A 144,179-nucleotide genomic window follows, 5' to 3' on the forward strand; every position below is an offset into this window, starting at 1 on the left:
TTCCTAGCACATGTGAGGCACTGGGTTCAATCTTTAGCACCACATAAAAATAAACAAGTAAAATAAAGTCATGCTGTCCATTTATAACTCTACAAAAAATTAAATAACAAAAAGGAAGTTATTGCTGAGAAAAGAAGTGGTATCATAGCAAAAAATTACAATTGGATGGAAAAGCAAGGGATATCAAGAAGAAAGCACAGAAGTGATAGGGGGAGAAGGACTAATCATCAAATAATACAGAGGCCAAGGAGATAACGAAAAATTTTAGGAAGGATGCAGTGATCAAAGCAGTTCCCATCCACAGTAGCTCAGGCCCAAAGAGGGAAAGTGACTTTCTACCCCTGGTTCTCGGGTTTGAGGACAGATTCTGCTAAGGCCTGAGGATTTTACCAGTGAGGTGAGCTGCCTTCTTTGAGGGAAGCAGAAGCTTCAGATCAGTGATTGAGGGCCTTGCCTCTCATGGGTGTCTCAAAAGTGTTCTGCTTGCTTTTCTCCCTTTGCCTTTCATTTCCCATAAACATCCTATGGGAAATACATTACAATTTTTCATTGCAGCTACTTCAAGCCTTATATTCACCTACTTGTTTGACTTTGTAACCCTCCTTTTTGATATTATTTGCTGCAATTTCTCCTGGGTAAATCATTTTTCTGCTGCCTAGTTCTGTTTTCTTAGCTACAAATCAAGGGAGATTGAAAATAAACCTTAATACATGAAAAGGTATATGTACATATCAATACCATTGTTTATTTCTAATAGCAAAAAAATTGAATTCTAATAGCATACAAAGGCAACCATAGTATAATGGTACAATCACTAAATGGAATGTTTTTGAGCTCATTAGAATAATAAAGAATGATGGAAACGCAGCAGGGCCCTGGTGATTAAAAGCAAGACTTTAGAAGCATGAGCCCTTTGACATTAGGAATGTGAATGTTGCCTCAGTTTCCTCTTCTGTAACTCTACTTTATATAGTTGTAATGTAGATGAAATGTACTAATATGTAAATACCCTTAAAATAGAGCCTGGCACATGGTAGGGATTAAGTTTGTGTTAAGCCAATCCAAAAACAATATTATGTAGCTCCTTTATCTACAAAGTTTATCTACAAAGAAGATAAAGTAGTTGGGCTTGGTGGGGCATGCCTGAAATCCCAGAGGCTTGGGAGGCTAAGGCAGGAGGATTGCAAGTTCAAAGCCAGTCTCAGCAACTTAGTGAAGCCCTAAGCAACCTAGTGAGACCCTGTCTCAAAATTAAAATAAAATAAAATAAATTTAAAAGGCCTGAGGATGTGGGTCAGTGGTTAAGCACCACTGGGTTCAATTCCCCCATGCCAAAAATTAGTAGGTCAAAAAATGCAGCATGTAAAACTGGATATAATAAAAATACCATTGTTTTATAAGATCACAAATACTCTTATTAATACATTGTATAAACATGTCTTAAAAATCTTTAAGAAATTCAATTGTTGATGATATAGCATTGGGCAGAGTGCAGGTTGCTAAATTGCCTGTAACATCATTATATGAACATATTTTGAAAATCTTTAAATATATAGAAAGCCAAATTTCATGATACATATTTTTATAATGATACAACTATTTATAAGGCTGAATCTATTATATTAAAACATTTTAAATATACATAAAATTTTTTAAATAAAATTAAAACCATAGAAATACACTGAATTACTGTGGTGGCCAAGTAAGGTAAAGAGATTAGGAATGACCTTATCTCTTTTTTTCCTTTCTGTTTTCTAAATCATCTGCAATTTTATCATATTATTTCTTTAAGAAAATAGAACAGTGAAATCTGTGTAGCATTTGTATATGTGTAAGATATAATGTTAAACAACCAAGCAGAATGCAAAATTGCATCCAGTGATAGGTTTAAAAGTACATGGAGGAGAGGACTAGGGCTGTGGCTCAGCAGTAAAGTGCTCGTCTAGCATGTGCAAGGCCCTGGGTTTGATCCTCAGCACCACATATAAAATAAATAAAATAAAGGTATTGTGTCCAACTACAACTAAGAAATAAATGGATTTTTAAAAAGTACATGGAGGGGCTGGGGTTGTGGCTCAGTGGTAGAGTGCTTGCCTAGCATGTATGAGGCACTAGGTTTGACAGTAAGTACCACATAAAAATAAAATATACTGTGTCCACCAAAACTACAAGAAGAAAATATACATGGAAGCTGGTCCTGGTGGTACACACCTGTAATTTGAGCTTCTCAGGTAGCTGAGGCAGAAGAAAGGCAAATTCAAAACATCCTGGGCAACTTAGTGAGACCCTGCATTAAAATAAAAATATAAAAGGGCTGGTGATGTATCTCAGTAGGTGAAGCACCCCTGGGTTCAATTTCCAGTAAACACACACAGACATATTCACACACATATACACTTAAAAAAGTATGTGGAGGACTGGCGTTGTGGCTCAGAGATAGAGCTCTTGCCTAGCATGTGTGAAGCACTGGGTTCAGTTCTCAGCACCACATATAAAAAAAGCAAATAAATGAAATAAAATTCCATCAACAACTAAAAACAATTTTTAAAGTATATGAATATATATATATATATATATATATATATACACACACACATAACAAAATATATATGTATAAAACAAAAAACCCTAGAAATATATGCTCCAAATGAAAATGTTTTTGTTCTGAGAGATGGATTAAAAAGGAATTTTGTCCATATTCATAAATAATTTTGACCACATTCTTAATTTCAAAAATACTATAAAATGATTATATTCTTCTTATGTTGTTTTAAAAAAGTAGTTATAAAACTATTTAGGCACTTGAAAAATATTCATGAATTTAAGCGACAATAAAACACACCGAATACAGTGAAGGTATAGTTGCAATTATGTCAAACTTGTTCTTCCTGTGCAAAAAAAAAGTGTTACTGGAAAGGAACATACAGAAGCACAGTATTAGTGTAATATGAAAGATGCTGTTTTCCTTCTTTTCCAATACTGAAAAGTATACAATCTTTTTCAATATAATAATGTATTAGGGCATTAAGAAACAATATAGAAAGAAGGAAAAATTAAGGGCAAAAAAAATTGAGTCCTCTGAATGTAATAGTTTGTAAAAATTATATTCATGTTGGTGAAAAGCTGAAATGAAATAGAACAGGGTAATCAACAGTGTCTCATATTCCAGTGGAGACATTTTTTATGTTTGGTTCTTTTGGCTCTTCTGTACTTTTCCAAACTTTTAGTAATATGGTGATTGTACTTTTGTAATTTAACAAATGTTTTAATGAGTGGGTTAGACTAGATGAGATATAATAGATAAAAGGATAGATAGAGCCGAAGTCCAAGGTCCCCAGAGTGCATTCTAGTTAGAACTTTCAAAGATGAAATGGAAGATCAGAAGTGGCTGACTCACTGATTATTAGCTCACTGCTGGTGCTTCTGCCTAACAAGCTAAAGAGAGCTAGTTCCACTTAGAGTGGAACATTAAGCAAATGGCCTCAGCTCAAGCATTCACATTATTTCCTGGGCAGAAGATGGAACTGGAAGTGGGTGCTGACTAGAAAATTAACTGGTCATGTACCCTTGGCCTTCACAGTCCCCTCAGAAAGAAGGCAATCTTCTAGCTGAAGAAAGTGCAATGCTAGCTTATAATTCTTTATTTATATATATATATATTTAGTTGTACATGGACACAATACCTTAATTTTATTTATTTATTTTTATGTGGTGCTGAGGATCAAACCCAGTGCTTCCAACTTACTAAGCAAATGCCCCATTGCTTGTGATTCATTGATACTGAAGCATCACATTTTATATTATGTCTGGGACCAACCATGATTCAGGAAAATGATTGACTAGTCCAATCACACTAAGGATATATTCATTCATCCCCAGCCCCATTTAATTACTTAGAGTATTGTCCTTTCTGTGACGTGGCAGTATCTTTTGAGGTTTTTCATTTGAGTGAGTAATTCAGGGTTCTAAGATCTCTGATTCCCAAATCAGACAGGTCACTTTGTTGGCCCATAGTCCTAGAAACTCCTTTCTGTCACATCTACATTTCTTGATTCTTATTTTTCCTTTCTCTCAGGAGTTTTCCTCCAAAAAATAAGTTCTGAGAAAAGTCTTACCTGAAGGTTTTTCTAGCATTCAGATTGACATTCCACCATCAGCAGTTCTAGTACCACTTTGTCCTTTCCCCCTTTGAAGAAGGGAGCAAGGTAGTGAAGCTATAAATTCCCTCCAGAGCTGTGTGTGCACCTCTTCCTTAAAATAAGAAATTACCAGCAACGCACCCTAAGGAAAATGGAGACCTATACTGAGGTGGGTGTGTGGGGAAGTAGAGGTGAGGCAGCCAGGCATCTCTAGACAAAGGCTGTTTTCTGAGAATAAACAGCTTGTCATTATCTATATCCAGCCTCCAGAAATTTGAAAAGCCTACTTTCTCATATATTGAGTCCTTCTTACAGTGCTTAGAGAGTTGAAGCACATAGACCCTCTAGATTTCATTCCATCAGAATAAGAGTTACCAACAAGGGTAGCTCAGAGGGCCCGAGTGAGACTCTGGACAAAAAAGCAGGGAGAATGAGAATACAGTTTCCTTGAACTGAATGACAGAGAGGAGGAAGGTACCCTTGCCTTTTCTTTCAGAGCAAATTCTTCAGTCTCTAATCTAGGAACAGACAAAAATTATTTCACCGCATTTCTGGCTGAGTAATGATGGAAGACAATAAATGCTAAATGAAAAACCATCTCCTTTGACTTAGTAATTTACATCATCTGACTGTCTCTTGAATACAACAGGGAAATATGTAGTTGCAGGCTAAATTTTTTAAATGAAGCATGTTTTTCTCACAATTGAAAGATATTACAGTATCACTGATGAAAAATCTCCTTTGCTCCAAACCTGGCCCCAAGAGGGATGTGTATCCACGTAACTTTCTTGCTATTGATGTAAAAGTATATAATTTATGCAACAGTAACAGAGAGGAATCTGTTCCAATAAAGGAAAAAATTTGTCCTAGGGCAGACTGCAAGAGGGAATTCAATCATTGTCTAGGTGAACTAATCAATAAAGAAATCCAATTAATTTAGTTTGGTCTACATGATAGGTCAATGGCCTGTTTAAACATACCTTTTGGGGAGCAGGGTGTGTAGGAGGTAGGGTGAAGAGGGAGGGCAGTTAGCAAACAAAGTCAATATCACATGACAGATGCTATATGAAACAGTGAGGATTTAATGTAAAGATTACCATTTCTACCTGCAAGGACCAATGAAAGCCTCACAGAATTGATGTAATACTTGAAATAGATCATGGAAAATGTGTAAGAAATATATATTCTGCGAGAAGAACGTTGGGCTAGGGAGACAGAGGAAATAGCATTTGCATAGTTTTATAATATTAAAAACCATGATGCATTCAGGAATGTCAGGCCTAAAGTAAGAGGCCATACTAAAGATGCCAGCTTCTTTTCTGATGTACAATTAATTCTTACTCTGGAATCATGATTTGCTTGTTTTCAGAACTTGTTCCAGGATATATATGATCAACATTTTTTAAGAGGTTACTGCTTAAACATTTATGTAGCAAAGCAAAAACAAAAACAAGAAAGGGGTAAAATATCAAGAAAAAAGCTCAATAAAATATTCAATAACTACATGAAAACACTTAAAATTCCACAGAAGAACATAAAAACCAAATTGAATAAATAGAAAAATATACCCTGTTCTTGGATAAGACGACTCAGTGTTGTAAAGATGAACCCTGAATCAATCCCCTGAACCTTTCCCCTGAAATTGATCTATAAATGAAATATTGTACCAATTATGGCAGTAAGTAGATACACACATGCAGAGCATATATATGTGTGGAGGAGTATTTGATTAATGCATAGATAGGCTGATTTCAAAATCTATTCAGAGAGATAAAAAGAACACTCACAGTATTTCTAAAAATGAAATGTTTTAGTAGGATATTTTTCTATTAATTATGCATAATAAACCTCAATCTTAATTGGCTTGGAGCTCAAATATTCATTTTCTTGTTTATAGGTTTATGTGTGTTGATTATAGTTTGGCTGACCTCAACAGAGCTCTTCTGGTCATGGTTTTAAGCTATAGTTTGAATACATATTTGCTCCATGTGACCCCTTTCTCCATGAGCCAGAAGATATCCATGACATGTTGTTTTCATGGTGACTCACAAGAGCCCAAGAGGGCAAACAAAAGTGTGTAGGCATATTTATAAGGCCTTTGTTCACAACATATGCTCTAACATTCCATTAACCAAAGCAAGTCATGTGGCCATACCAGGCATTAAATAGTCAAGGTAATACCATATATCTAATAGGAGGTATTGCAAAGTTGCAGGGTAAAGGATATGGATAAATATTTGCCTAACAAGAAGAAAGTCTAAAATTGGAAACACAAATTCAAACTATCACAATAAAAATGAGAGAGTCCAAGCTCTACAAGATATAAAAACATATCATCAAGCTATGATCGTTAAAATATTTTGAGGCTTGTTGGTGAATATATAAAGAGATCAATAACAGATTCAAATGTATGTTAAAAAAATAGTGCTTGAGTAGGGCATGGTGGCGCCTGCCTATAATTCCAGTGGCACAGGAGGCTGACGCAGGAAGATCACAAGTTCAAAGCCAGCCTCAGCAACTAAGCAACTCAGAGAGATTCTGTCTCTATGGAAAATACAAAATAGGGCTGGGGATGGGACTCAGTGGTCGAGTGCCCCTCAGTTCAATCCCCCGTACCAAAAAAAAAATAGTGCTTGATAAACTTGTTGGGTCCAGTCGGGATGCTCTGGTTCCAGGTAAAACAGAAACTGACTCTGGGCAACTTAAGCTGAAAAGGGAGTTACTTGAAGGATTTCAAAGTACATAAAAGTATCAACAAAGAGAACCAGGTTTGGAAATGGGGAGAAACCAAACACTAAGAAGCAAGAAGCAAAACAAACATTTGACCCTTGACTTTCTATGTTTGGTCAAGGTCAGATAGCTGAAAGGTCTAGTTGAGGTGCTGATTAGACAATATTTTTGAGGATTAACTCTTAGCTGACTTCTTGATTGGACTACAGTAGTAGTCCAGATTCAAAGTCCTAGAGAGAGTACCAAAATCATTTAATTAGAATCCTCGAATTCAAGAGGTATGGAAAGGAATATCTAGATTTTATTGTTTACTTTTATTGTTTATTATTAAAGCAGGGGTAGCTGCTTTCATAGGAAAGGCATTCAAATGTCATGCCACCTACATCTAAGTGTATATATCATATGGCATTTTCCAACCAAAGGAGGAAACATGAAATATTCAATAAATTATCCTGAGAATCTAGATAGCTAATTGTAGGGGCAGGTCCAGGAGGTAAGCTCTGTATTTAATCATATGAAAATAACCAAATTGAACTGTAAGAAACAGAACTCTAGCATTACAATAATAAAAGGGAAGATCATTTTTCATTTTTGTACTTTTAAAGCAAAACATTGAATCCAAAAGATTAAAATATTGATAAATTAATAAATCAAAAATATGAAAACCAAGCAAACAAAACATTAAAAAGACAATCAGCAAACAAAAATACTTGAAGCATATATAACAAAGATGTAATTTCTTTAATATGTGAAAGCTCTTTTAAATGGAGAAATAGACAAAGGAAAAAAAAACAAGGAACTCACAGTGAGGATAGCAAATAACTTTTAAATATATGAAAAGATTCTCAACCTCAGTAAATTTAAAAATGTAAATTAATAGAATAGCAAGAACATTCTGCAGCTAACAAAGAAGCAGTTTGTATCCCAGTTCTTCCTCTTACTGCTTTGTAACATTAGGAAAACCACTTATTCTCTGTGAATGAGTTTTCTAATTTGAGTTTATATGTGTTTATATAGATATATATATGTGATTATATGTATATATGTGTGTGTGTGTGTGTGCTGATTAGATAATACTTTTTTGATGGACCCAACAGCTTTATATATAGTCTGTCATCCCTGTGGTTTTTAGAGAAGTCCCAAACATAGGCTCTCTTTCCATTTTTTTCCTAAAATGTAGGAAAGAGTGATTAAGTTGGGAGAGGAGAAGGAAGCTACTCTTAAATGAATTTCAGGGATTAATGTATTAGGTATTACATAATAACTGTAAAATCCAATGAAATAACTATTTTGATTCTCATTTTAGATATGGAGAAGTTGAGGTTCTGAGAATGGTTGACACTTGCTTTAAGGTCATAAGACTGGTTTGTTGCAGAATCAGAATTGGAACACAAGTACATCTAGAAACTAAGCTGCCTTCTCTGAATGGATGGGGAAATACTTGTAAAGACATAGCCAAAAGGTCTCTGGATTCATAGAAGATAAACAAAGGGACTCAAATCTGGTAGGATTATAAGAAAGAAACTGACTCTGGGCAGTATGAATATGCCATAATGAAACAAATTTTCTGTGTATAGCAAATGCATGATTAAAGAAAGAAAGACCAGCTGGGCTCAGTGGCACAGGGCTCTAATCCTGGAGGCTAAGGCAGGAGGATCGCCAGTTCTGAATCATACAGTAGATATTATCTTAGTGTGTTTTGTTTTTGTTTTTACCAGAGATTGAATTCAGGGGCACTTAAGCACTGAGCCACATCCCCAGCCTAATTTTGTATTTTATTTAGAGACAGGGTCTCAATGAGTTGCCTCACACCTTGCTTTTACTGAGGCTGGCTTTGAACTCGAAATCCTCCTGTCTCAGCCTCCTGAGTTGCTGAGATTAAGGCATGTGCTGCCACACTCAGCCATAATCTTAATTATTTGTTGAAACTTAATACTGATTTCCATAGTGGCCTTATTGATATACATTCCCCCAATGGTGTATAAAGGGTTCCTTTCCCCCTGCATGCATTGTCACCACCATTTGATTTATTTATTTTATTTTTTTAGTACTGGGGATTAAACCCAGAGGTGCTCAACCACTAAGCCACATTCCATCCTTTTTAATTTTTTATTGAGAGACAGGGAATTGCTAAGTTGCTTAGGGCCTCACCAAGTTGCTGAGGCTGACTTTTAACATGTGATCCTCCTGTTTTAGCCTCCCAAGCTGCTGGGATTACAGGTGTGCACCACTACTTTCAGCAATTTTGTCTTGTGTATTCTTGATGATACCTATTCTTTCTGGGAGGAGATGGAATCTCAATGTGATTTTGATTTGCATTTCTTTTGAGGCTAAAGACGTTGTTTTTTTTCTTATAATAATTGGTCATTTATACTTCTTTTGAAAACTGTCTGTTTAGTCAATTTTCCCATTTATTGATTGGGTTATTTGCTTTACTGATTTTAATTTTTTTAAGTTCTTTACATATTCTGGGTATTAACCCCCTGTTGGAAGAATAGCTGCCAAAGATGTTCTCCCATTCTGTAGGCTGTCTCTTTAATCTGTTAATTGTTTCTGCTGTGCAGAAACTTTATTTTATTTATTTGGTTTTGGTTTTGGTACTGGAGATTTAACCCAGGGGCACTTAACCACTGAGCTACATCGCTAGTCCTTTTATGTATTTTAGTCTCACCAAATTGCTTAGGGCCTTGCTTAGTTGATGAGGCTGGCTTTCACTCAAGATTCTCCTGCCTCAACCTCTGGAGCTGCTGGAATTGTAGGCATGTGCCACCATGCCCAGCTGCTATGCAGAAATATTTTAATTGGATATACTAGAAGGAATTAAAGTCTGCATATTATAGAGATACCTGCATACCCATGTTTATTGCAACACAATTCACAGTATCCATGTTATGGAATCAGAACACTAGATTCCTATCAATGGATAAATGAATAAAGAATGTGTAGTCTCTATATTTAATGGAGTATATTCAGCCATAAAGAAAAATGAAATCATGTCATTTGTAGGAAGATGGATGAAACTGGAGACTCTTGTGTTAAGCAAATTCAGTCAGACTCAGAGACACCAAGTACTGCATGTTTTTCCTCATATGTGGAATCTAGGGGAAATAGAATACAAGAACAGCAGAGATTATTGAAGAGGAAGAGAAAGATCAAGGGAAGGAGAAGAGAAGGGAGATGTGGGAGTAGATATGATCAAAGTGTGTTATTTTCATGTATGAATATACCATAATGAAACAAATTATTCTGTGTATACAAATGCACGATTAAAGAAAGAAAGAACAGCTTGGCTCAGTGGCACAGGACTGAATTCCCGGAGGCTAAGGCAGGAAGATCACCAGTTCAAACCAGTTCAAAGCAACTCAGTGAGACCCTGTCTCTAAATATAATACAAAATAGGTCTGGGGATGTGGCTCAGTGGTCGAGTACTCCTGAGTTCAACACCCCCTTCCTTACCCCACCTCAAAAAAGAAAGTCCTTCTCTTTCCTTTTATAATTTCCTTTCAAGTCAAGTACTTATTTAAGTGATCATATTGTTTAAATTGTTAAAACAAAATATCTAATTAGGGAAATCTCTTGAAGCCATTGCAATTTTTTTGTGTTACACTTTTCACCAAATAGATTTTTATTGAATAGAATTTTATACTTAGATAAAAATTCAAACAGTGTGAAAGGGTAAGCAATGAAATACAAGCCTCCACTTTTCTCTAGACCCTGATTTCCCAAGGGTCCTCTCCACAAAGGCAAAGGCTGTTGACATTTTCTTATGAATCATGTAAGAAATATTCTAAGCATATAAAAACAAATGCATTTTCATGCTCCTATGTTGTTTTTTAACTTGATAATATCAGCACATGAAGAAAAACTTCACTTTTCAAAATAGCTGCTTAGTATTGCATTAGTTGTATGTGCCATTAATCCATATAACATAGCCCTTATTAGTCATTTGCTGTTATAAATGATGATTTAATAAATTATTTTTGTTTTGTAGTTACAAACCTGCAGAAAATTCTTAATAGTAGAATTTCTGGATCACTTGAATAATTTAATAGAAAGTACAAAATTGACCTGCTCTAATGTTGTACAATCAGTTTCTACTCCTATATGGGATAGTTCCAATTTTACTAACTGCTACATTTTTTATATCACCATGTTATCAGCCTTACCAATTATAACTACAATACCCATGTGCCAGATACTGATCTATGTGGTTTGTGTGTATTAATTCATTTAATTCTTACAATGACTTGATGAAATGGGTATTATCTCTTCCATACTACAGATGAGGAAACTTGAGACAAAGAGAGCTTATATAGCTGGAAAGTAAATTTAATTTATTTAAATAAAATTAATAACTAAAACTCTACCTCTTTCCACTCTCTACTTCTCCCTAACATGGAAATCAAACTATTATTTGTTCCTATGGTCTTGACATTTAAAGAATATCACATAAATATAATCACAATTTAATTGCACCATGTTTTGTGGGGTGTTTCATTGTGTTATATTTGCATATACAGAAAAACACAATTCGATCAAACTCACTTCACAATACCTCCACTTTCTCCTCCTCCCTCTCCCCAGTCCCTTTCCTCTACACTAATGATCTCTCTTTTACTTTCATGGCATCCCTTTTTCCCATTTTCCCAAATCTAGCTTCCATTTATGAGAGAAAACACTTTTCTTTCTGAATCTGACATAGTTTTCTCAAAAATCATGGTCTCTAGTTTCATCCATTTTCCTGCAAATGACATAATTTCATTCTTCTTTATGGCCAAATAAAAATCCATTTGTGTGTGTGTGTGTGTGTCTGTGTGTGTATTTTGTCACATTTTCTTTTTCCATTCCTCTGTTGATGAACACATAGACTGATCATACAATTTGGCTATATGAATTATGCTGCAATAAACATGGGTGCACATGTACTGTGAAGTATGCTGACTTTACAATATGACCCAACTAAACCACTCCTTGGTATTTAACCAGAATCTTTACTCTGTCTTTACACTAAACACTTCTGAGTTCCCTTTCTTTAACTTCCTGTCCTCAAGGAGTAACACTTTTTCCTATGTTCAATGATCAAAACCTTCTTCTGTATGCCCAGTTGAAGGGCTGGCAGAACATTGCGAGTGTTTAAGAGGGATCAATGTAGTAAACTGCAAGTTAGCAGCGCTCAGAACAGGCATGTCACAAATAGCAACAGGAAGGCAATTTCCCTTGACTGCATTGGGCTTGTTAATTAGTGGACTGATATTCTCTATGGCTTTTTCCACCATAAGGCAGGTACTTTGGGGTCTTTCCTTTTCACCTGTTGACAACATCTTTTTTAAAATAACTTTCACTTTGAGATAATTGTAGTCAAATGTCATTATAAGAAAGAGATAATTATATTCTTTACTAAGTTTCCCCTCAATGAAAATGTCTCACAAATCTATCAAAACTGGGGTTTTAACATTGACACATTCAAACTAAAGAACAATATCATCACTATGAGGATCACTCCTTGTGCTATTTTATTGACAACTGTAAGTCTCCTTCACTCTGTACTTCTTTCTAACATGAAAATCAAACTATTATTTGTTCTTATAATTTTGACATTTTAAGAATACTATATGAATATAATCACAAAATGTAATGTTTTGATATTGGTTTTCATTCAATGAGAAAAATTCCTTGGAGATTCATCTACATTGTTTTGTATCAGTAGTTTATTCCATTTTAGTGTATTACCTAGTACATATGCACCAAAATATGCTTATATGGTGACCTATTGATGGACCTTTTTGTTGTTCCTGTTTGGGGACATTCACTTATAAGTTATTGTATGAATTCAAGCTATAATTTCTCAGGGATAAATACCCAGTAGTATTTTTATGTGGTGAAGCTCTTGGTAATATTCCCTTTTTATTGTTTAAGGAGTTGCAGAAACTATAGTGATATACCTTGCTTCATTCCTGATATAGGAAAGTTGTGACTTCTTATTTTTTCTGCTACTGATTTTTTAAAAAATCTTCATTAGTCTAAGTAGGACTTTATCAATTTAATGATGGTTTTGAAGAATAAGATTTTTTTGCTGATTTTCTCTACTGTTTTCCTGTGTTCAATTTTGTTGACTCTACTCTTATCAATTTAGTTTTATTTTATTTTCATTTGTTTTCCTTTTTTTCTGGTTTCTTGAGAAAGGAACTTAGATTTCAATGATGGGTAGAGTTGGAGGTTCAGCTCTCCTCTGGACCTCTGCTTCCAGAGGAGAGAACAAGCAATGTCACCTACCTGCAGGTGTCACAATTTTCTACCTCTTGAATATTGATGACTGTGGAGGTTCAATTTCTTACTTCTTTTTTTCCGACATTAAGGTTATGGGGAAAGTGTGGTGCTTATTAACCCCAATTTGTACTGCCTTCTTCACTCTCACTGATGCTGATGCTGGTGAAGGTAATGGCTCTGTTCCCCAAAGGATGTCAACAACACAAGGGTGGAGGGGTAAGCCCTAGAGATGACTAATCCTACCTTGCATTACCTCATTAAATATTGTTGCTTATGCGTACAAATGGAGGTTTAATTTGGCACTGTATCCTGATGCTACCTACCCATGACAGGGTAATCAGAACACTACCATCCTCCTTCAAGTGGGAAATGAAACTCAGCTTCTCACTTGGTCCCACAGGCACTATTCTGGAAGGAAAAATCAGATCACGGCTTGGTTCCCTCTGGTGAGTGATGGAAAATGAGTTTTTTGCTTGGTCCCACTGATATTATCCAGCAAAGGACTCTGATCGCTGCCCATATTTCTACTGTACAGGATATTGAAGGTAATCTTCCCACAAGGCCTCTCCAACACCAGTTGGAAGAAGATCAGAAATTGAGGATTGAGTCTGCATAGCAGAAGTGGGTGTGGAATGTGGTAGATAACACACCCCATTTGTGTCTCTCAGTGTGGGGTGAGAATTTTTTTCATTGATATTTAGCTGTATTAGGATACTAATTACCAGAAAGATGTTTGTTAGGTAATCCTTTTCTTATTCCTTTAATTAGGGAGAACAGCTTTTTCTTGGAGCTTTTCTTTTGCCTATGCAATTACAGATTAGAGGTTTCTTGAGTGCCTTGTCTTTCATATATGGGAAATAAAAAGGAAATCCAAAAAACTTACCTTGATGTGTTCCACAAGTCCCAAGTTCCCTAAGTAGTTCATCTTCCTCTTTCTGCTTTTTAGAGTCATCTTAAACTAGGTAGTTTTGTTAGGTCAAGAGTTTTTCTAGGGACTAGAACATCTGAGCAAAACTGGATACCTTCACATTTATTAGATCTTAAATTGGATATATGTCTGTAGTGCATACCTGTTAAAAATGGGAGCATCGACTATCTTGGTCACATCAATTTTAACTTGGATTATTACAAAAGTTACCTGACTTGTCTTTTTGACTTCCTTTGATTGTCCTTGTAGTCTCAGAGCAGCATGGCATATTGTTTGAAAGTGTGCATATATATATATATATATATATATATATATATATATATATATTTTTTTTCTTTGTCAGTTCATCTGTTGATGGGTATCTTGGTTGGTTCTATAATTTGGTAATTGTGAATTGTGCTGCTACTAAGCATTCATGTGGCTGCATTCCTAGAGTATACTGATACACAACAGAGTATTACTTAACCATGAAGAAGAAAGAAATTTGCTGATAAATGGATAGAACTGGACACCATAATGCTAAGTAAAATAAGGATTTGTCAGTTGTAAGAAGGAGGACATGCGTGAAGTTTGAACACTTTCACTTTTATTGGATCTTAACTTCAAAGTGAAACAAGCCAGATCCAGAGAGTCAAAGGTCAAATGTTTTTTTCTATTATGTGGAAACTAGACAAAAATTAAGGAAAAAGTATAAAAGGGTGGATTTCAGGAAAATAAAAGAGATCAGTGGAGCAGAGGAAGGGGTTTTAGGGGACTGGAGGAGGGACAAAAAAGGAGAATAATTGTCAAATTAATTTGACAGAACTTTTGTATGTACATATATGATTATACCACAGTGAATTTTACCATTTTCATATGTCTATGATGTACTAATTTAAAAAAATACTATAAGTAAATAGCAGAAAGATCAGTGGGGTAGTGGATAGGGACCAGAAGAAAGGAGGAGAGGAGAGAAAGGGGAGGTACTAGGGACAGAATTGGAGCAAATTGTATCCCATGTTTTTTATAATTATGTCAAAATGAATTATAATATATATATATATATATATATATATATATATATATATATATATATATATATATATCTCCATATCTCCAAAATGAACTAATAAAAAAAAAAAGCATGCGCTTTGGAATTGGTAGACCTGGGTTTGAGTTTTAGCTCTGCCACTTACTAAGCTATGGGAACATTGTCAAGACACTTCCTCAAAGAACTTTGACTTTCTCATTTTTCAAATGGATTCAACAATATTGGGCACAAATGCAGGTTTCTCTGTGTTATTTAGTACAAACTTGGAGGAGGTATGCAGTCTATAAGTAGCTATAGCTATGATAATCTTCCTAAAGTTCATATTTGAGCAAGTCACCACCCTGCCACAAACCTCTGATTGCCTCCCTAAAATCTAAGCTCCTTAACCACAATAAAAGCCTTTCAAGATCTGACCTAACCCTACAGTTCTAGTTGTAACTCTGACATTTGCAACCAGCTGTTCTCCTCTATGACAAATTTCCCACATAACAATTTCTCTTTAAGTCTCAGAAAATCTGCATCCGCACTCCCATTCCTTCTGTATAAATTGTCCTTTACCTCTCTTCTGATATTAATATTTTACAAAATATGTCACCTGTGATGATAACTCTGATTGATATTGTGCATTTTTCTATCCACCCCCAAGTATTCAAGCATACACATTCCCCCCCCCAGGCAAAGTTTATTTCCTTCCTCCTCCCACACACATTCTTATTACAACCTGATCATACTATTGTAATTATTTGTTTATATGTCTGTCATCCCCAACCCCTCTCGACACTCTTGAATGTCTCAAGAGTGAGGGCTGTCTCCATTACCCAGAAAAGTGCCTGACAGATAGACACTAAATAAATGTTTATTGAACAAAATGATTTAAAAGCTCTATTGCTTAGAACTTAATCCACTCTGCTAAAATGTGTCCTAAATAAAACAGCAGAGATGCTGCAGAATGCTCCTGAGTTCAGTCAAGATTATAGTAGCAAAAATACCTCAGAAAATTGTGTGGAAATTATGCTTATTTTTTCTCTGCATCTCATCCTACTTCTTTCTCTCTCCTTTTCTCTCAATCTCTTTCTCTTCAATTATTTTTACTGTTTTTTTTTTTCTTTTTGCACCAGGGATTGAATCCATGGGTGCTTAACCACTGAGCTACATCCCCAGCTATTTTATTTATTTATTTATTTATTTATTTATATTTTGAGACAGAGTTCTTGTTAACTTGCCCTCACTAAATTGCTGAGGCTGGCTTTAAACTTGTGATCCTCCAGTATCATTCTCCTGAGTTCATGAGATTACAGGCATGCACCCCCACACCTGACCACTTTAGTCATTTTTGAAGGTACAGTTTAATGGCATTAAATACATACACACATTGTCGTGCCATTATCATCACAGTCTTTTTCCAGCAAGTTTAAATCTTTCCAAACTGAACATATCCATTAAAAATAATGCTCTATTGCGCTCAATCCCTGGTAACCACTACTTTAATTTCTTTCATTGTGAGTTTGATTATTTTAGGTACTTCAGTACCTCAAGTAAATAATCTCATTCTATTTTGTCCTGTTTTAACTGGCCTGAGTGAGCACACTGTTTTCAGGTTTTATTCACATTGTAGCACCTGACAGAATTTCAATAACTAATATTCTGTTGTATGTATATTACATTTTTTCACTGGCTTTTGGAGATAATACAATTATGAATACAGGTATATGAATAGCTATTTGATTACCTTATTTTAATTCTTTGGGATTACATAACCTATTCAAAATCTTGTGTTTTTTTCCTTTTGATTTGTATGAATAAGATAAATGACTTGAAGAGAGCAAGGGAGCTATGCATATGTAGTTTGTATTTTGAACCCTAGAGGGAGGGAGGTCTACAAGAGCAAAGTCTTTTCCTGTTACTCTGTAGAAGATGAAAGTGTTCCTGCTTAATTCTGATACTTGAACAGATTTAGCCAATTCTAAGAGCTTCACTTATATCTGTGGAACCACTTAGAATCTGTTTTTTGAGAGGTAAATGAAGGTAGATTGGATGATTGCAACAGTAAATAATGAAGGCCCTAGATAACAATAATGGAAGCTAAAGTAAGCTTTACTTTGAAATACTAAAATATCAGCAGACCAAGAATTTCATAACCCTGATGGAGTCTATCCTGGCCAATCGAATAGCTGTTGGGGCATTTCTATGCATCAAAATATCTTTAGGTGACCAGAACATAAGAGGCCCTGGCTAAATCTGGGCTAAACCAAGGATGTGCAACATCATCTACTAACTGAGATTGAGACAAGGGAGCAGGCTAGTCAATAATCTTTCCAACTTCTAAACCCACTGGCATTTCCATAGCGTTTGCAGAGCCAAGAGAGACAATCAACAAATCCATCTTGATCAACTAACACCCAGTCCAGGCTCCAGAATGTTGCTATTTTTAGTAAGCCTCCTTTTTACTACAAAAAGACATATAAACCCCCTCAAGTTAAATCAGGATTTCAGAGTATTGTGTTGTGATTTGGGTTTTTATGTGAATAAAAAGAACTCTTGTGATGCAAATTGAGTTGGTTTGGGATTTTTCAGGAGCAACATACAGCCTTGTGGCATAAATAGCCCTATGAGGGCAAGACAGCAGCAGTAGGTAGGAGCAATGATGCTCTAGTCCTAACTCTTTCAATTACTCAGTCATATAATTTTTCTCTCAGTTTCCTTATCTATAAAATAAGAATGATAATTCTGGCCCAAATTACTCCATAGATTTTAGGGACAGAGAATAAGAGAAATTTCAAAATAATAGTAAAGTGTGTTACTTATGTGTGGCATCATCATTACTCTCTGAAATTCCATAGGAAGAGCTTTTCTGAACCAATTGATAACAAAGATTGATGTCAGAATAAGAATTTTTTAATTGTTCTAATTATTTATACATGACAGTAGAATGGACTTTGACACGTCATATATAAATAGAGTATAATTTCTCATTCTTCTGGTTGTATATGATGTAGAATCACACTGGTTGTATAGTCATATATACACATAGGATAATAATGTATCATTCATTCTACTATCCTTCCTACCCCCATACACCCTCCCCTTCATTCCCCTCGGCCCAATCCACCTAACTCCACCCCATATTGTGAATTAGCATCCACATATCAGAGAACACATATGGCCTTTCGTTTTGAGAGAATTATCCATGAACCCCTTCAAATCAGTACAAAATTTTGTGTACATGTGATTGTTTGGGAAGAGAAACATTACATCCATCACTTCAAATACCAAAATATTTCAAACTCTCTTTAGCGGCAATCAGGGAAAACAAAGCTCCGAAAGGAAAAGGGATGTCCAAAGCTTTTATAGCTTCTAAACTCATTCATATTACTATACTACTTTTCCAATATTTAAAACATTTCACACAAGTCTATGTAACACATTTGCTCTTCACAACAGCCCAACAAGTAAGGCATTATTCATATTGCCATTTTCCAGGGCCAACAGCAAGCATAGTGGTTAACAGAAGATGCTGGAACATATCTGAGTATGTGCGTCCTTATTCTACCATTTCTTATCTGGATTGCTTTGGCAAATTACTTAGCCTCATCTGTAATCTTCATATAACAGCGTCATTAAACACATAGGGCAGTTGTGAGAAATAAGTTAATGTGTATAAAGGGCCAGATCCATTGTATGAAGTATAAAAGTACTGTTATTATTATTAAAATGGGAGAGCAAGCCAAGCAAGGTGGCATATGCCTGTAATTACAGAAACTCAAGAGACTAAGGCAGGAAGATCACAAGTTCAAAGCCAACATCGGTAACTTAGTGAGGCCCTAAGCAACTCAGTGAGACCCTGCCTCTAAATAAAATATAAAAAAGGACTGGTGATGTATATTAATGTTTAAGTGCCCCTGAGTTCTATTCCCAGTACAAGAAAAAAAGGAGAGCAGAGAGAAAAATAAGAATTTTTTAAAATATATTTTAGTTGTAGTTGACACCATACTTTTATTTTATTTATTTATTTTTATGTGATGCTGAGGATCGAACCCAGCACCTCACACCTGCTAGGCAAGTACTCTATTACTGAGTCACAACCCCAGCCCTGAAAAATGAGATTTAATGCATAAGGTTCTACAGCAAAGTAGTAGAGAAAAGAAAGCCAGGATTACATAATTAGATCTCTTTTAAAAAATATTTTTTAGTTGTAGATGAAACTTTATTTTATTTATTTTTATGTGGTGCTGAGGATTGAACCCAGTGCCTCACACACACTAGGCAAGCACTCTACCACAGAACTACAACTCCACTCCTTTAACTGGATGTCTTGATACTCTTATTTCATGTTTTCTCTGGCACCCACCTCCAATATCCTTCTCAAAGACCAGCACTGTCCAACTGGAATCGAAAGTTTCTGAGATGGCCAAGAGGGCCAGGCATGGTGGTGCATGCCTGTAATGCCAGCAATTTTGAAGACTGAGGCAGGAGGACCACAAGTTCAAAGTCAGCATCTGCACTTTGGCAAGGGGCTGGAGATGTACTCAGTGGTTAAGCACTGCTGGGTTCAATCCCTGGTACAAAAAAACCAAAAAAAAACAAATAAAAACAAAAACAAAAAAGATAGCCAGGAGGAATTCTGATATTTATAACCTATCTCAAGCTTTTGTAGGCATATATTATAAATCCATCTGAGTGTTGGAAATAGTGTGCATAGACCAGTCAGATGTTCAAAGGGGCCCTTAGGCTACTTACAGTAAACACAAAATAGAAAACTCATCTACAGTGCAAACTCCCACTTTCTACTTAGTATTGTAAAATTCCCTATGGAACTCTAAATTGCTTTGGATTGTATATACAGAAAGGATTAATTTTTCAACAACTAACTCACCCACCCAACATCACACTATGGGGCTTTACTAAGTCTATGGGGTATTCATGAAAACACATATAAGGTTCACTTCTCAGAAAAATATGCAAATTCCTTCACTTGTCCATGGGTAGATATTGTATTATGAAAACAAACACACACAGAGAAACAGACAAATACAGAAATTAAAGGCCCATTCTTTCCCCACTCTTCCCTTTTCTCCATTGCCACCTCTTTTGTATTTACCAAAGGACCATGGGAAACAATTGGTGGATTAAGGGAATAATTGGCAGCTTTCAAACATTTCTTGGAAATGGAGAATGGAATATGTTTCAATGATGTGGGTTTTGTGATGGCAAACCAGACCTGGTTGTGAAATAAAATTACAAAAAACATTAAGGTAAGAAACCAATGCCTAGGAAGGAATCAGTTCTATTCCCCTCTCTCAGCCTTTCTCCAGAAGTCTAATTAACCATGGGTCCCTGCATTTTGGATTGTAAATAACTTCCTAGGAGTCTGACTACTACCTCTTGAAATGTAACAGATGCCTGTGAAAGAGCCCTTTCTTCTTATCCATTTCTGTAAGCATGTTTTATGTTAGATACCCTAGACAAAGTCTTCAGCTATATAGATTACGATTAAAAAAAAAAGAAGAAAAAGTCCCAATAATAAGATTGGTCTGAGATGATGTCAAATAACCTATAAATATTGTGAGAAACTGTGGATCAGGCTTCAGAATTTGGAGTTTTTGTTTTCCTCTGGGCCTGCTGGCATAAAATAAAGTTTGGAGTTTTCCTCCTCTCCAAGTGCTGCTTGCTGCTTCTCTACCAGTCTGTTTCCCTCAAGAGTTTTATAAAGATGAATTGCATTTTCCCCTCCCAACACTATCACAATTTATGTCCTTTTCCCTTTCAATGTACATAGGCTTTATTTTGTCAAAGTTTTAGCCTATACCATTCCTAAGCCTAAAATTTCTAGAGATCTAAGACCCTTTTGTTTCCCCCATTCTTAGTAATCAATCTTCAGAATGATCTGCCTCCACAACCTGAGTTCTGGTTCTAGATCTGCTATTGTATTGTCATGGGACATTGACTGCCCTTCTCAGTGCCTTAGATTCCTCATCTGCACAATAGTGTGGGATTGAACTAAATCAGTCTTTAAGGATGGTAGCTCCTGGGAGACCTGGGAGTTAGTGAGAACCAAGGGTCATTGAAACTAAATCACCACCACAAATTCCCTGGAGACTAACAAAACATATTTTGAATATATTAATACTATTGGCTTTTAAGTATGGATAAATGCTGTTATAATTAATATAATTAGGCACTGAAATGCACAACTGAATTTCAACTAGCAATTGGTCATGTATGTTTTCATCTGAGCAATACTAAAATTATAAGAGTAGTCATATTAGGATCCAAGATATAGCAGAGTAATAAAAGGCCTTTTTATTCCTTATCATTTCCTTTATTTAATTTTGCTCAGTCTGCTTTGGGGAGTTAATGTCTACATTTTTTTAATATTTATTTTTTAGTTGTAGGTGGACACAATATCTTTATTTCAGTTTTATGTGGTGCTGAGGATTGAACCCAGGACCTTATGTGTGCTAGGCAAGCACTCTACCACTGAGCTATAACCCCAGCCCTAATTTCTATATTTTTAATATTTATTATGGATATGAGGATCAAACCCAGAACCTTATACTGGATAATTGTGTGCTGTATCACTAAGCTACACTCCCACCCCATATATCTATTTTTCTATTTACTTTGTAATTTCATTTATTTTTACTGGTACCTAAGAACTTAAAAGATTTGCATAATAATTGGGTAACTATGATACTTTGAGACACACAGACATTGTGTAATGTTTAAATTGGGTTAAATATAACTATGTTCTTGAACATTTATTATTTCTTTATAGCAAAAATTCAAAATTATTTTTGTAGCTTTCTGAAATATACAGAACATTATTGTTATTTTTAGCCACCTTAGTGTACAATACTATATCTGAACTTCTTTCTTCTACATAATGGTAGCTGAGTACCCTTTGATCAACATTTCCCAATATCATCCTCCTCCCTGTTCTCCCCAGTCTCTGGTGTTCACCATTCTACTCTCAAATTTTGTGTGAGCAAAATTTTAATATTACACATATAAGTTAGATCATATGGTACTTGTGTTTCTGTTCCTGGCTTATTTCATTTAACATAATCATTGCAAGTTTCATCCATGTTGTCACAATGACAGAATTTTATTCTTTTTAATGACAGAATAATATTCTATGATGCATTATGTATCATAATTTATTTATCCATTCATCAGTTGATGGACACTTAGATAATTTCCATTTCTTGGCTATTGTCGTTGTGCTTCATTGGATATAGGAGTGAAGGTGCCTTTTTGACATATTAATTTCATTTATTCTGGATACATACACAAGACTGGGATTGCTGGATCTTTTGGTAGTTATATTTTTAATTATTTTAAGTGAATTATATTTATTGACTTTTTTATAGAATAAAACCAACTTCCTATATCTGGGTAAAATTAAACTGAACATGATAGGTTTAATTTTTTAAAACGACATACTTCCTTTCAGTGCTAATATTTTGTAAATGACATTTTTTTGTGCTAGTGATTGAACCACAGGGATACCTACCATTGAGATACATCCCCAGCCCATTTTTATTTATTTATTTTTTAATTTTAAGACAGGATCTCTCTAAATTTCTTATGGCCTTGCTAAATTGCTGAGGCTGGCTTTGAACTTGTGATCATTCTCCTTCAGCCTCCTAAGCCACTGGGATTATAGGTGTGTCCCAAAGCACAGATGCCCAGCTGTACTGACTTTTGAAGGTTCTTGTGCTTTATCCTGTTTTGATGTCCTGATTATGTTGCCTTCTTATATTTCCAGAATCTATCTAGATCTTTCTAAATTCTTAAATCATTTCCATAGTGCTTGCTTCTTTTATATATGGGGTATAATTCAGTAGCATAGTCATCTGTAGATACTTCATTGTATAATACTCAAATGTATGATATAATGCCTCCCTGAATCAAGACATGTCAAGCACTTGGCTTTTCTTTGTACTGGAAGTTAGTTGTCTGCAGCATGCTAAGATATTCTCTCCAGGGTGACAGGAACTTGTACCTTCTATTTTTTGAGGAACCTCTATAATAACTGTTAGGTCGGTGGTGGCAACTTGGTGGTGACTTAGTGGCAATTTAGAACAAAGCAGCCCGCACCAGAAAAGAACATCAATCAGATGCCAACGGAATCGCCTGTCAATCAGCCAGATCTCCTGACTAACACCTGTCAATCAACAGGACCCCCTGGCCAATCCTGGAGTTCAGCCAACTCCCCTGACCAACTCCAAGGGGGCAAGGGACCCTAGAAACACCTTTTCCTGTCCCAAGCCCTTCCCTTCCTGCTGTAAGCCCCATAAAAGTCCAGTCCAGTCAAGCTTCCACGCAGTTTCTCCTCAGACCCTTCCCCTCTCCCCTCTGTGGGTTTGATGAGTTCCACCCAGGAGTGATATCTCAATAAAGCCTGTTCAGCGGCCCTTTTAAATCTGCCTCCTTTGGCCATTGCCTGCCTCACCTGATCTGACAATAACTCTTTCCTAAAATGGTTGTACACTAATTTACATTCCCACCAAGAAAATATAAGAATTCCTTTTTCTCTGTATCCACACTAACACTTGTTATCTTTAATATTTCTGATTATAACTATTTTTAATAGAGTGAGGTGACTTCTCATGTGTGGGAGTGATATCAAGTGTATTTTATATACCTGTTGACGATTTGTATGTCTTCTTTTGAGTAATGTCTATTTAAATCTATTATACACTTTGATTTTTTGTTATCAAGTTTATGAAGTTCTTTACATGTTCTGGATATCAACCTCCTTTTTCAGATATATAGTTTGTGAGTTTTTCTTCCATTCTGTAGATTTTATTTGTCCATCCCAATATCCTGAAACACTTCCTTTTTTTCCTCTCATAGTTTTAAAGTTTTTAGCCTTACATTTAAGTCTTTAATCAAAATTGAGATGATCTCTGTAACTTGTAAGATGTAGGGCTCTAGTTCATTCTTCTGCATGTGGATATCCAGTTTTCCCATCAGCATTTGTTGAAAGAACTATCCTTTCTCAAGTTCATATTTCTTAGCACCTTTTTTGACAATTGGTTGGCTATAGATGCACAAGTTTACTTCTAAGCTCTCAATTCTCTTCAAATGATCTATCTGTCTATATATTTATATGTTAATTCTAATTGCTAGGAGCCAGAACAAATGATAATAACAAAAATAATGAAAGGTTGTGTTCAACCAGGCAAGGTGGTGCACACATTTAATCCCAGCAACTAGGAAGCTGAGGCAGGAGGATTGCAATTTGGAGGCCAGCCTCAGAAATTTAAAGAAAACTTGTCTCAAAATTAAAAAAAAAAAAAAAACTAATAAAAACTACTTGGGGATGTAGTTCAGAGGTAGAGAAATTCTGAGAATAATCCACAGTACCAAAAACAAAAACAAAATAAAACAACAGAAACCCCAAACAACAGCACCCCCCATGGTATTTGAATGTTTACAATTGCTAGCACCTTTCAAGGTACTTTATAAATTCATCTCATGTATCACATACCTCAACCCTGTGCTACCTAATTTTTATCTCCATTTTATAGTTAATGAAGCAGGATCAGAGAAGGCACTCTGTCCAAAGTCATCTATTTAATAATCAATACAATTAGGGCTAGTTAGGTGACCATCCACATTCTGCATTGACACCCCTTATGTTTCCATTTGCCTGATTGTTACCAAAATCTTGGTCCTTGTATTTTGTCTCTGTGGGCAACAGGCAGAGCTCCACCCAGAAGTGTCTCCTTGCCAAATGGAGCATCCTGTCAGAGCTTAAAAGGGGAGATCATTTTCCCCCAGGTTATAATCTAACAGTGCTGGAAACCACTGTCACATCTCTGTAGCTGTCAGCCATTACCCCCTGAATAAAATAGAATAGTTAATGATCAGGCAATCAGGATAATGGGCCCCAATTACTCCGTTTTTTTTTTTTTTAAGATAAAAGATGACCACAAGAGTTTAAGCTATAGAAACATTTTAAACATTTCAGTCAACTCCTTTATCCTGGAGCTGTGGTGGACCCAAATAAAGTTACAGAAATGTTCAGACTCAAGGACTAAAAGGGCATAGCTAATTAGTAATATGTGGGTCAAGACAATAGCCCTGGTATCACCTGTATGCCTATACCACATATATTCTAACCAGAGGCTTCAACACTTGTATAATGCCTACTTAACTTGAAGTGTGACCAATGACTTTATCCAAAAAACATGTAAGTCCCTAGACTAGTAAACACAAGTAGAAAAACCCTCTGCACGGTTTTTGCTTGCATCACAGGAGCAGTATCCTTTTTTTCTCTCATTCAAACAAATCTTACTCCTTTTAATTTTGCCCTCTGCCACTATCCATGAATTTTATTCTTTGAACGTCTGAGACAAGAACCCAGAAAGTAATCAGTTAGGTCTGCAACCCACACAGACCCACCCGCCAGCAGAAGCAAGGAACTGAGCCTTGCTTTTAAACTCTGGTTTTATTTCCAGCAGCAAAAAGGGGCTGGGTAGAGACCAAGTCCTCTTTGCTCATGTTTGTACAGCTCAGGTAGCTTTCTTGTGATTTTTTTTCAGCCCAGGGTTGGTGTCCCTGACTCATAGTGAGAGGATCTGTGTCTGCCTAAGGGCCAGGCTGAGAAACAATGCTAATGCTGGGTTGAAAGGAATTTTTAACCCTTTCTTCTGGTGTCCTGCTAGCCTTGCATACTGGAGGCAATGCCTTTTTGCACTCTCAACTCAATTTTATTTATTTATTTATACATGGTGCTGAGGATCGAACCCAGGGCCTCACACGTGTTGTACTGCTGAACCACAACCCAGCCCTGTTTAGACTCTTTATCATGCAACTGCATATATGCCTGTACTTACACATTTTTTAAATGTGTAGTTGTAGATGGTCAGAATAGTTTTATTTGTTTATTTTTATGTGGTGCTAAGGATTGAATGCAGTGTCTCACACATGCTGTGCAAGTGCTCTGCCACTGAGCTACAGCCCCAGCCCATATACAGATTTTTAAAATGTATTTTACCTCTGACAAACTTACTTCAACTGTAATATTGTATAATAACCCAGAAAACCATTTAAAGGCCAGGCTGTGTTATAATAAAATATTTTTCTCTTAGATAGTCTTATATTTATAAATGGCCCATTCAGCCAAGAATTTTTTTCCAAAAGACCACCTATAGGATCAATGCAGTATTGCCTGTGTCTTAAAGGGGGAAGTAACAGACACAAACAAAAGTACAGAGACAAACAACCAGAGAGAATCCCCCAAACCATGGCCAATATACAGGATGGGGAACAATCCCCTAAGTTCCCTACCCCCACTTAACCATGACTTCTATACCAGCAATGCCATAAATGTCTCCAAGAAAAGGGACCAGATGTTTTCATGAAGGGGAACCAGATGTGTAAAATTATGGTTCAGTGTGTACACTGGGGGAGCTTACCAGATGGTAAAGTTGTTGTGCCTTTACTGTGTTCAGTTTCGTTTTTTCTCAAGATATACCACTATGAAGCAATCCCTACCATTCAGGGAGAGAAGGCAGGCAATCCCCCGAAGCAAAATGAGCTTTGGCAGCTTTTGGGACAGTCCCTCGGTCCCCCCCCCTTTACTCACAGAAATATGTCCTCTGGTTTTATACAGGGCAAATTTATACTTCTCCTGCCATTCTGTAGTTGTCTCTCAATAAGTTCACCTTGCATCTTCAGCATGGAAGTGGAGATGCTTAGTGTTTCAGGCCTGCCCAAGAAAACTGGAGTGGTAATTGCTCTCACATTTTATCTGCATTGCCAATATGTTACCAAAAGCTCAGTCCTTGTCCCTGATGCCATTCTAATAATGAAGACATGTTTTTGACAAAAAGGAAAAAAGAAGTTTCATTGCTTTATTAGAAAAGGAGAAACATAGGAGAATTCTTAGAGGTTATAATTCTGCCCATCAGAGAGAACAGAGGGTTTTAAAGAAGTGATTCATTCCAGATGTTCCCTGAGAGGGTGGGTTGTGATTCACTTGTTAAGTTGGGAGACAGCCATTTCTTAGATCTTCTAGAACCATCCCTGAAGGCTGAATTACTTGGTTCCTGTGGGGTGTGTGTGTGTGTGTGTGTGTGTGTGTGTGTGTGTGTGTGTGCTCAAGAACAGATAACTCAGCCTAAGTTGGGGAAGCAAAGATCATCTTATTTCCCCTGAGTTTAGGGAGGGAAGAGGGAAAAAGAGAGAGGGGAACAACAACAAAAAAAAAACATGTCCCTTTAGGGCTAGGGTTGTGGCTCAGCTGTAGAGCACTCACCTAGCACATGCAAGGTCCTGGGTTCAATCCTCAGCACCACATAAAATAAATAAATAAAATAATGGTATTGTGTCCAACTACAACTGAAAAATAAATATTAAAAAAATGTCCCTTTTAAAATAAGCCTCTGTGGCAGAACAAAAAGGGCTATATTCAAAGCACGAGGTGAACCACTGACTGATACATGATAACTGCTTGCAACAGTTTGTCTTTGGTTGAGCTATTATAAGTCAGGTATTAGGAAAAGGACCACTATCATATTTATATAGGAAAAATTGTCTTATCTTCTAATATAATTTTTAAAAACAACTGAGGGAGTAAATTATCTAGAATAACATCAGTATAAAGCACAGCGTTAGGAAGAAAACAGCCAAAACAGGTTTATCTTCTTCCCACCCTCACCTCCCCTCCTTCTTGGCCAACTTCTCACCCTCTACCAAGAACCTCAGCCTCCTAGGAGCCCTTGGAATATGATTCAGATATTTTCTGATTCTACTAGATTTGCCCCTCAGCCCTGGTGCTATCACTGCACTGAAATCAAAGAAGGAATTGTTATTGATTTCTGCCAGCAAAGAAAGAGCACATCCAGGAGGCCAGCTCATTAGTCTTCAGCAGAGCATAATTACATTTCCAACTTGACAGTTGGGATAGCTTTCTAGGACAGTTAGGAGGTATCCATGGTGTTCAGTCTGAAGCTGTACTGGCCATGCAAAAACAAGTTCTAACAAAAGGTGAAACATTAGGACATGATTAGGCAGACTAGACAGCAGTCTGAGTAAGTGGTGTGATATGATGAGCATGGACAAGCAGGCCCCAGTATATCACCATCCCCTTGTTCAAGGACTAACAAGGGGACTGTGAGTAGAAACAGTGAGTATGATATGCAGTGCCCTGATGAGATCTCAGATGGTAACCTTGGGCAGGTTCCTCCTTATCTCTGAGTCTATTTCTCCACCTGTTTAAATCAAGGGGTTGGGTTAAATGAGCTACAACACTGTTTATTCTACCTCTAGACAGTCCATGAGTCCAATGTCTGTTTTAAAACTAAATATCTCTTCTTCTAAAACTAAATATGTTTCCACCAGGCAATATTTTAACTATATATATAAAAGAAGAAGAAAAATGATGGGATGCTAAGAATTTAAATTCTCATTTAATCTTCATAATGTGATGGAGATAGCAGATCTTATTATAAAATGAAATTATAAGAACATTATGATGAAAAACCAAAGCCAGGGAAAGGGTTAATTTTCCCATATTTTGTAACTGTCTGAACTCTGTAGAAATGTAGGTACATCACTTAATTGCTAGGCCAATTAATGGCTGTCTAAAGTATAACCTTGTAGGCTTAGTTCTTAGAACTTTAACTCTTTCTTAGGAGGTTAAATTCAAGTTATCTTGAATTACTGCTGCCTGTAGTGAATGCCACTTCGCGATAACACTTGTATATGTTTTATTGTCTTTGTTCTGTACCTCTGAACTACTTATTGTAAATTCCCTGTGCATGGTCTTTGGTCACATAGGCCAAGAATTCAAACCCACCAATGTTGTAATGGTTAAGAAATGATGTCAAATTTCCTATAAAAGCCCTATATAACCTCGGCTTGGGGCCCAGAACTTTAGAGCACCAGTTCACCTGGGTCCTCCAGCATAAGTAAACCTGAGTTCTCTGACTTTCTGAATGGTGCTTGGTCTCTTGCTAAACATAACTTCCATAACAATACCAATGCCATCAGGGAGATATATCCCAATTTACTGACGAGAAAACAGAAATGATGAGATAAAAGAATGAAGGCTAACTCTCAAATAATGTTTGACACAAAATCAGCATGAAGAAAGGCATCACTTGTAGAGATTCTGTGGGAGAAAAAGACCAGTTTGAAGGAAGAATAATAATGTGACTAACATGACCATAACAGGCAGAATAATAACCTGCCAAAGATATCTATATCTTTATCCCTGCATACTATAAATATGATACACAGTGAAAGGGAAGTAGAGTTGCTGACAGAATTAAGGTTGCTAATCACCTGACTTGAAAATAGGTAAATTATAATGGATTATCCAGATAGGTTTAATGTAATCATGAGGTTTCATAGAAACAGAAGAGGCAACAACAACAAAATAACCAAATTTTTTAAATGGGCACATAATTTGAATAGACATTTCTTTAAAGATACATAAAAGGCCAGTTAATACATGAAATGATGCTGATCATCATTGGCCCTCAGGAACATACAAATAAAAACCATCATGAGATATCACTGCATACCCATCAGAATATAGGCTATTAATAAGAAAAAAGAAACTAAGTGTTGGTAAAGAGGTGAAGAAATTGGAATCCTTGTGCACTTCTATGAGGATATGAAATAGTGCATCTACTGTGGAATACAGTATGGCAATTCCCCAAAAATTTAAACATAGAATTTCCATAAAATCAAGCAATTCTACTTCTTGGTATATTACTAAAATAATTAAAATCAGGCATTTAAATGATACTTGTACCCTCAAATTCATAGTGACACTGTCCACAATAACTAAAAAGTGGGAACAAACCAAATGTCCACCCATGGATGAATGCATAAACAAAACCTGGCATATTATTCATTGAAATTCTGGCATGAGCTATATATAACATGAACTAACCCTAAAGAAATCATGGTAAATAAAATTTAAGCTACTCACAAAAAGACAAATTTGTGATTCTATTTCTGTGAAGTACCTAAAATAATCAAATTCTTAGAGACACAAAGTTGAAAAGAGTTACAGAGTACTAGTGGGGAGAAGAGGAGTAGGGGTTATTGCTTAATTGGTACAGAGTTAATTGTTTGGGAAGATGAAAATGTTTGGTGATGAATAGTGATAACAATTGTATTGTAAAAATGTGAATATACTTAATATGGTTGAATCCTGAACTTAACATTGTTAAAATGGTAAATTTATGTCATCTATAATTTACTACAATAAAAAAGAAAAAAATGGATGAAGGATACAGAAGACAAAGTCAGAATGATGAAGTGTGAAAAGGTCTCAATCCACTGTTGATGAATTTGAAAATGGAAGAGGGGTCCATAAACCAAGGACTCCAGGCAGCTTCCAGAAGCTGGAAATTATAAGGATGTTGGTTCTCCCGTAAAATCACCAGAAAAAAATGCAATCCACCAACACTTTGATTTTAGCCTGGTGAGATCTACGTCATACTTCTGCTCAATAAATATGGAAGCTAACAAATTTGCATTTTTAAGAATTTGCATTGTTTCTAGTCATTTAGTTTGTGGATTTTTTTTTTTTTGGTACTAGGGATTGAACTCAGGTACACTCGACCACTGAGCCACATCCCCATCCCTATTTTGTATTTTATTTAGAGAGAGGGTCTCACTGAGTTGTTTAGCACCTCACTTTTGCTGAAGCTGGCTTTGAACTCATGATCCTCCTGCCTCTGTCTTCCAAGACTCTGGAATTACAGGCATGCACCACTGCAACCCTGTGTGAAGTTTTTATAGCAGCAATAGGAGACTAACACTTTGACAATAATGATGATAATAATCAACATTTATTGAATGCTTGCTGCATGTCAAGTGCTATTCTAAGATTAAGCAAAAACAATAATGATGGCAACATGATAGCAATAAGAATCATAATAATTCACTTTCTCCTACTCTCTATCCCTCCCTCTCTGGTTCCAGGGATTTAACCAAGGGGTGCTTACCCACTGAGGTACCTCCCCAGCACCTTTTTTTGTATTTTACTTTGAACAGGGTCTCACTAAATTACTTAGGGGCTCACTAAGTTGCTAGGCTGACTTTGAACTTGTGATCCTTCTGCTTCAGTCTTCAGAGTCACTGGGATTACAGATATGCACCAATGCATCCAGCAATAATTTACTTTTATCAATAATTTAATATGTGCCAAGGATTATCTTATGAATTCCATTCAGAGTATAAACATTTAATCCTTACCATAATCCAACAAATTTGGCATTAACATTATTGCCATTTTGTAGATATGGAAACTGATTAGAAAGAAGTTAAATAAGCTTATTCAAGATCACAAGAGACAAATAAAGGGTTAGAACCCAGTCCATCTGGCTTTAAAACTTATATTTTCAACCTAAGAGCTTTAATTTTTAGTATGATATTATCCTCATCTATTAGAAAGCACAGATCTTTTTTTCCACCCATGGGGATGCTTCAGACATCATTGATGTGTCCTCCAGTCAACCTAGCTAAGCAGCCCCTAGAAAATTCTCATTCAGAAAATTTGTCCTTCACAGAGACAATGTCCAGGAAAAGTGAGGCTTACATAAGGCACAATGGAGCAAAAATAAGAGAATCAATTAAAATATTAGCTACAGGAGTCACTGAACTAGAAAGAAATGACCAAAGAAGTGGGACGGGGGAAGAGGTCTTAAGAAATTGGAGCAAAAACAAAGGTAAACATATCAGAGCAAGGTTATAAAAAAACAAGTCCAAGTTGGTGGCCTAAAGTAAGATAATTTGAGTTGGATGGGAGATACCAGTTAGTGGCTCTGGTCTTAATATTATGGCAAGTCAGATGCAATAATTCTAGGTGAACCTGGGCTTTTTTCAGCTATTATCACTGTGGCAAACATGAATATAACATATGTGATATGCTATTGCTATGGTAAATTTTGAACGTGTGTCAGCTTATTCACAATAATTATTTTCCTTGTTTTACTGATGAGGAATAGCGGTATACAGACAGAATAACTGACTTACCTTGTAAATACAAGTTTACATCTAAAAGGAAGAGATATGGGCCCAGGACATTGGGCTCTCAAATCTGTGCTCTTAGTTACTCCATTCAATAACTTTCTGATTGGTGGACAGCTAGATGCTGGGGATGAGCATGGTGAAGGTAGAGTGATATTGATACAAAGAGCTTTGTCATAATGAATTATAAACTTATTATGGTCATTGTGCTTCTTTCTGCTGACGTGCTGTGTGACTCAAGACCATTTGTTTGACTCTTCTGTTTTAGTGTTACCCAATTCTGAAATGAAGACAATTTTTTCAGTCCTTCCTGGACTACAGTTGTCAGAGGAATGGAGGAGAATGTTTTGGAGGATAAATGAGAAAATACTGAAAAAAAGGTCAGTAGATAAATAATTCAAAACAGGGTTAACCTTGCAGTATTTTGGTTTTGTCGTATAATTTACTTGTATACAGAAAGGTCTTTGCTAAACCTGGTTGCATTCAGAAGCAAGTTTTTCTGTTGAAATTGTTTCCATTTCAGTGACAGTTACTTTCATGTCTTGACAAATGGAAACCCTCATTTTTCTTGCTTCTAAAGGAGTTGGTGAGCAAATGCGGGCCAATTTGTATTCTTTCTACACTTAGTTGCCAAAATTTGGTTGTGGATAAACTAAGATGTGTTCTGAACTTTCATTGTTTTGTCAGCTTTTGTAGAAGGAAATGCAAACCTCAAAGTTTCTTATCAAGTTCATTTCTTAGTGTCCAAGCAAAGATGCTCCTCAAAAACACATTGTGATGATTACCTTGTCTTGAAGTTGCTTCTGTGGAAAATATTGATCTATATTTCAATAGATAGGAATTGTAGGCTGAGCATATTAAAAACACACTGGGTACCCTGAAGCAAGCCAAATTTTTCCCCCCTTTTAATTTGTCCATTCAATGGACTTAATGAATACTTCCCCTGGTGCTACCTGGATTCCTGTGAGGCTATTGTGGTTAGCATTACAAATGATGCTATTGATTCAGTAATTGATCAAATATTTATTGAGGAACTACTTTGGGTCAGGCACTACTCTAGGTGCTGGAAGTATAATAGTATTACAAAATAAGACAAAGTTCTTGTCATTATAATGCTTATAGTTCACTGGTGGACTGAGAAAGAGAAGGATACAGAAAAGAAATAGACATATAACATTGCACGTAGCAATAAATACTGTGAAAAAATAATGTGGAATGATGGAATACAGCACTAGGAAGGTCAGGAGAGGCCTCTGTGAGAAGGGACCTTTAAATAGAATCTTGAAAGAAATGTGGATTTATGCCGCTGGGACATAAAGATATGGTGAAACAAATTCTGCAATGCAGAAAGAAAGGTAATTGTTGTGGTTTAGATGTGAGATGTCCCCAAAAAGCTCATGTGTGAGACAGTGTAAGAATTTTCAGAAGTAAAATGATTTATTATTAGGTATGGCCTAATTAGTGTATTAATTTGTTGATATGGATTAATTGGGTTGTAACTAAGGCAGGTAGGGTGTGGCTGAAGGAGATAGGTCACTGGAGGCATGCCTTTGGGGTTTATATTATGTTCCTGGTGAGCAGAACTCTCTCTGCTTCTTGGTGATACTAAGCTGCTTTCCACAGCCACAACCTTCTGCCATGATGTTCAGCCTCACCTTGTTACTGAAAACTCAGTCCTAGTTCCAGATGTCATTCCAATATGAGGACAAGGTTTTGAGAAAAGGGAAAGAAGATTTTGTTGTTGTTGTTTTTGTTTTTTTCCTTTGCTAACAAACAGGAAATACAGGGGACTCCTGTTCAAAGGCTGTGATTCTGCCCATCAGGATAAACAGAGGTGTTCTTGTTGTTATTGTTGGTTTTTGGTACTGGGGATTGAACCCGGGAGCTCTTACCTCTGAGCAACATCCCCAGCCCCCTTTTGTATTTTTATTTAGAGCCAGGGTCTTGCTGAATTGTTTAGGGCCTAGCTACATAGCTGAGGCTGGCTTTAAACTGGAGATCCTCCTGCCTCAGGCACCTCAGCCACTATGATTGCAGGTGTGTGCCACCCCACTGGCAACAAAGGGTTTTTAAAGAGGTGATTCAAAGGCTACATTCCAGAGGTGACCCGAGGTGTGAGTAGTAATTCAGTAATTCACTTTTCAATTTGGGAGATTTCTTAGATCTTTGGGTCATCCCTGAAGTGTGAATTACTTCATTCTTGTGGTGAGTGTGTGCTCAAAGAGAGATTACTGGGCCTAGGGTGCGAAGGAAGCTTAATCCTGTTCTCCACAGACTACAGAGGGTAGATTAGGGAGGGAGAGAGAGTAGGGAGAAGGAAAGAGAGAGAAAAAGAAACATATCCATTTAAAAAATAAATCACAGTAACAGAACAGGGAAGGTTCTATTCAAAGCATGATGTTCCACTGTTACAGGAGGACTATGAAGTTTGTTCAACATTCTCAGCTACCCAGGTTCTCAGAGGCTGCTGTAGCTATGGTTCACCTACTGCTTTCTATGGTGGCAGACTTTGGCATCAACCAAGTGGTGCTGGTTCTGATGAAATGCAGGATGGTGGAGTTAGGGGATAATGGAGGCATCCACTGAAATTTAAAAGGAAGGATAAAGTCCCTGTAGGCTGCCCCTGAGAAGACGATGCATGAAGAATTAAGAAAGAAGCCAAAAGTGTAGTGAAGAATCCTGAGATTCAGAGATACCAGTACCAAGGTATGCATGCTGAGAAAAAGTGCAGGGATCAAGAAACAAGCCAAGAGAGAGGCCATGTGGACTGTAATCAGCAAGGCTATAGGACTATAGAGGCAGAGTAACTGAAGCATTTTGGAGAGAACAACACATTGCCATGAGTCCCAGATGCAGGATGCAAAGCTACAGGATATGTTTGCCCAATGGAATTTGGTCTTGCTTTAGCTCCATCCTTCTCTCTCTCTCTCTCTCTCTCTCTCTCTCTCTCTCTCTCTCTCTCTCTCTGCCAGAGATTGAACTCAGGGGCACTCGACCACTGAGCCACATCCCCAGCCCTATTTTATATTTTATTTAGAGACAGGGTCTCACTGAGTTGCTTAGTGTCTCGATTTTGCTGAGGCTGGCTTTGAACTCATGATTCTCCTGCCTCAGCCTCCCAAGCCACTGGGATTACAGGTGTGCAACACTGTGCCCAGCTCCATCCCTTTTTTCTATGTCCATATTTCTCCCTTGTGGAATGGAAATGTTTCCTCTGTGCCATTATATATTGAATATATGTAAGTTGCTTTTGATTTTTACAGGGGCTCACTCTGAGAATTGTCTTGAGTGTCAGAAAATACTTTGGACTTTGGGGCAATCCTGGAAATGTTAAGATAATGGGGACTCTTGGAAATGTATTTTGCACTATGAGATGGGCATGAGTTTTGTGGGGTCAGGGATGGAATGTTGAGCTTTACATATGAGGTGTTCCCAAAAGGTCATGTTTGCCACCATGCAAAAAATTTCAGAGGTGAAATTATTAGATTATAAATGTGACCTAATCAGATCATTAATCCACTGATATGGATTAACTGGGTAGGGAGTGGCTATAGGAGGTGAGGCCCTGGGGGCATGCCTTTGGGGTTTATATTTTGTCCTGGGTGAGCAGAGTTCTCTCTGCTTCCAAGTGGCTGTGTCCTGAGCTGCTTCCTTCCACCACACCATTTTGCCTTGATGTTCTGCTTCAACTCAGGCCCACAACTATGAAGTCAGCCATCTATGAACTGAAATCTCTGAAACCAGGAGCCCTAAATAAACTTTCCCACCCCCACATTGTTCTTGTCAGGTAATTTGGTCACATGGAAAAGAAAAAGTAATTAAAATAGTGATTATAAATACCTCAAAGTGGTAGCATACCTAGCATGCCCAATAAATAGGAAAAGGAGATCAGTGGAGTTGTTGCAGAGTGAATAAGAAAAAGAGAAATGTAGGAAGTGAGGTGAGAAAAGTGACAAAGGCCCAGATCATCCAAGACTTGAAGTTCATGAGGAAGTGTTCAGATTTAATTCTGAGGGAAATGGGAGCCATTTGAGGCTGCAGGAGTGGTACAATCTATGTATTTTAAATACCAGTCTAGTGGCCATGTGGAGAACAGATTTCAGATTTCAGGTAGCAAGGGTGAAATAAAAGAGAACAGTTATAGGGCTATTGATATAGTCCAGGTGAAAGTAATAACCATTTTTGTCTAGGGTGATTGCAGTGTAAATGGAACAAAATGCTGTTTCAGAGTATATTTTGGTGAAAGAGCTGACATGATTTGCTGAAATTTAACCAGATTTGATTAAATTTGTTGATGGATTAAATTTAGTATATAAGAGAGACATTGCTCTCTATGAATGATGTTGCTATATGAAGAGATGTGGAGTCTCACTAGAAGTCAAATACAAGTTAGGCAATGTTTTAGATGTTCAAGCTAGCAAGGGTAAAATTTACCAATAAGAGCTAGAAATTGAGTGCACTGTCCTCCTTATGTCTACGTTCTTCAGGTCCCTGCTATGGGAGAGATCAATTACTCCCATACCATCACTAGATCCCCTGTTCTCTGGTGTGCCCACCTGCTCTCTATTATAATTTGAGGCATCAGCAAACCTGAGGTTTCATTTAGATTTTGGTGTAGAACCACTGTGAGATCTTAAGATAGTCTTTTTTCTGTCTCTGAGTTTCATTTTTCTCATATGCTAAGAGGCCTAGCATAAATGATGTAGTAGCTCTAAAAATCTTTGATGTTTCCAACTAAACTGTGCTTAATTTCTTGATAAAACAACAAACCCACAAACAAACAAAACCTCACTGCATAGTGTAGAACTGATTTTTCCAACATATGATAGAACATCTAATGTAATACACAATTAAAATGGATAAGATCCCATGTCATTTAGTTAGATAGGAATATTACTTCAAGGTGGAAAGACAGAATTTGAAGAAGAAAAGAAAGTCTTTCAAACACTTAATAGAAGCCTGGAAGAAAAATTTGGATGCTATAAACAGAAGGAGCCAGAGGCCAGCTGTTTCTCTTGGGACATATTAAGGTCTTAGTACAAAGCACAATGGCCTTGGAGTTGCTCAAACCTGGAATCCAAATTGTATCATGCCAATTCCCTAAATTTTAGGTTCTTTGTCCATAAAACGGGAGTAATACTAATCTCAACAGTGCAAATCTCTAATGAATGTAAAACACACCACACTGACTGGATTATAAATTCTCACTAAATGGGAGCATTTTCCTTCCCCTTTCTTCATTCTCTCTTCTATCCCCCATCCTCCCTTCAAATCCCAACACAACGCCTAGTTTAAAGAATGGGCTGTTCATACACACACACACACACACACACACACACTTACATACATACATGAGATTACACTAAATGACAGATTACACAGAAGACATTTTGTAAAACTCATCTCAACTTCCCACCTCCCATTCTGATAAAAACCACGTAACTATATGCATTAGTACAAGCAATATAAAGGTGAAAAGTTGTACAAAATAACCAACACTGGCCTGGGGGCCCCCTGCAGCTCTTCAGATTTATAAGCTTTGGTTTCATCGCCTTAATGAGAAGATCTTTAATTCAGGAAACAACTAAGCTAATTTAATGGTATGTGGATAGCCCCAGGAAACATTGCAATCTTGTTGGGTCTCATTGCCAGTTTGTCTGGCTGAGGAAGAAAAAGGGAGGTGGTAAGGGCACCTTGGGGGACAGTCACCAGCCAGAATTCTTTCTTTTAATTTTAAAATAATATTATTGTATTTTTATACCTTTATTTTATTTATTTATTTTTACATGGTGCTTTAGATCAAACCCACTGCCAGTATGCTGGGCAAGTGCTACAACCACAGTCCCCAGAATTGGGTTTTTGATAAGCTTTAATCATTACGTTCTCAGATTAGAATGAATCTTGGATAAATTTGTAGATTATCAGAGTTAGAAAGGATAACAGAAGTTTTTGGATTCAAAATCTCCATTTCCCTTATCCCATCTGAATGAAATAAGGAAGATAATGAAGAGATTGGTCCAAAGTTATTCCGAGAGGAATAGAGTTAGTTCAGGATGATTCCCTTTCACGTCTCCTGCTTTCAGTGAGAAATAAGCATATGAAGATTTTTCAGAAAGTGATGTTAGCATTTTTAGCTACTCTTACTGTGATGCTTAAACATTAACTGTCGAAGGACTTTTGGTTGCCAACTCAGCACATTTTCAGCTGACAGTGACCATTTGCTCAGCTGCAGCCCTTAAACTACTTTGCAAAGGAACTCATAAAGCTAAAGTCAATCTCCCCCAACAGAAAATTTATCTTTTAAGGATGCAAAAATTAGTACCTAGAGAGTACCTTGCTCAAGGTCACACTACTAATATTTGGCAAAGTTGAAAATGAAACCAAAGGTATCTAATTCCAAATTCAGTATTCTTCCTACCTATTCAATATTATTTGAAAAACTTCTATTGAGCACTAAGTATAAATGAAAATTTTCTTAGAATAAATGTCTGCATGGGTGAGTGGGTATACCTATGTCTGTTAATCATTTTGTAGACACCAAAGAACTAAAATATCTTGGAATTGGGACCAATATAGAAAAGTATTTTCTTTGTAGAATTAAAAAAACTGATTGTCAAACTAGCTTTTACCACCTCTAGTTCTTTGGGTACCTATTTTGTGCTGGTCACTGTGCTAGGAATCTTCATATACACAAGCATCTCAATCAATAGGTATAATGATCTTGGATGGAGAAGAGATTATTCATTTTTACTTTTAAGTAAACTGAGGCTGATAAACAACAAAAGACTTGGTCAAGGGGTTGGGGATGTGGCTCAAGTGGTAACGCACTCACCTGGGATGCTCGAGGCACTGGGTTTAATCCTCAGCACCACATAAAATAAAATAAAGATGTTGAGTCCACCAAAAACTGAAAAATAAATATTAAAAAAATTCTCCCTCTCTCTCCCTCTCTCTCTCTCTCTCCTCTCTCTTTCTTTTTTTTTTTTAAAGACTTGGTCAAGTTTACAGCCAACTAAACTGTGCTTAATTACTTTCAAGCATCTCAATCAATAGGTATAATGATCTTGGATGGATAAGAGATTATTCATTTTTTACTTTTAAGTAAACTGAGGCTGATAAACAACAAAAGACTTGGTCAAATTTACAGCCAGTTCATACTCTACTAGTATATATAAACTCTAAGGAAATAAAGGGCATAGCAGGAAGCCCAAAAGAATAAATGTCTATATGCTTCCCTAGAGCAGGCTTTTCGGGATTGGTGCTCAGTTGAGGTTAATACTCTGTGGCATGACAGAAAGATCTGAATGTATAATAGGAAGAATAAAAAAGAAAGAATGATGATCAGTACATATGTCAAAAAAATCTGCTCTGATATTTTGCTATGGGCCCAACTCAGAACTTAGCTTCACTCTCAAAGAGAAGATGAACTTGGACCCTGAGGAAGCCGGATGGAGTAAAAGTCTTTAGCATTGTGTAACATGCCATGAACTGTGCTTCTCCTCTCTGGTACTCGAGGAAAATAGAGATTTTGGAGGAATGAGGTGGAGAAAGCAGTTCTAGGGTAGAAAAAGAATACCTGGAAGATTCTAGAAAATGTGAAGGCAAGAAAATTGAGTGTATTTATGAAGGAGCTGTGAGACAGAAGCCAATGCAGCATTTGGGCCCCAGAGAAGTAAAATAAAGACATTGAGTACTCAGGTAGTCAAACTCACAAAGAAAGAGCAAGCCCACCCAGAGAAAATGTCACTGGAAGCAATGAGAAATGTAGGGCAGTAATCCAAATTTTGTACTTTCGTCATCTTGACAATGGAGCCACTCATATTACTCTTACTGGGTTGCTGAGAGACTGCAATGAGATTATGTGTAGTTCAGTTCTTGATAACAGATAAAATGCTACCTCAGTGTGAAAGATGATCATTAACTCATAAGCCAGATAAAAAAGGGAGAGTATATTTTCATTTCAATAAGCTCAGCGGAAGCTGCCTTAAATGGTTTCCCTTCTAATGCATTTGAAAGGATTCAAATTATAGTAATTTTGTTGGTACACAACAGTTCCAGAGATGTCTATTGTGTAAGCAAGGGCCTTTTATAAGGACATGTCCTTTGAAGACCAGGACATGGCTGAGGAAGCAGATAGGCTCAAAGTTTAGCAAGGGGTGGGTGGGGCTGAGTGGGAGAACACAGTAATACTGCCTTAGGCCTATGCCTGCAGTTGTAAGATGAAAGGTAGGTGGCAGGGGGCAGTTGTCAGGCACTTGGCCAGGTACTTGCATTCACATTAATACAATGTCAATTCATGCAGTTCTTGCAAAAATAAGTAGTTGTAAAATGAGGTTCAGATAGATGGTGTTAATTCCACAAGTTAACACAAGTGGTAAATGGCACAGCCAGGAGCCAAACCCAGGTCTTTTGGAACTAAATTTGGTGTTCCTGTCACTACTCATACTGACTTACTAGAGTGTCTGTTGAGTAAAGAGGGAGAAAAGTCTTGGAGAGTTTCACTCACACCAGGCAGTGTGGGGTGTTACCAGGGCAGTCACCTAATTCTTTAAGTACAGCTCCTCCATCGAACATCCAGTGAGGTCAAAGGAAAGTAAGTTGAGGAAAGGTTTTCACACTTCACTCAAAACAGCAGTTGCTACCAGAGGACTGCATAAAATTGTGTACAAATCGTTTATATATGTTTAGTTTAATTTGTACAGAAACCACTAAGAAAATTATGTAAATTGATACTCTCCAAAACACTATAGACAAGTAAAATTGAATCCTATAAAATGTTCATTTAGATAGCCGGAGCATGTAAAAGGACAAATAGAGAGATTATAAACACAGGAAACAAACACAAAACAAATAATATAATCACAGACTTAAACATTAACATATCAATAATTACCTTAAATATGAATGGTCTAAGGGTCTAAAATGGTCTAAAAATGCTCTAAAAACTCCAGTGGCCTAAATGGTCTAAAAACCCCAATTAAAAGATAGATAAAGATCTGGGAATATAGCTAAGTGGTGGAACACTTGCCTAATACATGCAAGGCCTTAGGTTCCATTCCTAGCCCTGGGGAAAAAAAATAGGATAGTAGAGAAGATTGTGAAACACACTCAGACCATATGTTCTTTTTTTAATAAGAAACTCATTTTAAATACATGGTATAGTTTGAATATAAAATGATTAAAAGGATATACAAGTACTAAGGTTTGAATACTGCTTGCTTGTGTCCTTTAGGGTTCATGTGTTGTTCATGTGTTCAATTATTTAATCTTCATTGAGAGGTGTTAGCAGGTGAAAATTCAATCCAACTATGGTGTTTATAGGTAGAATCTTTGGGAGGTTATCAAGATTAGATAAGGTCAACTGGGCATATTTTCTATGATTAAATACTGTTGGCTTTATAAGGAGAGAGAGAGACCAAAGCACATGTGTGCACTCCCTGTGTTTTGCCATGTGAAACCCTGTGCCACCTTGGGACTCTACCTGTATGAATGTCATCATCAAATGTAGTTCCTCAATCTTGGATATCTGGAGTCATCAGCCAAAGAAAAATGATTCTCTTTATAAAGTTATACAGCCTCAAGTATTTTGTTTTTATGAGGAATAACCAAGCAAACAATGCAAATGTCACTAAGTAAATACAGTAGACATCAGAGCAAAGAAAATCATTCACAACAAAGGACATTACATAATGATTAAAAGATTAATACAACAGGACAACACAATGATCTTAAGTGTGTACACACCAAACAACAGAAGCTTAAAATAGATGAGGCAAAAACTTATACAGCTAAAACAAGAAATAGACAAATCCAGAATTATAAATATGAGATTTCACCATCTCCTCTCAGCAACTGAAAGAATTAATAGCTGGGAAATTAGCAGAATAACAAATTCAATCAACAGGATCTAATTGACCCTATATTAAATACTTCACCCCAAAACAGCAGAATATACACTTTTTTCAAGTGTCCATGGTACATTTATAAAAACACAGAAAATTCTGAGTTAGAACACAAACCTTAACAAATTAAAAATAATTGAAGCCACGTAAAATATGTTCTTTGGTCATAATAGAATCAAACTAGAAATTAGTAACATAAGGATATTAAGAAAATCTCCAACACTTAGAAAGCACACCTTCCATTTACTTGAAAATGCCATGATTTTATTCTCTTTTATTGCTGAGTAAAATTCTATTGTGTATATATGCCACATTTTTTTTTATCCATTCATCTACTGAAGGGCATCTAGGTTAGCTCCACAATTTACATATTATAAATCGTGCTGCTATAAACATTCATGTAGCTGTGTCCCTGTGGTATGCTGATTGGGTGTAGACTGAGGAGAAGAATAGCTGGGTCAAATGGTGGTTCTATTCCCAATTTTCCAAGGAATCTCCATACTGCCTTCCATATTGGCTGCAGAAAATAATGCTAAGTGAAGTTAGGCAATCTCAAACAACCAATGCTGAATGTTCTCTCTGATATAAGGAGGCTGATTCATAGTGGGGTAGGGAGGGGGAGCATGGGAGGAATAGATGAACTCTAGATAGGCCAGAGGGGTGGGAGGGAAAGGAAGAGAGCAGGGGATTAGCAAGAATGGTGGAACGTGATGGACAACATTATCCAAAGTACATGTATGAAGACACGAATTGGTGTCAACATACTTTATATACAAAGAGAGATAAGAAACAATTGTGCTGTATATGTGTAATAAGAATTCTAATGCATTCCACTGTCATTTATTTTTTTTAAAAAAATCAATAATAAATAAATAAATAGAGAAAAAAAGAAAGCACACCTTTCAAAGTAATTAATGACTTTTGGAAACTAATTAATGACTTCAGAAAAAGTTTCAAGGGAAATTTAAAAGTAAGCAGAACTGAAGGGAATAAAAAGACAAGACACAGACAGAGAAAATGAATCCAAAACTCATATCTAAAGAAGAACTTGTATCCAAAATATGCAAAGAACTCCACCATGTAAACAAAGCAAGTTAAAAATGGGTTAAAGGTCAGAATAGATGTTATCAAATAAATATACAAATGACAAACAAACATGTGAAAAGATGATCAACATGATATTGCATTAGAAAATTGCAAAAATAGTACTAATCCTACATAATTATCTGCAAACAATACCACAAGAAAAAATATGTGGTAATTCAATTTTTGAGACTAGTATTTTTCTGATATCACAACAAAATTAAAACAGTTAGGAAAAAGTAGATCAGTGACATAACATTCATAAACATAAAACAAACAAACAAACAAATTCAATAAGCTGTGCATACTGGTGCTTGCCTACAGTCCTAGTGACTTAGGAGGCAGAGGATGGAGAATTATTGGAGCTCAGGAGTTGTATACCAGCCTGGGCAACATAGCAAGACTTCATCTGAAAAAAAAAATGCTGAAGAAATTATTACCAAAACAAATCCATCAATATGTTAAAAAGAAGTTAGCAATGACAAATTATAGTTTGTTCCAGAAATGTAAGATTATTCCAGCATTCAAGAAAAAATATATCATATTAACATTATAAAGAAGAAAAAAACATGCAAAAGAATAGTTTTAAAAATTCAGTCTTTCAGGATAAGAACTGTCAAAAGGAATTTTCTCAATATGATATGGACTGCCCACAGAATACATACAGCTAACACCATTCTTTCTTCCCACATTTTTATTGGTGCATGATACTTGTACATAATGATGGAATTTGTTATTTCATTACAATATAACAATAAAATTTGGTCAATATTACTCCCTAGCACTTCCCCCCTGCCTCCCAGCTTCCCATCCCTTTCAAATGGTGTATTAGTTAAATTTCCTCTACTGATCTCCTTTTGATTTTTTAAATGGTGAAAACTTATTGCCTTCTCCTTAAGACTGGGAACAACACAAAACTGTTCACTGCTACTACTGCCATAATAGACAATCTTATATGTCCTAGCCAATGAAATAACTGGACACAATTTAATAATGCAATATCATTTACAATATCTGCAAATAAAATATAAAATGATTAAGTAGAAATCTTAAAAATTATGTACCAGATCTAAATGCTGAAAACTATAAAATCCTGATGGTAGACATTTTTAAGAAAACTAAGGGAGAAGAATACTTGTTTTGTAGGTTTAAAAACTTAAGAAATGTGTCAGTTCTCTCCAAATTGATCTATAAATTTTACACAATATCTTCTTACAAAAATCGTAACAGGATTTTATTTTACCCACGATATTTTTAATATAAAATTGTAAGATATGATAAGTTGAACTGAAATAGCTGTGAAAATTTTGAAAAGGAAGAATACAGTGGGAGAAACCTATCCATTTTTAGTTCTTATTGTATAAACATATTAATCAATACAGAATTATTGGTGGGGGTTAGAAGACACATAGATCAGTGGAACAGAATATGGATTCCCAAAGCAGACTCACAAGTATAGCCAAGCTAATATTTAGAAAAATGCAAAAACAATCCAATGGAGAAAGGATAGCTGTTTCAACCAAAACTGATTAGATGTCCATGCACTTAAAAATTCATTGACAAACTCACTTACACACAAATATGAACCATGATGTAAATCTCACACAAAAGTTAATCTATATTATATATCTAAATATAAAATTCTGGGAATCATATGTGACTATGCAGGATGCTTTCAGGAAGTTTCTGTGAACAATTTGCCCCCCCTCCAATTAGGATGGTGGCTACATGGATCTATCTATGTATGTAATAAAGTTTATGGAAATGCACACACACACACAGAGACACACACACAAACATGCATAATGCAAAGTAGTGCATGTAAAAACTGGTGAAATGTTGGTGATTAATACATACAAACTGTGTAGTAGTTTAAAATGTTTATGAAGGTATAAATTTATTTCAAAACAAAAAGGATTAAAAGTAAAATTGAATATGTCTGGGGAATATAATTCATTGGAATATGAAATTAACTAGAAAATAGAATGAGACAATGTATATATCAGAATGAAGTGAATATATATTGGATGGAATGAGACAAGGAATGAAGTAAAACATGAAATAGAGTATGTATTGTCCAGTAGAATGAAATGGGCATTAAAAAAAAAGAAATTAGAAATGAAATACAAAACAGTTTATGCATTAAAATTGAAAGTAAAATGTCATGAAATATAGAACTGAACTATGGACAGGAATGGTATATAGATATTGGAAATTGAATAAATTGGATTATAAAATGGAATGAGGCATAAATTGCAATGAAATGGAAAAGTGCAACAGATGAAACTTAATGGAAAATATCACAGAAATGAACTGGAAGAGGAAAATACATGACATTTAATTAAAATAAAATGTATCTAATTAGCATGCATCAGGTACTAGGTTTGATCCCAACCATTGCAAAATAATTAATTAATTGATTGATTAATTAAAAATGGGATGGAATACATTATGTGTGAACTGGAATGAAAAGTTATAAAAATACAAATCAATTAAATATGAACTAAAAGATGGAGAGGAGTTGAACATGGATTACCAAAATTGTACAAATTGAAAATTCAAATGAAATAGAATAAAGTAGGGAGTAAAAATTATGTAGAACATAATGAAAAGCCCATAAGAATAAAAAGATGAGAAGAAAAGGAAATAAAATTAAATATAATGGCCAGGCAATGTAGCTCATGTCTATAATCCCAGAGACTAGGGAGGCCGATTCAGGAGGATCTCAAGTTCAAAGCCAGTCTCAGCAATTTAGTGAAGCCCTAAGAAAATTGGCTAGACTGTGTCAAGATAAAATTAAAAAGGGCTGAGGATGTGGCTCTGTGATGAAGCATCCCTGAGTTCAATCCCCTGTACAAAAAAAAAAAAAAAAAAAACAACAACAACAAAAAAAAACATGGAAAATAGAATTTATTATATAATGAATAACTATAGAATAAAATATCATAAGAAAATTAAATGAAAATAAAAGCTACACTGTAAATGGAATGGCAAAATGAATAAAAATGGAACAAAATGAAACATGCAAATAAATCAAGTGGAATACAGATTGGATAGAATGAAGGAATGATACGAAAGATGAAATAGAGTATGCCGCATCCAAATAGAAAGAAATAGACATTTCAATGAAAACAATAAAATCTGAAATGCTATAAAAGGTTATGGATTAAATTTAAAAATGAAATTAATTATGAAATATAGTAAAAATTGAATGTAATATAGATACACAATAAAGTTCAATATGAGTATTATAAATTTGGATAAAATTCTATGGATTTTCAAATGAAATTCCAATAGATGCAAATTGTATTGAAACAGTATTTATTGAGGTATGAAATACAAGACTAAATAAAGGATAAAACCAGACAGAATAGAATATAGAATGGAAAGTGATGAAATGGAGACATCAAAAGGCAAATGGAAGAGGTGAAATAAGGGATCCAATGAATGTACCATGGAAATATGAAGGAATAGAATATAAAATGAAAGTAAATGTAAAAATGCAATGAAGAATGCAATAGAGAATAATTTTAAAATCAATAGATGAAATATAATGGATTGATATATTTGAATTGATTATGAGAAGAAAGAATGAAATAAAACATGAAAAATGCAATGCAATATTCAACAGATTTTGCTTTAAATATAAAATGGAATTTGTTATGAAATGGAGAATATAAGATGTGGAAAAAAATGGAATACAGATAGGACAAAGCAATGTAATAAAATGGATGTGAAAGAAAGAGAAACAGAATAAAATATAAAATCAAAATAATCTCGGGAAATTCATTGGAATCCAACAGGACAGAATCTAAATCTTCTTATTTTAAGAAGTGAAATAAGGTGAACAAAAATGAGGGAAGGAATTATACAGGAAATTAAATCATTATGAAATAGAATTGAATAAGTAAATTGGGATAAAATTAAGTAGAAATTTGAATGAATTCTATTAGAATATTAAACAGAAATGTAAGAAATAGTGAAAGGAAAAAACTATATCATGGGGAAAAAATACAACATGGAAAGAAAATGTGATGCTACAATGAATTGAATTAAACTTAAAGTTCATTAGGTATTAAAATATACAGAATAAAATTTCAAATACAGATTGAAATTAATGAAATATTAAATGAAATGAGAACAAAGTAGAGTGAATGTATATTGAAAATCAAATTAAATAAAATATAGAGTGAAATGGAGTTAAATATAAAATGGAGCTGAACAGGAATTTGAATATTGAATAGGTTATGGATTGGAAAAGAAAATAGAATTTACTCTGTTTTGGGAAAAAGAATGGAATAAAATTATGTAACACAAATTGAAATAGAAATTAAAAATGGAAATAATATAATGTACTAAAAATGAATTGTGGAATGAAACAATGCAAGAAAATGGCATATGGAACCAAATGAAATGGAGTAAAATATAAGGAAGATCATAATATAATTGATAATTATATTATATATAATTATATAATAATTGATAATTTGGAGGTAAAATGTGATAGAATAGGCTATGCAACATGGATTGGAAGAGAAAGGAACGAATAAAATATGGGATTAAATGGAATATAGAGTGGATTAGAGTGTGGATTTAAAATTAAATGAATAGATTTACCAACATAATTTAATGGAATAAAGAATGAATAGAAATAGAAGCTGGAATATATTAAGAAATAGATTCTCATTTCCAAAAGATAGAGCTGGGAGCAGTGAGTGATGTATGCCTGTAATCCGAGGGATTTAGGATGATGAAGCAGTAGAATCATAAATTCAAGGTCAGCCTCAGCAACTTAGTGAGGCCTTAAGCAACTTAGCGAGATGCTGACTCAAAAAATAAAAGGGGCTGAGGATGTGTCTCAGTAGTTAATCACCCCTGGGTTTAATAACCAGTTCAAAAAAAAGAAAAAACAAAAGAAAGAAGAATTCAGAATATTAAACAGAATAGAAAATAATAGAATAATATAAAATTGAAAGTTGAGGTGGATTAGAAAATGTAAAAGCAAAATATGATCTAAACAGAATCATCTATAAAAATAAAAAAAAATAGCTTGGAATATCATTAAGTGGCAAATGGTGGTACACAGTAAAAAACAGAATGGAATGAAATATGAAATGAAATGAAATATGGGGTAGAATGAAATATAAATTGAAAATATAATGAATTGATATTTTGAAAATATGCAATGGAACATGGAATGGTATAGGCATTGGAGGAGAAACGAAATCTTATTATGATATTAAATATATAAATAAATGTTGAAAAAAACACGAGTGATTTGAAATTTATGGGAATATGAAGTGGAAAATGGGTTGGAGTAGAATACAGAACCAAGCAGTATATGTTATAGAAATGAAAAAGACTGGGATATGGAATAGAAAAATAAAGTAAAATGTGAAGTGTAATTAAATTCAAAATATAATGCAATGTATTATGAATATGAATTTAGATTGGGATATAATCGGATTGAAAATATTATTTATTATGTAATATGAATAGAAAGGACTGTGGAAAAAACTGAATGTACATTATAGAAAATAGAATGTACTGAAATAGATTGGAACATCAAATGGAAAACTGAACAGAATGGAATATATAATCAAATGGCATATGATATGGAAATGGAATAGAATGAAACATTAAATTGAATGAAATAGACAATGCACTATAATAGAATATACAGAGAATATAGATTGGAAAGAAACATCGTAAATAATGAATTCAATGTGGAATTCAACGTAACATAGAATGATGGATTTTGCATGCAAAATGAAATTTAACAAAATATAAAAAGTAAATTGCAATTAAATGAAATTTAACATAAAAAGATAAAAATAATATGTACTATTGAATTAGATATGAAATGTGGGAGTAAATAAATAAAGAATAGGAAATATAGTGGATGAGGAAAAGAAATATATAATGGAATGGAAAATGCAAGAAGGATAAAATAAGATAAAGTTTGGGATGGGAAATGAACCACTAATTAGAGTGAAAAGTAATATGTAACAAGAGAAATGATATTGAATATGAAATAGAATTGAATATTAATTGAGTGAATTAAACTATGAATAGAAATGTATTGGAAAATGGAAAGAAATAACACATTGAAATGAAATGTTATAAAAGATGAAACCAATCAAGGTAGGTAGACATTTGTGAATTGGCATAATGAAAAGCAGTGTGGAACCTCTTCCCAAGGAAACAAACATAACTGGTAAAAATTACTTTTAAAAAATCTATACTTTAAGTATTTCCTCTATGTTTAATTCTACTCATTTTATAGTTTCATGTTTTTTTTTTATCTTCTAACCATTTTGAGTTGATTTTTCTGATGCATATGAGATCAGGGTCTACATATGTATAGCCAGTTTCCCCAGCATGATTTTGGCACCCCTAGGGACAATCAGTTGACTGTAGATGTGTGGGTTTATTTCTGAGATCTCTATTGTTATATTGGTCTGTATGTCTATTTTTATACCGTAACCACCCTGTTTGGGCTACTATGGCTCAGCAATATGTCCTGAAATCAGGTATTATGATGCTTCCATCTTTATTCTTTTTGCTCAATATTACTTTGGATGTTTTGGGTGCTTTATACTTCTATATGCATTTTAAGATTATTTTTCTTGTTCTGTCAATGATTTTGGGAAATGACCTCAAAAAGCACAAAAACACAAGCAAAACACAACCTATGGGATTATATGAAACTAAAAAAGACTTCACAGCAAATGAAACAATCAGTAAAATTAAAACACAACCTATGGAATGGGAGGAAATATTTGCCAACTATTCATCTGGAAAATGGCTAATATATAAGGAATTCAAAGGAATTTAGGAAATGTTACAAAAAACAAGCATTTTTTTTTTAAAAATGGGCAAATGATCTGAATGGACACTCCTAAAAAGAAGAAATACAAATAGCCAACAGAAATATGAAAAAAATGTTCCATAACTTTAGTCCTCAAATAAGTGCAAATCAAAACTACAATGAGTATTATCTCATCCTAATTAGAATGGTTATAAAATGAAACAAAACAAATATACCAGTGAGGATGTGGAGAAAAACAAACTATCAAGGCACTGTTGGTGGGAATGTAAATTAGTACTATTATGGAGAATGGTGTGGAGGTTCTTCAAAAACTAAAGATAGATCTACCATATGATCCTGCCATCCTAATTCTGGCTATACATACAAAGGAAATGAAAACAGCATGTCAATGAGCTACTTGCACATCCATGTTTATTGTAGCACTTTTCACAAAAGCTGAGCTATGGAATCAAACTAGCAGTCCATCAAAGGATGAGTGGAAAAAAAAATGTGATATATATATATATATATATATATATATATATATACACACACACATACACACACACACAAAGAAATATTATACAGCCATGAAGAATAATGAAATTTCATTGTTTGCAACAAAATGTGTGGAATTGGAGGATATTATGTGAAGTAAAATAAGACCAAGATAGAAATCCTAATACCATCTCTTCTCTCTCATATATGGAAGTTTTAAAAAAGTCCATCTGAATGTAGAATAATGATTACTAAAGGTTGGGAAGAAGGGGTATATAAAGGGAGGCTGAATTTAATTAGTGAATTCTGTATGCCTGTATTGAATTATCAATCTGAACTCCATAAACAATCAATACATAGTTAGACACAATACTTTTATTTTATTTATTTATTTTTATGTGGTGCTGAGGATCCAACCTAGCACCTCATACGTGCTAGACGAGCACTCTACTGCTAAGCCATAACCCCACCCCTAAATCCACACCTATTGAAGTCTCTGGAAATTGTGTAAAGAAGGGCATACCACAGGAGCTGGGGTTGTTGCTCAGCGGTGGAAGGCTCACCTAGCATATGTGAGGCCCTGGGTTAGATCCTCAGCACCACATAAAAATAAATAAATAAAATAAAGGCATTGTGTTCAATTACATCTAAAACTTAAACATTAAAAAAAGGATATTCCACAAATGGGGAAACATCTATTCAAGACAATTAGTACATATTGTTAAGAACTGTGAAAGTTAAAAAAAAATGTGAACGACTATGATATCTGTGCCAGATTACATTCAGCACAGCAAAAAGAAAATAACTTCAGGTACTTGAAGCCAAGAATACAGGGATCCCTACGCTATACTATCATGAATGTATACATTTATAGATTTGGCTATACTAATCCAGTTATGAGTTCTAATTTGGTATAATTTCCTCATGTCAACTCAGCTTTGCTTTTTTCTTCTGTTACAGTGAAATATATTACATATGTTTTAAGACTGATGATTAAAATGTATGTGTGCATATATAGTTTTGTACAACTGCATTTTAAATCAATTTTACGAATATACAAAAGAATTATGCCATCTTTTATAATTATATACATTGCCTTTATTGTATGTATGTGTGTATATATGTATGTATTTATTCATTTATTTTGTGTATTTCAATTATAGTCTGCAGTCACTTACTATCAGAGTGCTAAACTTCCTTTACTATTTCTGGTAGCATTTGGTTGACTCAGCTTTTGGAGGAAGAGGAGGAGAAGGAGAAAGAGGAGGAGGAGAAAGAGAGAGGGAGATATTTATGTAATCAGCACCCTGACAATAAAGATGTATGATAAGTAAATTGATAAACCAACTAGTCTACTCTAAAATCAGTTATCATAGAACATTTTTCAAAACAGCTTTATTGAGGTATATTTTTATATATTATAAAATCCATCCATTTCAAGTGTACAAGTCAACAATTTTTATTAACTTCACTGAGTAGTGCAGCTACCACCATAACTCAATTTTAGAACATTTCATCTACTAAATAAGATCCCTCATGCCTATTAACATTTAATCCCTTTTATCACACCCAGTCCCAGGCAACCAGTAATTTACCTTCTGTCTCCATTAGCTTGCATTTTAAGAAAATTTTATGTAAATAGAATCATACCATATGTGATATCTCATATATATTTTATTTAGCATGCTTTGTGGTTCAACTACAGCACACCATGTGTCACTAGTTCAATTGCTGAACAACATTAATTATATGTATATACTACAATTTGTTTATTCATTCATTTATTGATGGATATTTGTATTTTCTATTTTTTAAATATTGTAAATGGTATTTGTACGGATATGTATGTATAGATATTATATGCACATATTTTTAATTATTTTGGTTATATACGTAGAAGTGGAATTATTGGATCATATGGTAACTCTAGCTTTTAGAGAAATTACCAGACTATTTTCAAAAGTGGCTGTACCATTTTGAAATTCCACCAGCAATGTATGAGGATTCTCATTTCCCCACATCCTTATCAATATGCTTTGTTGTCAAGATCAGAGAATATTAAACATGAGAGGAAACTTGTTTTTTTTCTAGTTCTTAGATAAAATTATAATAAAGCACAGCATTCAAAATTAAATGAGGCTTTTTTAGTGGTCCCTTGGATTCAATGAGATTGTAAACACATTTTGCCCTGAAATAAAAATGCAGTTCTCTATATAGAATAAGCTTGTAATTTTTTAAATAGTATGATCAAAATGAAAACCTACACAAATATGAAAAAAAACTCTTAGAGATCTTGAAGACCTCAGAAGATAGGTATACAGTCCTCTTAGGGCTAGGAAAAACTGCTTGATAACTGTTGGTTTAAACAACAAGAGTTTCTAGTAGATTTGTGGCCCAGACAAGAATCTAAATATCATAAACAATAAAAAAATAAAATAAATGAGAGATTGGACTATAACCCAAATCTCCTGGGTGACAATTCAGTGAATCCTACTACTCTTGGTGCTATATCCAGTGATCAGAAACACATTTTTCCCAGTAGTCATTGAGCAAAGACATACCAGCCAAATGAGAAACCCTGGTTTACTGAAAGCAGAGGAATAAACAAGATATTTGTATGTATTTCTGTTTATTGGATAATATGAAATGTTTGCACAGTATCATAAATCAAACACAACCCTGCCAATATCCACACATGCATATGGCTCAAGATTTAACAAAATCTCTATAAATAATTCATTCATGAGGGAAAAGGTAATTTAAATGAACCTACATTCAATATAAAACACTGAAGAACTTGGTAGTGAGGTGGGGAGTAGGAGGGGAACAGAAGGTTTGATGATCTCAGTGTGGCAGGGCTGTGTGTTGGCAAGAATAATGCTATAGTATTAGACACCCTTACCAAGCCTGGATTTGAGAACCTTGGAGGAAAAAGTTCCTTTCACAGACTACTTCTGGTCAAAATCCACATCAACCAAAAATGCCTTCTCTTTGACAGTAAACATTTCCCTCTCCTTTACAAACAAAAAAACCAATGTTCTTTGCTACTTAAAATATGGACAACTCAACTATTGTCTAGGATTGGGGTATATTGAAAATGATTCTATCATGTGCACTTTTTGCTTTCACTGACCAACAACCCTCAAGTGGAAAATATAAAAAAGCATAGTGCTCAGGGGCTAGGGTTGTAGCTCAGCAGTAGAGTGCTTGCCTACCATGTGTGACACACTGGGTTTGATCCCCAGCACCACATGAAAAAGTAAACAAACAAAATAAAGATGTTATGTCCATCTACAACTAAAAAAATTTTTTTAAAAAGTATAGTGCTCAAAGATGCTTCCGCTTTAAAAACAATGTAGAGGAAACCTTTAAAAGGACTATCTTGGACCAAACACCCAAATGTAATATTGGCTGTGGCCAAATAGCAATTATAAAGAAAAAAAAATCCTTCACTTCATGTCTATCCAATATACCTTAAAAAGCAGAGCAAAACAAAACTTAATTGTCCCATTCTAGTTGCTAAATCCAATTGTTAAATTTCAGAAAATTGGAATCAAGGTGTCAAGGTGATTCTAGTATAGTCATACAATGTTCAGACATTGGGCAGGGACAGTGAAGTAGGGTGACTGTTAATATTATTGTGCTATAATTTCTAGACTTGGGCTTGAACCACTACCAGGCATATGGTGACCTTTAAACACCTGGGACCTGTTTAGGCTGAATCACCCTCTGTTTGGGTACTAGTTCTTCCCCTACCAGAAGGTGTAGACATGACTTATTAAAGCCAGTGAGATAAGAATAAACTGTCACAGAAAAAGAGAACAGAGAACCTAAAGGCCAAGGTCTAAACCATGGCTCACACATATTTGTTAATACCTGGGTGAGGCCAGGCTGCTTGGTGCAGACTTGAAATTCAATTGCTTCTAATCCTCCATCCAGTACAATGGGACCTCTTTGCTTTCACCTAGGTGCTTTTAGCACCCTGATCAATAGGCTGCCAAGGGGCCCTTAATCAGTGTTTGTAGATGGACTGTTCTCAAAGGTGCATTTAATAAAATCATATAAGTAGTATTGCTGTAGTGAACACTCTTTGTCAGGGCTAGGACCTGGTGATGAAGTGCACATTCTGCCTAAAGGTACTGAATTAACCACTAAGTACTTGTGGAATAGGAACTAGCTGTACAAGCTTCAGAAAGATTCTCAGGTAATGAAGAAGAGTAATACAACCTTCAAAGGAGCATGCTTCTCTGATCATGAGATGTGTAGGTGGGAACTAAAGAAAAAAGACATTTCAAAAAAGTATCAAATGGAAAAAAAGTATCAAATGGACAGCTGGGATCTGATGAACATATCAATACAAAGAGGGAGTTGGGTCACTTTCCCCTCCTCACTCAGCCTATAGGAATTGGGAGTGTCTTTGGGGAATGGCTGGGAGGTAGTTTGAGGAACCCAGGCACCAGAAGGAAAGCCACCTTGGCTCAGAAATGTTACAAATGTAAAGTTGTAAGTGGGCAAACTCCAGCCCTGCTCCCTGCTGGGTGTAGAGAGATATAGCACCTCAAATATAGGCTGAGGCCCAGGAGATCAAGAGGTAAATTGTGTGTGTGCTGCCCTATGCTACAAACTCAGTACCATTGCTCTTCAAACATTCAGAAAACCCAGAGAATGCCAGGAATCTAAGGGGACCTAGAAGAAGCCAGAAAAAAATCTTGTAGACCATCAGGGGGTGAAAGTTACAGGGAGAGAAAAGCTAAAAGTTCCTCTATCCTGTCCAGATGGATTAAGATACAAGTGAATCATGTGCTATTTTTCAATAGAATATTCTACTACTGCCTTAGTAGCACTTAACAGACTATGGGGCCAAATGCCTTACTTGGTGGTGGAGTTTGGTTGCCTTAATCAATCTCCTGAAGCTTGCCCCAGTCTTATGCCATTTAGGCAGTGGTGGCAAACAGAAATAACAGAAGAGGCCATTCAATAACCCTGCCTGTCCTCCTGCTATATCCAAGAGTAGTTTCTGCTCTATTTGCCTTTCCCTGACCTCCATTCTCAGTCATGGGGTCCACACTTGGGCCTGGGGGTTGATTTGCAGGGCAAGCTCTTTCTCAAAAATGAATTATTCTGGGTAAGGCACTACTGGGCCTCAGTTTTGTCATCTTTAAAATATTCATAACATATGAATGATTCTTTTTAAACTCTAAAGCACAGAAGTGTTATTATTGATAGGTTTGGTTAAATATACACAATCTATTTGTGGAAGGATTAAAAATAATCTGACTCCAGCCTTTATTCCCTTCCATACCTCAGGGGCAAAAAGAAGAAAAGACAAACAGGAAGAGTCCTGTCTAGCCTTATAACCCTTCTCAATTTCTGAGTTTTTGAACGGTGGTGCAAAATTTAAAATCTTGGCTTCTCACTAGGAACAGACCAAGCAGAAAATGTACTAGGCTGGTGGTAGCAGATAGGGGAAACTGGCCGTTAAGTGGGGAGGTCAGTCTTGGCATGGTGGGCAATAACCGTACTTCATTCTCATACATATATAAGGAACTTTTCTTTCCAAAGACTTGTTTTCTGGAAGAGATATGGAAAAAAATCTTCCTATCAAAAAACACTGTCCTTTAGAAAATAAAGATTTCAAGATATTGGATAGGGTATGAAAGCATTCTAGTCTATACATTCACACCTATGTCACTGAGTAACTTAAGACCAGTCACTTTCCATCTCTGAGTTTTAGTTCCCTCATTAGCAAATTGGGGATAATAATCCCTGCCTTGCCCACCTCAGAGTCTGTGTAAAGATCCAATGAGATGATGACTATGAAAGCACATTGCAAAATGTTAAGTGCAGCACCCATTAATGTAGTGGATTTCAACATTCTTAACTCAGAATAACTGTGCTCTATCTTCAGTCTTGACTTTTGCTAATTAAGTTAACCTACAACAACCTGAACTCTAAATGCTGCTCCCAAGCAAAGAGCCAGGTTCTTCACTCACTTGAGCACTTTTCTTTTTCAAACCTGACCCACTATGAAGGAATGGACAGCAGTCCAAATGGCCCAATAGGGACATTAGAGGAGACCTAAAACCCATGGTATTCACACCTGAGTCCTGAGGGTCTAATCTACACTGTTTGACTAGAAAGCATGGAGAAAGCAGTTCCATTTCATGCTGAGAAGCATGTGAAACTGGTGGTGAACACACAGGAGAAACTGACTGGCTTTTCTCTAAACCAAGAAAGCACCAAATGGTCTTTGAGCTGCCCTAGGGCCAGGCCCCATTAAGAAACTTAGCTCCTCAGTGCAGTGCCCTATCACAGACCTCAGGAACTTCACTGTCACCTCAAAGACCAAAGCTCTGAGCTTTGACTTGGCCCTGAGAAGCTAGAGAACATGCCCCATAAAGGAACAAAAGAAGCAAGAGAATATAAATTAAACTGAAAGGAATTTTAAGAAAGTCCATTTTAAAAATCAAAAACACACTGATTTGAATCTCCATTGAAGAAGTTTAGAGACCTATTTGTGAGGAGGAAGACCCAGACAAATGTGCTGGCTCCAGAGTTGTCACAGGTACAGAAATTTAGGATGTGAGTTGGGGAATCATGGCACCAGGCCTCCCAGATGTGTGTGTGTGTGTGTGTGTGTGTGTGTGTGTGTGTGTGTGTGTGTGTGTGTGTTGGGGAGAGAGGCAGTGCAGAGGATCTAGAAGGAAAAGGGTTTCATTTTCCTCCTAAAGTGCTAGGAAAATGACAATAAAGTTCTCAAAGGTCCTTCCTTCAGGCCCATGTGACCAAAAATGCAGGCAGGAAAACCCTACCACATACATTGTCTGTCATTCCCTCCCCTCTTCTCTACAATCAATTTGAGCTAGGAACATGTCCAGTAGTTCCATGGCTGGGGATTCAGGCTCTCCAGGCTCAAACACAGTCAAGAAATGGTGCACATCAGTTCTGGGAAGATGGTACAGGATCAATCCGCTGGTAGTATGGGATAGGAAATACCCCATTTGTAGATACCACATCCCAGGCCCCTGCAGCTGTTGTGGTATAGGAACAAGGCAGGAGAATCAAAGAATGACTGGACAAGGCTTTCAGGAGCATGAGAGACCTAGGGAAATAGCAAAGCACGTTAGCAACCTAGCTCACTTCTCTCCCAATCCCCCTCACCCAAATCATGGGTTATACCAGTGAATTAGGATACAATCACATAAATGCATCACTAATCTAATTCTACCCTGTTCTAAACTGGTGAGACCATCCTTCATGAAACTGAGTTTAGTTCTAATCTGCACATACTTAAGAGGAACCTAAAGTCGTACCTTCCAGGGTAGAAATGCTACATTTGGGCTTCTGCAGGGATAACAATGCAGAAGAAGCAGATGAGGTCTGTGTGGCCCATGAAACAGAGCTAGGACCAGTACAACAGGGAAAGAGAAAGGTTTTTTTTTTCTTTATATTTGTTTCAAATTTATCAGTCATAGTTGAACCACACATTTGGTGGTAGTGAACTCTCTGACATTGCAAGTAAGGCAACTACATATACTTTTGGTGGAAGAATAGATTGAACATCTCAAATCCAAAAATCCAAAATCTTAAATGCATCAAAATTCAAAATTTTTTATGCACCTACATGACACCAGAATTGGATAATTCCACACCTGATATCAAGTGACAAGTCATAGTCAAAATGCAGGCACACTAAAAATATTGTATAAATTACCTTCAGGCTATGCATAAAAGGCATATATGAAGCATAAATGATTTTTGGTTTAGATTTTAGTCCCATTCCAAGATAACTTATTATATATGTGAAAATATTCCAAATTTAAAAAAAAAAACAAATTCTGAAACACTTCCAGTCCCAAGTATTTTGGAAAAAAGATACTCAACCTGTATTATAAAAAAATAATGGATTGAACACCTTAGAGGGAAAACTGAACTGGATGATCTTAAAGGTATCAAGGCTGACTGTTTTATACCAGTCAAAGCTTTTAAATATTCATTATTCACATTTTTAGGTTGGATGTAGGGAACAGGAAGTCATAGCAGACTTGGCAATATATTAACTGAAGAAATATGGAAATTAGTGGTGAAAAGTAGTTGATTAGTTGAAAATTAGAAATATACCCATCCTCCTGCCTCATACTTAAGCCTATGAAAAAGCAACATTGGCTTGAGATTAGTTGCAATGGTGGAGTAGGGTGAGCTCAACCTGGGCTCTAGCTTAGTTAGTTCTGACACTGGATTGCTCTTATGAATTTGAGAAAATTACTTCTCCTCTCTTTGTCTCTGTTTCTGCCTCTGTTAAATGAGGCTAAGATAGCCTGATCCGCTTACTACAAAGAATTGGTGTTATGAATAAATGTAGTGGATATGGAAGGAATATATATATATATATATATATATATATATATATATATATATATAAATTGTGACTGGGGGCAGTGAGAGAAAGAAAAACTAACATGGCTCAAATATCTCTAATGCATCATACACTGTAAAAGGTACTTGCACATATGATTTTAATCCAACCCTCACAATAACTTACGAGGTAGATAGTACTTTCCACTGTTTATAGATGAAAAATCTGCGACTCACAGATGGAAAAGAATTTTTACAAAGTTCATATAGCTAGTAGGGAATGGATGTTGATTTGAAATATAAGGCTGCCAGATGAAAAGGCTTGTATATATATTTTTTCTATCGTACCATGCTGCTTGTTCACATGAGGGATGATAACTATGACTATTAGATAGTGGGGTCCTGAGAGAGCTTGAAAAAAAATGCCAGGATGGAGACTGGTGTCATGACAACCTGGCCAGTTTCCTGACAATTGTAAGCTCAGAAGAGACATCTGACTGGCTGAAAACAGTATCATTCTTATTGCATATAAACCCACGAATATCCCTAGCTTGCTGCTTCTCTACCCCTAGCCCTATTTAATGATAGTAGTACATGGCAAATTCATTAAGGGTGACCCCTAATGAATTTCCGGTCTTTCTGCTCCACCTTTCCAGCTCACCTCAGTAGAGTTAAGGGCTAGGAACTTCATAGGGCACATTGAGCTCCCGCCTGTCTCCAGCGCTGTCAGTTGTATTCCCACCCAAGTTTTCGGTTCCAGTACAGGAGGCAGAGCTGGAAAACTTTTGTAGGTCCAGCTCTGTGCATTCGATGGGGGTGTGGACCCAGTGGGAGTGGCTCTCTGAGGCACAGGAGGCCACGGTAAATGACTCCTGTGTGGGGAAGCCACGAGTCGAGCTGCAGTCGTCATCCAGGATGGGGTTAAGTGGCTGGGTCTCAAAGATGCTCTCAATCACTGGGGACTCAGGACTGGTCTCCTGGCCAGGTGGCACGGGGAAAAGAGATTCCTCCTCCACTGCCTCGTCAGCCTCAAACTTCAACGAGCCTCCTGCAACTCGAAGCAGAAAACTGGGTCACCAAAAAGCAGGGTCTCTTCTCAGCAAGGCATCTGGTCCTCAGCACAAGAGCAGGAGGGGATTTGGGAGCCAGTGTCCACCTTCCCTTCCCTGGAGACCAGAGCACCTTGCATCAGACTGAGGTGACACACTTGAGACATATACTTACATTGCGGTATCAGATAGAGGCTACCTGGTTCTGGATTAGAGAAATGAATCAATTGTTCAGAGAATAAAAAATACTTTGTGGAAAATAATTTTTGACAAACTTTGGCCCACCATTATATTTATCCCTGGGTATTATGTCTGTGAAATTATATTATATGGCAATAGGGACTCTGAAGATAGAATTAGGATGATGGACTTGAAAATAGGGAGATTATGTTGGATTACCCAGATGGGTCCAAGGTTAATTACATGTCCTTAAAAGCAGAAGGAGGCAGAAGTGACAAAGAGAGTATTAGAGAGATATGGACTCACCCCACAACTGCTAGTTTTAATAATAGAAGGAGTCCATGTGTCAAAGTGATTATGCCTCTAGAAGTTAGGAATGCTCTTCACCTTATAGCCAGCAAGAAAATGGAACCTCAGTTCTATAATTGCTAGGAACCAAACTCAGTCATCTGCCTAAATAATTAAGGAAACTGATTCTCCCCTAGAACCTCCAGAAAGGAACACAGCCTTTCCAGCATCTTTATTTATTGTGAGGCCAAGTCAAGACTGTTCACCTATGTAAACTATGAGATAATAATCCAATAAATGTGTGGTAATTTATTATGGCAATGACAGAAAATTAGTACGCCTTTCATGTATGAGTATGATTTAACATTAGGAGCTTATTTAACATGATTTTCATATACCAAATTCTGGATTTCTGTATTCTCTTGAAAATTTGGAAGGCTTTTTACCATATTGAATAGTCCCACATGGTAAGAAAGAGCTGGAGCTGAGTAGTGGATTTCCCTTTAGAGAGGGCACAATTCCTAAAGCTCCTGCCCATTTGTCTTGCACCTTATATTGGATCTAATTCACACATTGACCTCACTACATAAGTGTGTGACTGCTGATAATTCTTCATTGAATGAGGAAATGCCTAGACTTCCTTCCCTTTATGGAAACCATGAATATGGAAGCAGCCTTCTTTCATATTCTCTGAAGAGTACCACCTTATTATCTTGGAGATAGAAGAGGAACAGAAGAGAGTCACTCATTATTTCTCTCCTGAAGGAGGTGGACGGAGACAGGCAGTTCTGAAATGTTCCTTCATATTCCATATTGCTGAGACCTGGGGACCAAATGCCTTATTGCCTTTGTTTCATGCTCATGCTCAGGGATTGGGAAACCACTCTTATTTGAGACACTGGATTCTGAAGTCAGAGAGAGGATTGTTCACCCTGAGCCACAATGCCTAGGAGCTACCAGAGAGAAGAGGAATTTTTAAAGTAGAGCTTCACAATGGTTATGAAGAGACAACAGAGAAACACTGCAGCCTGTTAAATGCTAGAATTGTCTCTACTTAAGCCAGGGGCTCAGCCAAGTATAACTATTGGTCTTTTTCAAGATAATTGGCAGGCCCCACAGCCAAATTGACCACAGACACCCTATAAAAGGGAGATTTTCCAATATACATAGAGTGAGGAAAAAAAAAGTAGTATTGCTTTGAGTCCAGTATCAAGGGGCTGAGGAGTCCTGAGCATCTAGTATCCAGAAAACTTTATTTTCCCCCTTACTAACTGAATACCATTCACTAGTTCTAAGTTCCACTTTTGGTGTCCCTGCTTAGCACTGAAGCTGTACTAAACTGTGGTTTGGATTTCTTTTTCTTTATTTTTTTTTTCTTTCTTGGAACTGGGGATTGAAGCCAAGGGAACTGTACCACTAAGCTACTTCTCCAGCCCTTTTAATTTTTTTTTTAATTTTGAGATTAAATTGTTTAGGGCCCGGTTAAGTTGCTGATGCTGGCTGCAAACATGTGACCATTTTGCCTCACCCTCCCAAATTGCTGAGATTACAACCATATGTCCAATGTTCAGCTCTTGGCTGGATTTCTAATATCTTGCTTGATCCTGACCAGTCACCATCTCACCTCCTCCATATTTGCCCACATAATTAAGTCCCACATTATTGGCTAAAGGGTGAATTTGTGCTGAAAACAGATCATAGTGTTATTGGGACTTTAAATGTGACCTTCTATTTGGAATTTCACATGGCCATCTCCTGTAGGCTGGGGTAGATCTCATTAGGTACAGCATGGTCTGGGAAAAATAAGTTTAAATCTGAAAATTACACACTGCATTTCTGCTACCTCATTTTGGGAAATTATCACACTGATTGCAGTTACCCTAGACCTTTCCCACATTTATTAGTATAGATAAGCAGAATTGGAGAACTTAAAAATCAACTAATCCAATCATACCTCACATTTTCAAGATTAGGGAGAAAGAGACCCCAAAAATCTAGATGACTTATTTAATGTTACAACAGTGATTCAGAGGTAGATTTAGAAACTTGTTTTCCATATTCTTTTTCCAAGGGGTTCAGTTACCATTATGTCATGCTCTGTTATGAATGCCTGGAACTTAATAAACCAGGTCCCCTAAACTCTTAGGGTTCTCTTCAGTCACCTTTAAAGTTCCATGCCATCTAATATAGTTTCCAAGGCCATCCCTGGGTTTTTCAGCACGGAAAGGAAAGCCCATTAACTCTCAACCCCAGAAAATTCCTCTTTTCTATCAATAAGAATCTTATTTCTGATTCATGTCAAATGTGAAGCAGCCACCCTTACCACGCTGGCAATGTCTGTTGAAGAACTGCTTGCAGTAGAGGAAGAAGAGCCCCAGGAAGGCCAGGGTAAACACCACTAGCAGACTGCTCACCAGTGCAACAAGTGTGGCCTCCTGAGGGGGCACTGTGGGTGCATCTGCCTTCACTAAGCTCAACTGGAAGGCACCTGTGAGACAAAAATACGGGGCAAGTCAGTCACTGTGGGGAGTTAATAGTCATCCTGACACTGGTCCTGGAATTCCTCAGGGCATCACCCTCTCCCTAAGACCTTTCCCAATTAAGGATTCTGGTTTTACTTCTTTGTAGAGCAGGCAAATTTTAAAGATCACAACAGAACAACTCACATATACTGCAGGCATGGTATAAATTAATACAATTAACTGAAGATGTACATATCCTATGGACTTTCCATACCATATCTAGACACACAAACAGATAAAAATTGATAGAGATACAGACATAGTCTAGACTTTCTTTATTTATCTTTTGATGATTCCTAAGATCTAGAGACTCCTATACACCTTGAATAATAATAATAACAATAATAATTTACAATTAAATATTATAATTTATAAAGTGTTTTTTAAACATCTATTATTTCATTAAACCAAGAAAACCATCCCAAAAGGTATGTAGAAAAACAATTTATAATGAGTCACATTTTTTTTCAGATGATATAAATGACCTTTACTGAGTTTGAAAGATTTGTGGAAGTTTACATATATATATATATAATGTTGCAAAACCAGCATTCAAACCTAACTGATTGCCTTGCTATGACACTCCACAGGAAGGAGCATGAAGGGGTATTCATTCCCTCCAGGAATAAAAGAGAAGTCTTTAGTATTCTAACTTGCTGTCACATAATGATTTAATGAAAAGGAAAGAGAAGTGGATACACACACTGAACCTCAGAGGTGGGGGTCTGCTTTGTGCATGGGATGCACTCTTGGTCCTGTAGCCCTCCAATGCGTGTCTTTCGGTAGAACCTGTAGTCAGATCATAAAGTATGGCAGAGTGTTGAAATAAGCAATGCACTTAGAGTAGTTCTTCTTGGAAGACAGTACCAATACCTCTTCATGGGCTCTTTGCCTCCATGTTTGTTGTTCACTGAGGCCCAGAAACCCTACCTCTTCCACCATTAATCAGACCATTTAGTCAAAAGGACAGCTAATGTCACAAGAACGAGGAGCACTGCTTTGATATCAATTGCTTTGTGACTTAAGTCTACAGTGAAATTTACTTTAAACCTTGGTCTGTGCTAAGAGTGCCAACATGATGAAAAACACTGTTAATTCATCCAAGATTAACAATGTGCTGGGCACTTTATATAGGGATCCTAGGAAGACACTCTTTCTCTTTTGGGGGAACTTAAGTAGAATATAGTATGATATAATGCTTCAACTAGATTCTCAAGAGAAAGGATGAGAGAAACAGAAGAGCTAAAAAAAAGGCTCAGAAGAGCTTGGCCCAGTATAGTGGGTTTACCTGGGCAGACAGTCCCCACAGACTGCATTAGAGGTAGCTGTACAGTTGGCCTTCTGGACACGATTGATGATGGCGCAGGTAATGCAAGTCTGACATCTGTGATAGCCCCAACTGCTTTTGTACCTTCGAGGAGGGCAAGCTGTACAGTATGCGTCTCCACCCTCTCCATAACCACAATCCTGCAGACAGATGGGAGTCATCAACATTGCTATATAGGATCTTGGAGAAGGGATCAGCTCTGAAACAAGTGAACATGGTATAGAGTAGCATTTTTCAAACTGCTAGTTGCAATCCCATTATTAGATCACAAAAATTTTTACTAGGTTGCATCTATCATTAAAAATTGAAGTAGAGGGCTGGGGTTGTAGCTCAGTGGTAGAGTGCTTACCTCTCATGTGAGAAGCACTGGGTTCAATTCTCAGCACCACATATAAATAAATAAATTAAATAAAGGTCCATCAACAACTAAAAACACATTAAAAAACTGAAATAGAACAAAATAGAATAATAATATGAAATATTATAGTACATAGCTTGTTGTAAAACTGTGTATTTTTTATATTAGTCAGCATAGTCTAGTATATACTTTGGTATATACTAATCTCAGTGTCTTAGAAGAACCTAAGTGGAACAAACAATATTTCATGTATGTATGATTACATCAAAATGAAACCCAATATTATGTATAACTATAATACACTAATAAAAACATTTTTAAAAAGAATAAAAGTTTATTTCCTATTCACACTATCTGCCACCAGGAATTTCCCAAGGGCTCTGCTCTACTCCATAGGGTACCCAGGGTAACAGAGGCTTCATCTTTGTGCTGCCATGATTGGAACAACAAATGAAAGAGACCATTGTGAATTGTGAACTGGCTTTTAAAATTTTCCCCCACCAAAATGGCCTATCTCCTTTTGCTCATTTGTCCTAGGCCACACATATCAATTTATATTTAGTAATTACAAAGGTTATGAGAAAGTGCAATTCTACAATGTGCCAGAAGGTGGGGAACCGGAAATATCTGGCAAATAGCTGAAATTACTAACCATCATTGATTTATAAAACTTTCACAGATAAAATATATGTAAGTATATGTTGAATTGTGATAAAAATTATTATTTACTCTAGCTCATAGTACAAAGATATTTCAACGCCAGTTGTAAGATCTAGCTGGCTCTTGTTTCAGCTGTGGAATCAACTCTGACTCTGGCCAGCATCTTCAAACCCTAAAACACACATACATTCTGGGCATCAGAGGCTCCAACATCTGAAAAGATTGAAGTAGCCAGTCTTTAAAGACTATTCCAGCTCTGACAGCCTAACTTCAATAGGAACAAGGCTGCAGCCTGATAACAGTCATAGCTCATTCTCAAGTTATTGCTTCATGGATACTGAATTTGTTTGGAGTGATAAAAAGGTTTTGGAAATAGATAGTGATAATGGTTGCACAGCACTATGCATGTGATTAATGTCACTGAATTGTACATTTAAAAAGGTTAAATAGCACATTTTATGTTAAATTATTTTATCAAAATTAAAAATTAATAACACAATATATCAAATAAATGGGTGAATTGTATGATATATAATCTATATTTGAATAAAGCTGTTAGAAAAATGAAAGCCTTCATAAGTCTGGATCCCTGAATGACTTAGATGAAGTCTATCACTCTTAACAAAGATTACAGTTAGAATCAATAATAAACTCTTAATCTGTTGTTATAGCAGCTAGCATTATCTGAACTAATAGGATAGATACATTTTACCTTCCTATTAGTTGGAAAAATAGAGCATCAGCCAGCCTCTAAACATTCCTGCTATGCTGTGCTTTTATTTGCCCACTCTGGCCTTACTAAATGCCTCACAACCCCCTTCACAGTGATCCCATCTACCATAACCCAAATTTGATGCATATCAGAAAGTATAACATGGGTTCTCAGCATTTTGCTTATAGTCTAGATTTCTTGAGGAGATAAGGAGTTTCTTGGAACCTCTGATACCTTGTATGCAGAATTTGAATCATAATTAGCTGCCTATATCCTCTACAGAGTGTGCTAGAATGAAAGCAATAAGAAATACAGTGTAATGATGAAATGCTCTGATCCAGGGTCAGAGAGATTTAGTTTTAACTCTCACTTCTATCAATGACCAGCTATATGACCTCAGACAATGGGGGGGGGTGCTCAATTGTCTTATAAATAAAATAGGAAATAGTGCTACTTAACTGATAAACATGTTAACATTATATAAGCAGAACAAATGAACAAAGGGAGTACCTCAAATCAATTGAATAAAGCTGAACTTTTTAATGTTGTGTTGAATACCTGGATGGCCATGGGAAAACCAATAAATTTTAATCCATTCTTCACACTCTAAAGAAGAAAAAGTTTCAGATGCATCAGTTATTTAAATATAAAAAATGGCAATGTATGGTGGCTCACAAATGTAAACCCAGCAACTTGGGAAGCTCAGGTAGGAGGGCTGTAAGTTCAAGGCTAGCCTGAACAAAGCAGGGAGACCCTGTCTCAGAATACAAAAATCATAAGGCCTGGCAATATAACTCACTTTAGAATACCCCTAGGTTTAATTCCCAGTATAGTAAAATCAAATAAAATATGAAAACCAACAGTACTGAAAGCAACATATAAGCAAACTTCTCCTTAATATGAAAATGAAGAAACACATCCTAACTATAATCCGAAAGTCCAAAATCTATAAGGGAAAGATAGATAAACCTAGTTACATAAAATTTAGAGAAATTTTTGGAGGTCAAGTATTTAATAAGCAAAATAAAAATAAAATAATTAACTAAGAAAATACATATATTTGTATCTCAGATTAAGATTTATATCCTCAGCAACCAGGAGGCTAAGGCAGGAGGATCACAAGCTCAAGATGAACTTCAGAAACTTAGCAAGATCTTCTCTCAAAGTAAAATAAAGAGGCTGGGGATACAGCTCAGAGGAAGAATATTCCTGGGTACAATCCCCACCATCATTTTAAAAAAGAATTTAATTTGCAAACCATGTATACAACAAAAGACACTATCTGATATAAGGGGAGTAAACAAGGACAGGGTAGGGACAAAGAGCTTGAGAAGAAGATGTACATTAAACAGGGATGAGAGGTGGGTGGGAAAGGGAGTGAGAAGGGAAATCGCATGGAAATAGAAGGCGATCCTCAGGGTTATACAAAATGACATATAAGAGGAAAGGAGGGGTAAGACAAGATAATACAAAGGGAAGAAATGATTTACAGTAGAAGGGGTAGAGAGAGAAAAGGGGAGGGGAGGGGAGGGGAGGGCAGGGGGGATAGTAGAGAATAGGACAGACAGCAGAATACATCAGACACGAGAAAGGCAATATGTCAATCAATGGAAGGGTAACTGATGTGATACAGCAATCTGTATACGGGGTAAAATTGGGAGTTCATAACCCACCTGAATCAAACTGTGAAATATGATGTATTAAGAACTATGTAATGTTTTGAACGACCAACAATAAATAAAAAAAAAAAGCCAAAAAAAAAAGACACTATCTGACATACATAAAGTGCTCAATCACTGAGCAACATCCCCAGCCCTTTTTTATATGTGTATTTTGAAACAAGGTCTGGCTACATTGCTGAGGCTGGCTTTGAACTTGCAATCTTCCTGCCTAAGCCTCCTCAGGCTCTAGGAAGACAGGTGTGCACCACTGTGCACAGCCAGCCTGGAAGTTAAAAAAATAAAACCTAAACTACTATAAACCAAATTACATTCTTGGTCATTTCTACAGAAATGATTTTTTTAAGGTCACACAGAAAGCTGTATGGAAATGTTCATAGTAGCTTTGTTCCTAATAGCCCCAAAATGGAAACAATTCAAATATCCTTCAGTGAATAGTTAAACAAACTGTGATGCATCTATACTATCAAGTACTATTCTAAAACAACATAGAACAAATTATTGAAACATGCAACAAATCTGATTAATATCTAGAGAATTATGCTGAGTTAAAAAAATCCTAAATGGTTTATGAAATCTCAAAATGACAGACAAGGACACAGAGGATTTCAGTGGTTAATGATGAGGAGATGGAAGTTAGGGAACATGGGTGTGGCTATGAAAAGACAACATGAGGTAACTTTGTCTTATAGAAATATTTTGTATCTTGACTATCTATATCAATATCCTGGTTGTGGTATTGTAATCTAGTTATATAATATGTTACCAGAGGGGAAAATTGAAAAGTATACATAAGATATCTATTATTTCTTATAATTGTATGTGAGTCTACAATTATCCCAAAATAAAAATTTTGTTACAATAAAAAAAATAATTTAATTAAATAAACTGTGGAACACATATAATGATGTATTTTGTACCTATAAAAAGAAATGAGGACTATCTACAATGGAAAGATCTAATAGACATAGTAAGTGAAATCAAGTGTGCTTTCATCCAAAAAAGGAGTAGGCTGTTCCAATTTCACACACACAGACACATGCATGTATACACACACACATACACATACACACAAACAATAGAAGGATAAAGCACCAATCTCAAACAAAAAAAGAAAACAGGGAGGAGAATTACCTACAAGGCAAAGAGATAAATATGTTGAATGGGACAATGAGACCTTCATTAATATGCACTTTATTTTATAGAATTGAATTTGACAGATTGCAAATATTTTACATTAAGTACAAAAGATTAAATTGAAAATAAAGCAATCCCTAAAATTTTAAAACTGAATGCAAAAAATTAACCTAAAATGAATATGTTCATGAGCGTGTGTGTGTGTATGTGTGTGTGTGTATGTATATATATATATATATATATATATATATATATATATCTTGAATATGTGTATGCAGTATTTGTCACCAGGTCTAGCACATAGTAAATCCTTAATGAATGAATGAACTTTAGTATTGCTCTTATGGAAAGCCAAGTTTTGTAATATCTGGAGTACTAGAATCAGAAGACTTGAGCCTGACTCCTTACTCATTCACTTGCTAGAAAAGGGAATGGCGGCTGCTAGCTTATATTTACTAAGAATTAGCTAATAAATTGATTGATTAATTGACACTCCCCTTTGTTATATTAATTCATGAAGCATTCATTAAGTGACTACTGTATGCTAAGATGCTATTCTAGATAGTGTGACTAAATGATTGAACCAACCACACAAAAATCCCTATTTTCATGGACTTATGTACTCCATAAATCTTCTAAGGTTGCATTACCAACCCTATTTTACAAATAATAAACGTGAGGTACAAATGGTTTTGTCAGAACAATTGGCAAGCCTATGAAATCCCTTCCCTATGGGCCTGAGACTGCATGCACATCCACAACCAGAGATACAAGGCTTCACAGAGCACTAACAAGAGTGACTTTGCCACAGTTAATTAAGTACCCTGCCCAAGAAACCTCTTTGTCCTATGAGTCTAAGACTACTGCATTGTCTGGTGACTGGGTTACACTAGCATGTTGTATCCTACTACTATAACTAGCAGTCTCGGAAGTATTCTTCCTCCTTACAACTTAGAGATTTCTTTCCTTAAATCTAAATGAATCAGGAGACTTGGCCAAGGTAAACCCTCAGCAAAGAACAGAGGGAGCCCCAGCAACACTAGATGTACCACCCAAATCAAAAATTGTATCACAAAGTCTCTAAAACTCAAATTGTCTTTAGGCTTGCCACCAACAAAAGAAGGCTAGGACCTGCATGTTAAACCTAAATGATGATTGATAAAACACAGGATTTAATAAAACTTTAAATCTCCTAACATAAAGTAATTGACCAAATACTCAGGATACAATGAAAAAATATTATATCCATCATAAAAATAATCAGGAAAGCCACTCACAACATGAATGAGAAAATACAGTCAATTGACACCAAAATCCTCACAAGAATTTTAAAGCATCCATAACCAAAATGCTTTCACATGCAATCACAAATTTTTTAACCAAAAGAAAAATTAGAACAGCTAGCAAAAAACAAAAGTTATGATGAAAACTTACTGCTTGTTTTCAATATTAGAGAAGAGATGATAGATGATAGAATCAGTGAATTTGAGGACAGAACAATAGAATTTACACAATCTGAACAGGGAGAAAGTAGAATAAAAATAAAATGAGCAATGCTTTGGGGAACTGTGTGACTATGGAAAAGATCAAACAATCATATCATCAGAGTCTTATGAAAAAAAATGTGTCTGAACAATTTTTCAAAGAAATGAAAGTTGAAATCTTTATAAATTTGTCCAAAGACATACAGACTCAAGAGGATGGAGCAAATCACAAATACAGTAAGTGCAAAGAAATATACATCATAATGACACTTACAAAAACAAAAGACAAAATCTTACAAATAGCCAGAAAGAGATGACATTACCTATAGAAGAAAACCAATTCAAATGACAGTGGATTTCTATCAAAAGCCATGAATGCCAGAAGCAAGCACCACATTTTTAAGTGCTGAAAAAAGGAAAAAAAAAACCTGTCTACTGTAAATTCTATATCCAGATAAAGTATATTTCAGGAGTACAAGAGAAACAAAGATATTCTCAGCAAAGAAAAACTAAAACAATATGTTGTTGGTAGAACTACCCTGAAATAATAGCTAAAGGGAGTTCTTCAAGCAGAAAGTAAATAATAGAATAGGGAATCATGGTGCATCAGGAAAAAAGAAAGAACAAGGGAAATACAAAAATATGGATATAAAATGAACTGTCCCTTTCATGAATTTTACAAATCATATTTGATTATTAAAATGAATATTACAAAATATTATCTTATACTTTTTTAAAAAAATATTTACTTTTTAGGTGTAGATGGACACAACACAATGCCTTTATTTTTTTTATGTGGTGCTGAGGATGGAACCCAGATCCTGCCCGTGCTAGGTGAGCACTCTACCGCTAAGCCACAATCCCAGCCCTTATGTCTTATACTCTTATAATGATATTTAAAGTTGTGAAAGTAAAAGAAACTAGATGGAAGGATATATCCATACTTCACCCCAAACAATAAAAAAGTGATACCAGTAAATCCTGAAAAGTCAAATGTGAATATTGTAATATTCAAAACTACATCTAAGAATATAATACAAAAATATACCAAAAACTACAAATAAATGAAGATGGGATTCTAAAAAAAATGTCCATGTAACCTGCAGGAAAGCAAGAAAAGACAAAGAGGGGACCAAGGAGCATAGAGAACAAACAAACAATAATATGGCAGACTTACACTCCAAAATATCAGTAATTATCTTACATATCAATCATCTAAGTAAACCAGTTGAAGGCAGTGATTAACATAATGGATAAAACCAAAGACTATTAAATTGCCTTCAACAATCATTTCTTGAATAGGTGGATGAATAATTTCTTAATAAATTAAAAAGAAGGAAATTATAAAAATATTATTGAGACTCTTCTGACCTAATTAGAAGGCAAATGAAGTTTTTCCAAATGATCAAGACCCCCAAATGCTTTTGCTATTAATCAGTTTTACAACCAGAAATCACTGATTTTTTTAAATTTTGTAATGCTAGCACTACATTGATAGGAAATGTTGCTGACAGTGGTAAAACAATAGTTAGTTATTGTCAAAAAATAAATTATACAATGTAAAAAAAGAATACTTAATTAAAATCAAGAATGGTTTATTGGGGCTGGGGATCTAGCTCAGTTGACAGAGTGCTTGCCTAGCATGCACAAGGCTCTGAATTCAATCTCCAGCACCACCAAAAAAAAAAAAGAAAAAAAAAGAAAAAAAGGTTTACCTTGGGGGGCTGGGGTTGTAGCTCAGTGGTGTAGAGTGCTTGACTAGCACATGTGAGGCACTAGGTTTGATCCTCAGCACAACATCAAAATAAATAAAATAAAGGTATTGTGTCCATATACAACTAAAAACATATTTAAAAAGAATGGTTTATCTTGGGAATGCATAGCATTTTCATTTTGGGTATTGATTTTTATGTTATCTAAAATTACAAAGGGAAAATTATATTAAAAATCCATAGATAATGGTAGAATGAAACAAAATTCAAAACCATTTCTGATTTTAAATATATTCATATTTATATTATAAAAAGGACTTTAAAAATACTCTGCAATATGTCTGTCTATTCAGGTGCCTTACATGAGTAGGGAATGAACAATAAGCAATGAATATTCAGAATAGAAAAAGAAGCAATCAGAAACAGTTCACAAAATTGGAAATGCAAATGGACAAACAAAAAATGTTGGGATATTTCCCTATCAAATATAAAAAGTAAAAACAAAATTCTCATAAAGTCCTCATAAATTAGTAATTTAATATTACAGAGGAAGGCATAAAATTAATAGACAATGGGAACATGCATTATTCATTTGTGGTTAGGCTTCTGGGACATGGGAATTCTATGCACTGTTGAAAATAAATGCAATTGTAATGGAAATTAGTAAAAAACTTCAGAAGTGTTATCTGCTAATATATCTCAAAAATCTTAAAATTGTATTTAGCTTGGAAATTAAACTTCTAGAAAATGTCCTGAGGAGACAGTGTTAATTTTCTGAAATGATTTATTTACTGTGATATTTATAATTCATAAGTGAAATATTAAAATAAATAAAGGTATCTGAAAAAAAACTTCATCTCAGATGCTTCTAGCTATTTATCCAAATATCATTGGTCACCTTCCTCCTTCGTAACAGAACAACAATTTCATGCTAAATAGCAGAATGACCAGCCTCAATAAGGAATTTTTAACTCTCTTCGTCAATCATGGTTATCCCATTCCTGTTGGACTGATACTCATTTCCCAGTCTTGGCTTCTAGCTAGGGATAGCTGTATCACCAAGGTCTGGACCATAAGATAAAATGGAAAATCAGAAAATAAAGGCAAGCTATTTTGACCCCCCATCCCTGCTTCCTGACTTTGATTATGGTGTGAAGATGTTATGCTTTGAGTTGTGGCAACCATGACGTCACAAACATAAGGACAAAACAGGAAGGTACCCAATATGAATGAAAAGACTGAATCCTTGATAACATGGTTGATCTGCCCAACAAACCAAAAGGGTGCCTGTCTCCAGACTACCTACATATGTGCTTATTGTAAGATTGTGTGAAGCTTTATGTCATATTTTTTCACTCTAAATATATTGATAAAAATATTGATAAAAAGTTTGTTTCTAATTTTTCTCATTAAGTTTATTTTTGAATAGCACATAAAATATAAACATTGTACATATTAATGGGGTAGCACACTATTGTCTGATACATTGTATACTGTTTAAATCCATTAAACATATGTATCTCCTCAAACATTTATCACTTCTTTATGATGAAAACATTCAAAATCCTTTATTCTAGCTTTTGAAGTGTACAATATATTATTATCTATAATCATTTACTGCACAATAGCACAGCAGAACTTCTTGCTCTTATCTAACTGTAACTTAGTAAACAACCATTGGTCAACCTCTCCGCTTCCCTCCCTTTTCCTATTTTCCCCAGTCTCTGGTAACCACCATTCTACTATCAGTTTCTAGGAGATCAAATTTTTTAGATAAAAAAATTTTCACATATGAGTGAGATCAAGTCGTAGTGTGTTTCTGTGCCTGACTTATTTCACATGAAACAATTATCTCCAGGTCCATCCATGTTGACACAAATGAAAGAATTTCATATATATATATATATATATATATATATATATATATATATATACATACATACTAGGGATTGAACTCAGGGGCACTCAAACACTGAGCTATATTCCTAGCCCTTTTTAAAATTTTATTTAGAGACAAGGTCTCACTGAGTTACTTAGGGCCTCATTAAGTTGCTGAGGCTGGCTTTGAACTTGTAATCCTCCTGCTTCAGCTTCTCAAGTTGCTGGGATTACAGGTGTGCACCACCATGCCTAGTTTCATTCTTTTTTATTGTCTAATAGTATTCTATTTTTTATATGTAGCACGTTTTCTTTATCTGGTCATCAGATGATGGACACTTAGGTTGTTTCCAATTTCTTGTCTATTGTGCCTAGTGCTACAGTAAACATTGAAATGCAGATGCCTTTTCACCATACTGATTTTATTTCTTTTGGATATATAGCCAGTAGTTGGATCATATGCTAGTTCTATTTTTCCATTTGTAAGAAATTTCAAACTGTACTAATATTTATTCCTAACAGCAGTTTGCAAGGTCCTCTTTTCTTCACATTATTGCCAGCACTTTCTATCTTGAGTCTTTTTTTTTGGGGGGGGGGGGTTACCAGGGATTGAACCCAAGGGCACTTAACTACTGGGTCACATCCCCAGCCTTATTTTGTATTTCATTTTAGAGACAGGAACTCGCTGAGTTGCTAAGTGCCTCGCTAAGTTGCTGAGGCTGGCTTTGAACTCATGATCCTCCTGCCTCAGCCTCCAGAGTTGAGGAATTACAACCGTGCACCACCATGCCCAGCTTCTTGAGTCATTTTGATAATAGCCATTCTTACTGAGATAGTGTATCTCACCATATTTTTGATTTACATTTCCCTAATGATTAGTGATGTTGAGCCTTTAAAAAAATTAGTTGTATATATGCACTCAATGCCTTTATTTGTTTTTATGTGGTCCTAGGATCAAACACAGTGCCTCACACTTGCAAGGCAAGTGCTCTATCACTGAGCTACAACTACAGCCCATGTTGAGCATTTTTATATATCTATTTTCCATTTGTAAGTCTTCTTTTGATAAATATATTATTTAAACTTAGAACACCCTATTTTGTTCATAGGCAAAATCATTTGCCCACAGCAAAGATGGGACTCAAGCTCAGGTGTATCTGGCTCCAAAGTTTATATTTTTATTTTTGCTGTACCATTGTGATTTTGTACAAGTCACACAACCTCTTTGAATGTTGGTGGTCTCTTCTATAAAATGGGGCTCATAATACCTTCTTGATAGGACTGTTGTAAAAGCAAATAAAGTAATGCACATGAGAGCTCCTTAGTACAAACTACTAGACAGGTAGAAGCTATTTATATATAAAGCTTTTAGTGGAGCATTTAAATTACAATTCATTCTTCTTCTATAGCTTTCTTCTGTTGCTGAAGTAAATGTCATAGAGGTGCTGAATCAAATGTACATTTCATGGTGGGCTTCTTTTCTAAGCACTTGGTAAGAGCAGTTTGACAGATATATTTTTTCCCTTAAAGAAGTTCAGCTTTGTAAATATGGATGGCTTTTAAATTAATGGTCATGTACATGACATCAAAATTTGTAAGGCTTTTTATCATGAGTTTTGAAGGTATTTGAAATAGATTTTTGTCAAGGCAAGCAGCTTCTTCCATTGAATCCATTCTAATATCCAGCACGTCCTAACTTCTGGTGGACTTTCCTTGGTCCTTGAATCCCTTTATTGACTATGGGGGCATCCACTGTGGGACACAATCTCATATGTAAAGAGAGGGAAGGAGGAAGAAAAGGAAAGTGGTGGAAATATCAAATTATTTTAACAAAATTACATTATATACATACATAAATGTACCAAAGAGAATTTCACCTTTACATATATGTAGAAAGTATCAAAAAAAATGAGTGAAAGGAAGTTTGTTAGAGCAGAGGAAATACAGTAGGGGTAGGGAGGAGAAGAAGGAAATATAGTACGGAATAGGGATTGAAATAAAAAAACCTTACATATATGATTTTGTAAAAATGAACCCAACTAATGTTTTTAACTGGAAATCTCTAATAATAAAAATAAATAAAATTAGAATTAATGTTTATACCCTTGATATACCTGAGCCTTATTCTCTTCATTTTTTTAAGTACAGAGGTAGGAAGAATGTGGGCTACATAATCACTTTATTTTCTTTCAGACACAGGATGATGCTACTCTCCTATTCAGAACCCTCCAAAGCGTTCTTAGTGCACTTAGGAAAAAAGATAATTTCTCATCATAGACTTCAGGTCCCCACATGTTTTTACTAATATGTCCCCCTCTCTCACTATATACAACTGTCCCTCTCACTCACCATACAATAGATGCATAAACCTTCTTCCCTGAACATACCCTGCTCATTTTCATCTTAGGACTACACTAGCCATATCCTCTTACCAGAAAGCATAGGCTTAGGGAGTCCTTCCCTGGCCACCTAGTCACTCAGTATTAAATCATCCTACTTTAATTAATTCTTGCCATAGATTCAGGTCTATATTCTTTATTTATCTATATATGTATCTCAATTTTATTTGTATCACTAATACAAATCCAAGGTTCATGAGAGAAAACACATTTGTCTATTGTGCATATCCATGGTGCCAACAACCATGTTTGCATAAAACAAAATGTGAGTCTAGAAAAACTGCTGTCTATTTTCTCCCAGTCTCTAGCTGAAGCCCAAATTTAATATCACCCCTAGTTCAGGGACCAACAAGAGACCTACAGTAGGAACAATTGAGCAACTCCATCCTTGCACTTATCATCTCTGCTTTGCTGGTCATTTTGTTATGATCTTACCTCTATTTGGAATGCTAGAGTTATTCTGGTTCCTCAATCCTGAATCCTCTTTTGTGTAGCCTTCTCAGTAACCCAGACCCTCTAGACAGAGGATACACTTTAGCCTTTGTGGTTCTTCTTTCTACTCCCATCCCCAAGACCTAATATCTGGCTCCTGAATACCAAGTAGGTAGTTCTTTCTTTAGTTGACAGATTTCTCTAATGCTTAACCATCCTCCTGATCCTCTGCATTCCATAATCTCATATTGAGATATACCTTGTTATCTCATGTAACCTGATCCTCTAGCTAACTTCCTGCTAAACAATGACTACTAATGCATACTCTCTGGATTCCATGTCTTATCTGCTGAACTGGATCAGTCATAGCTGGGAATGACTCTCCTAATCTTGGTCCCTCTAAGTTGAGAGACTGATTACTAAGATGTCAAAAAACAGTACACTAATTTGGAGGACTTACCTTGGAGAGCTCTTGTCCAGGACCACACTGTTGGCATGTGACGCACCGTCCCCATTGGTCCTGGTACTCATTTTCTTGGCAATCCATGGTAAGAAGGCTGTAGGTACAGAACACAAGAACTAGGAAGACAATGGGAAGGAATAGCAAGATAAGTTGTGGCTTCCATGATGCTTGACTTCTGGGTTATCTAATCTCATGTTCTTAGTTAGAGGGGCTAAGAAGGCCAGCACAAAACATCTAATGCTTATATAGCTCTAAATCTTCTAAATGCTTTATATGTAATAGTTCAATTCTTAAGTAATTGTATAAGAGATCATTATTTGCTCTATTTTTCAGATGAGGAAATTGAGGCACAGAGGCCAAAGAACTTTCCCAGAGTTTCACAGTTGTGATGTTACCAAGAACTGAACTGGTAAATAGAATAACACAAGTAGTTGGCTTATGTCTGGGCAGGGGGACATAAACACTGCAATCTCTGATGTGTGTTTTAATAGTATGGAAAGTATTTACATCTGTTATTATTATACTTTATTATTTAATCTGTACATTAATCCCTGTGAGTGAATCAGTATAAGGATTGTCATCTTTATTTTATGGATGGCAATCCTAAAACATGGTCCTCCTTTGCCAACAGTGTCTTCAGTACTTCTGAGGACCATTAGCTGCCATTGCTCCTGTCCTAGGTAGAAAGGGAGGGGAAGATGACCCATCATGCAAATATCCTTGTGCACTAAGGTGTAGAGAGAACAGAACATTATTTTAACAGAGATATGTTAGAAGAGAGATGGCCTGGGGCAATAGCACTTGAATTGTACTTATATTTGACATGTATGGATTTTAATCTTGTCTATAGGATAAGGATAACCCTTGTTTAACCAGGACTAAGAGGTTTCCCAAGACATGGGCTTTTTTAGCCCTAAAATGGAGATTCCCAAGCAAGGTGAAAAGGTCGATCAACATACTTGACTCTTTCATTTCGACCTATAATCTGAATGGATTATTTCATCTTTTCTGGCCTCAGTTACTTAATCTGAGTAAAAGGCACAGTATATTCCTTACCTCAATTAAATATCTCTTGAGGGGATTAAATGAGATCAGGTTCATCAAAATATCCTGAAGGCCTTAAAGAACTATACAAAATAAGACACAGTTAAGTATTCAGACAGGTAGTCTTCTACAAAGAGGAATTTTAATGAATGTGGCTAAAACTATTGATAAATGAGGCTTTTTCTTCTTAAAGTTCAAGGTGTTTTCAGGTCCCTTTGTGCACTCATTGAATACCATGGTGAATTTCAGGTGGTTTCTCAAATACTGAAAGTCCTGAATTTGTACTTCATCAGAAAAGACAGCACATGTGTACCTAAAAAAGGCCAACACTCCTCTAAGAGTCTTCAATGGAGAAGGAGTAAGACATCCTGACTAACATTTTTGCTTCAGTAAAACTTTTCTCTATGTGGAGTGGGCTATTCCCACTCTTTCATTTAGAGGGAATTGGCCTACAAAATCCAATCCATTTTTGCACAAGATATCCTCTCCTGTTTTTGTTTGATAACTTTGCCCATAGTGTTAGCCTCTGGAGGCACGCTCCCCTCTCCTTACTACCCACCTTTCTCATTGAGCACAAAAATCATCATTGGTCTCATATAGTCTTATGACAAGGTATTTCAGCACCATGGGAATAAAGCCATCATACTGGTCTGGAAATCTCTCCTGTATCCTTTTCTTGCCCAGAAAAACAGGAAAATATTGGCAGGAGCCCAAAAAACAACCCACTTTTTGAGATAAGCTCTCAAAACAGGCATCTGAAATCTTCATGGTAGCTGCTGCTGGCCTTGGAATGTCTGGGGCAAACTATTGGTTTGGTTTCAAGACACCTACCTACCTAATAAACATGAACCTTAACACAGCCCTATAACCCTGGTTTTGGGATTCTCCCTAGGCAAAGTGGGCCTATTGCCAAATCCCCAAAGGAATTAGGGAATAAATAAAAATATTTATTTTCCTCTCATTTTTGTCAAACATTTAATTCAAACCATATAAATTAATTTGTCTTGTATTAGAAGCTTAAGAAATTGCCTTTATTAAAGAGAATAAAATCACATGGATCTTGGACAATTCTGAAGAAGTTAGCATATGGGTAAAACTGCTTAATAAGGGTTAAATTTCACTATCCTGGAACAATGTGAGAATTTATATCAAGTTTTCTCCAGTGGTCGGCAGTATCTTGCAACAAATGTAACTGCCTTTTCATTTTAAGATAAAGAACAAAGAATAAATAGGTTTTGAAAAATCAGCTGCTCATGTATCTGTAGCTAGGTATTCTTCTAGAGTATCACCAAAGATGCAGCTAAATCCCACAAACTTCTAAGTTGGCACTGTAGACAGACCTATAAAATTCCCAGAGTAGAGACCATTTCATATCCAGTACCCGGAAGAGTGGTACCTCAACAGTCCTTATTATTTGTTAGCTTGTCAATGTGCTTTGTTTCTAGGACTATGGTAAAAGATGCACATGTGTTTAGTTACCTAGATTATTTTTCTCACAGATAATTTGAAAATTAATCATTTTCAAACAATGATTAATAATTCTATCAAAAGAAAAAAGCAAATATCTGAATTAGTGACATGCAGACTTGTGTTTGAATTCCAACTCTACAATTTAGTAGTCATGTGTCCTCAAAAAATGGTTCCTTCTTTCATGGAATCAGTTTCTTCATCTGTAAAAATGGCAATTTAAAATAATAGTTTCCACAAATAAAAAAAAAGCATTTTGAAAGGTAAAAAATAAAATAAAATAATACCTTCCTTATAGATTATTTTAGAGGATTAAATGCAATAATGCATGTTAAAGGACCTAGTATAGGGCTTGGCACTTATGAGACAATTGATAATTAGTAGGTTCTCTTCCAAATCTTCCCTGGTTTAGAGGGGTCCTTTTCCCCATCCCCTTCAGAAGGGTGGGGTTACACTATGAGCAATGTACACTGGCCTCTCTTCAGATTTGTAGGGAAGAAAAGGGAAAGGCGTCCATTTCTTTTACATTGACCCACCCCAGCACAAAGCACGAAGCTGGAGCACCAAGACCATGCCTAAGACACTAGTGTCATTATAGCATCTTCCTCCTTACTAACTGCTGCCATTAGTGACTTAAAGCTTAAGGACAAGATTCCCCATAATACCTTCAGTACCTAAGTCACTTTGACTAAAAGGAAAATTGTTCTCAGTATTTGCTGGATATTTTTGATCAAGATATTTTGTACAGGGTGAACTTGGTTGAAAAGAGTTTGAAAACCTTTCTGAGACAATTGCCTTTGAAATGAAAGTGCAAAAGAAATAAAATTTGATTTATAGATAAGTGAGGATGTCATTAGAGACTCTGTTGAACAGCAGATCATTTTCAACAGAACAATCCCTCCCACTTCTACAATCTGAGGCTCAAAAATTTTTTTCACTCCAACTCTGACATCTGATTTTGTTCTCCTTCTATTATTTCTATCACTACATTAGTGTGGGGCAGGGAAATAAGGTAAGGATCAGGCATCAATTTTCTCCTCCCTTTGAGTATGATACATTCTAGAGTTCTTCTGCGAAGACTTCCACTCACTTAACTGTACTGTTTGCAGGTTACATCTTGAAAAATTGCCTCTAACTTGCCAACAACTCAAGAAAAGAACAGGAAAGGAAATGATAATGAACAAAGCCCAGATAGTTGCAGTGGACAAAAGTCTATGGTTTATGACAGGAATTCCAACTCTATCCTCAACAGAAATTCCCCACTGAAGTTTGGGAAGCTCACTCAGTTTCTTCATCCATAAAATGGGGATATTTCTATCCTACCTGTATAATGTTTAAGAGTAGTTTGGACATCACGGATAATGTGGAAGTGCTGTAGAAACGTCATGTAGGTCACATACTGGGACTGTTTTTTATTAACATACCACATATATCCATAAATATGAAGCAAACGGATAAATTTTTACATATGCATATACTCGTGGAAACACTACACAGATAAAGATACAGAACCTTTTCATTATCTCAGCCAGCCACCCTCAAGCCCCTTTTCCAGTCAACCCTATCTCCAGGTAATTACTCCTCTGGGTTTCTGTCACTATGATTATTTTTACCTGACCTTGAACTCCATATAAATTAAATAATACAATATACACCCTTGTTTCTGGATTATAAAACTTTTCTAGTAAGAAACATTTAAAAATTCTGTAATTTTTAATTGTTTTCTTCTAAGAAAATGTAAGTGTAAATATTTATGACCTTGGATTAGGTAATAGTTTCTAGCTATAACACCAAAAGCACAAGAAAAAGAAGAAAAATTAATTTATGCTTAAATTTAGAATTCAAAAATTCAGAACTTTTCTGCTTCAAAGGACACTATAAAGATATTAGGAACGAGGAGGGAAGATGACATAATGAGTGGCTGGATTTGATTAGTTGACACTGTTTACATGTGTTGAAATATCACACTGAACATTATTAATATTTATAGTTAATGCATTATAATTAAAATACTAATAAAATGTTTAGAAAATTAAAAAGTGAAAAGAAATTAGAAGACAACTCACATAATGGGAAACAAAAATTTGCAAATCCTGTACCTGATAGGAGATTTGCAACTAGAATATACCAAGAACACTTACAACTAAAACAGACAACACAATTTAAAGTGGGTAAAGTATTGAAACAGATGTTAATCCAAGAAATATAAAAATGCCACTCAGCATATGAAAATATGCTCAGTATCATTAATAATAAGGGGAACACAAATTAAAACTGCAAGAGGGCCAGGGTTGTGACTCAGTGGTAGAGTGCTTGCCTCATACACATGAGGCCCTGGGTTCGATCCTCAGAACCACATAAAAATAAATAAATAAAGATTAAAAAATTAAAACTGTAAGAAAGTATCACTTTATGTGCACTATGCTGGCTATAAAAAGATTGGACAAAGAAGTGTTGTTGTCAAGGATGTAGAGAAATTGGAACCCTGATATAAGGCTTGTGAGATGTAACATGGTGATACCCCTTTAGAAAATGTATATTTTTTTCTTTCTCAAAGTGTTAAATATAGAGTTACTACATGACTCATCAATTCCATTCCTAAGTATAAACCCCAAAGAATTGAAAGCACATGTTAAATTCATATAGGAATATTCCTAGAAGCATTATTCATAATAGACAAAAGCAGACAAATCCCCAAATGTCAATTAAAATGATAAGCAGATAGACAAAACTTGGTCTATCCATGCAATGAAAAATTATTCAGCAAAAGTGAAAATCCACAAAGCCAGGCACAGTAGCTCATGCCTATAATCCCTGAGGCTCAGGAGGCTGAGGCAGGAAGATCAAAAATTCAAAGCCAGCCTCAGCAACTTAGTGAGGCCCTGTGTCAAATTCAAAACTAAAAAAAGGATGGGGATGTAGGTCAGTGGTTAAGCACCCCTGGGTTCATTCCCTGTACAACAAAACTAAACTAAACTAAACTAAACATAAAGTGCTTAATAGGTGCAATAATGTGGACGAACCTTGAAAACATTTTGCTAAGTGACAGAAGTCACACACAAAAGGGCAAATATTATATGATTTCATTTATATAAAAAGTTCAGAAAAGGCAATCCATAGAAAGGAAGTAGATTTAGTGTTTTCCAGGGATTAGAGGAAGGAAGGAATGAGTGATTAATGGATGTGAATTTCTTATGTAGTGATAAAATGACCTGGGATTAGAGAGGAGTAATGGTTGTATGATGGTTGTATGAATTACCAAAACTGAGTAAACTGAGTAAACTCTATACACTTAAAAAGGATAATTTTTTAATATGTGAATTATATCTCATTTTTTAGAAATGACGGTTCTTTCATTTTTTGTTTAATATTGTGAATTATCCTATACTTTTCCAATACACCTTGTCTAAGTTACCCCCAAAATATAAAAAAAGGAAAAGGAAAAAGAAAAAAATGAAAGCTGCAATGAATATTCTTTTATGTGCCTTTAAGTGTAATGTTTTGTTTAATCCAAACCTATCTGGTTAATTATATATATATATATATATATATATATATATATATATATATATATATATCAGGAGAGCTGACAAGTGGCCACATGACTAGTGTATCTTTATTTGGCCTTTGTCATGTGGATGCTGTCCCTGCCCATTACCTCTGTCCTGGTTCCCCAAAAGATAACCTAGAAGAGTAAGAATGTAGCAGACAGGAAAGAGGAGAAGCAATGAGGGCTGACATTAATGATAATCCCCACATTAGCTCATTGTGCCCTGAATAATTGCTTCTGGCCAAGTTTCTGCTGGATGTGAGGTGCTCAGGCGCTGGGGGTGCAGCTGCCTCTGGCCACAGCTTGCGGCTGCTGCTCTTCTCAACTTGCACACATGCCTATGGAGTGAAACATGCCCTCTCTATCTAGGATGGGTAGGCAGAACAGGATGACAAATCTAAATTAAGAACTCAGGACTTCAGGATATTTGCTTTGCCTGGACAGTGCAGAAGGTCTGGGATTAGAAAGGGTGAGGAAGACAGCAGCTGGTCCATGCCCTGCCCATTCCTCTCCTGTGAGCCCACTCACCCACCCACATGCACAGGACTGGCAAAATCAAGGCAGTTGCTCCACCTGGCCTTGAGGATACTCCTTTCTTGAAAATCAAATTTCTTATCAGTACAATGCCTTCATAATTTTCCGATGTTGGACCTATCAGCCAGATGTTGCTTTACCATTTATTGGTGGCTGTCAGCCTTCCCCTTTCTGGGTTGGCCAACAGTCACTCCTATCCCAACCTTCTCTTGTTCATAAGCTACTTCCAAACTACCAAACATCTTCTTCCAGCCCCATTGTTTGTGAATTTTATATTTCCTGTTTCAAGTCAGTATGGTGAATGGTCCCAGGCCCAGCTCTGCCATCAGGAGCATATGACTACCCAATGCCAGGTCTGAGGTTCCTGTTTGTAACATGAGGGAGCTTGCTTAGCCAATCTCTTAAACCAGTGGTGCTTGCTATTTGCTGTATCTTGGGAGCTCCAGAATATACTGATACTTGGGATTCAACCCTGAGAATCTGATGTGATTAGTCTGGAGTGTGACCTGAAGATCTGGAACTTATACAGCTCCCCAGGTGATTCCCATGTGTAGTTAAAGTTAAATCTATTATATTGATAAGGAGACTCTTTTGGGTCTGACCACGTCTGTTTTGTCTGAATATAAGGTGCAGTCATAAAAGGTTTACCCATTCCCCATATAACAGAAGGAATTTTATGGAGAAGTAACCTGTGTCATACCCATTTTTTTCGGGGGTCTAAAAAAATGAGAAAGGTAAAGGGGATTAAAGTGGTATGAATATTTTAAAATATGCTACATCATGTCATCTCCAACTTCTAATTCCATTAGCAACTCCTACTTCCACTCATGAAAGTCAAGTGCCCCCAATGAATGTTGAGGCCTTGGACAATTTGCCTACCTCAACTTCCTCAATTACTTCTTTGGCCCCTGCTCTCCTTACTTTCTTCACTGCAGGCATGCTGGCCACCTTCCTATTCTTCAAATTTGCTAGGAATGCTCTCACCTTAGGCCCGTCACACCTGCTCAAGCCAGGAATATCCTTGCCCATGACCAGTGCCTTAACCTCTTCAGTTCTTTGTCCTTGTAACATTATCTTGGTAAGGCCTTTCTGACCACTATTTTAAAATTGCAACTTCCTACCATACTACTTATCCCCTTTTCCTGTTTTATTATCCCCTATAGCACTTATGACCTTCTGGCCTGTCAAATATTTTGATTATTTTTATTGTCTGTGCTTTCCCTAACTAGAATGTAAACACCATGAGATGGGATGCCTGCCATGTTCACTACTTCATATTTGGTGATTAGAACAGTACATGGCATATAGAACACTAAATAAATACTGGTTTGATGAGCAAATGGTGGAAATCTACAGAATAAAGGTTACAATCTTCTGCCTGAGTGAAAGATTTCACAGTTCATGAGGGGTTTCATATTGATTTACTTAAAAGACCTTCACAATAACCCAAGGAGGAAACTAAGGATTATTATCACCAATTAACATACTTACAAAGAGAGAAAAAATGAGTTTCAGGGAAAAAGTATTAAGTTTATTTAGTTAGTAAGAAGTATTCAAAGATAATTTAGGGCCTATGAATGAGACATGCTTTCCAAGGTAGTATTGAACTAAAATAGGGAATAGAGATCTTCCCAGCCTTCACTGAAATTTAATTTTTCTTCAGTGATATTTTGTGTGGGCCAAAAAAATGCATTTTTGAATACTAATTTGATTGTGCTTTAAATAATGGTTTGACAGGATTACGATCCAAGCCTTAGATAAGAGGGCCAGGACAAAGGTGGTAGCAATAGAAATAGAGAGGAAGTGGCATTAGGAGATATAGACCTTACAAAGTGAGCACCAAGAAAAAGATATTAGCTAGAGAAATTTCTGGGAGTTGCTGGATGGGAAACCATAAGAATCCCAGGGTCATGAAGATTGTGGGGGACTTGCTTGGTAGGAAAAAAGGTAATACACTGTTTTTCAATCTTACTAAATATGAAGAGTTGGAGGGGACAGAAGAACATTGCAATGGTCATGTCCAGCAGGCAACTAAAGTATATAGAACATATATAGTTTGGAGTTACAGACAAGTCATGTGTATAAGACCAGAATAGTCATGCTTGCTCATGACTTCATATCAGAAATCAATTCTGTGAGACTTTTTAAAAAATACCAGTTCCCAAGACTTAATAAATCAAAACCTCTGGGGTTTAAGAACCATTGGCTTTGGGATTGGGATATAGCTCAGTTGGTAGAGTGCTTGCCTTGCATGCACAAAGCCCTAGGTTCAATCCCCAGCCACACACACATGCGCGCGCGCACACACACACACACACACACACCACTGGTCTAGGTAAATTGTGGCAGAGGATCAGGTGGGTAAAGAAGAATGCTAAGAACAAAACATTGAGTGACACCCATATTTGATTATAGAAGAGGAATAACAATTGGTAAACAAGTAGGGTAAGACAGGGAAGAAAGAACAGAAACGGGACAGGATAATAAAGATAGTAAATGACAAACTTTGAAGAAATTAGGGTAAGAAATAGTGTCAGCTGTTGTGAATATAAGGAGGTGGAGGAGTGTTCAGGACTGGGGATATGTTATTTTAAGTTTACTTCATGTGTGTGTGTGTGATGAAAGTAAATTGCATTTTTATGTTCAAGTATGCTAAAATATGTGCCTGGAATAGAAATAACTCAGAGGTGGTTATTACAGTTTTTAACAGATTTCACTCTCTATTTCCAAATGGCTGAAGAATTTTAACTGTTAGTGATAGTAACATCTGGTCCAGCTAAATCAGGATTAGCATAACAACAAGAGTAAATGAAGGGAGCTGGTGCAAAATTAAAGAAACCTCACCTGTTTGCTGTGTCTTTTATTCCAGTGTACAAAGTGAGAAGTAATGTCCCAGCTGGGGGAGAAAAGAAAAAAATAATCATATTAAAAGAAGTTGTCACAGTACAGAATGAATTAATAACCAATTGAACTGTCCATTTTCACTCACCAAAGGCAAACACTAACCATATGAGTCAAGTGCTTCTTTTTCAAAATACACACACACACACACACACACACACACACACACTGCAAAGAAAGCACAAACCTCAAAAGACAAATGGAGCTTAGCACTGTAAATTAAGTAAAAGTAAAAGCTAAAATATATAAATATTTGGTTAGAATCTGGCAATGAGTGAAAAAGACTTTTTAAAAGGAGAAAAAGAATTGTGCAACTGAAAATATAGACATAATTAACAAAACAAATGGGATGAAATTAAGACCAATAAACATTGAGCTGATTATAAGGAGAAATATCCTTTTAATGATTGTTGAGACAATCTTCCCTAGTGGGAGCAAAGACACCAAAAATACCCTGTATGATGTTCCAGGGAAAAATGAGATAATGTATGTGAGAGTACTCTGGAAACTCCTGATTGTGTTACACATGTGAGGAGTTGCTATGATTGTTGTTATTATCCCACCCAGAACTTGGGAGCAAAGGGCACTGGAGACAAGCCTCAGGCCAGACCAACATTTAGCCAAAACTCAAAGCCTCCACTTTGCTCTACTGTCACCCTAGCCAAAGTGAGTCACTTATTTGTGTACTGACCACCATAAGACACCATGAAATTATTGTATCATCAAAAATTAGTTACTCCACCAGCAGTACTGGGAGTGGAGATTCATTAACTTCCCAAGGAGGCTTTTGGCTGAGTTGTCCCAGCTGGGACTTGAATTCATTTCTTTGCAAAGCTGGGAACTGGACAAAATTCAGTCGAGTGTTCTAATTTCTGATTTCTATTAATTTTTTGGTCTTGCCCCACATTGTCTCCACCCTAATTTACCAAGCAATCTAGAATGATTGTATCTCTCTGAATATAGCAATAAAAACAATCCCTTTTTCCCCCTAACAATCCAAATTCATTTATTCCATACCTTCCTCATAGGCCATCCTAAAGAAGGAGGGTATTTGCATAAAACCCAGGGCAACAAACATCCTTATGGTAAGACATGGTGAATAAACCCATAGAATGAGACCTATTTGTACAGGATGTGATACTTCTGCCAAAATATTATTGCCCTTTAAAAAGAAGTCTAAGGAAGAAAGAAATATAACACAGTGAGTTTGAGAGGGTAAGGTGAAACTGAAAAGAAGAAACTTGTTGTTTCATATGTAAATACACATTCTCTGAAATAATTTCCAGCCTCTGACAATCTAGAGTCAAAGTGAGTTTAAAACTCATCTTAGTCCCAGCTGCTTGTCACCCAGTAAAGGAATCCCATCTATTTCTGCTTGAACTCCTTTAGTAACAGGCAGCTCAGTACTCACAAAACAGCACATTCTAATATATTTTTTCCTTCTCTTTGAAAACTGTTTAAACTTTTCAAACTATTAAACAATTAGAAATATAGAGTCACAGAATTCTAAAAGGATTCTTCAGTATAAACTAACTCAATTCCCTTATGGTCCAGATGGAGAAACTGAGGCTTAGAGAAGGAATAGAATTTTCCCAAAGTCACATAGTTGGTTAGTGGCAGAGTTGGGACTAAAATCCAAGTCTCCATGTTCAGGACCAGTGGCTTGTTTATTTCCCATACATAAAGAGAGAAATGGGCCTAGCTTCTGGATTGATTCCTCAGTGACCATGTTTCCAAGGCTTCAGTTTCTTGTCTTCACACCCACAACCTAACATTGGCTCATTTTACCCTAAACAGAACAAATCCAAAGGGTGGACTGGGTCAGGGAAAGGTGGCTCATGGAAGGGAAGCAGTGCTGCCCACTCTTTTGGCTCATCCACCATGGTGACTAACAACCTCCTGGAAGCAATGACATGTTACTGCTTAATTCCACCATATATTACATGGCAATTCTTTTATTTGTGAGAATGGTATGATGACTTTTGGGGATACTTGGGGGACATAATACCTGTTAACACTCCAGGATGGATTTCGAGTCACTCAAAACTCACTTGATAAGTGCCTTCTATGCTAGGAATTCTATTAGAACTTAGTACAGGAGGGAAAACCAGAGGTTTCCACCTGTAGCAAATCATGTCTGGTGGGGAAATTGAGAATATATACTGTTAACTCTAATCCAAGACAGATTATGGCCATCCTCATATCTCCCAGAAGCACAGAATAGTTACGGTCCTTTTATAGACTGATGGCAAGAATAACCTATATCCTTCCTGTTAAGCTCCCAAAGGGAAAATACATGGATTTTCAGAAAGAGAGCAAAAAAAATCATCTGCTTCAAAATTAAGCTTTAGCTCTGAAAAATAGCTCCAAAAGATGTCTCACCATCTTCAGAAGGCATTCAAGTGGAGCAGGTCAATAAGACATCGGAGGAGAGTCATGTGGCCAGTCACAGGCCTTTCCCCTAGGTCTAGGAACTTTGTTCCCTGAATGGTTTCAAGAGAACTTTCAAAGGAATGGCTAGCATAAGGTGATTGATTGGAGGATCTTACTTCCTCTTGCCTCCTTCTCTAGTGCCAGAGCTGATTTAATTGCTTAGCTATCACCATAAACCCAAATAGCTACTGAAAATCAAAAAAACAAACAAACAAAACTTGATGTTAAAAAAAAGTGATTCCAATCTTGGCTCAGACACACACTAACTATCTGGCAAGTTTCATTTCTCTACCTTCCCTAGTTGGGTTGAGGTGTCATTGGGATTATGGTTTAAAACATACATAATAATTTTTTTCTCACATTCACTCATCATGTTACTTTCGCAGTGTTCCACATCATTATGAAGGTGTTACCACCCCAATTTAAATAATTCAAAACCTCAGACACATATCTGATTTGACTCCATGTCATGTGAGAAATGGAAGCAATTTGAGTGTTTTGACCTAGGGAGAGAAAATGTAGGTAATCTGGCCTCTGCTCTTCAGATCTTTGAAGACCTCTCAAGGAAGATAAAGAGAAGACTGCTCTGGGTGGTCCCAGAGAGAATAATTAGGACATCTAGGGTCAAGTCATAGGTAAACCAAGTCCAGATTACCAAAAGGGAAAACCTTTAACAGTCAAGGCTTTCCTTGAATGGAATGGGTCTTTCAAAGAGCAGGGAAGAGAGCAGAATCCAAGAGATTCTGAATCTCACACTGTTCTTTTTTAAGCCCATATAATTTATCAACTTCAAATTTCTGAAGATTCAACTTATGTGATACCTTGATAAATGAACTGCCTCCTTTCCAGTCCCACAGCCACCACCTCAGCTCCAAGGCCTTGTTCCCTCTCTGTATATAGTTTATCCACCTCTTGATTTCTTCTATTCCAATATGGCTGACTTATGTTCATAAGATCATTCTTCCTATAGTACATATCTGTTTTTCTTTAGCTCAGAAACTCTTAATAGCTATCCACTGTCTGCCAAATCAAATTGAAACTGAAATATCCAAAGTCTTTTGTGGTTTACCACCAATATAACATGGCAACTTTAACTTCCACTTTTCTCCTCATTGTAAGTTAAAATCCATCTCAGCTGGTGTTCTTTTCACGTGCTCCAAGCTTCCCTGTCTTCAAGCAGTTGTTCCTGTTGTTTTCTTTGCTTAAACTGCCCTCTCTCCTATTCTCCACCTGTTGAAATCCTATCTGTACTCCACGGTCTAGCTTAAATAATAATAGTTAACATTTATTGAGTGCTTATTTTGGGCCAGCCACTGTGCTAAGCATGTGCAAGTATTTTACCATGGATTATCTCATTTAATCCTCACAACAACCCAATGAGGTAGGTGCTATTATTATCTCCACTTTAGCCTGGAGTTTACTAAAGCTCAGAGAGGGGGAAGTAATTCTGTTTGTTCAAGGGCACACCAGTTAATAAATGGTGGGGATGGAATCTGAATCCAAAGAGTTTGCCTCTGGAGTGCTGACAGGTGTTATTATTTCAAAAAACAATCCAAAAGGTTCTCAGATTTTTTTCTAACTCAAGTTGATAGGATCCTTACTTGAGAACCTCAGAGCACTTTACTCCTTAAAGATCTATCTTCTATTATATTTACTTGGGTTCTTGTACCCATGATGAGCCTGACAAGCCCTATTGGCCACAGCCTAGATTTTGCACTTCTCACTGTCTCAAACTTGATGGCCCAGAGTAAGTCCTTAATAAGGTTGTTAAGTTAAATTGAAGGAATATTGAAGTGAAGGAAGGGTCAGGAGAGTTATCTAGAGGAGATGTTCCACACATCTCTACCCCCGCTACCCTGTATGACATTGGCCAGTGCTACCAACACCTGTCCAAATCAGACCCTTCAGTCTATTTTCCCAGCCTGTTCTCTGGCGGGTCTCTTCTTGTCCCCCCAGTTCTCACAGCTGCCTGGGCTTTGGCCAGTGTTTGGGGTGAGGCAGGATCAAAATATCACTGCCCTGGGCTCAGCTTCCAGGAGTGAGGGATCAAGTGAAACCCAGGCGCGCGGGTGAGGGGGTGGACTGAAAGCCCCCATACAGAGCCAGCATGCTCTTTACACAAGCCCTGACTTGCCCAGGGACCACGTGGGTGGGCCAGCAGTTTAGCTTCCCTCAGGGATGCTGCACATATCTGATCCACCCCCTCCTCCCTTCTGCTAACTCCCAGCCTCCTCCTCTTCCTTATCTCCCAAGCCCAGATGCTCAAGGTGGTTTGACAAGTCCGGGCATGTTCCCAGTGGCCATCCAGGTCCAGTAAGAAGGCTCTTACAGCGGGGTATTCGCTAAGGCTGTAAGAATATCAGCCTAAGTTCCTGGCACTTCAGATAGTGTTCCCTGTACAAACGGATGAACTGGTAGAGAGCCAGGGGATGCCTTTCCAACCATTCTGACTTTGCAGCACACAAGCATGGAAATCCTGACCTCGTCCTGTACTTCCAAACCTAAATGCCACAGGTTTCGGCCGGCTTGCCACTCCAGGGTGTGCTCCCACACGTGCCCAGTAACGGATGGAAGGATGGATCTTGCAATCACAACAATGGAATTCCCAGACAAACGCACCTCAGCAGAGCAAACATCCCGCTCAGCCCCTGCCCCTCAGTCCCCAGCAAGCATATCGCACTCACAGTAGATGAAATCCGTTGCTATCAAAGCTCCGCTCCACTCATTTCATATCCACGTGTAGCAACAGCGGATCAAATCCACCCTCTATTCCTTTCATGCTAAGCCTACTTCCCCCGCCCCTGTGAGGTTTCCGGGGCAGCTATTGGATTATCTGATGTGTCTAGGCGTGGCTATGCAAAGAAACCCCGCCCCCGAAAAGGACACTGTGAGTCTGGGGGGTAAACAGTGACCGAGCCACTGATTGGGCTGGAGTTGCAAAGCTCCTGGGACTGAAGCGGGGGCGAGACGGCAGAGGGCCAGGGAGTTTGGTTCAGCCCAGTCTGTGGGAAAGGAGGGAGGGTCAAGTGGTTGGAGGCAGCTAAATGGAGCTCCGCTCTTCAAAGTTTTGTGCATGAGTTAGCAAGGCTGGAGATTGACAGGCAAACTTAGTGTTGCAAACGTAAGGATTTTTAGACACACGGAATAGCTACTTCCCAGCTCTGATCCTACCTTAAAAAAAAAATCGCTTCAGAAAACTTTGACTGGAGGAGGAGAAGTAACCTGAAGCTGGGGAAAGACCACTGAAAATTAAGGAAAACTGACTTCTGGACTTGGCTCTGACTTTCTGCACACCCTTCGCCTTTGTGGAGCCCTAGGTCTCCGTACAGGGAAGAGGGTTGACTACCTAGTCTCTAAGGGTCATTCTAATAATCACCCTTTGGGAGTTTATAAGTTTATGATTTCGCTGGCAGCAGTGGGGAAATCCTGGGACGTTGTCCCTGACCTTGAAGAACTTGAAGAGGGTTTAGACAGGACAGACTAGACACAAGAACAATAAGCAGTATAAAATGCATGAAGCTATGCTTTTGTGGGGATAGTGAGTAAATAGAAAATTTCTGTAGCTTCCTCTCAATTTTGTGTGAAACAAAAATTGCTTAAGAAAACTAAGTCTTTGAGACAAAATCAAAAAAGGGCTAAACTATGGGATACAGGGTAGAAGGGCACTGGGGTACAGGAAAAAGGAGAACTTAGAAAGGCTCTAAGCAACTTAGTGAGACCCTATCTCAAAATAAAAAGTAAAAAGGGCTAGGGATGATGCTCAATGGTTAATCACCTCTGGGTTCAACCCCAGTATCAAAAAAATAAAAATCAGACCAGAATGTGGTCATCATTTAGACTGCTGTTGTGAGCTCAGGCGTAGAAAGAGAATTGCCAGAGTTGTAATTTCAACTCTGCTCCTTACTTGTTGTGTGACCTCCAGCAAGTTATTTAACCACTTTGTATCTTAACATATTAATTTATAAAATGGATACAATAATAATCTCTTCCTTGGGATTATTTGGGGGAGTGCATAAATTTATATAAAAATAGGGTTAATAAATATAAGAAAATTAGAACAATGAGTGGGACATAGAATATAACACACATGTTTATTAGATATAAATAATACACACACACACACACACACATAAGCAATTTAGAGTCCTTATATCTGTGAGATTAAAATGAAAATAGTTGTGCTGTGTAACTCTTAATTCTTCCCAGAGGAGGCAAATGAAGAGTTACAGGTGGAAAACTCAGCTTTATCTCCCAGAGAGTGGACTCTTTCACAAAAGAGGGGCTCTTTGCTTTTTCTCCATCTTGTGCTATCCAGATCTGGCTTACAGTCAGCCCAAAGAACCCTGGCTTTGGATTTAGGAGTCTTGGCAAAATTAACTGCATGGGTAAAAATCAAGTGAGTGTCTTTCTCTCTCAGCCTTTGTAACCTAAAGAGATTCTTAGAATAGATGACCTTGAAACTATAGAACAGTGCTTTTTACATGTTAATATATACACAGAATCACTTAGGGATTTTATTAATAACACAAATTCTGATTTAGTAGCTCTGCTGTGGGGGCCAAAATTTTGACTTTCTAACAGAGCTCCCAAGTGATGCAGATGCTACTGGGACACAGAAAATTTCAAAATCAAGAGTCTAGAAGGTGGTCAGGGATAGCCTTTACTGAGCATCTGTTGTGTTGTCAGCATTCCATTACTGAAACAAAATACCTAAGATAACAAATGTATATACAGGAAATATTTATATTCAGCCCATGTTTTGTTGACCCTATTGCTTTTGGATCTGTGGCAAGGGAGGAACGCATCATGACAGGGTGTGGGGTTATAGTGGGGCAAATCCAATCACTTTATTGGCAGGATGCAAAAGAGAGAAAGAGGAAGAGATCTGGGTCCCATTGCCTCCCTTGAGGGCATATCCCCAATGACCAGAAGGCCTCCCACTAGACCTTACCTTTTAGAAATTCCACCACTTCTCAATAATGGCATAAGCTGGTGACCAATTCTTTAACACTCTTCTATAAATCATACAAATGTGCCCCTTTGTAACTTAAAAAAGTCCTATGAAATAGTGATTACTATTCCTTATGGATAAAGAGGTTTCTTGTACTCATGACACTGCCTGGAATACTGAAATCAACCTGAGATGAAGGTACTAAGGAAACTTCAGAGGGTACTAGCTTTTGTCAGATTATTTAGAAAATGACTATAAGCAAAAAATATGAAGCTAACACTGCCTTCCACCACATCTTGTCCAATAATACTATGATAGCTGGCCCTCACAGAGCACTTTTCAGGCACTGTTCCAACTGTTTTGCATGGATTAATTAATTTAACCTTAAAATAACCAATCAAGCTAAAAGCATTGGAATCATCCTTGACTCTTTTTTTCACCCCATATTCAATCCATCAGCACATCCAATCATCTCTGTCTCCAAAATATTTCCAATGCCACATCTTCTCAGTACCATCACTGTAATTACTTTAGTAAAAATAATCATTACAGGACTCCTTGATCGTATAGTTACACTACTACAGTCAATTCTCAGTAGAGCAGCAGACGTGACCCTTTGAAAACATAAATCAGTCCAAGTCTGTCCAAACCATTCTACTGTTTTGTTAGTCCTAGTATATGTCAAGGTCCTTGACTATCATCAATGAGAGTCTACAATCTGCCCCACTTAATCCCACTCTCATCAATCTTCCCATATATCTCTAATCTCATTCCTAGCACTCCCCTTGACGACCATACTCAACCATACTGGCCTCTTTGCTATTTATTCTAACACTCAAAGCATGCTGCAGGCTGGTCTGTGCACTTGCTGCTCTTTCAGCCTAGACATTTTTTTCCCAAGCTATCTTCATGATTCCTTCCATCACTTCCTCAATATTTATACTCAAATGTTATCTTATAGTTTCTTACAACACTTTCCTGAATACCCTAATATATGTTAAGGAAATTTCCAGAGACTTTTGGACTCTACTAGGTAGACTTTGCCTCAGGGTTAGCCCCAAGTATGTGCAGTACAATGTGGCAGTGGGTAGGATTAAGGCTCTCAACTCTGAGTTATTCTAGCTTTATGGTCAGTCAGAACTGAACCTGGGTCGGCTCATTTCTTGGGGACTCCCTGCAAACTTTCCTTTCATAATGGGCAGGAATTATTTTATTTACCCAAAACAGAGTAATCCCAAACAAAGGGTTTCTCTGACTTCACTGTTGTAACTAGCCTAATCTGACAGCAGCCCCCACCCCAACTATTTCTGGGGACAGAGAGGTTCTTCTGTAGCCCAGTGAGAGATTTGAGGCTCCTTGGTGCTAAGTTTTAGCTCTTCTCAGAGGTTACCTAGGGTTGCATACAGTTTAGAGAAGACTGAATAGTCTCTAATTCTAGGGTAACATGCAGGCAGGGTGGCTTCTTATAAAAGAACCTCATTTTATTTTGTCAGACTGGTGCCCTTATAGACCCTCTGGAGCCTGAAAGAGGAACAGAGGTAGAGGCTGAAGCACCAAGAGAAGCTGGTTTCTGTGGGGCTGCCCCTTTGGACTACAGCATCTTGAGGGATGTTCCTGAATACAGGATCAGTTTCTGGTGTCCTTTAGTAAGCTTGTGGGGAAATGTATAGATGACTTTAATCATAGATGTCAGTTGCAATGGCATGTACATGCTTGGGTCTTCTGGATTAGAAAGCTGGGACATAAGAAAGTTATTTCTAGTCATGGCATTTTTCAAAATTCATTTGATTTCTAGCATAGTTCATTTTTAATCTTTTCTCTCATTCTTAATCATCTTCTCTTCCACTTGCCCTGAGTTACTGTTTCAGGCTCACTCCTCTTAGTCAAGCACAAAACCAACCCTTAACCTCTTAGTAGATAACTTCACCTCCAGTTCTGCTGAGAAAATTAAAAAAGCTACAGGCTTCAACTCTCTAAACAACTTCTGATTTCTCCACCTTCAAAATCATTCTTGTCTCTATCTTGGAGCTTCTTTCTGTCCCAAACTAATTTCTCTATCTGTGTTACTGCTTCCTGTCTGATCTACTTTCCTTTTCATGTATCTTTATAGTCTTTCTTTGCCTAGATCCTTCCCTTAACCTGTACCATTCCATTTTGAACCAAGATTCTGGAAAGAGGTTTTCATAGTCCTTTCATATCCTCACATTCATCTCTCCATTTCTAAACTCATTACATTCTGCTCTCCTCAGGATCACTCATGAATTTCTTGATATCAAACCTATGGATTATTTGAATTCTCCAAAATATACATATTGTTTACTCCTTTTTTCTCCTAATTTTTCCTTTGACTTTCATGGAAGCTATTTATTCTATATTCAGGCCTTTAATTTTTTTTTCTGGATTCTCCTTACCCACTTGCCCACCATATGTTGGAGTATTTCAGAGCATTCCAGTTTGTCCCTCTTGCCTGATTCTAACTTCTCTCAGTGGAGTGTGAACCTATGTGGTAGACACCTCCTATGTCATTTCACTAATTAATTCCCACATGCAAAATAACACCAAGGGCATCTTAGGCAATCATTATACTTTTACATATTTTATACTGTACATAAGTATATGTTGAGTGAATGAATTGATAAATAACTGGATGAGTGAGCCCAAGGAGGTAAATGTTCACATTTGAATACACCCTTCTGTATGTGCTCCTAGGCCTCAAGTGAGTCACCATATTGGAGCCAAAAATATTGGAGCCATACACAATGTAATAGGAATAGCCAAAACTTGGTTATTACTTGATCAACTGTATATGTTAAGCCCTGTGCTAAATGTCTTACATGCAAGATCTCATTTAATCATCACAACACTCTTAGGAAATAAATGTCATTATATCATCCCTATTTTATAGATGAGGAAATTGAGGCACAGAAATGGTAACTAATTTTCTGTGGTACCATAACCAATAAGTGGGAATTGACATAGAACCCTTAAGGATTGTTAATTCCTGAAAAATTCACTGCCACATGCAAAAGTGAATCCTTTCTTTCATTTTCTTTTTTTAAAAATTTTTATTTGTTTTAATTAGTTATACATGACAGTAGAATGCACTTATATCCTTTGATATATCATACATAGATGGGATATAATTTCTTTTCATCCAGAAACTCTTTCCACCATCCCTTGGAGAACTATTCTAAACCTCCACCTTTTCCCTAAAAGTCCCATCTTAGGCATCGAATTCTTAATCCAGAAAAATGGACTTTTGTCCAGTTCATCAAGAAAACAGATGCTATTAAGCAATTAATCTCTTTACCTCCTATCTATATACATGTAAGTTCATTCTCCCCATCCCACTGCCCACCATTGTCTGTCTTTCTCCACACCCAGCCTAGTTTTTCCTTTTGGAGAAGAGAAGGTAATGGACCGAGCTTCATGGAATATCTCCAGTCTTTCTGGTATCATTTTTTTTCTCAGCATTTTTTTTGGTTATTTTTAGATATAAATGCAGTAGAAGGTATTTTTAAAAAAATAATTTTTAGTACTAGATGGACATAATACATTTATTTTATATTTATGTGGTGCTAAGGATTGAACCCAGGGCCTTCCACATGTGAGGTGAGCACTCTACCACTGAGCTGCAACCCTGGCCTAGTAGACAGCATTTTGACATATTATACATACATGGAGTTTCTGGTATCATTTTTACTTACCTTCCCTCTGGTGCTCACTCTCTCTATGAATACATTCAAATCCCTCCCACTATAAAATTAAGTCAATCCTACCTCTACACTTCCTCCTCCTTAACTAGAAGTCTCATTTCTCTTCCTTTCTCAGTTAAAGTTTTATGCAGAATAGTCTGCTATTCCATGACTAGTCATTATTTCCATGTCTTCCACTAGCTCCCCAATCTGTTGCAATCTGGCTTCTAGCCCCATGTGTTCTCCCTCAGGCCACAAGGGACCTCTTTACTGCCAAATTTTAGGGAATATTTTCTCTCATTTTCTTATTTATCCACAGCTTTTTCCAGTGTTGGTTTCTCACTCTTTTCTTTGGAAAACATTCTTTCTTGTGTTGGGGAAAGGAAAAAAAAAAACTCTTGCCTGGTTTCCTTCTAATTCTTAAACTCTTCCTTTTTAGATTGTGTCTCAGCATAGCCTCCTTTGTCTCATGCCATGAATGATTGGTGAGTCTGGGTCCCTCACCACATTTTATTTAAATGAACTCATTTACCTCATAGAACAACACTTTAAAGTAGTGTGGTAGTCAGTTTTTCATCACTATGACCAAAATATCTTGCAACAAAGAACTTAGAGAGGGGAGATTTATTTTGGCTCACAGTTTTATATGTTTTAGTCCATAGTCTGCTGGCTCCATTTCTTTGAGCCTGCAATCAGGCTGAACATTAAGACCTAATGACATGGTGGAGGAAAACTTCTCACCTCATGGCAACTACAAAGCAGAGTGAGAAGAAAGAGAGGAAGGGGCTGGGGAAAAGATAAACCCTCTAGGGCATACCCACTATGATCTACTTCCTCCAACTAGGTCCCCTCTCAGTATTTTATTTAAATTATTAATCAATTAAATAGATTAATCCACTGATGATGCTAGAACACTCATAATTCAATCATTTCTTAAAAGTCCCACCTCTGTACATTGCTGCATTTGCATTGGGGAACAAGTCTTCAACGTATGAGCATTTGAGGAACATTTTAGATCTAATAACAACTATAAGAGTTAGGTATTATTTTCTTCACACAGAAGAAAGCAAATCAAAATTAGAGAAGTGGGCTGAAATGTCTAGGGATACATAGTAAGTACACACTCAATCTAGAATGAAAGCCAGGATCTGATTCTCAGCATGTCATATCATATTGTCTTTCTCCAATAAGTAAGGGCATAACATAGCAGTAAAGTAATGTTGGATTCTGAGTTGGTATTCCAGATTTATCACATACTAGCTTATATACTATTATTTTTGAACAAGTCTGAACCTCAGTGTCCACATCTACAAAGAGAAAAGAAACAGGATTTCTAGAAAGATTGAAGAGAAACATTTAGAGAATTCCTAACCCAGTTTCAGACACAGGAACTGAGATCCATTAGGATGATGGTGATAATTATGGCTATAGTTATTTACATTCCCCCCCCACTACAGTCTGAATGTTTGTGTTCTCCCAGAATTCATATGTTGAAACCTAACTCCCCATGGAAGAGTATTCAGAAATTGGGTTTTGGGGGGTGATTAGATCATGAGAGAGCAGAGATTTCATAAATGGGACTAATTCCCTTGTAAGAAAATTAATAAAAACTACAAAGATCCCTTGGCTCTTCTACCTCATGGAAATACAACAAGAAGAGTCAACTAGGGAGTGAACCCTCACCAGACCCTGAATGTTCTAGCTGAGGCAGGAGGATCATGAGTTCAAAGCCAGCACCTTAGTCTTGGATTTCCCAGCTTACAGAAGTGTGTGAAATAAGTCTATTTTCATAAGCCATCCAATTTATGTTATTTTGTTTTAGAAGCCAGAATGAACTAAGACACAACCTCCACAACTAAGTTTTCTCTTCTTAGTCAAATCTTATTGGGCTACATTTTTCTCATTATATACTATCTGTGCCTGATTCAAACTCCATCTTAAAGAATGTAATTTTGACTGAGATAAGTGGCTGAAGCCCTGTTTTCAGGCCCAGGTCCAGAAGCTTTTTCCAGAATGTCCCCAAATCCTGAGTCTTCTATATAAGCATTTCTTAATAATATTACTTAAATTAATGTGGAGGCATAACATTTTATCTTTATAATCATGAGAAAGTATATTACTATTATAATGCCAATTTACTAATTAGGAAGTGCAGAATTGCTATCTATTAAATGAGTACTATATGTACGTACTGTTCTAAGGAGTTTATAATTATGTAAGTTATTTCTCTACCCACTTTAATCATTTCATGATTAGCTTCATTTCAAAAACTAAAAAAAAATGAACGTGTACAATATTAATTGGAGTAATATCAGTAAGATTGTTGGAATAGTGGCCAGGCTGAGGCAGGAGGATCATGAGTTCAAAGCCAGCCTCAACAACTTAATGTGCCCCTAACCAACCAGTGTCTCTAAAAAAATACAAAAACGGGCTGGAGACATGGCTCGGTGGTTAAGTGCTCCTGAGTTAAATTCCAGGTAACTAAATAAATAAATAAAGATGGTGAAATAAGACCCTCCAGAACTTGCCCCTTGCAGAAACATCAATTTGAAAAACTGTCCATATACAAAAACACCTTCACAAGAACTAAATAATCCATGTGATAGATTATTGTGCCTGGTATAGCAAAGAAAGCAGAGGACTAACATCCCAGGGGCTCAAGAGGCTGAGGCAGGAGGATCACATGTATTGGCCAGCATCAGCAACGTAGTGTGGCCCTGTATCAAAATTAAAAAAAAAAATGAAAAAGGGCTGAGAATGTAGTAGAGTGGTAAAGAGTCTCTGGGTTCAAAGCCCAGCAGAAACAAAAAAAAAAACAACCCCAAAACCAAACAAATATAAAAGAAGAAATTAAAAAAAAGAAGTATTTGGAATTTTCACATTATCCACATTACCCCTTCCTCAGCCAGGCAGCAGTGGTGAAGAGAGACACAGCCCCCATATGGAGGAAAGAGAGTGAAGTAAGTACTACAGTTTGCAAAGGACCATGGCACCCACCATGATGGCACCTACAAAAGGTGTCTATTCCTTCAAATGTATAGACATCAATATAAGGCAACAGAGATCCCAATTCATCTGGTAAACATGTTACTACCAAAGAAACAAAATTAAGCACCAATAACCAACTCTAAAGAAATGGAGACTTATGAACTGTCTGACAAATAATTCAAGACAATCATCTTTTTCATATTTTTATTGGTCCATTATAGTTGTCCATAATTGTGGTATTTGTGTTACATATTTGCACATGCATACAATATAATAATTTGACCAATATCATTCCCAAGTAGTTTCCCTTTCTCTCCTGTCATACTTCTCCCTGATCCCTTTCCTCTACTATTTTCTCTCGAATTTATTAAGATCCCCCTACCTTTCTTTTCCTTTGTCCTCTTTAGTTCCTACACAGGAGAGAAAAAATGTGACCTTGGACTTTGTGAGTTTGACTTATTTTGCTTAGCATAATGTTCTCAAATCCCATCCATTTTCCTGCAAGGAACTAAACTTCATTCTTATGTGTGGCTGAATAAAACTTAATTGTGGGGACTGGGGTTGTGGCTCAGCAGTAGAGTGCTTGCCTAGCACGTGTGAGGCCCTGGGTTCAATCCTCAGCATCACATGAAATAAATAAATAAAATAAAGGTATTGTGCCCAACTACAACTAAAAATTAAATATTAAAAAAAACCTTAATTGTGGAAAAAACCTTCAATTGTGTATATATACCACATTTCCTTTATCCAATTTATAATCCCACTAATTTATAATCCCGACAACAATTTAAAGGTGTTCTTTTTGTCAACATCCTCTCAGCATTTTTTATTGTTTGTGTTCTTGATAAGTGCATTTCTAACTGGGATGAGATGAAATTTCAGTATAGTTTTAATTACTATTTCCTTAATTATGAATGGTGTTGAACATTTATTCATATAATTCTTGGCCATTTGTATTTCTTCATTTGTTAAGTGCTTGTTTAGTTAATTTGCCCATATATTAATGGGGCTGTTTATTTTTGGTGTTAAGTTTTTTGAGTTCTTTATATATTCTGGATATTAAGCTTCTGTCATAACAGTAGCTAGCAAAGATTTTCTCCCATTCTATAGGTTTTATCTTCATATTCTTGCTTCATTAGCTGTGCAGAAGCATTTTAATTCGATGTCATCCCATTTAATAACTCTTGGCATTATTTCCTGATCTTTAGGAGTCCAATTGAGAAAGTCATTGCCTGTGGCTACAAGTTGGAGTGTTGACCCTATAATTTCTTCTAGGAGTTTGCATAGGTCTTTGATCCATTTTGAGTTGACTTTTGTGCAGGGTGAGAGATAAGAATCTATTCTATTCTACTATATATGGATAACAAGTTTCCCCAATACTGTTTGTTAAAAAGGCTGTCTTTTTTAATATATATTTTGGTACATTTGTCAAAGATCAAATTACTGTATATGTGTGGGTTTGTTGTTGTATTTTCTCTGTTCCATTTGTTTCTGTATTTCTTTTTAAGCCAATACTACACAGTTTTTGTTGTTATACTTCTGTAGTATAATTTGAAATCAGGTGTTGTGATGCTTCCAGCATTACTTTTTTTGAGGGGGTACCAGGGATTGAGCTTAGGGGCACATTCAACCACTGAGTCACATCCCCAGCCCTATGTATAGACAGGGTCTCATTGAGTTGCTTAGTGCATCGCTTTTGCTGAGGCTGGCTTTGAACTTGCAATCCTCTGGTCTCAGCCAGACATAAACTGAGGAAAAGAAAAAAAGAATAAAATGTGGTGAGTGGCAACATTAAAATGTACATAATTACCTAAAAGATTCATACACATCTAAGAGATTTATCTAGTGTCCAAAGAGCAGGTATTAAATTTCTTATTCTCCTTAATATTGATGGAATACCCAGACACCAATTGAACTGTGACCCCACTTCCACTCTATTTGGTTTGAGAAGACTCAGCAGGACTTGGTCACTTTCTGCCAATATATGAGTGGCAGCTACAAGGTAGAAGGAGCAGATGAGTGATTTCAGGGGACAACATGAGGATCTGCGGATAAAATGTAAAAGCAGAAAGATTTGGGCACAATATTAGGGATGGTTTTCTAACAATCAGAGTGAAGGTATAGGTCAGTTTCTAGGGATCCAGAGAACTGCCTCCTCCATTTATCTTCACTAATATAACATTACCAGCTTGAAGTGGGGTAGCCAGGGTCATTCTCTTTAGTGTATGCCTCCAGCCTGTCTGGATTCAGAATAATTCCTTCAGAGAAGACTTTATATCTTGGACTACTCTCCAGCTACATTTTCAGATTCACAATTTCTTTCCAAGACTGGGTCTCTACTTAGTAAAATGCAAGTTGACTCCTAACAGGAAAGCTTGAGGTTAAACAGACAGGCTGGGGCCTTCACAGACTGCTCTGGAATATTTATAATGGACAATATAAGGAGGAAGTGAATGCAGGCTAAAATGTAGAGGCCACAGGTAGAATTGCTATTGAGCATCAAGGATCAAGTCTCTCCAGAGATATCCCTAGAAGCCAGTCAGCACAAAGTCAATGAGGATGAGGCCATTTGAAAGACTTTGGGATAGAATAGGGCAGAGAAGAGAGTTTGCCATAAAAAATGACTTCCCAATTCTGTGGGATTTTTAACTCTTCTTGATTACTCAACATTACTGCCAAGCCACTATCAGGTCCTGTTCTAAATGGTTCATATATTTAGTTGTTTACAGAGGTCTTCTGATATAGGTACTTTGATCATCATCCTTATTTTTCAGATGAAAATCAAGATACAGAGAGGCCAAGGATCTTATTCATATAGCGGAAAAATGATAATGGATCCAAGAATCTCAGGCAGATCTGTTTGATGCTGGTGTGCCTTGTTCCTACATGCTATAGCAGTGGCCCTAAAAATGTGTGGTTTTAATCATCAGCAGAAGCATTGCCTGGAAACTTGTTTTAAATGTAAATTTTCTAGTTCAAACCTGGACCTCCTGAATCAGAAAATTCCAGAGGTAGGTAGACCCAAAAGTGTTTTATCAAGCGCTTCAAGTGCTTCTGATACCCATTCAAGTTTGAGTAGTATATTCTCTTCTCTCCTTCCCAAGAAGAGGTTCCTCCTAAACTCTGCAGAAAGGTAAAAAAATGTGTACCTTTAGGGGAAAAATCCCTACTTTGGCACCCTAATAAATTTCTTATTTGTCACCCAATTATCAGTCCATAAATATTGATGCTTATCCTTTTCATCAAGAAAACAGATGATTTTAGGCATTTACTCCCTCTACTTCCACCTTTTATACTTGAGTCATTCTGTCTTCACTCATCCAAACCTTTCTTCTTGGAAGTGAAGAGAATGAGCCTCTACTCTTCTCCTATCCTATATGGACCATACTCCATCAATTATCCCTACCCTTTTGGTATCATTATTATTATTTATTTTTCCTCTATGCCCACCCCTCAAATTCCAAACATATTCAAATTCTTCCCAGTGAGTGGAGGGGAATGCTTCCCTCTACTTTGAGTCCTTCTCGAATTATTGTGCCTCTGATTTTATTTCAAGATATTTTAAGATTTCTTCAACAGCAAACCCATACTTATTTTTCATTTCCCTCTGACAAATTCATCTCCCTCACTCTAGTCCTTCGCTTATGGAAAAACCAGCCTCACTAGCTAATCATTCTTCCAGGCCCACCTAAAAATCAGTCTTCAACATCCACACACTACTAGTTGACATGTTGCCCCTGTTGAGGAACTCCTGAAATTAAGAATTGAGAATAGCGCTCACCCTCTTTGACCACCACTAGTCCCAGGAACCAGTGTACCAGCTTCCTACTCTATATGACATTAATCTTAAAGTCTTTTTCATTGCATAGTCCTGACAATAAAACTTTCAATGCTTTTCCTGAATTTTCTGAGCCTCAGGGAAATCTTAAGTTATACCTATCTCCAGACCTAGTTAAAATAATCAAATTAAGGCTCCGAAAGGCTAAGTAATTTACCCAAAGCCATGCAGTTAGAGCAGTGGCAAGATTTAAGAACAGCCTCTGTTCTGACAAAAAAATAAAAATAAACCCTTAATAAGATTAACTACCATTTAGTCATTTATTCTAATATAAACTATGCATTATAACAGGTATTTATATATTCCTTAAAATGTACCAAGACAATTCATACACACCACCAGTGAAAATTACTAAAAACTTCAACATTATTTACTATCTTTGTCCATTTGTGCTGCTATAACAGAATACCACAGACTGGGTGACTTATAAAAAACATGTTTTTATTTCCCACAGTTCTATAAGCTAGGAAGTCTGAAATTAAGGCACTGACTTCTAATGTGTGTTGAGGACCTTCTTGTTATATAGAAGGGCAAGGCAGCTAGCTAACTGGAGAACACTGCATGAAGCCTCTTTTATAATCACCTTAATTCATGAGGAAGAAGCCCTTATGGCCACATCATCTCTTAAAGGTCTCATATACTAGTAAACTTTTCATTACTAAAAAAATACATGATAAAGGCTACTTATAAAAAATAGGTTTATTTAGCTCATAGTTTCTGAGGTTCAAGGGCATGTCACTGCCTCAACTTAGTTTTAAGCTCCATCATATCATAGCACACAACAATGATATAAACAAGCAAGTGATTACATCTTGAATCAGGAGTAAAGAGCTAGATGGATTCAAACTCAAGCTTTAATAAGAACCCTATTGCAAGAACTACTAAGGCGTTCCACAAGAACTATCTTCTGAGAACACATCCCCAATAAACTAAGAACTTCCTACTTGTTCCCACCAGTCATGTAAATCAAACATGGGTGAGACTTAAGGCATGATCAATTCAGCAGAGAAAAATTACTGTCCATCTGTGAACTTGTTTAATTAAATAAGTTATGTGCACCAAAATGCAAGATGAGACAGGCACAAGATAAATATATTCATTCCAAACTGAGCAATAAGAAAGGAGGAGGGGCTGGGGTTGTAGCTCAGTGGTAGAGCACTCATCTGGCATGTGTGAGGCACTGGGTTTGATCCTCAGTGCCACATATAAATAAATAAATAAATAAATAAATAAATAAATAAATAAATAAATAAATGTATTGTGTCCATCTACAACTTAAAATAATATTTAAAATAAAGAAAGAAGGAAAAAGTCCCAAGTGTGTAAAAACAAACAAACAAACAAAAAACTAAAAAGACTCCCTGATCATATTCTTTCTACTTAGTTTTCTCTTAAGGAATATGGAGTTGTGTCTTAAGAATAATGAAGCTCCTCTACTTGATTGGGTTTGCTGATCTTGTTTTTTCCACTCTAGGAGGCTACAAACACCTCATTTGCAGGGCTTAGAAGGTGGATGTTCAAGAGTAACAAGGATGCCCATCTTTTTTAATATTTATTTTTTTAGTTATAGGTGGACACAATGTCTTTATTTTACTTTACGTGGTGTGGAGGATCAAACCCAGTGCCTTGTGCATGCTAGGTGAACGCTCTACGTCTGAGCCACAACCCCAGACCAAGGATGCCCATCTTATGAACGGAGGTCAGAGTTTGGCAGATGGTAGATTATATAGGGCCTTATATATTATAGGCCATGCAAATGATATGGTTTTTAGTGTGAGAGTATTTATAAGACACTGTAGGACTTTGGTCAGAGAAGGGACATCATCCAACTCCCACTTTAAAAGTATTATTCTTGTTTATATGTAAATAATAAATTTTAGGGGGCCAGAATGAACAGGAGAAGATAAACTGGGAGGCTATCACAATATTACAAGCGACAGATAATATTGGTTTGGATTCATATGAAAGTAGTAGTAAATGGGTGGATTCTATATTTGCTTTGGAGGTAAGGTTAAGAGGATTTGCTAATGTAATGGGTATTAGATTCAAGGGAAAAATAGGAAAAAAGAATGACTCCTAGGTTTTAACCTTGAGTAAGTGGATGAATTGTAATTTCCATTTATTCATATGGAAAGGCTGGAGGATAAACAAGTTTTGTAGGAGTGGGAAATAAAGTGTCTGGTTTTGCACATATTAATTAATCTACCTATTAGATTTTCCAGAGGGTCAGCACTCACTGATTCAGAAATTGTGACTACTGACTGAGTAACTGGAATCAGGAAGCAGCAGTAGTCAAAGAGATAAGAACTCCCCCCAAATCAGAAATCGACTGATGTGATCCTTTTTGTACAGGGAGTTTAAAAAGTAAAAAGGAGACACTAGAATGACACAATAGTTACAACCATCAAATCAGATTGTTTGGATGATAAGCAAAGGAAGAATATCTGATACTCCTGCCATTTGATGCTGGAATCCTATCTGCATGTTCCCCCCAATTAATCCAGTTTTTAAACATCTCAACTAATGAGATTAATAACGGGCTTCTGAAGTCACCTATTTGCATTGCCTAAAAAACTACACTGAATTCATATGGCAGCCCCTTACTATTGTGTCCCTATTAACCAAGTTTTTCCTACTGCCTACATAATATCTTCCCATTTCTCCTGTAATCTCTCCAATGTAGACTTCTGAGACATCAGTAAGATAATGTTAAGTTAGCTTATCCCCCCTGCAAAAAAAAAAAAAAAACCATCCAAAAAACAAATGCCAAAAATTTTAACTGATATAAGGAGGCTGATTCATAGTGGGGTAGGGAGGGGAGCATGGGAGGAATAGATGAATTCTAGATAGGGCAGAGGGGTGGGAGGGAAAGGGAGGGGGCAGGGAACTATCAATGATGGAAAAATGTGATGGACATCATTATCCAAAGTACATGTATGAAGACATGAATTGGTGTCAACATACTTTATATACAACCAGAGATATGAAAAATTGTGCTGTATATGTGTAATAAGAATTGTAATGCATTTTGCTATCATTTATTTTTTTAAAAAAATAAAAATAAAAATAATTTCCTGTCTTAATTGCCATATTAGAAGGATATATCAATATCAATCCTTACCTATAATATATCTAAAGTGGAAACTCCCCTAAACATTATCTAGTGTATTACATCAGATCTGGAATGCTATACTTTGATTTCTTTTTTAAAATTTATTTCTTTTCCTCTACTCCTCTCCTCTTCCCCTTTCTCTTTCCCCTTTTCTTACTCCATGCCCACTTATTTTTTTTTCATGTTGGGGTCTTGTTGTGTTCCACAGGTTGTTCTGAACTCCTGGACTTAAGAGATCCTCTTGCCTCAGCTTCCCAAGTGCTGGAACTATGGATATATATTACCATGCCCAGCTCTGTAATGTAGTACCTTGAATCTTGACAAATTAGGATGTGTTATAAGAGTAAAGTTTCAATTAGGGAATAAACCTGAATTTATTTACTATTAGAAATTACTACAGTCACTGGGAATATTAAGCCAACAGAAGAGAAGACCCAAGAGGCAGGTGGTATAAGAAACAAATCAATTTCTATCTTCATGGATCGGAGGAACTATTAGAAAAATGGGGAAAAATAAGACTGGTTTAGTGTTGCCTTAGGTAAAAGAAAGAGGTAAAGGAATGTCTCTAAAATGTATAGAGATAAAAATGTATAAAAAGTTTTAAAAAGCTACCCACATGATTTTCACTGGCAATGCAGTAGAGGGAGAGTGTGGGGAGACCCATCAGCATGGGGAGTATGAGTAGTAGTTGAATTCCAGACTCTTCATTTAACCTTCTCTAAAAATTCAAATAGTGGGGGAGGAAGTTGGGGGTACCACTTCAAAGCCTGGAAAGTATGTTAATTGATCCTGGAAAGGGTGAAAGTCCAAGCTATCCATATGGTCTTTGCTGGCATATATGAGGGTGGGGACTTTTTTTTTCTGTTCTGTTTGGTCACAGTACACCTAAAATCGTTTAAAACTTTTCTGTCTTGCTGAGATGCTTCTTTCTGAATCCTTTGGTTGTCTGTTCTTGAGGCTTTTTTCTGTGCCTTTTGACACATTTTTATTGTCAGCTTCTGCAGAATCCAATCTGGGAATTGTGAGGCAAATACAAAGCACAAGGAACGCACCACTTTGTTATTCCTTGGGTCCAAAAAATCTGATCTAGTTTTCTTTCTCCAATTTTTTAAAATGTCTGCTTGTACTTGTTTTATGTATAAAATGTGGAGTTTTAAAGTTGTGATTAAGAGGAGGAATAGGGAAAATTAGGTCTATTTCATCTAATCCTGTCACAAAGTTGTCCTTGGCTGCTATGACTGTTTGTGGCAGCCCAGAGATGTAAAAAATCCCTTTTGTGTTGATATTCAACCAGTCAGAAATAATTGACTTGTGTAATAATGCAAGGATGTGAAGTAAATATTACATAGGGAGTTAGATGGAAAGATTTGAAAGTTTTTTTCCTAATCCATAGATTTTGTGCTAGTATGATTTTATATGCATTTCATCCTTTTAATCAACAAGTATTGATTGCCTTCTATATGGTGATCCCTGTGCTTTGTGCTGAGGATACAATGATGAATAAAGACACATAAAAAAGTTTATGATTCTTCATGGAGTTTATGTTCTAGAGAGGGGAGACTGATAAACATTATATATATTATCAAGAAAATAAATATTATCAAGTATTCTCATAAATATTATCAAGAAATTTTCAAATATGAGTTTTGGAAAGAAGGGGCCATAGGGGCCATCTCATATTACTTTTTGTTGTTGTTTGTTTATGCTGCTGTGGAATTAACCCAGAGCCTTTTGCATTCTAGGCAAGTGCTCTACCCCTGACCTACAAAGCCCTGAAGGGGCCATTTTAGATTGGATGATTCACAAATACCTCTCCCATGAACTGATATCTTAATGATAAGGATATAGCTCTGAGATCTGAGGAAGAAGACTGCAGACAAACAAAATAGCGATTGTCAAATGAAACAAATCAGTTGGGCTAATTGAACAAAAGAAAACCAGTGTCATAGTGGAATAATGGATAAAGAGTTGAGAGATCATGTTGGACCTTCATAAGGAATTCTTATTTTATTCTGGGTGAAATGGGAGGCATGTGTAGGTTTTTAAGAAAGGAAAAATGATTGTACATATGCAACATATTTGAACAATGTCACTCAGCAGGGTATAAGTGGGAAGAAGTTTTGCTTTTCCTCAGTACCATTTTGGGCTATGTCAAATCCTACTCTCTGCTGAGTAGCAAATCTCTTAAAGTCTTCTTGGGCAAATTGCATAACTATATTGTCACATTTCTTATTAAAAGTTGACCTAATCTACATTTTAGGGAAAATAAGACAGACCCAGATAAACAAGTGTCCTATGTTTTCTCTCACATGTGGAAGCTAAAGGGGAAAAGAGAGTGGGTGAAGAGATCTCATGAAATAGAAGGCAGACCATTGACTAGAAGAAAGGGAATATGAGGAGGGAGGAGGGAAAGACAGGGGAGGTATTGGGGAGTGACATTGATCAAATTATATGCACATAGAAATATGCCACATTGAAACCTACTATTTTGTATAATTAATATGCTCCCTTTTGCATCACAGGCCAGGCTTGTAGCTTGAAAGGCCAAAATTATGACAATAATTTGGAATGCTACTTCCCTCCTCCTCCTTCTCCAGTATTTTGGAATTGATGTGTGTGTGTGTGTGTGTGTGTGTGTGTGTGTGTGTGTATGTAGGAAGTGTCAAGTTCTGGAGACACTATCTATCTCTGCTTCACTTTTTAAGACCTAAACACTTTGGTTTTAGGAGAATGGAGGGGAACAGGGAAGTAAGAACAAACATCTCTTAACTGATCTCACTTGTGATCCTTTGTTGGGTGTCTAGTCTTCTCAGGATAACATTAGCTGGATACAGATGCCCTTTCCATTTATAGGTTCCACCTTTTAGAAGAACCTAAACTAACCCTTCTGGCTAGTTTCCTGATGTGGGAGATTCAGCTCCAGCTTATCCTCTTCTAACCTGACTCAAGCTGCTACTCCCACCTGTCAACCCTAAAGCCTTTTTCCAATAGGTAACATTGACTCCAATAGGTAACATTTCCAATAGGTAACACCTCAGGCCAGGCTCCCCTTTGTGAGGTGGGGTGAAAAATCATCCCATGATGCTGCAGCACCACCAAGAAGCTCTTTTTGATGTACATAATCAGAAGGTTCAATTCCCTCTGATGTGTATGTCCCATGAAAACAGACTCCCTGCTTACTATCATTCTGCCTAGTTTTCTCTTAAGGCTTATAGAGTTGTCTCTTATTATCCTGAAGCTTCTCTCCTCAAGGAGAAGGGCTTTGCTGATCTTTTTTTTTTTTCCACTCTAGGAGACTAGAAACACCTTAAATGTAGGGCTAGGTTCTGAATTGACAAGCCTATTTCATTTACCAGAAAACATGGGAGGTCTATTCTATGTAGTTTAGGAGGCTAGGTAGTTGTGGCAAGGGGAAACTATCTTTTTTTCAAGATGGATTAGGGAAGTTTCAGTGGCTTGCTTGTCAAGCCCAAGCTGCTAAGATATTCTGTCATTCTGACTGGTGAGTCCGGGGTCTGATTTATAGGGCAGGGTTCTGTCAGGTTTATTACTCTCATGAGTCATCCAAAAACATCTAAGAAGCTAGGAGTTATAAAGGTTTTCCCTGCCTGCAGATCAGCAGGCCTATTAGAACTTGCCACTGGGAAAGTCAACTCACGTTTTCTGAACATATATTGATTGCATACTGCACTGTGACTATTTTATGTTTCTATTGTATCTGCTTTTCATAACTCTATTATGTAGTTATTATTGTCCAAGTATTACAGAGGAGGAAACTGAGGCCATGGTGACGTGATGTAAATTGCCAAAGGTCATGGAGTTAGGAAATAGAATACTCATTTGATACCAGGTGTATCAGATTTCAAATGTGTACTCTATTTGGAGCAGAATTCTTTTGGTTATAAGCAATAAAAAAACCAACTTGGTCTATGTTGGGCAAAAATGAACTAAATAAAAAAGGTATTATTGGCTTTCTTTGAGGAAGAAATTGCCAAAATAATCTTGAAGGTACTTCAACTTAAGGAATTCAAGTAAAAGTTGCAAGAATCATGACTTCTGTGCCTAGAACCAGGAACTCTGTTTTTGTTTTTTTCTCTGATTTATCTTTCTTCTTTTCTTATCTATACAAATTCCTTTTATGCTTTCTTACTTCAAACCGACTTTGTCCACATGGCAAGAACTATGACTGCCAAGAGCATTGGTTTAGCAACATCAATGAAAAAAAGCTTTTTCCTAGAATCTATATATCTCAGAGAAGGACTCTGGCCTTGTTTGGAATGGAGCAATCACTGTTGTCTGAAAAAATGCTATATTTAATATGGCAAGCCCACCAAGGCTAAAAAGAACCTGTTACTAGAAGAAGGGGAATAAGAAAGTATTTTAAAAAGTAACATGGCCAGTGACTAACTACTATATATGCTTTCCTCACTAAACTGGGAACTGGTGCAGAGTTTGGCAAACTTTTTTGTCAGGGGCTAGACAGTAAGTATATTCAAGCTTTGTGGGCCCCATTCTGTCTTTTACTTCTTCCTCATATTCTTTTTTTGTACAACCCACTAAACATCTAAAAACCATTTTTAGCTCATGAGCCATACCACAAAAGGCCTCTGGCTGGACACAACACAGCTGACCATAGGGATTCAAGCCTGGGTCATTCTGAAACCAAGCATCTTAGGAGTCACTTAACTGCATACTGAGAGTTTAAACTTTCATCTCACTTCATTCATTGGAGTTGGGTAGACACTTTAGTGAGCAAGGCAAAAAGGAAATAATACTGGAGTCCCTAATTAGTGTGAAGTGTGATGCTACAAGTTTTATACACTTTGATCTTATTAATTTCTCACAATGACTTTGTGAATTAGATGTGGTTATTATTCCAGTGTGAGAGATGAGAAAACAGATGAGAGAGGAAGTGACATGCCCAAGCCTACCCAGTCAGAAAGTGTAATAGTCAGGGTTCAAACAAGTCTCTCTGAGGTCTTTCTTTAACAAAGACCTTTACATCATATTACATTACAAACGAAAGTTCTTTACATTAATGTTAGTATATCATCTGTAGAGTCTGGATGTGGGATGAGGGGGTTCAGTCCAACAGGCACAACATCACCACCAACAGCTGATACCTAAGGTCACAAAAGAAAGGTAGCCATAATTATCTTTTGGGCGTCACATCAGTTTCAATGAAGTCACCTGGTATTTTTATAGTTTCTTATATTACACTGACTTTTAATAACTAGCATGGAATACCATTTTACTAAGCTATATTAGCTAAAGGAGATATCATGCTATTTTAATATATACCAAATGGTGTTTGCTTCAATGTTATTAGTATTTTATTACTTTAAGTTTATATAGTTGTGTCCCACATTGAATTGAAGGTAGGGAGAATTTATCCAAAGTAGATTTTGACATGACAGAATATAATTTTGGTGAAGGTGCACAGCCAGGGAGATCTCTATTTTCCTGTTCTTCCATTCAATAGAGAACTTGAACCAGATGGCAGATTGATATTGTGTTTCCAGGAGTGTCTTCATCTTTTGACAATGATAAATTTGTAGGCTTTGAAGTATGTCCTTCTAAAAATAAACTAGCACATATCCTCTCAAGTCATCTGACATTGAGTTTTCTGTTTTATCTTCTAAGGTCTGGCAGAGGTCACAGAGTAATAAAATGAAGGAACCATTTATTTACTGTGCATCTATTATGTACTAGCTGCTTTCCTAAAACAACTCTGTGAATTCATTTTAATTCTGTTGATTGTTAAGTGTCTTCTAAGCCATTCATTACTCTGGCTTTATGAGAAATCAAACTTAGAAAGGAAGTACCTTGCTCAAAATTACAGTTTGGCCAAAACCAAGGAGGTATTGACTCAAGTCAGTGGAACACACGAATTCTGTTCTTTTTTCAATAATATTGGCAGGAATCAGTCTGTGGTTTCTAAAACTCCTGGATTAGAGCAGATAATAGGGGTTTATACACATGAAGTTTCAACATTGGCATTTTGGCCTCTTTGGGGTTTCTAGAGTTCTTCATTATAGGGATTTGGATTATACTGAATCATGAGATATAGTTCCATGTGAAACATGCTTTATTGAAAACCTACTTGTTCCTTGAAACTCATTTTTGCACACAGTAGGGCCATACAGAATAACTGTCTCTATCCCACCCCTTTATATTACCTAGGTTATCTCACAGACCTCCTAGCTGTACTTGGGGTAGGGACATCCAAAGGTGAAGCCTGTAAATTTCCTCACAGAAAAGTCACGGGCCTTTCCTTAGGACTCATAGGGATAAATTTTTATTTTGAGTTATATTACACACAAACAAAAGAAACAGGGAGGGAAGGAAGAAATGTGAACAAGAATGTACAAGAATAAATGGTTAATTTTTGCCCATCTCTAAATATAAATACTATAGTTTTGTTTATATTTAGATTTATATGAATGATATTTCATGGTATGTTTTCTTTTCTGCCTTGCTTCTCTCACTCAGTACTATGTGAGATTCATGAGAGATACTAAGTATATCAGTTATCTATTCATTCCTGTTACTGGTCTTCATTTTCTTGTACAAATACAGAAAATAGAGTGCATTTTATGAATTTATGTATCCTCCTCACGTAAGGAAACATGTTAAGTCTATCCATTGCTCCAATTTTAGTTTATGTGCTGCAGAAATGATCATAGGCTTTGGTTTCTTAATATGCAATTCTTTTAACAAAATTAGCTGATTCATCTGTTGTGAGAATTAAATAAGACAGAGATGCAGGTTTAGCATGCATAGAACCTGATTGATGTTCTCTTTCTTCAACAATGAAAATCTTTAATTCACAGAGCATGTGGCTTTGGAGTCAGTGATACTTAGCACTGGTTTCTAGTTTTATAATTTCTCTCACTGTTTTAAAATCTGTTGGCTTATTTCTGTGTTGCTGAGGATTGAATACAGAAACTCTACTACTGAGCTACATCCCCAGCTCTTTTTATTTATTTTGAGACAGTCTCCTTAAGTTTCCCAGACTTCAAACTTACAAACCTCCTGCCTCAGCCTCCCAAAGTTGCTGGGATTTCAGGTGTTCAACACTGCACTGGGATTAAAAACTAATAATAGATATACTCTGGCCAAGTTTCAGAATAAGAGGTCCTATTTAAAAATGTATAATACTTAGCACATGTTAGGTGCTTGACATTGTTTGTTCATTTTTATTTTATTTTTTAGATATTCTAAGTATTGGTGTCTTAAAACCAGACCTATGCAAAAGAGTATCAATCTCCCAGTTTAGCATACAGAGGCAGCACTGGATCTGTGTGTGTGTGTGTGTGTGTGAGAGAGAGAGAGGGGGGGTGGGTGGAGGGTGGGGTGGAGAATTAAATAGCAAAGTGATTCAGAAAGAAATAGTGAGGTTGTTTTGCTGTGTCATCACAGTCAGAAACTTTGTCTAGAAGCAGGGAGGGAGGACCTTTTGAAATAGAGCCTACAAAGAAGAAAGAGAAGGAGAAGACAAGGAAGAGAAAAAGACTAAGTCAACGTATAGCTTTTTTTCTCAGGTGAAGGGTTCTGATAAGTGATCTGAGCAAGGAAAGTGTAATTTTTGTTTATATTTATCTCACTAAGACAAACAGTTATAAACTGTACAACATTGAATCCAGAGGGTTACTCTAGTAACTCATGCTGGCCAATCAGAAATAATTTTTCCAGATGTTATTAATAATTACATAAAAGCTCCCCCTTCCTCCTTAGGAAGTTGACTCAACCCTTTCAGCACTTTCTGTTTGCCTTGATGACTGATAAGAAGGGTGAGGTCTGTACTGCTTTTTTATCTCTCCTCCCAAATGATTTTTTTCCAGTGGAGTGTTTTTTTAATTAGGTCTTTCATGTCCTAGAAGTCAGGGCCTGAACCTTCTCCATGGAACTGGGTGATTATATTCCATGTTTGTACAAATATATCAAAACAGATTCTATTGTCATGTAAAACTAAAAGAACAAACAAAAATAAAAGAAAAAATCAAATGCTAAAGACAGTTCTGGCTTTCTCTCAACATTTTTCCCCTCCTATATCTATCTCTCCCAACCTTGATGTACATCACCTAGCACTATCTCACAGACATGAATAAAACTTCTGAGTATAAGGGGCAAACTGAAAAAAAAGGTAAACTGATGGTCAAGGAAAGGCTTGACTCTTCTATTATAAGTCACTGCCTTTCTCTGAGCCTCAGTTTTACTATCTGTCAAATGGGAATATTAATCCCTTCCCTGCTCTCATAGGATTACTGAGGATATTTTCAATGAGTTCTTCAAAATGAAAGTGCTCATTATATGTTAGACATAATAGAAGCAGTTGATATTTATTAAGTGTTTAAGCATTTATTATAAACTAGGCACTCATATGCCATTTATGTACAATATGTTATTTAATCTTTTCAAAACAAGGCAAACATGCCTATCATCTTAAATATATGGAAGAAGTAGCTGAGGCTCAGAGATGTAAAATTACTTGCCAAAAGTCATACAGCTAGTAAATGGGAGAGCTGGATTTAAAATCAGAGAGTTGGACTATAGGGAACATATACTTAACCAGTTTGCTATAGTACCTCCTTACTAATATTACTACATGACTCCTACCTTTGATTCTGCTAAAGATCAGTGCAAGTCTGATCCCTCCCAGGAAGCCTTATCTACCACTTCCGGTATTAGTCAATTTAATTTCTGCTCCTCTGAGTTCTTATTCATGCTGTATGATTAATTTGATGTGTAGCTCTATTGCCTTTATCACTACAAATGTATTGTTATTTAAGTTTTGCATAAATATTAAACTAATGTATTATTATTAAGGTTTTTAATAGACTCATATCCTCAAATAAATTTTAAGCTCAGTAGGAGTGCACATCCTATCTCATACTTTAGTATTCACCACTGTATTGAAGAAAAGGTAGAATCACAAAATCTCGGAAATGGAAGGCATCTAGAAGATCTTATAACCTGAGTTCCTCTTTATATAGTGGTCTGACTATGGCAAATTTTTTTTAAAAAAATTAAGAACAGCACAATCATCTTCTCTCCTCCTAAAGGTGAACCTTTTCTATTAATATAGTTCATGATTTTTTTGTTAATTCTTTTATTCATTTGATCAGTAGTGTTGTGGTATTAGATGTCAACGACAAGCAGCAAGTAAAAACAGTCAAAATCTAGAAGAACCTAAACAAAGTCCCTGTCTTCAAGAAGCTTACAACTAAATAGGAGAAGCTATCTATGCATATTAATATGTAAGACAAAGTACTTAAGGAAGTATTTCATTTTTAAGTAAATATTTGGCGGGGGGGGGGCAAAAGAAACAAGAAATTGATTTTAACTAGAGCAAGGGGTTAAGCAGTCATGGAAATGTTCCTGGAGGAGGTGAACCTAGAACTAACTCCTGGCCATTGATTATATGCTTATTAGAAGGCCAAAGTAAAGGAGCATTTCAGCAGAGAAACAATCTATGCTATTTGACATGGAAGTATGAAATCACTGAGTGTCTTATATACCATGTTAAATAATTTAAACTTTATATGGTAAGTGTTATGGGGCCAGTAGTGGATCATTCTGGCAGCAGTTTAGAGAATGAAAAAATGGTTGCAGGAAAGAGGGAAAGTGTTTAAAAGACTGTGAGGATGAAGGGAGAACAAATTTGAAGACAATGTAGATAAAGCACTTAATCAAGGCAACAACAGGGTAGATGGTAGAGAAAGGCAAACCCAGGACAGATATTAGCAAGAGAAAAAGGGCTCAGTTACTAGTTGGCCATGTGGCAGATGGGCAAAATGGATAAATATGAGTATGCATATGCGGGTTTATGTTACAGGTTAGGTGACGAGATCCATGGTGGTTTTATTCAGCAAGACTGAGAACACAAGATGAAAAATAAAATTAGAGAAAACAACTTTAATAGTGGGTTTCAATAGAGTGAGTTTGAGTTGCCTGAGGATATGCAGAGGATTATGTCAGTAAGTTATATAGAAGTGAACTCAGGAGAGAAAACTGAGCCATAAATTATGAATTATTATTTTTTTAAAATTTATTGAGGACATGTATGTTCATCACTACACAAGAATTTTATTAGTTAATGTGCACAAAGACTTTATGATTTAGGAAGCATATTACTCTACTTTATACTAATGAGGAAACAAAGGCTTAGAAGAGGTTAAGTAACTCACTCAATTAGCTAACTGGCAGAGACAGGATTTAAGTCCAGGTCAGCCTTGATTTAGTGTCTGCATGCTTAATCATTATAGGAAATGAAGTATTGACAGTAGATGGAATTGTCCCATGGACACGTGTAAACTAAGAAAAAAAGAGGGTCAACAGGTGAAAATTTTAGCTACAGGAATCTTTTATGAAAAAAAAAGCCTAAAGACAAAGGATTGAGAAGGAATGATCAAAGAGATAAAGAGAAACAAACTAGAAAGGAATGGCAGAAAACAAAAGAATACATAACAGAGTCAATGGCAATGGGACCAAGGTCAAGTAAGCAAGGTTGCTGCAAAGAGATCTGTGGTTCCAGCAGTAAGGAAGTTGTTGATGATCCCAAACAGAACACTCTCAGGGGAGTGGTAAAGTGTGAGCTGGAATGCAGTGGGTTGTACAGTGAAGAAACAGATGGCTGAAGAGAGACTTGTTGAGGTATTTAACCAGTGAAGGGGAAGGGAGAGACAGTGGGGCAGTTTGAGAGAGATGTATGATAAAATGATTTTTTTCCCAACTCATACATGGTGTGGTAGTGTGGGATAGATGGCTTCAGAAGTGGGTGAAGATATGGAATATATGATGTGGGGAACTAGAATGGGGGATAAGCAGGAACATATTAAAAATACTACCAAGTACAGCACTGAAAGCCTAGCTGAGGATGGAGTACATGAATTCACAGGTGCCCTAATGTACCTTGCTGAATGGTAGTTATAGCTTTACTCAACAACTTTAATGTGTGGGAGGTAAGCACACCAAAACAGTTCTCAAACTTCCTACCCCACTGCTCCTAAAACATAAGACGAGAACTACAACAATTTCTGAGCATTTACCATCTCTGAGGCACTGCACTAAATGCTTTATATAGGTTCATTCATTTAATATTTTCATCAACCCTAGAGTTTAAGAGTCCATTTCATTCTCAATTTACAGATAAAGAAACTTATATGCAGAGGTTAACTATACTGCTAGCAAACAGAGGAACCAGGATTCAAACATAGGTAGTTTGAGTTCATGCTTATAACCACTATGCTCTCTGTGGCTTACTATAGGGCAATGATTATCTATCCAGGCTGGAGTGGGTATGGAACAGAATCTCTTTGAAGGAATTACATAGAGTTTGGACACCATTAATTCATTGCCTCTGCTCTACCTTGCTGGACATTCTGAGATGACACCTGGTTGGAAATCATTTATCATGGCAGGTGTGAGTAAAATACAAGGGGAATGCAACACTAAAGCTACAGCTAAGAAGATTCACTTGTGGGATTTAGGATGCATGGGGGAAAATGGAGTCATTTGTGGGTAATGGACTAGGGCAAAAGGTCAGGGTAATCAGACTGGAGGTGTCAAATAGAAAGAATATATATTGAGTTGGAGCAAAGGAAAAACATAGGATAATGCTAAGATCTCATGAGTAGATTCCAAGTAACGACAGGTCCCAGGCATACATTTGAGTCAATATGATTTTCGAAGTGAACTTCCAGACAACTAAAACTCTTAACTAAGAGTTTTCCATGCCATTTTCAGCCTCAACTTGGATAATTTTAATTTGGACTTGGATAAAGTACTTTGCATTTATAAACATGATATTTGTCTTAATTATGTCTGCCTGTGGAATTTTGTTTTGTTTTGTTTTTTGGTACTAGAGATTTTTAACCCAGGGGCACTTTACCTCTGAGCTACATCACAGCTCCTTTGCGTTTGTTTTTGAGATAAGGTGTCACTAAGTTGCTTATGGCCTCAGTAAATTGTTGAGGCTGGTCTTCAACTAGTATCTTCCTGTCTCAGCCTCCTGAGCTGTTGGGATTATAGGCATGCACAACGGCATCCAGCTGCCTGTAGAGATTTTACGGATCCTCCCTTTCTCATCAAGCTTATTTGCTTTCTCTTCAAACCTCATAAAATACCAACATTGAACATACACACCTTCCAGTTATGCCTCCAGTTAGAAATTAAATAAATGTTGAGGAAGTTAATTAAAAAATCTAGCCTTAATCTTCCAAGCCCTATAATAACCACATGCAAAACCAGACTGGTGAAAAAACTAAATATTTGATCCACTAATTAATAAATTTTGTGGTAAGCTACACTTTGGAGGAAATGCAAAGATACAGATCATTTATTTCTATATAGTGCCTATATGGGCTGGGCAGTAAACCAGACAGGTTGCTGATGATATTTATTTTATTGTTGCAGTAATTGTTTATTTTGAAGATGTTTAAACTAACACTTACAAGGGGTTAAACAATTAATCATAGTCACAGAGAAACCTAAGTCAGCACAGGCATTAGAAATTAGTTCTCTCTGGCTCTAAAGTCCATTTTTACATTACAGTGTGGGATAGAAAGTAAAATCTGCACTTGTACAGCTCAGAGCCTTGTTGGAATGATAATTGTTCTCTAGTTGTTTCATGTAAAAATCTTAAGACATAAATTGTCTCTGCCCCAAGGGAAGTGAAACCCATATTTGCCAACTAGGAGAGAGAAGTGTAGTGATTCAGCACTCTGACTATGGAATCAGAGAGTGTTGGATGTTTCATCCATCCTCTATACAACCATCAGATATATGGTAAGTACTGACCATGCATTAGGAACAACACAGATATATGAGCAAATATATGAAATCACAATCTCTGAGGAACTTACAGTCTGGTGGGGGAGGAAAGCAATAAATAAATCAACAAATTAAGACACTTGTATGAAATGATAGTGACTATGAACAAAAATAAAGCAGGACCAGGCAGAAGAGAGTGTTAAGAGTATGTTATATGCATGCTATTTGGTATAAGATGGTCAGGGAAAACCTCAAAACAACATGAGAGACTTGAATGATATGAAGGACTCATCCATGAAACTAAATATGAGAGAACAGAGTTCTTGGCAGAGGAAATAGCAAATGTAATGACCATGAAGTGGAAACAAACTTGATCCATCTGAGGAACACCAAAAAAAGCCACTGTGACTAGGGCAGGTGAAAGAGGGGGGAGGCATACTAGATGAGATTTCTGTTATAAGCAAGAGCTAATTTTCTTCTGGAAAATGAGGATAAGAGTAATATTTTTAGGACTTGAGTAAGAAATAAAAGAGATAATGTACGTCAAGACCTTGATATAAGTCTGGCACATGGTAAGTGCTCAAAAACTGATATATGCCATCATTGTTATTATTATCAGGCTGATCATGCCAAGTTTTGCCACACAAGTGGCAGAGTTTGAATTAGAGGCATGAGTCAGAGCAGGAGACTCTTGGTGGAGCAGGCAGAGACAAGAGCATTAGCAGAGAAGAGTCAGCCTGAAATAAGAAGCAAGATTCACATCCTTCACTGACAGAGCTAGACCAGGGGTGGTATTGCAGAGTGACTGATATTAATATGGGGAGAAAGAATGGAACATTGACAACGGGGCAGAAAACCACTAAATCATCCTTGTCACATGAGGAAGGGCATTGGTCTCAAAATTAGCAGGCTTTGTCTTCTCATCTGTAAAATAGGAGTAATAACTGCTTCAGAAAGTTGATAATATTAATGAAAGCACCAAGTGCAGAACTGTCTTGGAGGAAAGTCAGAAGACATTTTTGTTCTCTTCTTGCTTACTCTCATTCTCATGATGGAAAAAAAGCTAGCTGGATATTGTTAAGAACTAGGATGCATAAAGAAGCATCTTGTGATAGATAACTCTGTTATCCATGCCATATCTGACCCACAGATGCACATCACAGTTTCTAGATGGCATTCATGATGAATGTTTCAGACTTCCTCTTTGCTCATTCTCATTTATTTGAGAGTCTCATGACTCTCTACTCTGACTCCAATCCACTGAACTGACCCCACCAGAATTCAGAATTCTTACAAAGTTTCTCTTCCTGCATTTTGGCCCCTGACTTGCCTACATTTTGATTTTGCATACATCTCTGTTCCCTTGTGTTATCCTATTGTTCAGGGAGAGGAAACCTACCCTGACCCTTCCTTCCATAATAGGTCAAGGAAGGGACTGGGATGTAGGCATCTGTCCACACAGGGTCCCCACTATCAGCACAGAAACTCCATTCCCTGAATATTTGCTGCCTTTGGATCCATCCAACAAGGAGTGACTCTACACTGAGCTCCCACTCTCTATCCCTACTCCCCACACATAAATTTAATTTATTTTAAAAATTCTTCTTTGGTATTTGTTTCAAACCAAATTTTTTCTGCATTATAGGCAGTGTTCAGTCGAAATATGAAGAGATTTATAGGACAAGGTATCACCCATGTTAAAAGAGTAGAGCTGAGACATGTCATTTTTAACTACTCTCTGGAAATAAGTGAGGCATAAATAATAAATAATTAGAAAGTATTTTGTATTAGGTGATTTAGTTTGTGTCTAACCTCTGATCAAACCTCTTTTTTGCCCTCCAGGTCAGAGTTAATCTGATCTTGGCTTAACATGAAACCCGTGGAAAAAGAAATTAACCAGCTGGGTCACTGGTGCTTGGGAATATATCATGACAAGAACCAGAATAATTGAGAAGAATGCATCAGCCACATCATTTTGGGAGGACTTCCATTTGTGGTTTGAAGGTTTTATGAAAACAGTAACCAGTGGACTCTGGGCTTTGACAAACAGATTCTCTGTACATCATACAAAACTGAGGAAACTATCTAGCATTTTGAGGCTGAATAAGAAAAAGAATTTCTGTAAACTCATTTTTCTTATTTTCCTGTTCTCCACTTAGGCTGTTTATGTATAAGGTTGATGTGTGTAACTTTAGCTTGGATGGTCAAAAGTGTTTATAAGTAACGTTCACTTCTATATGGAATTCATGTCAATATGAAGTAAATGGTTGGTATGTGTCATTTTGTGAAGAGAGACAGGACTGGAAATTCAGAAAATGATGGAATGAATGGGATTCTTAAACAAGAGGGGAAATGTAAATATAAGTGATTTTAAATTCCATTAAGAACTGACTGGAATTCAAAATACACTAGAAATCAGTCAACAGTTTCGAGTTACATATAACATAATCTGCCTAGTAATTTCAAAAAGTAACAATTCATGGTATAGCTAATACTTGGGAAAATATAAAACGCTGTCTCCTTTCCCTTGCACTATTTCTGATCCTTCCTCCAAATTTAGACCCTTTAAGTAGAAGAGTAATTTTTCCAGGTTTCAGAAGTGACTGTGTTTCAAACATCTCACTTTATTACAAAGCAACATTGCCAGCACCCATTTTCTGGAAGGCAACTTTGTAATATGTAATGAAAATCTTAGCAACGAACATGGTCTTTGAACTAATAATCCCCATTTTGAGAACATATAGTAAGAAAACTTAAGAAAGATAAAGAGAACAAGAGGAAACTTTTGGGGGTGATGGGTATGTTTATGGCATTGATCGTGGTGAGGGTTTCATGGATATATACTCATCTGCAAGCTCATAAATTGTATACATTAAAAGTGTACAGCTTTTTGGATGTCAATCAGACTTCAATAAAGTGATAGTAAACATTGACAAGCATGACTTTATGCATAAAATTGTTAATTACAATGGTGAAATTTGTCACAGTAACATAACATACATGATCTCATTGTCTAATAATTGGACTTAAAGAATAATTATTTAAATAAACCATGGCATGATGAGATATACAGTCAGCTAAATGTTCACATGAAGTTTAAAACCAAAATTAGAGCATGTTTCTGATGTAAAGTTAAATAAAAATTACTCCATTATAGTATGAAGTCAATAACATAAACACATTTATGTGTGAAAAACAGATTACAAGGAAACAGACATAATTGTTAATGGTGATTATTATTAATAGGATTATGAATGATTTTTATTTTCTTCTTTGCTTTTTGTATATTTCAAGTATTCTATAGTACATATATACATATGCATATACATGTGTATGCATAAATATACTGATGTTTTATATATTGATGTTTAGGAAAAATTTGTATGAGTTTTCATGTAAGTAATGAGCCATTAAAATTTTCTTTTTAAAATTGGATATGGAAAAATTTGAAATGGAAAATAGGTGTTCATAGGAAAGAAGATTCTAAAATGGAACTGGTTAATAGCTATAATATTTCCAAATGAATGGAGACCTCAGCCTGCTGAGGCACGTATAAGGACCCGAAAACACTGGCACAAGTTGTATATGTACCACTTCAGTTTTTCCCTTGTGAAGAAGGAAGAAAAAAAAAATACTTGTTCCTTGTGAAGTTTGAAGAAGACACAATTTAATTCATTGGTCATCTATTCTAGCTATTATGAATATGCATTAGAGGATCCATGTATTATTCAAATGAAACTCAGGTGTTTGTCCTGAGATTAAACAGCTCATGAGTCATATAAGCATTATGAGAGATTGATTTTTTCTTACATGTCAAGCACCAGAGCATAAGATTTATACTATAAAGAGACCTGATTCTGTTTTACTCTCAGAGTGAATGAACTAGAAAACTGCTGAATCCTGACCAAGTATTATAACTGGCCAAAGAGTCATTGTGCCAGTGTTATGATCATAATGACCATCTTCCCGGATACTCTTTTTTTAAAAAAAATTTAGTTGTCAATGGACCTTTATTTTATTTATTTATATGGAGTGCTGAGAATCAAACCCAGTGTCTCATGCATGGTAGGGCAAGTGCTCTACCACTGAGCCACAACCCCAGCATCCCCCCATTCTTTTTTATAGCTAGAGCATGACTAGATAAAACAGCCTAGTCAGGTTATGGGTAAAATTTTAGCACAATCTGTTAACCATGCACCCTATGACCTTCTGGTTTTGAGCTCCATGGTCATTGCCAAAACTCAAGGTGCAATATTACCTCTGCCTATGTAAATATTTGTAGATTTCTGACCCTAAAAGAACTTTATTCATCAGACTCTAATCATTTAAGAATATATTATGCCACCTGTCCTAAAATGGAAACAGTAATAAAACAAAGATCAATAATGTTCAGATGAACATCCTCTGATGGTTGGATCAATGAACAAAATACCTCATTCCCTTAAGATCTGGGTGGGCAAGTAGGTAAAGATGTTCACTTTTAAATCACATAATTGGAATGGGACGAGAAAGGAAGGTTTTCTTTTTCTGTAAACAGAAAAATACACTAATAAACACAAAAAAATATAGAATTAGAAAATAACCACCACAATCACCATAGTACTAACTGCATAATCAATAGATGCTAAAATCACTGGGTGGCAGGCTATTGAAAAAGTTATACAACCTTAAATTACATATTATTTATTAATTATATATGGGGTGGAAGAAGAAGAAGGACATGGTGAATACAACCATAAGGTACAATTCTGTGAATTCTAAGAGGACCTCTAATGCGTCTTGCCTTTGTTTAATGCCTTCTCCTATGTGAGGGAAGAGTCTGTGAATAATATGAGACAGAATTATGTTACTGCCAAATGATATGGTAATTTCACCTCTAGGCATATATCTAAAAGAAATAAAAATCAGTATGTGAAATAGATGTCTGCACTCCCATGTTCACAGCAACACTATTCATAATAGCCAATAAAGGGAATTAACTTACATGCCCATAAATAGATAAAATAATACAAATTATATATATTGTATACACAATGAAATACTGTTCAGCCTTTAAAAGAGAGAGAAAATCCTGTCATTTAAAACAATATAGAGGGCTGGGGTTGTGGCTCAGTGGTAGAGTGCTTGTCTCGAATGCGTGGGGCACTGGGTTCAATCCTCAACACCACATAAATAAATAAAATAAAGGCATTGTGCCCATCTACAACTAAAAAAGTCCTCAAAACAATATGGATAAATTTGGAGGATGTTATATTAAGTGAAATTAGCTCAACACACAAAGACAAATGATAACATGGTATCACTTATATGCAAAATCTAAAAGAGTCAAATTCATAGAAGCAGAAAGTAGGATGGTGTTTCTCAGGGGTCATGGGTGGATACTGGGAAGATGTTTCTCAAAGGTTTCAGCATTTCTATTAGGAAAAGTAAGTTCAAGAAATCTATTGTACAACTTGGCTATTAAAACTAATAACAATGTATTGTAAATTTGAATGTTGCTTAACAGTAGATGTTGAGTGTTCTCACTACAAATAATTGATGAGTATTTGAATTAATGCCTATGGTAATAAGCAGAATCTAGCCATTCAACAGTGTGTACACAATGTTGTACATCAACAGTGTGTACATCATGTTGTACAACATAACTATATACATTTTAAATTACTGTTTTAAAAATAAGAAATATCAAACGTTATTACTAATATAATCTCATGAATATATTATGTTTTTATCAATATAACTAATATCTCAAATCAGTTGATTCTTAGTTATTCAAAAGGGACATTATCCTGAGTGGGCTTACCATAATTAAGAGAGCTCTATCAAAGTAGGAAATATGAATAGGTCAGTTATGTTTGAGTTTGAAAAACAAAACATAACAGACCCTTAGTTCTAATGAACTGCAGGTGAGAGCTTGTCACATTCAGGAGAGTCATGAGGGCACAGTGCTTGCAGATAGACAGGCATCTGGCAGAAACCCAGGTATGACAGTGAAAGAAGAATTACAGGAGGAAAACAACTGTAGCTGCAAACAGGACATCCATCCTGCAGTGAATGAGCCTAAATTTGATTTCTTACTCTTCTATACACATGCTGTATGACCTTAGGTACATGAAGCAACCCGTCTCAGCCTGTGTTCTCATCTTTAAATTGACACAATAATGCCTGTCCTAATTAATTCACAGGATAATGTGACCAGTCTAGATTATAATGAGATGCTAACAAAATACTATACAGTATTTTAAAAAGTAGCAAGTGTTCTTCTTTGTTTTTGGAGGAAGAAACAAACCCCTTTCATGTGAATGGCTTAAGGAAAGGAAGCTTTGTGTACATATAACAAGAATAGGACATCTGCTTTGCTGAACATTGAGGATTCATTGCTTAGGGCTATGTTACAGAAATATTATAGTCTTTGACATTCCAACTCCAACTACCCCTGTCCATAAATCCAGAATAGCTTGTATCACTTCCTCTGAACCATCAAGTCCTTGTCTTTAACCTCAAAGAATTGTGCCCAGCCCTACCAACACAAAATGGAACAGTGGAGTACAAAGTATATTCCTTTCCATTTCTATCATTTCCTCAGTTCCTGATTCTTGGTTTCTATATGCCAGATCTAAAACTAGACTAGCCTTCTTCAGTTTTATATAACTCTTGGACCCTGATATTCCTACAATGCTTGTGGCTTTGGTCACATCTTCACTTGTTATTTCTAATTTTATTCACTTTTATTTATATGAGGAACATATTAATTAATTTTTGTGTTATGGTTTGGATATGACAAGTCCCCCCAAAAGCTTATGTTAATGCAGAAATATTCAGGGTAAAATTATTAGATTGTGAAAGGTGTTACCTAATCATTCCATCCAGTTTAAATGGACTGATTGGGTTGGAAGTGCAGGCAGGTGAGGTAAGGTTGAAGGAGGTAGGTCACTGGGGTATGCCTTGGAAGGGTTGTTCTTCCATTTGGTCCTTTCTCCCCTACCTTTCTGACCAGTCACAGCGATGAAAAAGCTGATTAAAACACCTTCATTTAAAATAATCAAACATTTAAAATATACTCCTCTTTAACCACCAACTCAATGCCAGTCCCCTCTCCAGAAAATAATACTATAATACTTAAGAAATGTAAATATTTGGCAAGAGTCCTTCCAGACCTCTCTCTGTGCATTTACATGCATGCATACACACATACTCACTCTCCTTGTTTCTCATGGAAAATTTGTAATTGTGTAAATATTTATATAAATGTCAGCATTCTCAACATATTGCTTTTCAACTTTTCTATTAACCTCCTTACTATGTCTTACTACAGGCACTACACATTACTTTTATATTTTCCATAGGTCCCAGAATATGAATGTACCAAAGTTTGTTTAGCCTTTTTATCCTCTATGAACATTTAGATTGTTTTTACTTTCTCATCATTTCAAACGTGTTATATTGAAAGAATATCCACATAGACATCTCATTGTGTACATCTTTTAGTTATGCTCTAGGGAAGATATTAAGAACTGAATCTAATCTGTCACAGAGAATATTACTTAAAATACTAATAGACAATGCTGAACTGTTTCCCCAAATATGGCTATAACAATTTTTATACTCACCTTAGTGTATCAGAGTATGTTTTCCCAGACTCTTCCTTTATATAATATTGTCAAAATTTTTTTTCAGCTATGGATAAAGATTGGTATCTTATTTTAGCCTTTATTACTCTTAATATTAGTGAGGTTGGATATATTTTCAAATGTTTATTAGGCTTCTTTATTTCCCTTTCTCTGAATTATCTATTCATTTCATTTGTATTGTTACTATCTGTTTGTAAATTTGCTGATTTGTTGATAAAGAGTTAAGCATTAGTATAACAATATTTCTAATTTCCAGCAAAAATTGAACCATATATATGATGGTGGTTCCATAATATAGTATCACCTAGTGATACAGTAGCCATTTTAGTTTGTGAAAGTTAACTCTATGATGTTCTAATGACAACAAAATCACTTAACAATGTATGTAGCAGATCATCTCCCTGTGGTTAAATGATGCATGACTGTCTTTCTTTGTGTAATATATATAATACACATACATGTATGCATATTATGAGCATTAATATTTAATATTTTATGTTTGCTGAAGATACTTTTCCTACTCTGTTATTTGTCACTTGTCTTTTATATTCATTTATGGTGCATTATTTATTTATTTTTTTGCAGTATTGGAGATTGAATCCAGAATTTGCTAAAAAATTCTGAACCACATCTCCAGTCCTTTATAGAAACACTTTGAGACAGGGTCTTGCCTAGATAACCAAGTTGGCCTAGAACTTGTAATCCTCCTGATTACTGGTGTGCACCACCACACACAGCTGCTTATGGTGTCATTGAACACACATGACTTTAATGATCATTTATATAATCAAGAGTTGGGTGTCGGGCTGGGGTTGTGACTCAGTGGTAGAGAGCTTGCCTAGCATGTGTGAGTCACTGGGTTAGATTCTCGGCACCACATATAAACAAACAAATAAATAAAGGTCCATGGATAACTAATAAAAATATTTAAAAGAGTTGGATGTGGTCAAATTGGTGGTTTATCCCAGACTAGTAATGGGGCTGAATCCCATTCTTTCCTCAGCTGCCCCTGTAGGGTTCTGCACCTGCTCCCTGAAGAGGTGGAACAAGGGTACACTCTTCTCTTTTCCTTGGGTGGGTAAGTCTGGTTTGGTAGAACCTTTGGGTCCTAGTCACCACAGCTGATGGCTCTAAGGGATTGAGAGAGAATATCAGAAAGAAATTCAAGTACTTAATGAAGTCACAAGACATCAGCCACGGTCCACTTTAGTTATGGGAATCCAACAAAGAAACAGACAAATCAGAGAATTATGACAAGAGAAAAAATAATGCATACATCCCTAAAAGAATATCAGTGTTCCTTAGAACTTATAATAAGAGGGTATCAAGAAAAAATATTTAGATGCTAGGATTATGTTTCAGTGGTAGAGTGCTTGCCTAGCACACAAGATGCGCTGGGTTTGATCCCCAGCACCACATTAAAAAAACAAACAACAACAACAAAAAAAGAAAACTAAACAAAAAAGTAAAGGTATTATTATTTTTTTTTAAAAAAAGAACAAATGTTTAGATTTTTCATGGCTAGCAATAAAGATGATCTCGGTATAGTAATGAAACTAAAGGAGCAGCAATCCAAGAAGTTATAAACATGTTGACCAGATAACTGAAATGACAGCAGTCATAAGGAAAGTTATTGAAATTGATGAAAATGATTCTCAAGTTATTCGAAGAATCTCTTTCCAGTCTTTGTTTTCTTGTATAAATATTTGTTCCTTTTCCATGTAATCCATTATCCCAACTTCAAAATATAAGTTTTTCCCATGGTTTTCGGAATGGAAGATCATCAGACTGCATTTAATGCTTCCTGTTTGGTGTCAGACTTAACAAATAGCTTATATAATACAAGACTTCAGTTTTAGAGATTGCCTACTTTCCCATTAATTTAAAATTATTGTCAAAGAAATTCTACAAAGAGGAACAGTAGAAATATTTTAAGTGCATGACCACAAATAAACGAAACAATTTAAGTATAGTTAACTTATCATAACAGATACTTAGTTCACAGTTGTTAATAATTTGCTAAAGTGTATGTTGTATCATTTCAGAAATGAAAGAGAAGGAATATTAGTTTCTAATAAAGATCTTATAATAGACATATTTAGTAGGTTCAAGTACTCCTCTGAAAGGACAAATTTTTGTTCTCAGCCAATAATTAAATTTTTTTTCTCTTTTTCCAGTTGATATTTAAGGATATCATATACTTTATTTAGCTAATAGAGCTGAAAAGTTTGATATAGTAAGATAGGTATGATAACTCTTTTTTGGGGGGAGGGAGGTATCAGGGATTGAACTCAGGGACACTCAACCTCTGAGCCACATCCCTAGTGCTATTTTGTATTTTATTAGAGATAGGGTCTTGCTGAGTTGCTTAGTGCCTCACTAAATTGCTGAGGCTGGCTTTGAACTGATGATCCTCCTGCCTCCACCTCCTGAGCTACTGGGATTACATTTTCAAGTAAATTAAAAATTCCTCTGGCTTATATAACCCTGTTTTTAAGCAATTACTCTCAAGGTGTGAAAAAAGTAGACTCAAATTTCAAAAAAAAAAAATTCTGATTCTATTTTTAAGCTCCATCTGGTCTTCATAACCTGAAAGATTTTTCTTATAACCTTTAATGTGGACAAGGGCTTGGAAATATAGAGATTTGTATGTACTGGGTTTTTAATATTAAAAAAACAATACATAAATTTTCCAAAAGCCACCAGATAGAGAAATTAACTTTACAACCTATTGAAACCTATTTTTTTTCTTATTTTGTAGTGATTATAGACTAACAGGAGAAGAGTTTCAGATATGATTAAATGTATTATACTCATTTATATTAAATAAACATTATATATAGCATACATAGAAATTCGTACTCTCTCTCTCTCTCTCTTTATTTTTTTTTGGTACCAGGATTGAACTCAGGGGCACTTGACCACTGAGCTACATCCTCAGCCCTATTTTTTTGTATTTTATTTAGAGACAGAGTCTCACTGAGTTGTTTAGTGTCTCAATTTTGCTGAGGCTGACTTTGAACTCATGATCCACCTGCCTCAGCCTCCCAAGCCACTGGGATTACAGATATGTGTGACTGTGTCTGGCTTCATGGAGTAATTTTTATGTATAATTCCATATATTGGTAATAGTAAAAACTACTTTTCACTTCAGAAATTTTCTTCCTTAAGTTAGAGGGTGAATGAAGCTGATTAGAAAAGGGCTATTGGCCCAAAACATTAAATAGAGGCCTTAATTGATATTTTATAAGTAAATGGTATATTTTTACTTTTTAATTTTTCTATTGGTTTTATGAAATTAGACCTTCCTTCAATGGCACATTCATTCAAATATTTATGTACAACCACAAGAATGGGATCCTAATTAGAATAAGTTATACACCATGTATGTATAATATGTCAAAATAGACTTTATTGTCATGTATATCTAAAAATAAAAAGAAAAAAATAGAAAATAAGCTACATAATTGAGATTAAGTCTGAGGCAATTCATTCAGTATTTCTAATTATAAAACAGTACTTGATAAATAATTTTGTAAACAAAAAATTGAGTAAATTTATTCTTGGTCTTCTTGTTTGGATAAAATTTTAAGGTTTTAGGTATTGTAAAACATTATTTTTTTTAATGGCAGCCCCCTCTTCAATTTTTAAGAACTTTAAGTTTATGTCTGAGAGTACATATTGCATAGGAGACTATTTTATCAATAAACTATTTTATCAATAAAGATTAAAGTTGGAAAATATTTATATAATCAAATTTCTCAATCTTTTCACCTATTACTTTTTGTGTTTATTCCTTATTAAATTCTTCTGTACTCCAAATTTATAAATATGTTATAATATATAATCTGTCAGTATTTTATAAGTTTTAATTTTTACATTTGTGGTGCATATGTAGTTTATTTTTGTGAATGATATGAGGGGGAGAGGGGGAGATTGAACTCTTTTTTCCTAATATAGATGATCAATTGTCTCAACAAAATTTAATGAAGTGAAAAACATACACTTAGTCATATAATTAATAGAATCAAATATTATTATTATTATAAAATCCTGTTTTATACAGGCCATCTTTTCTTCATTGATTTGAACTTCCATCTTATTCTAATTGTCTAGATACACATGGATCTATATCTTGACTCTGTATTCTGTTTCCTAACACTTTAAAAAATCTCCTTTGTGTTTGTAGCCGTGTCTATCTAGTATGTTGTTACAAATTTTGTTTTTCTCTATCTTCTCCTTTTATTTCTTGAACATTCCTGTCAGAGCCTTGTGTATTTTAATTTTTTTTTAATTTTTTCCTTTTAGTTATACATGACAGTTGAATATATTTTTAAATATTTTCAGTTGTAGATGGACATAATATATTTATTTTGTTTATTTAGTTTTATGTGGGGCTGGGGACTGAACCCAGCGCCTTACATGTGCTAGGCAAGTGATCTACCACTGAGCTACAACCCTAGCCCGAGCCTTGTGTATTTTGTTAGTCTGTTAAAAATGCAACTCTCTTAGACTTTTTGTGCTGCTATAGTGGAATATCACAGATGGGGAAATTAGTAATGAGTAGAAATTTATGTTTCACAGTTCTGGATCTAGAAAGTCCAAGATTAAGGCACTGTTATCTGATGAGGGCCTTTGTGCTGTGTCATTCCATAGCATAAGGATGAAAAGAGAACAGAAGAGGATTGGAGGCTAGGTAACAGGAATAAAGGACCCAAACTAATCCTAAAGAACTTACTCCCATGATAACACCATTAGTCCAATAATGAGGGCAGAGCTCTTTTGGCCTAATCACCACTTAAAAAGCTCATTTTAAAATACTGTTATAATGGCAATTAAATTTTATATGATTTTGGGAGGTGAAAAACACTTGAGCAATAATAATAATGCTTGATTTTAATAATTGTATGACTTAATGTATGCTTTTAAATTCATTAATTTCTGCCAAACATAATAATTCTTCTTTTTTCTTTTATCCTCATTCAGTTTTTTAAATTTCCTGTTACATAGGGTTAATATTCTCTGTTCCCAAACCTAAATTCAATAAAACTCTCTCTCTCAAAAGCAGGAAAAATCAAATGAATGCTCTGACATTTCAAAACTATTGGCAGGCTTTTAGTAGTTGAGTGATTTACTCAATTCTTGGAAAGCCATACATTATCTACCAAAATATCTAACTCATAAATGAACAGAAGGTTGTTCAGAAGACACCAAGACAAAAATTATTTTTGAAAGAACATGTTGTTCAGGGTTCATTCTCCAGTGCAGCTAGATTTGAGTTAGAAGAATCTGTAGGCCCCAATATCTCCTGTACTGTAGGTTCTGTGGTGGAAAATTATGGGGTTAAGAGAAAAGGAAAAAGTTCAAGGAACTGCAGATCATGAAGAAGATTACAGATGTGTTATAAAGTCAATATGTCCCCTCTGTGAGACTCTTCTCTATCTGATAAATAAATTATTTTTTTTCTATTCTCAAGTAGAGGTAAGGTATAAGCTCCCAGAGGGAAATAATAACTTGTCTGCTAAATAAGTGTCTTATCAATTATTTATAGTATATTGGCTGGCACACAATAAGTTTTCAATGATTAACTACTTAATGAATGAATGGATGAAATACTTGTTGAGATTGATACAACATTATGAAAAAAAAGTGTATGGTGACAAGGGAAAACAATTAGACTTTATATCCCTTATAAAACCTAGTAATTGTGCCTGACACATCATAGGATCCTAACAAATTTGTTGATTGAGTGAATTAGTGAATTAATTATAAAAGATTCAGGACAATAATTCACATTTCCTGGTTCCAATATTTTAATGATAACAACATTGGGAAATTCAAATTCGATAGTTCTCCCCACAACCCTGCTTCGTACAAACACACAATGCATACACAGTATAATACTATTCTTTGTGGTCATTTTAGATATAATGTAGTTCATTTAATTTGGACACTAACACTCTCCATAAACACAATTATATTTGGAATATAATAGAACTGTCCATAAAAATAAATAAGTACACAATGAAAGGAAAATGTGGCCTTCTTAGACCTTGGACTTTTCAACTGGTATGTGGAGTGTTTGGAAGCTGGAATGCTTTAATGGGGGTAGATTTAGGAGAAATAGGACAATGTAGTATTTGACCTTGTAGGACATAAGGATAGGTAGTGTAAAGTTAATTTTAGCTTTCTACTTGACTGCATTAAGAACACCTAGAAAATTGGTAAAGCAGTATGTTGAGGTATATCTATGAGTTTTTTTTTTTTTTCAGGTGAGATTAGCATATAAGTGGAGTGTGTTGGGAAGATGAACCCTCAATCTGCAGGCATCATCAAATCAATAAGGGGTCCAGGGATAACAAAACAGAGGAAGGAAAAATATGTTTAGATGTCTCCTGAAGTGGGAAAGACTTATTCTTCTGTACATTGAAATCAGAACATAAGGCTTGTCAGCCTTTAAATTCCAGGAATTACACCAGAATCTCCATGAGTTCTCATGCCTTTGACTATGGACTAACAGTTAAATCACTGACTTCCTTTGTTCTGAGGCCTTCAGACATAGACTGAGCCACGATACTGGTATTTTAGGGTCTCCAGCTTGTGCGGGAGTTCTCAACTTCCATAATGGTGGATGTCATGTCCCTTAATAAATCTCTTCTCCTATACCTATATCTGTTGTTTTGATTCTCTTTGGACAACCTTGACTAATACAAATGGTGAATATCATTCTAGAAAAATTGGTATTTAACTCCAGAAGGAGGATGGTTTCACAGAATTTAGGGAAATCTTAGGTGCTTTAGGGAAACTGAAAGCACTGGAAGTGGCACCTGTCTCTGGTGAGACAGCAGGAGACAAGAGGCTAATGAGAGAAAGGATAAGAAAATGGAAGAGACTTTAAAATTCCTCTCTGTTGGGAGCTGGGGATGTGGCTCAAGCGGTAACCCGCTCACCTGGCATGTGCGGGGCACTGGGTTCGATCCTCAGCACCACATAAAAATAAAATAAAGATGTTGTGTCCACCGAAAAACTAAAAAATAAATATTAAAAAATTCTCTCTCTTTAAAAAAAATTCCTCTCTGAGAATTACCGTATATTATACAGTTTACCTCATTTAATTTAAATATTGATGTATTTAAACTTCATAATCATTTCCTCTATAGAAATTTGTGTGTCTTCAAAAATAGTTTTTTTTTTTTCCTTGTCAGTATACACTTACCATAGGCTAAGCACAGTGTGTGGCACTCACCATCTGCTAAGGGTGACAAACATACCAGCAAATAATTACATTATAGTATATTTTATATAAATATAGAAATTTGTACAAAATACAGAAATAGTAGAGTAAGGTAATAAAATGTCTAAGGAATTTTGAAAAGGTTTTTTTTTTCTTTTTTATATTTATTTGTTGTTGTACTGGAGATTGAATGCAGGGGTGCTTTTAAAACTGAGCTAAATGCCTAGCCCTTTGTATGTTTTATTTTATTTTATTTTTTATTTTTTTGGAGAAAAATTTTATTTTATTTTATTTTATTTTTTATTTTTTATTTTTATTTATTTTTTTATTGTTGGTCGTTCAAAACATTACATAGTTCTTAATATATCATATGTCACAGTTTGATTCAAGTGGGTTATGAACTTCCAATTTTAAATCGCATGGAAATGGAAGGTGATCCTCAGGGTTATACAAAATTACATATAAGAGGAAAGGAGGGGTAAGAGAAGAATAATACAAGTGGAAGAAATGATTTACAGTAGAGGGGGTAGAGAGAGAAAAGGGGAGGGGAGGGGAGGGGAGGGGAGATAGTAGAGAATAGGATAGAAAGCAGAATACATCAGACACTAGAATGGCAATATGTAAATCAATGGAAGTGTAACTGATGTGATACAGCAATCTGTATGTTTTATTTTGAGACAGGATCTCACTGAGTTGCTTAGTGCCTCACTAAATTGTTGAGGCTGGCTTTGAACTTGCAATCCTCCTGTCTCAGTCTCCTGAGTCACTGGGATTACAGGCTTGCAGCACTGTGTCCAGCTTGAAAAGGTTTCAAAAAGGAGGTGATGGCCTGAAAAGGGAAGAAAAATGAATTTATTAGGCAAACTAGGTGAGAACATGGCATTATAAGAAGAAGGAAAAAGTAGGTTGAAGGCAAATAAACAAAATAGCCTGGTGTTTTCACAGAATTGCAAAAGGCAAGGGCAGGCATGATGCTGAGAAAAGGTCCAAGAGTTAAAGATCAAGAATATTGCTACATTTTGTATTGCTATCCCTTTTGAACCTCATGTTAAGATTTAACTGTCATTATCATAGTATTAAGAGGTGGCTTTTGTGAGGTAATTAGATTATAGGAGATCATAAGGTTGGGGGACCCATGATTGCATTACTGGCTTTATAAGAAGAGGAAGAGCTTGCTCTGGCTTGCCATGTGATACCTTCAGAATGTATGGAGTCCCCAACAAATATATGTCCCTTACCAGATGTGACCCCACAACATTGGACATCCTCAAATGTGAGTTGAATAAACCTTTATTCTCTATAAACTACCCAGTTTGGGGTATTCAGTTATAGCCCAGGAAATGGGATAAAATAGGTATTGTCTTGCATATGCTGCAGAATCATTCAAAGATATAATGTAAGGGAGTTACATGGACAGATCTGGGTTTTAGACAGACTATTCTGGCACCAGTATGAAGAATAGATCAGGAAAGGCAGATCCATAGAATGGATTCTGCAGAGAATGTTGTTACAATAGTTCAGGCAACAGCAATGAGGGCCTGAACCTGTGTAGTTGCAATCAAGTCTCAGAGAAAATGATAAATTTAAGGAAGCTCATTAGAAAGTAAAATCATGATTCCATATCTCCCTCTGAAATCTTCCATTTTTTCCCTCTGGTTTTCAAAACTACATTTTTTTGTTAAATATTTATTTTTTAGTTATAGTTACACACAATACCTTTGTTTTATTTATATATGCTGCTGAGGATCAAACCCAGGGCCCCACACATGCTAGGCAAGGACTCTACCACTGAGCCATAACCCCAGCCCGTACACCTACAATTTTTAATAAACTATCTATACTTGGTAGACGTACTTCCCCACTTTTCATGTCCTTTTCAACTTTCCTAATATGACTTTGCCTCCGAAGCATATCTAATTTCAGTTATTGAAAACTATCCAATGATTTCCATGTCAATAAAGCCACTGGACTTTTTTTAGTCATTTTAGTTGAACAGTCTTCTTAGAATACTCCCTTCTCTTGGCTTCTGTGATATTAGACATTCCTAGATTTCTCCTATCTCTCTTCCTGCTTTTCCTCAATCTCCTTTGCCAGTTCACATCCCTCTACCGGATGTTTAAATTTGAATAATCCTCAAGTCTCAGGCCTTGGATTCCATCTCTTCTAAATCTATATTCTTTCTTTGGATAAGCTCCTGGTTTCCACAAGCAAACTTAACTAAAATTAATGTGCCATTCATTTCAATAAGCACAATTTTTATGTACCAACAAGAAAGCAAAAAAAAAAATTTCAAAGAATTGCAATATTTCAAATTGCATTAATCATTTCATTGCACTTCACACTTGTTCCTCTTTATAGTGTTCCAATTCAAAATAGCATTACCACCATTCACTTAATGGTTCAAGCTAGAATCCAGTAAGCTGGCACAACCTTTATTGTCCACCTCACATACTTCCTACTCCTTGTATCTAATCATCTATGTCCTTCTGCTTTACCTCTTAAATAACCCCTGAATATGCCCAATTCTCTGTTAGGAACCTAATGGGGGCCATAATCTCTTTCCTGATTCACTTCAAAACTATCCAAACTGGTCTAATTATCCCTCTGATTAGATGTACAGTAGGTTGAATGATCTTTTCAATACCCCAATTTGACCAACTCATGTCCCTGATGAAAACCCTTCAGGGGGCTGGGATTGTGGCTCAGTGATAGGCCACTCGCTTAGCACATCAGAGGCCCTGGGTTCAATCCTCAGTTCCACATAAAAACAAATACACAAAATAAAGGTATTGTGTACAACTAAAAAATAAACATTTTTTTTTTAAAAAAACTCCTTCAGTAGTTCCCCATTATTTTAAAGCAAAAGTCCAAATTACTGTTATGGTCTACAAAGTTCCTGCCCACCTCTCTAGCCTTGCCTCATGACACTGTGTTCTGTAATCTGCAAATGGCAACCACACACTGGTCTTCTTTTCCATCCTCAAATGTGGCTGCCTCCCCACTGCTTCAGGATACTCTGCACATTCTGTCTCCTCTGCCAGGACTCTTCTATTTCTCATTATTTGGTTATTTCCCATTAAATCCTCAGCCCTTAACTTACACATTACCTCCTGACAGAAGCCTTCCATGATTCCAAAGAAGGTCAAAGTCTCTGCTATTAGTTATCATAGCACACTACTTTTATCATTTTTAGATTGTAATTAATTAGCCCAAGAAATTGCATATTAAAACAACAATGAGATCCTACTACAAACTTGGTAGAATGGAAAAAAAAAAGCCCCAAATAGTGACAATAGAAAATGCTGATGAGGATGTGGAACAAAAAGAACCTTCCCTCCTCATTTGATGTGAAAAGGCATACCCCATACAGAAATGACATATCTGGGGAATATAGTTTGGAAGTCTCTTAAAAAACTAAACATTTTCTTATCACATAATCCAGCAATCATGTTATTAGATATTTACCCAAACGAATAAAAATCTTATGCCCACACAAAACTTTATGTGAATAATGATTATATTTATTCACAATAACCAAAAATTGGTGGTAATCCAGATATCCTTCAATAGATGAATGTAGAAACAAGCTGATACACCCATATAAAGAAATGTTATTCACAGATGAAAGCAATGAGTTACCAAGCCACAAAAGACAAGAAAACAATCTTAATTGCATATTTCTAAGTAAAATAACTCAGTTTGAAAATGCTACATATTGTATGATTCCATATATGTAACATACTGGGAAAGAGAGAACCTATACTGACTGAAAAAAGATCAGTAGTTGCCAGGGATAGAGGGACAAATAAGCATAACACAGGATTTTTAAGGCAACAAAACTATTCTGTATTATAATGTAATGGTAGATATGTGACATTATACATTTGGCAAATCCCATAGAACACTATAATGAAAACACATGAACCCTAAATGCTTACATAAGTTAAAATAATATATCAGAGCTGGGGTTGTGGCTCAGTGGTAGAGTGCTTGCCTAGCATGTTCGAGGCCCTGAGTTCGATTCTTAGCACCACATAAAAATATATAAATAAAATAAAGATAATGTATCCGATGACAACTAATAAATTATATATCAATTCTTATATATCAGTTATAACAAGTGTACCTCAATAATGAAAGATGTTAATGATAAGAGACTTTAAAGGTATTGGGCAGGACAAGGTATATATATTGGAAGTCGCTGTATCTTCTACTTAATATTTTTATAAACATAAAGCTGGTCTAAAAAAAGTCTATTAATTAAAATAATATTTACAACTGAAAATGGAACTAATTTAGCATTTAATATTGGCTTGGTGCTGGGATAAAAGTTTCATGAAGGCAATAACTGACCTAGGGAGTGAGCTCAGACCTGTATCTCATCACCTAGTATAATACTGAGAATAAAATAAATTCTCAGTTAGCATTTGGTAAATAAATAGATAAATCAATGAATGATGGGATATAGGAGTTAAGGGAGAAGAAGAAATCAAGAATTAGAGTCAAGGGAGAGGGGAGTGGGAAGCACTGGGGAATGAAAATGTGCCAAATGATGTTATGTCCATGTATGAATATACCAGAATGAATGTTGGTGTTTCTCTCTCTCTCTCTCTCTCTCTCTCTCTCTCTCTCTCTCTATATATATATATATATATATATATAATATATATACTCTCTCTATGTATTATATATATGTATATATAATCTGTATACATATCTGTAACATATATATGTAATATATGTATGTGTGTATATATATATATATATATATATATATATATATATATATATATATTACTAAGAACAAAAAAGACAACAGATATCAGTAGAGTACAGTAAGCAGATGGGGGATGGAGGAGGAGATGGAAAGGGAAGGTACCAGGAAATGAGCTTGGTCAAATTTGCTTGTACAAATATGGCATAACGAATCCCATTATTATATATAAGTATTATGCACCAATACAAACTTAAAATTAAAAAACATATTGCCAACTTTCAGGCTTTGTTAACTAAGTTGGATACTAGCACCTCAGATCTGAGGCAAGGGGAAAATGATAAATTCAATTTTAAGAGGAATGATAAATTCAATTTTAGGAGGAGTTAAAGGTGTTTGTGAGACATACGGTAGGCAGTTTGATATGTGGGTCTGGAGTTGGGAAAAGAAGCCTGGGCTGTGGACATAAATTTAATAGCCATTAGCTCCAGGTGTTGGTTGAAGCTGAGTGAGGGGATGAGATCATCCAGGGATTGAGTGTAACATTAGAAGGAGAGAGAGCCAAGGACATATCTTTGTAAAACATCAACACTTAAAGGATAGGCAGAGGAAAATAAACCACCGAGGGAAAGGGAGAAAGAAAGGACAGAGAAACTAAAGAAAAGTGAAAACAGTATGATACTTTAGAGGCCAAGGGTCAACAGGGTTAAAGTAATAGATGGTTCAAATAAGACAAGCACTGAATAATGTCAACTGGTTTTGTAAACAAGAGGACACACTTACAAGATTCTTGGAAGCAAGCTGATAGGAGAAGCAGAACTGAAGGTTTTGAAACCCTGAATAAACAATCCTCTTCCTCAAAGATTGCTGAGAAGGGAGGAGAGCGGGGCTGGATATGGATATCAGTCTTAAGGGAAAACTTTTCTTTGAACATGCAAAAAACTTGAACAAGTCTGAATGTTTACAGGGCACATCATAATTAAATTGCCATTCTATAAATTGTATTGGATTGTCTCAATACACAATTTGCTCCCTGTCACATGTGTTTAAGTCCAGGCTGGATACAGAACAAACCGAGGATATTTTTTTTCTGAACTATAAAATAAGAGTCAGGGTTAGAAGACTTTAAGTTTCCATAAGTTGATTGCTCCAGTGACCCATGGTAAAATGGAAAGAGCTCTGGGCCAAGAATCTGGCAAACCTGTTTCTAGAATCCCACTTTGTCACTGAGTAGCTGGATGATTTCATAATATTTATTTAGCCTGTCTCTGCATCAACTTTCCTTATATGTAAACCAACTTTACGAAATCATATCTAACATCAAAGCAGATAATGGATATTAGAGTGTTTGTTACAATATGAGATATTACAATGCTGCCAAGGTTGCTGTACTCTTTGGGAAGGCTTTAGATTATTTTTAGCTAATAAGCACTTACAATAATTTTTAGTTAAACTCATTTTGTAATAACTATGTGAGGTATGAATTGCTCTTATTCCCATTTTATAGATGAGGAAAGTGACTCACAGACAAGTTTGGAGACTTGCCTAACATCACATAGCTAGGGATTAGTGAAATAAAGACAGGAAACCAGATAGTATGGTTCTAGAATTCTGTACAATAAATATGCTGCATTATCCTTGGCACAAATCCCTGTCTCCTAATGTAAACAGTCATCAAATCCTTTGGGAAAATCTGATGAACGGTATAGACTATATTTTCTCCAAAATGCATAGAAATTCTAATTCCAATGTGTGTTTTTATGTAGTATTTGAAGAAATTCATTTCCTGATATTCACCACTACCTAAAACCTTTGCCATTGGGCTCACCCAGGGATCTCAGATTAAAAATCCTATGTCTAAAGTTCAATTCCACCATCCCAAATTTCTGACTCTATTTCAAAATATTGAAAATTCTAGAAAATTGTAAGTGGCTTCCACTCTCATGCTGCCCTCTACTGCCGCCTGCTGGACTGTCCGCAGTAATGACAACACCACCACCATACCTTTCGCTTAGACTTCTCACTTTCGCGACCACTTTCACAAGAAGGTGTTCTCATGGCTCCGAGAATTGTAACCCCAAACAGCGATCAGGGTAGTGACTAGCCCTAATTTCGTGCCCTAAATTTTCCCGTCATGCTCTTCGGCACAGCTTGTGGGGCGTCGCCGCCATTTTAGGTTTTTTTCCTCAGATTGTGTGCGTCACCAGAACTAGGGAGACGACGGCCTTTGGAATTCAGCAGAGGGCGTTGGAGTACATCTTTTCCTGTAAGAGGCTGTGGTCGGGGCCAAATATGCCAAACATTCAACTTTCTGACCTATTCTTTCAGGGGCACTAAACAGCGTGTTTCCTTACTAGACTGGACACACTTGAGCATGCACGTCTTCCAACCTTTTAAACATTCACCGTTCCTTGGTTCTCTAACTTTTTGTGTGTGTGTGTGTGGGGGGGGGGTTCAACTTACTGTTTACAAAACTTTGTCATTACACATGTAGGGTGAAAAAAGAGTCTTCCCACCCCAGTTTAAAATCCCTTCTTTTAATACTTTAGTATTTTGCTGTTCACATTTGCCACCTTCCCTGTAGTCCTTGCTGACCTCCTCCTAGTTCCAAACAGGGAAGTGGTAATCATAGAACTACCGGAAATCAGAACAGACCTGCATTAGATTTAAAGGTTTACCACTTTATCACCTGTATGACAAGTTACTTTACCTCTTTGGTGGTGTCCGTCTATAAAATTATAAAGGAGTTGGTTAATATTGGAGGATCTCTATGGGCCTTTTCTGTTTTGGTGTGCTAGAATTTTAGATGTATTTTCTTTTCTTTACAATCCACCCATTATCTAGTCCAGTATATATTTTTTTCCCAGAACCATCTCTGTTGGATCACACACCTTCAGTTAAATCCCATAAAGGCACCCTTTTGCCTGTAGTAAAGAGCTGAAACTCACTATTGTGACACCAAGGACCTTTACACTCTGAGCCCCTCTCTCTCTGATCTGTACCCATGCCATTTTACTCCCAGTGCAACACAGTTTGGTAACATAGGTCCCATCACCAAGCTAGATGGGTTAGATGCGGATTTAATCTCCATCTCTGCTTTGTCAAAAATGTACTATTAATTGTCTATTTAGTTATCTTTCTCCCAGTCTTTGCTGTGAACTGTTTGAGAGCAAAAACCACCATTGAATCTGCACTTCCTAGAAAATGCATGGCACTTTGTCCTTGCTCAATAAATATTTTGACTGGATAAATGATTCTATGATATTGTTTTCCCAAATGCCCATCACCATGCCTGGCATATAGCAGATGTTTAATAACTATGAGTGAATAAATAAATGTATTTGCAAAGTCTCATCAACTTTTCAAATTTGCATCCTTTCCTTCCTTCTTCAGTACTTTGCCAAATACGGATCATTTTTATCTGAAAATTGGGAAATATCTTAACTAGTTTTTCACACATATTATTTCTCCCATTATATCAGTTTTTCTTAAAATACAATTCTGCACTATTATTCTCTGTTCCAAAAGTGTCCAGGACTCACAATTGTCTATAGGATCAAGTCTGAAATGCTTTAGCAGGAATTTAAGACACTTCTCAAATCTGATCCTTAATTAACCTAATGTCCCAAGTAAACACATTTACTTCCTATTCCTCAATCCTTGTCCCATTCCATGTGCAAAACAATGAGATGAAATATAAGAAGGGCTAGCAGAAAGTCTGTTGTAGTGGGGATGAAGAGGACAGGGTGCATTTCAAGGTGTACACACTAAAAAGGTAGGTTTACTTTAGTAGTGTCTGACTCCTTCCTTTACATAGTCATTGATAAATTTCTTTAATTCTTCTCTTAGTTCTAGAAATAATAATACTATTCAAAATGGTTGCTTTATTCTTGTGGGAGACACATTTTTACCTAAGTGTGTTGTATGCATTGATGTATTGAATCCTCACAATAGACTTTGGGTAGGTACTATTGTTGTCCTCTCTTTAAAGACATACACTGAGGCCCATATAGGAATAAGTAACTTTCTCACTGTTATATAACCAGTCAAAAAAGCAGACTTAGGTAGGGCTTAACACAGGTAGACTCACCTGGGACCTGGGACTTAAATTATATAGTACATTACAGTTCCCTCTCTTGTCTGCCATGATATTATTTCTACTCCTCTATTAGTTTTGTGTGATAACATTGTATAAGCTCTTCTTTATTGACTCCATTCATTCCCAAATATAGAAATCCCACAAAATTCTGTACTTTGTGTTTCTTTCTCTAGCTGTTTGAATAGGT

The 144,179-nt window shown here is 36.2% G+C and overlaps 1 protein-coding gene across 4 annotated transcripts; it reads right to left on the reverse strand.

Annotated features, from left to right (window-relative positions):
* Positions 1-57,341: 57,341 nt before the first annotated feature.
* Eda2r (ectodysplasin A2 receptor) lies at positions 57,342-91,719 on the reverse strand. Of its 4 annotated transcripts, none has more exons than XM_026411917.2 (8): positions 91,641-91,719; positions 86,467-86,518; positions 77,025-77,121; positions 64,075-64,253; positions 63,490-63,575; positions 62,588-62,752; positions 59,409-59,795; positions 57,342-57,494 (listed from the first exon to the last, which is right to left on the reverse strand). In XM_026411917.2, exons 3-7 carry the CDS (start codon positions 77,109-77,111, stop codon positions 59,419-59,421), a joined length of 894 nt encoding a protein of 297 aa, XP_026267702.1. In that variant the 5' UTR covers positions 77,112-77,121; positions 86,467-86,518; positions 91,641-91,719; the 3' UTR covers positions 57,342-57,494; positions 59,409-59,418. The 4 variants fall into 4 exon arrangements, with proteins under 4 accessions (XP_026267702.1, XP_026267701.1, XP_026267700.1 ...); XM_026411916.2 differs by having other exon boundaries at positions 59,409-59,801; XM_026411915.2 differs by having other exon boundaries at positions 64,075-64,312.
* Positions 91,720-144,179: the final 52,460 nt, after the last annotated feature.

The sequence above is a fragment of the Urocitellus parryii genome, chromosome X, assembly GCF_045843805.1.
Source record: "Urocitellus parryii isolate mUroPar1 chromosome X, mUroPar1.hap1, whole genome shotgun sequence".
Lineage (NCBI taxonomy): Eukaryota > Metazoa > Chordata > Mammalia > Rodentia > Sciuridae > Urocitellus > Urocitellus parryii.

What these genes read in the sequence shown, in the direction of transcription:
- Eda2r (XM_026411913.2), bottom strand. Translation starts at nt 77,079, where the DNA reads ATGGGGACGGTGCGTCACATGCCAACAGTGTGGTCCTGGACAAGAGCT. An exon ending in TGTGGGGACTGTCTGCCCAG is followed by an intron (nt 63,576 to 64,074) that starts GTAAACCCACTA and finishes ATCTGACTACAG; the next exon opens with GTTCTACCGAAAGACACGCA. An exon ending in CAACAGACATTGCCAGCGTG is followed by an intron (nt 59,802 to 62,587) that starts GTAAGGGTGGCT and finishes TTCTGCTTCGAG; the next exon opens with TTGCAGGAGGCTCGTTGAAG.